Below are 108,476 nucleotides of genomic sequence, written 5' to 3'. Positions count from 1 at the left end.
GTCTGATTGGATCCAGATCTGCCTGACTAGATCCAGGATCATCTGACTGGGTCCAGATCCGAGACTGATCCAGTCAGATCTGGACCTGGTTAATCTGGATCTATGACATGTCCAGATTGAACTGGGTCTGAACTGAAAACCCAGATCCAGACCCGAATGATTCAGTTTGGACCTTGGTTCAACCGGATCAGTACAAATTCGATCCGGTCTAAACCGGTTCTACCTGAACCCACTAATAACCGGATCGGTTTGGCTTGAACCGGTTCGACCCGAACCGGTCTCAGTCTGGGCGCGACCCAGACCGGTGGGCTCGGTCTGGGTCGCACCCAGACCGACTCGGTTCGGTCCGGATGCCCGGACCGAACCGGTCCCCCTTTTAAAAAGCCGAAAGGGGCAACGATTACACAGAGGGGCGGCCACCGGCCGACCCTCCCCTCTGAAACCACGGGCCCATCGGCCGGCTGGCCGATCCCCATCTTTTCTCTCTCTCTCTCTCTCTCTCTCTCTCTCATTCTCTGTTTTTTTTTTTCAATAATTGCAACTCGCCGACAGCAATGGCTGCCGGCCCCCCTGAGTTCAGATTAAAAGAGAAGAACAAAGAAGAACGAAGAAGACGGAGGGGTGGCTTACCTCTCTGCCGCTGCCGCCGCCGTCGCCGGTAAGTCTTCTTCTCTCTCTCTCACTCTCTTTCTCTCTGTGCAGGGTGCGGAAAGAGGGCCTGCGTGGGGGTTTTTATAACCCTCACGCAGGGTGAGGGGGTGAGGATAACCTCGCCCCCCCCCCCCCCCCCCCCCCTTTCCGCGGATTATGGGGGGTGAGGTTTATCCTCACCCCCACTCGTTACGCGGTTTCCCCTCCGTTTTTTTTTTTTTAAGTTAATCCCCTCCGGCGACCCTCCGGCGACTTCGCCGGAGGGGTTTTTACAGATCCACTGGAACCACAGTTTGATTAATCATTGTAATAAACTCAACATTTATGCTCTCTTTCACTTGCAGCAGAAAAATGTTCAGTAACAATTACACAACGAAATGAAAAAAAACAACAATCACTATACACTCACATCATAGGCAAATCACAAGTTATAACTACGCTTTACAATGTGAAGACCATTGACAACAGAGCATGAGAAAGTCCTCTGATTCACTGATCTCCAGCCAACAGTTCGAATCTTCAACTAAAAAGACTGTGCATGGATGTTATCAGGGAGAAAAATATGTACATATTGGTGGACATTGAACTTGATGATGCAGTAGTCAATCCTTCATGGTGCCCACAAAAATTCTTGCAACAATAAGCCGTTTGAGCATGGCATGCAGTCGGAAAAATACAACTGTACAAAACGAACTGTTACCAAAGGATCTTCTTTCACTCTTGATCCCTGAAAAAAATACCAAAGAGAAACTATGAAGCAAAGAGGGGGATAAACTTCTTTTTACACTAACTTTCCTACAATATAATTAATTTTTGCAAACCAGTGAAACAAATCGATTATGCCTATTTAAACTTCAAGTATTGCTACAAATTTCTGCTGATGGTATTTGAAGGCTCAGAGAATTTTGTGAACCAAAGGACTCGACAATTGACCAAGCCCAAAGGATCAGGCTAGCTAAATTTAGTTGGATATTTTTGCTTTAAGCCAAACAAACATTCTAGGCCATCCAGATCTATCATCCACTCCACCCAATTCACATCCGCATGAATACTAATCCAAACCACCTACCCTGCTCACAAGAGGAATAGAGTAAGAACAAAAGATAGCAGCATGATCCAGTAAGAGGCTCACTTTGTGGAAGGTGTGGAAATCAATTTTGACTTCCGAACAATGGAATGCAGAGGAAGCATCTGGATGTCCATGACACTCGAAAAGCATAAAGCCTCTCTATTGGTCTGAAGATGAATTAGATTGGAAGAACCGTGCTACTTCTCCATAAAGCTGTGACTCCTCAAGTGGCTTGGAAACATAGCCATCCATGCCAGCCCTTAAGCAATCCTCGTGTGTCGCCTGGATCACATCAGCAGTCATGGACAAAATTGGTATATGCCAGTGCATGACATTTCCATAAACTTCCAATAGTTCACCTCGCTGAATACAGTCATTTGCATTAGCTTCCATATCTCTAATCCTTCTTGTAGCTTCAAACCTGAAATCACAATTATATATTGATGTGAGATGACTGGCCACAGAATATATCACTAAGCAATATTATTTATTAGAACATGACTACCCATCCATTTCAGGCATTTGAACATCCATGAAGCAAGCGTCAAACTTGTGTGGTGGTTTAAGCTTTGTCACTGCTATTTTGCCAGATTCAGCGCATTCTACATCAGCTCCAAATTTCTTTAAAGCACCAACAGCAACTTTGAGGTTTATTACATTGTCATCTACAACAAGGATCCGTTTCCCGTGCAATATGCTCTTAAGAGGTGGAAGAGAGAGCCCTCTATTCCGACAGTTCCCTTTCCTTTCAACACCCACAGCACGTTGCAGAGATGCAGCAAGCATGCTTGCCCTGAGGGGCTTCATGATAACAGTGAGTGTACATATGTTAGGAAACTTAGCAGCACTGACCTCTGCGGAGGTTGTGGAGGTTGCTAAGAGAAAGAATTTTGTATGGTTCAATACACCATTCTTCCTCAACTTGTCAACTATGAATGCTGAAAACATATAGGCATGCTTAATCCAAGCTTCCTCGTCAAAGAGAACCAAACTGACATTTTTTTCTCCACTGATTATTTTACCAAGACCATTATTTAAGTCACCAGAAATTTCAACTTGAACTCCAAGCCTCTGAAGATGATATTTAGTCACAGTAGCACGAATAGGTCTTGGATCAACTACCAGTGCAGTCATTTTTTGAAGTTCTGACATCACAAAGTCATGCTGATACTGTTGCTGATGGCCTTTAGGCTCATTCAACTTAGCCTGTCCCTTTGTGAAAACCGCAGTAAATGTGAAGGTACTACCAATACTACAGTCACTGGCAAATCCTATCTCACCCTTCATGAGATCAACCAAGCATTTGCTGATGCTTAGGCCAATTCCTGTGCCTCCATGGGTGCGAGATGTAGAACTATCAGCCTGCATGAAGGGCATAAAGATACGAGCTTGGGCTTCCTGAGGGATCCCAACACCTGTGTCCTCAACTGACACAAGTAAGTTGATGACATCCGAGGGATTTGACTTCAGATTTTGGTTATAGATGCATTCATCCATACTAAGTAACTTGAAACTTTCCCAGCTACGCCTCCTTTCTACCACTGGGAGCCCACTCAGCGTATTATGTGAGTTAATATAGCCATACCTGGTATAATCTTGGTACTGTATGGACAAAGGCTCAGAAACGGTTTCTTGTGAGCCCTTTACCTCATCAACAAGATGCACAGAAACAAAGACGTGCCCTTTCTCTGTGAACTGGAAAGTAAACAAACTCAATCATTGGGTGTATAAATACAAGATCATTTCCATGATATGTAAATCAAGCTTGGATTGTAAGTAGAACATACATCTGGAATAAGAAAGATCACTCACTTTGATCGAATTGCCCACAAGATTAGTAATGATTTGACGAAATCTTCCAGGGTCCCCTATGAGAATTTCTGGCACCTTATCAGACACATATACTGCCAACTGCTCCCCAAATAAAGTCATATTGTAGGTTCGTCAAGATAATGAGGATTAAATGATGAAGAAAATGAGAATAATTTTCATTTGTGAATATTGAAGTGGAACTTTCAAAAGCACCAGATAGTTTCTTACCTCTATTCCTTTGTCTTGAGATTTGCCAGAGAAGAGTGATAGGACATCATCCAGAACAGCCCGCAGATCAAATTGGACAGCCTCGAGCTCAAGCTTGCCTGATTCAATTTTGGCTTGGTCCAAAACCTCATTTATCAATGATATAAGAGCTTTTCCACTAGCCTGAGCTGTCTTCACATAATCTAGTTGTGTTTCATCAAGATCTGTATCCATGAGCATCTGCAACATACCTGAATGAGAAAGAACAATTACTTATTGAACATAAGAAGTTACCAGACCATGTTTAACAGATCCCCGAATCTAAAACAACATTAAAATGACACATTATCCAGACCTTCCATCACCCACCTAGAACACCATTCATTGGAGTCCTGATTTCATGGGAGACTGTAGCCAGAAACTGCAAACAATGAAAACTTTCAATTATCACGTGAGACGAGTAATCATGAAAATACTAATAACATGACCATGGTAGAGAAAATCTTTCAAGTTACATTTTTTCCAGAAGATCTGGATCAACAAGGCTGAAGTGACAAGCTACCTGAGATTTTGCAACATCTGCAGCTTCTGCACGCACTTTTAGTTCCATCATCTCATGGTAATCATCCTCTACCTTGGCAATACGAGCCATTGCTGCATAAAATATTTGTCCTATCAACAAGGCAATAATGAGTACCCCAAGTGACGTCGTTATTGCCAACCATGGTAAAGGGGGCTTTTGCTTAAATCTGTTCAGTGCAGGATAAAGCAAGCATGTTTGAGTTCCAAAATTCTGTCTAATCAGCTAGTCATCAAAACTTTGAGTATGTTGCTTAAACAGAATGGATTAAATAAAGTATGGGAAGAGATCCTTCTTGCCTGCACTGCATTTCATGTCTTCTGAAGGGGTCACCAAAGTGAAGGGGACTGACATGGCATGGCCCATTGTCCAGAACGTTTGGGCCATACATGCTGATTGGGCTAGAAGCATTGGTTGTGTCATATACACTCACAACAATGATCTGTTTACTGGCAAGTTGTTGAAGCAGTTTCTCTACCAAGGACTCTACATCAAAGATTCCTCCAATATACCTGGAGATCAGTACAAAATTATAAAATGAGTCATAACCTTCAAGTTGCAACAATAGATGAGCTTACGTCAGCCATTTAGGGGAGCAAGAAACTAGCAGCATGATTACCCAATGGTTGATTGAATTCGCTCCTGAGGTGTTGCATTTGATGGAAGTTCCTTATTATAGGCAGCAAAAGTAAGAATAACCCCCAATCTCTTGGACTTTAGTAGCCCGAAAGGAGCAGTAAGAACACCTCTGCCAGATTCTCTAGCTCGTAAGATATTCTCACGGTCCTCCTGTATGGTGCAAGGTCAGTAAGATGGGAATATTAAATTGTAAAGCCAAATTTAGTGGTTTAAAAGTAAGAACTGCAAGAAAAACATGTGAAATGAGATAAAGAATCAAACACCGAGAGGAAGGACAATTATTTGTCACAGTTTAAAAGGATGAACAGCACAAGTGGTAAAAGATTAAGCCTTCACAACTCAAATATTATTTGCTGCAGGTACATCCCTGAATCTGTTAAAACTTGCATCCATATTGAACTTGGGATCAATCACAGGGACAATGAAAAGTGAGAACCACCTATCTAGAAGGATGAATAACGAATTCTCTTTCTTCCTTTTTTCTTTTTGGTGATGCAGCAAAATAATTTTATTAAGGCAGAAAATTATGTCATTTTACATGTTATAAACAAAATTTTAGCCATAAACGCCCATAGTTAATAAAACGCTTAACAAAGCAATAATTTTAAGTGTTTGGAGGATAACAATAATAAATCAACAACTCGACTCTTTGGGACTTCCAACAGAATTCAACATCCTACCAATGGCTTTTCAGAAATTCTGTACCATAGGTAAAGCCAAAAAATTGCGATCCTTATGTAAATTTAACAGCCCTGATTCTGTTTAGTTGCCATGCAAGAGAGGGCTTAAGCTGTCCCTACTGTTAGAAAAGAACAATGGAAAAATGAAAGCCAGTGAAGATTTACCTTCCCAGACAACATGTCAAGAGATATGACATGAGCAACTGTATCCTGAGCAAAGATAACCGGAGCATATTCCTCCTGAACGGGTGACGTCTCATGGAATTCAGCAAAATTTTCATCCTTGCGAGCGGGATTCTGGTCTTGTTCATCCATAATCTTGACGGTCCAACCCTGTTGTTTCTCAAATTGTTCCCTCTCAGCATGAAGTACCCTTTGGGCATACGCAACTCCGCTAGTCAGAGGCCTTTCGAAAGCAGTTCTTTCAGTATACTCTGCAAAAGTTTTCTGTAAACAGATAAAGTTAGTGTTGTTGATGGCTTATAGTTTCCAACCTAAAGGTAGAGAAGCAGGCAGCAGATAAGTAGATATATGAGCACCAAAGGTCTAACTGGATTCTTGTGCAAATTCCTTCAACATATTACAAGTTAAGCACAACACAGTAGCCTTATTTCAATTGGATTTTGCGTACAGTATCACTGCAGAAACTAATGATACAGAAATATTCTTATCAATTCAAAAGTAAAAGAAAGAGATCACCAATAGGAATATGAAGTAAGTTCTAGATTTCTCGCTGTTAGGTTATGCAAAACATAGAACACAGAAATTCAAGCAAGGCCCTGAATTAAAATGAACAAAAGCTGAAGAGATGTAAGAGCAAAGAACCTGATCAATAGCAGAAGGCTTCTTCCCATAATGAAAAGTTGAGACCAAGATTGCCAAAGCATGAACATGATTCATGCTCACGTTGAACTGATCCTGCAGCATCCTCGCACGCTCGTCGCACATGCTGGCGAGCGCCTCTGTGCTTCTCTGAACAGTCTGGAAATTTATATACAAGAAAATCCACAAAGATACCAGTATCCCACACACTACCCACATAAAGAGTAGTCTTCTCCTCCAGCTCCCCCAAACCTTCACAGATCCAAGATGCAGATATTTATAGTGGCTAGCCCAATCTCCACCTACAAACTTTCCCCACCATTTCAACTCCAATTTCTCTGTACCACCAAAGCCTCCAGCCTTTTGTGCCATGATTTCTGTAGCAAGGATCCAATTCATGATTCTCAGAGACAAAACCCACACCCATCTCTTCAAATGAAGGCCTACCATCTTCCTTTTGAACACCAAAACACCCAAGAAACTCTTCAAATCATAAAAACCCAACACACTCCATCACTCACTAGGACAACAAGGAAAAAGGAGAGAAAAAAAACTCTTATCTTCAAGAACTGTTAAATAGATAAATAGAGCAGCTCTTGAAGAAAATCATGCAAAGCCCACCACTGGAACCTCAGAAACAATCCACCAACTGGAACAGATAACCCATATAAAAACAGAGAATAAAAAAGGGCAAGAAAACCTTCAATTATGTGTCTAATCCTTCAAGACCCAAAAAGGAAGATAGTAAACCCATAATTTTACCTCCCAAGAACACACCTTTTTCTGAAGTACAAAGCAAGAACCAACACACCAACAAAAGCAAAAGGTAGGAAAAAAGGCGGCCAAGTCCAACTTCTCCTAGTGGGAAACTCCAGCACAACACCACACGAGAGGCAAGATAAAAGAAGAAGCTTTCCTTTTCGCAATTGCCTCTCTCTCTCTATCCCCTCAAACTTCTTTAGATTAGCCTCTTGTTTCAATCAAGCGTGTGCCCCGTTTAGTGGTTGACTCTTGCAAGTTTTCCAGTTAACAAGAGAGAGAGAGAGAGAGAGATATGTAGGGTGTCTCCGACTAGAGACCATTATATAAAGTGTGTCTCTTTCTATAGAAGTGGTTAGCGTCATAATGAAAGTATAAGATGATAAAAGAAAGCCAATCATAATTAAATTATTTTTAGAAGCAAGGAAATATAAAAACAAAAAATAAAATATCAAAATATAAAGCCATCATAATTAAATAATTCTTAGATACAAAGAATTAAAAAAATTTAAAAAATAAGAAAACTCTTCACACTTTTTCAGAAATTTAGTGTCGATGTCACTGGCAGAGCTCAACCTGCACACGCTACCCTGGCCTCCGAGGCACCACTTTTAATTACTAAACTACCCTTGTGATGAAATTTCACTTGAGATGTTACGAGGGTTGTTGGCCTCATGTTCCCTCTACTGATGTGATGGTGCGTTTTGAGGAGTCCAGATCGGGTGCAATATGATTGCATAAATATTTATGCATTAAGCACCTCAGGCCTTCGACCGACAACTGACAGACCCTGTCCTATGATGAAGGGTGATCAGGTGCTTAATGCACAAATATTGGTTTATTGCACCTGATCTTTTCACCGTTTTGACTGTCCGGATCTAGATAGAGATACGTTAGTTTCAAATGAAAATGGAGATCTAACGCTGGTGTTAGCAGCAATGCTAGATTCAATATATCGATCTCTGATCAAAGGCATTCAGGCAGGCATAAGGGACAAGCAGTAAATGTTTTTTGGAAGGCAAGGTGAGGCTAGGCAGACCCTTACCAGTTATACAGCTGTACCATCGGGTTTTGAACCTGCAACCTCCCAACACAAGGTGACAACAGTAGCTGCTCCGACAAGTGGAAACTCGGTTGGCAGGGACTAGCAATACTTGGTGCAATATTACAGCATTGTTTTCCTCACTCTCTCTCTATATAAATAATGAGTGATCGGTAGCTGCTCACACATTGGGTAAAAAATGAACGTGCTAAATGAGGGCAGGTTATTGTTTCTCCGAACACGCACTGTAGCTACAGTGCATGTTATGGGGTTCCGACGTCATGTGGTGCTCATGTACAGGTGCGTGGTATACCACCGTACATCCCACATCCCACAGGTGAGTGTAGGGTAAACCCCACCCGACTGAGCACCACACGACGCTCAATCGAGACCGAAACATGCACTGTAGCTATAGTGCACAACACCCTCTAGTGCTAAATGAGATTTTTAGTTTTTTTTATTCTGACCATATGGATGTGATCTATCTACATGATTTTATAAGGATCAGTTCTTGAAGCATTCAATTCTGATTTTTGGGTGGGTATTTATAAGGTTAAAAAAATCAATGCTCCAAAATCATTGTAAATTTTTTAGGCTCCAAATGTCATTTTTTTCATCAAAACCACAAGATCCCAGTGTGGACTCCTCGTAAATCAACCATGCTTGATACATTTATGGGGTCGAAACTGCAAAAAAAACATGTGAGAAGCTACAAATTTCTCTCTCTCTCTCTCTCTCTCTCTATATATATATATATATATATATATTTATTTATTTATTTATTGTATGCTATAATCACATGATTGAAAACTTGTGTTTTACTAAATATGCTAAATGATATATGCTATTTTTTTTTGCAGTTTCAACCCTATAAATATGTTGGGCATGGTCATTTTACAAGTAATCCACACCTAGATCATGTGTTTTCAATGAAAAAATGATATTTTGAGCCTCAAAAAATTACAAAGATTCTGGACGGTTGATTTTTTGAACCTTATAAAAACCCACCCGTTTGTTGGAATCAAACGCTTCAAGAGCTGATCCCTATAAAATCAAGTACATAGATCACATTTATACAGTCAAAGTTTAAAAATAAAATGAAAAAACCTGAAAACTCATTTAGCAAGTATCATTTAGCATATTTTATTTAGCAGCTCTCTCTCTCTCTCTCTCTCTCTCTCTCTCTCTCTCTCTCTCTCTATATATATATATATATATATATATATATATATATATATATATATATATATATTAGGGGTGGCAAAACCTGACACGACCCGCCAACCCGCCTCTTAGGCGGATTCGGGTTTGGAAAAAACAAACCAGTTTAATAAACGGGTCAACCCGCCTAACCCGTTTATTAAACGGGTCGGGTTCGTGTTAGGGGTATGCCAACCCGCCAACTCGGATGACCCGTTTAATAAACGGGTTAGGCGGGTGGGTCAACCCACCAACCTGTCTGCCAACCCGCCAACCCGACCCGCCAACCTGAGAACACGTTTACCCGACCCAACCCATTTATTAAATGGGTTGGCGAGTCGTGTCGGGTTACCCGTTTATTAAACGGGTCAGGTTCGTGTTTGCCACAGCTGACCCGTTTAATAAACGGGTCGGGTTCGGGTTGAGGTATGCTGACCCGCCAACCCGTCGGGTCGACCCGCCAACCTGACATGATTGCCACCCCTAATATATATATATATATATATATATATATATATATATATATGTGTGTGTGTGTGTGTGTGTGTGGTGGTGGTGGTGGTGGGGGGAGCGGGGGGTTACACGGATAAATATGTGAACCAATGTGTCAATAGCATTGCTTTTTTTTTTCATTGTAGCTTTTCTATGTGGTCTTCTTCGGTTGTAGTTGAGTTTTGATGCTTGATGAGGGTAATTAGATAAGCTGAAATGCTGGACAATGGACATTGAAAATCAACAGTCATGATTAATGAGGTTTTACCCTCAAAATGACAGATAAACAACCAACACAAAGAGTCACAAAAAAAAATCAGCGAACATTATAGATGGGTTTAATTTGATTTTTATTTTATAAAACGAGGTAAAAAATACCAACATATATATGAGATCCTTGTTTTTTTTAAAATCAAGTTATGATATGGGAAACAAGATTCAAGTTCAAGACTTAATGTGACCCGACCCCAAAAACCAATAAAATCCTTGATTGAGTTTTTGGAAGAATAGTTCGTAAGTATAGTTTTTCATGTTTTAAATCTCTCAAAAGGAGTCTTTGTGTTGATGAAAAAGACAAGATTTAATTAAAAAAAACTTGTTTTAAACTAAGGAAGCGTTTGGATGACAGCTTTGTAAACATGGTTTAATGAAAACCTGGTATTGTTAAAACCAGGTTTAAAACCTGACTTTTGAAACACTTTGAAAACCAGATTTAAGCTTTGCTAACTATAGGTAAGATAAACTATGTGCTAGAAATAACATAAATTAGCAGTTAATGCATCTTGGGCCTCACTTCTTGCCACTTTGTGTGGTGGGGTCCCTCCCTAACATGTTAGAGCCCCCCCCAAACCAGTTATTATTCAAAGTACCACTGGGGTTTTGAACCTACAACGTCCCACCACAGGGAGATGTTCATTGACAGCTCCTACCAACAACATCAGTAAAATTATTGGTTAGAGGTCAATCGGAAGATGGACAAAGGTTTAAGACAACTCGTGAAGGACATCAGTAGCTTCCAGAGGCTTGTGGGATGTCAGTCACCAGGCCTGATATTACTTATGTCATGAATCTTATTAGCCAATTCATGCATGCCCCCGAGAATACCTCATCTCGAAGTCGCCCATTGGATCCTGTGAACACCCCAAATTTTTCAAAAAAATCTAAAAAATTTCCTTTTTAACCCTGACTCGCATCTTCTCAATAATCGGGTCAATTTCTGATCAAATTTTCATTCATTTCTCGGATTCACTGGAATCCATACTCAATTTTCATTTCTAACCCAATTTTTTATTCAAATCGGATATCCAGATCCAATTCTAATCTCGGATCTCTTATTCTTCAAAAAATCAAAAAAATCAATTTCTCTATATTTTCTCAGAGGTTTTTCTCAATTCAGGGTCCGATCTCAATTTGAGATCTGAATTCTAATGTTTTAATCAAAATTCCTGGACCCAGATCCATTCTGAAATCTTATTTCCAAAATTAACCAAGTATCTTTCCCAAAATCCTCATTTTAGAAAACCTTAAATATTTCAAAATAAATGTTTTATAAAAAACCTTCAAAACCCCATTTGGATCCCATTTTCTAAGAAAACCTCGCGTTTCTCCTATACTTTTAAAGGTTTTATGTCAAAAACCTAAAAATGAATTCCAGAAAGAGGTTCCGCGCACCCTTTTTGAAAACTTTTTGAAAAAACCATCTTTTGAAATTTCGTGAAAATCAAGGGGCCTATTTCAAAAAATCCCTAATGGCCATCCGTTATAAATAAACAGCCCAGGCCTCCCGAACCTTCATCGCTTTTCACCCCACCATTGCTTCTTCTCCTCTATTCCTCTTCATTCCTTCTTCTTTTCCCTTCTTTCTTCTCCCTTCTTTTGTTTCTCTGATGGTCCTTGGTAAAGAAAACTTGATCCGCCATTGAAGCAAACCATTCCTCACGGCCCCGTAGAGAAGCTTGATCCGTCTAAGAATCGCCTTCACCTCTCCACCCTTCTTGTGTCTCGATCCTTTTCCCCCTGAGGCCTTCCCCTTTAATCGACTGAAGATCGACCACCATTCTGGAGAATCACTGCGGTAGAAGGAGCCCTGATTCCACCCTGCAATATAAGCTAGCTTCGGGTGCCAAGGATATCAGAAGACCAATCGCAATATCCTACAAAAGTCAGATCCTCCATTAATTTGTGGTGAATATTCCTTCTTCTCATTCATTTCTTTGATTTCTTCGATTTGCTTTGAATTTCCTCTGATTCACCCATCCCCATTCAAGTACCCCTTGTGATATCGATTTGTTTATAGAAAATTGATCCACAGTAGTGCAAAATTGGCGGAGTCCTTGACTCCCACATCATTTTTCCTTCTTTATTTATGATTTATTGTTGAGCTTCATTGGTTTTACTCAAGTTTGGTCGATGTTCTTATGATTGATCTGTACCTCTCAATCCATATTGGATTTCGTTTTGAGTTTTTCTTTTTTTCTTTTTCTTTATGTTTGCAATTTTCTCCGGTTTTCATTCTTCTTGCTTTAATCTCTTTTTCTTATTTCGATTCTCGATTTCTTGTTTGTTCTAAGGGCCTGTTTTTACTTGGGTTCCTGTTTTAATAATATTCGATGATCGGTCTCTTTTTTTTGCTACAGATTTGTCATTGTATTTTCACTATTTATGGTCGTTATTGTTATTTCGAATTAACACAGTTGAATTTTTAGCAAATTTTCTCTGATTCATCAACGTTTTTCATGTTTGTTTCATGATATTTTCATTCCTTTTTCTTGATCTTGTTGGTTCTAATCCGATGGAATATGGCATTGGCCTTTAGGTTTAAACCCAAATAGCCGAGCATCAACATTTTGCAGACCTCAGCATCTGCCGTGAAATGCTCTGCTAAGCTAATCAAAACTGGATTCACAACTGATGGGCTTTCTGTTGGTTTATTTTCTTTCTAAACCATGGTCCAGCATCTACCCGAATCGATAGCTCCCCCGTCGGATCATCTGTGAATCGTACCCTCGTCCATTCTTCAGATGTATCCTAGCATCTTAAGATATACATCTTGCTTCATAGCATTTCATCCTTGTTGTTCCGTTTTCACTGTCCAGTGTTGTTCATTTACCATACTTGGTGATATGCTTGCTCACTTTTTACCGCATTAGGATTGTATTCCATACTGTTTCACGCCACTAACATTGTATATTCTCTAGTTTCATTATTTTCAGTGGTAAGTCGATCCTGTGATTCTAACGTTGCTTTTCTTTCTTTCTTTCCTACTTGCATACATCCATTTACATTCTGATTAAATCTGAATTTCAGTTATCTATCATTAGTTTTTATTTACCTGCTTTGTTATAGAAAATGGTCGGTATTAAGTCACGGTTCTGGAGATTGGTAATTTATGATTACTTCAATTTGTCTTATCTGCTGCATCTATTGGTTTTTCCTCTCACTTATATTTATATGTTTTCCATTTAATACTTCAGTTATCCCTATATGTATATCAGTGTTTACATGACAATCCTGGCATCCATACCATTCATGATATATTTATCTCTGAGTTGGTCTTTGTGCATGATCCCAAAAAAATATTATATATATATATATATATATATATATATATATATATATATATATATATAATAAATAAGGGTGGTTATACTTGTTGACTGCTGGCAATTAATAGATGATTCCATTAAAACTATTACGGCAAGATGTTGTGGATTACACACTCTTAATCCCAAGAACCTATGTAACTTGATCAACGTTGTTGTCAGTCCCCTAGCTGATGGTTGCCGATCAATCCAAGTGTTTATAATCAACCATTGATCGTCCAATAATGAAGTTATTGCAGCATTTTGGAGAGGCCCTGTGTCGTTTAAATGATGTTATTCCTTAGAGAAACTATCTGATCACATTTTTGCTGAATAAATTTGTTTTTGCAGCAAGACCTCCTGTTACCATATCCTAATCTCCATTCTTTTAGTTACTCTAATATATCTAGTATTCATTCATTCGTGTTACTTCATGATCGGTGCCTACTCTATAATAATTCTGTTATAATTGATTTGGTAATATTCTGCAGCATGATAGAGTCGAATAGGACCTTGTACCATCCTGAATTGATTATTATTATTTTTTTTCTGACTGTATTGAATAGTCTTTCATCTATCTTCTTTGCAGCATGTTTTCTTTTCGGGGCAGCATGGTCATTTGCAATCTTGAATGATAGGATTTCGTGGGGCTCAATGACTTAATCTCTTAGTGACATTTGAATTGTTCTTTTTGGAGTTATAGGTTAGTAGTGTCGCCTTGTTATTGAGTTTGGGTAGTCGTCATATATAGGTTGTTGCGTTTGTTTTGTGTGATTAGGCACTTCCTCCCCCCTGCACCTATGTCGTCACCATCTCCATTGCCCTGTACCACCTACCACCCTGCTGTCTGCCCCCAATGCATAGTGCACTCTCCATCCCCTGCATACCAATGTTGGCTCCAGTGCCATCAAGGTCATTGAAATATCTCATATTCACATCCCTAAACTCAGACACAGGTTTTCCTGTATTCATGCTGCAATGCCTATACCATTTACTCACCATAGCCCACACTAAGCTTTCGTCATGGCATAGCCGCTTTCCAGCATATCTACTATACACAGGAAGCTTTGCTCCTTCCCCTCTTCAATTAAAGCCTTACAATAGGATGGTGCTGGACCATTAAAGGCTACATTGAAGAAGAAGAAAAGCTCTACAAAGTACATTACCATTTCCCCCCACTTCATTCATCATTTACCCAGCTGTTTTGCCATTTACCTATAAGCATTCACTTACTCCATCTTCACAGTTACGCTTACATTATAGATATTAACCTGCTATATACCCTCCTGCATTGTCCATCCACCCTACCACAACACCATGCTCTCTCCACTACAGCCCCATTGCACCTCATTATAAATACTTCACAAACAACCACAGTAGCATTGCATTTGTTCCAACACATCCCACAAATAGCATTTTACGTATAATCCACATGTTACTGTTTGCAGCATTGTATGGTTCCAGTGCATCCATTCACTTAGTAGCCATCTTCACCCGCACTTGCTATCTTCTACTAATTTTCCATTCTGCTTCGCCCCTTTTCCCCTGTATCATCAACATATTGGTAATTGTTTCACTGCCTTTACAACAACCACCTCATCATCATCATCCACCACCAATATATCTTTCAGCCACATGAATGTCGTCCCCAGCTACACAACACATTCATCCACCTTGACCACCTGTATCTACTTTGCACACCCTCACATCTCTCACCTATATATCCTCCAGCCGCATGCTATATATATATTCCAGCATCCATATCTTCATTATCCAGTTAACAGCATCCTGCACATCTGTGTGTACACCACTTTGCTGCAACTCAACATAACTTCCCTACCCTGTTATAACATCCATGTTGTCACTATTTCTCATCAGCATGTTTTAGGCCTGAACCCATTTTCATAAGTCCCCTGCATGTAGGCCAATGATGCTAGAAATTCGGGTATCTGTCACATACTCCCCATTTCATCTATATACAGTATATGTATCTACCTTTAGCAACCTTCCCACACCGGTTACCCCCCCCCCCCTCACATGCATCCACTTGTTGTCTCCATTTCATTAATGCATGTATCACTTTGCACCTTATATTTACCATGCTACATACGCACTGCAATAAACCCCTGTCACACTAGATCTCTGTGTTTCAGTTGCCTTCACTCAGCAGCAACTAATACTCTCACAACCCCTTATGCATAAAAGCTCAGCACATGCCAACACACTTCCTTTAGAAATCTCACTAAAAACCACTCTCATATGCATACACTTAGCCATGGCTTGATATCTTCCATTTGCCTCTGTATTTTGCAATCTTGTTCTGTGTTAACTTTGTTTTGTAGGGAAATGCAGAGAATTCTAAGCTTCTTTCTTAAATTGGAAATCTTCATAATCTTTCAAATTCAAAGTTGTAATAGCTAGAGATCAATGAGATTTTTTTTCCAGTTTTAGATTAGAATATATGAGCATGTCATAAATTGCTTGTTTCATGTTATTTTCCTCTTATTTCTCAAAAAAATATTCACAAATGGAAACACGAATGACACGTGCACCATTCTAATAAAAGGTAACTAATCCTAAGCAAATGACTCACATTGATGGTCATAGTCAAAATGTGAACAATGCTTAGGACTTTTATCTTTTATGCAATAACATTGGATCCACACTGGAGCACTTTTTCAAAATCATCATATTTTTCCAAATATTTTCTTCCTTTATCAGAGTTTTACTTGAAATTAATTTAAAATATATATCAATGGCCATAGTCAGGATATTTTGAGAGTTAATTTCATTTCAAATCCTATAAAGGCATCAAAAAGTGTTTTATTCTTCATCTGAATTTAAATATAGATTATTTTATAATACATTTTATGACCATAGTCAGAGATGTATTATAATTTCAATCTTATTTTAATTCTCCTAAAGAATGAAATATGCTTTTCAATATCCAATTTTCAATTTTTTTAATTCATTTCATTATTTAGGATAAAATTACATCATATTTTCAAATTATTTCAAATTTTCTTCAAAAAATCAAGTGATTTTGAGACAATTCTTCAAATATCTTCTTTATTTCTCAAATCAATCTTCAATTCTTATTCATAAAATCAAATTCATCTTCATATTCTCAATTCTATTTTATTTCAAAATTCAAAATTCAATATCCTAATTTCAAAGTTCAATTTAACTTTGAAATTTCAAATTCAAAAATTCAATTTCCAATTCAAATCAAATTGCAGAGTTCAATTCAACTTTAAAATTCCAAATTCATTTCCATGATCAAGATTCAAATTTCAAATTCGATTTAATATTCAAAATCAAATTTCAAAGTTCAATTCAACTTTGAAATTTCCATATTCATCTCCTGATTTCAAAATTCGAGTTTGAAAATCAAGTTTCATTCTCTATCCTTCTTTCCAATTTCAAATTCCATTTGGATTTCTCAAATCTAATTCCAAGTTCCATCTGGATTTCTAAAATCCAATTTTATTTTTGAGGTCCATTTGGATTTCTCAAATCCAATTCCATTTTCAAAAATCCATTCCCAAATCCAGATTTTCAATCCAAATCCTATCTTGAATTCCATACTTCAAAACCAATTCTATTTTTAAACCTCATCTGGACTTCTTAAAATCTAAAATTCTATTTCTAAAATCCCTTTGGACTTCTTAAATCCATTCTTTTTCCAAATTCCTCTGATCTAAACACCTAAAATCCAGAATTCAGTTCCATTTTCATAATTCATCTAGATTTCCAATTTCACCTTTCAAATTTTAAATTCTAAATTCAATTCTAAAGTTCCTTCTTCCAAAACAAACCTAAAGTCATTTCAAGTATTTTTTTATCTCAGATATGATTCTAACTTCAGAATTTTGAAGTTGTCTTTCTCAAAACTCAAGTTGATTCTAAACTTTGAGTTTATATCCATTTCAAGTCAACTTCAACTTTCAAAAACCGTTTCTTCACCATATTCTCAAGTTTATTTTAAAATTACTTAGAAAAATCCCAAAAAAATTTAATTCTTTTTCTCAAAAGCATACATCTTTGCATTCACATTTTCACAAGCATGATTCTTTGTGCATTCTTAAACTTAGAATAAATTTTTAGATAATATTTTAGCAAAGCAAAAAGGCATAAATTCGATCCTTGGTTCGATTACCCCTGGTAAAGGCGTCAGGAACGGTCGAACCTCATATCGACGAGCGAACCCCGTCTCTCCTTTTCCCACAATTTTTTCAAAATGGAGGCAAGTAATTTTCAAATCTTTTCAAAATTTAAGGTCACGTGAGACCTTCGCAAAAGAGTTCCTCTCTCTCTCTCTCTTCTTTCTTTTCTCTTCTTTTTTTTTATCTTTTATTTTCTTCTTTAAAAAAGGAAAATAGAGGTTTGAAAGGAAAATGAGAAGTAAAAAGAGGGAAACAAGAGAGGAAAATTTTTGAGATATTTAAAGTCCTCACAAGGAAAAGGCATTCTAATGAATGGAAACGGCCACACCAAAATCACTAGATTCACCGATGTTGATTAGGTTAGAGATCCGAGAGATAGAAGGTCCACATTTTTTTATATTGCATGCTTGTGGTAGGCAATCTGATCAAGGAGCAAAAAATAAAATGTTGTTGCCAGATTCAGCGCAGAAGCTGAGTATAAGATCATGACCTTAACTATTTGTGAGTTCCTATAGATAAGGGAATTATTGAGAGACATGGGATTTAAGTCCATCCTTGCCTCCATCCCCGCACGAGTTTTGATTTTAACCTCCATCCTTGTTTCATGTCCTCCATCCCTGGTCCAAACAGGGTGAGGCGAGGCGGTGACCCGTTTTCTCCAAGTCCACTACCATCCCTACTCGAGACCCTTGCCTTTATGGTTTCTTCTTTCCTTGTATCTGTAACACCCCGATCTGGGATCTTAGGAGTCTGAGTTTGGTTAGTATTACTTCCCATAGGGAAGAGTTCAAAGTTTACACAGAGAAAGCGTGGCTAAAAAAAAATTTATTTTATTACCATCATCACATTTTTCCTTACAAAGTTTATCATTCATGACAAAAGAAAAGCAAATACATTTTTATTCAATGACAAATAAATGAAATATACCAAATGCTCTGCTAAAGAAGGAGAAGTTACTCACGACCTGATTGGTCTAATGCCTGAAACCTACAGTTGTAATTAATAAAAATGAGGGTGAGTCTACAACCCAATAAGAAATAATTATAAGTAAATAAACAATTAACTTACAACTGTAGTGGGCTCTAAGCCCCTAGTCTTAGTTTAGTTTTTGACACACCACACATGTTTCTATATTTTCATTACCCCCCATTATCATTCTCAAATTCTCTCTCACAACAACTATCATTAAGTTGGCTATACCGGTCATAGCCGTCTATGGGCGTAGCAACCCCGTAGAACACCTAAATTCTATATGTTGGCCAGACAATGAACCATACACTCCTAGTGGTCTCCGGACCACCAGGCACTGCAGTGAACCACCATCGGTAGCTAGCTGGGAGGTCAAGCTCAAAATCTCTGTATGATTTATGCTACATCCTAACCATGATAGTTATCAATCATCCATGGTCCTCCAGAGTCCCAAACCAGTGTGAGTGTAACCCTAAGTCATAACTAAGTTCACCCATTGAACTGCATTCTCAAACTCATAATTCACTCATTTTCTCACGAGTGATGTCGTGACTGATCACAATAAATATCATTCTTAAACTCCATGATGACTTTAGGACTCACACATCCCTCACTAAGCACACAAAGATGTAGGGTCTCTATATTGTTAAATCACCGGTGGCCCACTCTCCGTGGTGGCTGCACTCTGGCCGCAAACTAGGTAGCCCTTGTCACAGGTCGTTACTTTTGAGATTTAAGAGGTTATGCATGCTGATATCAACACATCTATTTATACAACATGAATAGACTATATGAGACTCCAATCTAACAAAATCTCATCGCAATGCATGATATTAATGAACATTCAACAAGCAATCACAAATGCAATCTCTTTCAGTCATGCAAGATACGTCATAACTAACATGGATATCACAACCACATGTATGCAAATTTAACTTATAGTGTCAGGCATGCTAATTTTTATGCATGTCATGTTATCACTTGAAGCTATCATTCTACTTATATTAATACATAGAATCACAATAATAGGTAACATAAAATGTTTATTCATTTATAAATTTACTTATAATATCTCTTACCTTGAAGGCAAATCGGTTCTCTCTCCGAAATTGAGCCGCACGAAGCTTTAACAGTACGATCTAGTTACATAACATATTTATATTAATGCATAAAACTTCACACGTTGTTACTAAATTATGAAAATACCCTTTTCCAGATTTATTCATGAACCCTCAATTTTTATATCACTAATTTAATTGAATTTCATGAACTAGTAGATTTCTTTCTTCAATATGAGTCCAACACACCAAACCTCACTTAATTCTGAGTTCAGAGTGCAAAATTATGTTTATTTTACCGAAATGGATCTCGGGTATCCAAATGGGTATTTTGATCATTTCGGATTTCAATACAACTCTAGAATTACTCGATCTAGATCTATTTGTGATATGGATCTAATATAGTTCAAATTGATCCAAATTCATTACACATCTGGGTCCCGAACTGTCTAATTGGATACATGATAGTATGACCGGATCTAGACTTGTCTGATTGGATCTAGAATAGTCTGATTGGATCCAGACCTGCCTGATTGGATCCAGGATAGTCTGACTGGATCCAGGATAGTGTGATTGGATCTAAACTTGCCTGACTAGATCTGGGATAGTCTGACTGGATCCAGACCTATCTGAATGGGTCTAGACCCAAAACTAATCCAATCGGATCAAGAATAAGTCGGGTTCAGATCAGCTGGATCTGAACCAAGAACCCTGATCCAGTCAGACCGAACCGATTCAATCAGACCCGGTTTGGCTCAGACCCGATTTCCTCTGAACCGATTCTCCATGAACTGGTTTGGCCTGAACCCAGGTTGGTCCGAACCGGTTCAGTTCAGATCGGTTCGGTCTGAACCGACCCACATAACCCAGTTCGGCTAAACCCGGTTCAACCCAAACCGGTCCACCCAAACATACACACATTTTTTTCTTGTCTATCTCGATTCGGTCTGGGTGTGACCCGAACTGACCCGGTTCGGTCTGGGTCGCACCCAGGCCGAACCAGCCTCTCTTTTTTTTTTTCGGTTGGCTCGGTCTGGGCGTGACCCGGACCGACCCGGTTTGGTCTGGGTCGCACCCAGACCGACCCGATCTGGATTAAAAGAGCGGAAGGGGCAAAGCCCCTTCCGTTTCTCAGGTGCAGAGGGGTCGACCCCTGCCACCCTCTCCTCCCATCTGGGCACGGGTCAGCCATCGGCGTCGGTTGGCCGCTGAGGTCGGTCGACCCTCTCCCTCTCTCTCTCTCTCTCTTGGTCTCTCTGTCATTTTTTTTCTTTCTTTCTGTTTTCTGCAGCTTCGCCGGCAGCCATGGCTGCCCCCCCCTCCCCTCTTATTTTGCTCGGAACATAAAAGAAGAACGAAGAAGAAGATAAAGAAGACGAAGGGTTTTACCTTGCCACCGTCGTCGCCGTCCTCGGTAAGGCTTCTCTTTTTTTTTTCACCCTGTCTCAATCTCTCTCTCTCTCTCTCTCTCTCTCTCTCTCTCTCTCTCTCTGCGCTCTCCTCCTGCTCGAATGTGCGGGAGGGCACACCGTGAGGGCTATTTACAGCCCTCACGGTGGGGCGAGGATAACCCTCCCCCCCCCCCCCCCCCTCGTCGCAGATCGGGGAAAGAGGTTTCCCCGATTTTTGGGGAACCGCCTTTTCCCCCCTTTTTTTTGTTTATCCCCTCCGGTGACTTCGCCGGAGGGGGTTTACAGTATCATACTATCGCCTCTCAGCCTTGTATGTATCTCTGATGTATCGAGCCCTAACTGTAATGAAAATTTGTAGCACTATTCTCCCTTATACACAATAGTCGAACCACGTATATCGCATCTTATGCAATGTATCGGTCAATACGCATTGTATCAGCAAAATTTGGATATGATGTAGGCCTGAATCGGCTATTATTTAATAAATGAACAAAATACTAAAAAATAAATTTAGATAGTTTTAACACGTTATAATTGGCACGTAATATATTTTTTTTTTGGGCTAGGCATACCCCTACCAGATATCTCTTAAGCCTCATGTTGAGGAGAGATTCAAACCTGGGCATTTAGCTAGGGACAGGACCCCGCTTACCACATGGCAGTGGCGGAGCCAGGGGTGGGCATGGGTGGGCGGTCGCCCACCCCAGAATTAGAAACCGAGTCGAAATATGATACGACTCGGGTCTTCTTCTTCATTCCCCACGATTTGGAGGTTGCATTCTTTCCTTGCGAATGCTTGTCGAAGAAGATCAGAGCAGGGTCGTGCAGGAGTGGAGATCACGCCTCCCTGCGATACAGAGTACCCTATGGCAACCAGACACAGGAGATGCTGGACATGAGATGGAGCCAGCCGAGGGAGTTGCTCTGCCTCGATGCTGTGGCGAGGACCGTCCCTATCGAGAGGGAGCTGAGGAGGCACCTCAGGTGGAAGACCTTCGGCTTACTGCTGGATCACCACCGAGAAGGAGGTGGCTCAACTACCGAAACAGGCTTTCGATCTCGATGTATGATCTTCACCACCATGGAAGCTTCGTGCCACTGCACCACCGACAGAGGTCGATGATCACCACCCGAAGTCTGCCCACCCAACAAAAAACTTCTGGCTCCGCCATTGCCACATGGGATACTTATGTTCCTGCTAAATTTCTGCATATTCGATATTGTTTAACAGGGTCATGAAGGTCCGTTTCCAATCACAAAGTTTTAAGCATTTTGGCCGTGCAATCAGCATAGCAGGTTAACCTAGCGCAGCTAGGTCACCAATCTAGGTCCAATTTCTCCATGCAAGAAAACTTAAAAGACCGATGCTTGTCCAAATAATCTTCAAGAAAGAGCTAATCCAGAGTAGGATGACCTCTCTCTCTCTCTCTACATTCTAGTTGATTTTTACTGCCTTATAATGGTTTATTCTACTTCAGACGTTTGCACAAATATAGTCAATAATATGAAGCAATCCAGTGTTGGTGCCGAACACCATATAATTGGGTGTTTGACTCTTATCCTAAAAACAATAAATTAGGTGTTTGACCCAACCAAAGCGACCCACGTAGTGGCTTCCTCCTTCATAAAGAGAGGGGCCCCACACCTCCCCCCTACCCTATTCAAAAGGGCCCCAACACCTTATAACATTGGACCACGCCTGCCAATACTAGGGATAAGGATGCACCAACTTTTCAAAATTTATAACCTAGAAGCTTATTTTGAAATTTGTGAAATATAGAAAAATCGTTAAAGAACAAACATATGATTAAAAAAAGCTCTGCATTTGAAAACAGATAAAAAAGATTAGTTATATATATATATATATATATATATATATATATATATATATAGAGAGAGAGAGAGAGAGAGAGAAATGTGTAGCTTTTATACCATTTATCTCCCAATTGTTCAGGACACTTTTAGAAAATATACTTTGCAAGTGTTTTTAATTAATCTAAACATATAGATGTGATCTCTATGCTTTACTTAATAGAAAAACATATATTATTTTTTTATGTTTAAATATGTTTTTAGCTTAATAAAAAAAACAATAATATATATTATATAAAAAAATAATTTGAAAGGCAAGTTGGGGTTAGGCAGACCCTCACTAGGTACCATTAGGGTTTTGAACCTGTGGGAGACTTGCACTGACAGCTCCTACCAACCATGGGGAGCCCTGTTGGTATATTATACAAAAAAACTTGATTAACTAACAAGCTGGAATTTTTTATTAAATTGATTCGGTTTAAAGCATGGTTTTAATAAATACACAATGATAAATGGATCTATAGGTTTGGATTAAGCAAAAACAGTATACAACTGTACTTTTTAAAGAGGTATGAGACCGTCTAGGAGATAAATGATTTGGAAGCTATATATATTACTCATTAGAAATAGAAATGAATATATTAAAATGCACATAGAAATCATGCCAATAAAAAATAAAATAAGTAAATATCGTTTAAGAATGGTTTGGATTTGTTGCACATAGACCTCCCAGGAAAAGAGAAAAACCAATAAAGACATGAAATGTAGAGGTGACATGAAATATTATAAAGCCTTAGAAGTTTTAGCTCTAGATAGTCAGCAATGGATAAACAATATTTATAAAGCCGATTGGGATAAGGCTTGATGATGATGATTTTTTTTTTTTTTTAATGGCAAGCCGGGGTTAGTCTGACCCCTACCAGTTATACAACTATACCATTGGGTTTTGAACCTGCAATGTCCAAACACAAGATGATGCGCACTAGCTGCTCCTTATTTATGAGATTTTTGAAATTAAATTTAAGGTATGGAGACTATAGGATTCAAATCCAAGATTTACCCAAGATCCAATAAAATTGGATCAACATTTTTTTTTTCATATAACCTTTTTTAATATAATTTGTCATACTCAAAATCTTGTTGACAAAAAGAATGAGTTTTTGTCAGCATCCCAAAAGAAGACAAATCTCATTTGTTTTTATATTGCCAAAGCTTCATTAAAAAGGACACATTTTGAATGAAGTTTTGCTAATTATGCCTAGAACTAGGATTAGTACACCCCCCTACATCTCCTGAACTGGGCTCCCCATTTCACATGCTAAACACTACATGAATTATGGGTGTTTGACCCAACAGCTATAGGGCCTTAAGTCGCGGTGGGGGCTACTTATTACAGTTCACATGCTGTAGGTTGGGCTACATTCACCGAACCATCACAAGAAGACAATTCTAAATTAAGACATCACTTGATTGAAGGCAAAATCTAAGGGAGAAAACAAAGAAAAAAGAAGGAACTCAAGCAAGTTGATGAAACTGACCAACACAAGAAGGGCTAAATCCAAGCCATGTCCCACTGCATGTCTTCACAAGAAACACAAGACATGTACATGTCCAATGGCTCGGTACTTGCACTTTTACTTAATCCTTCAACTGGAATAAACATGACAAGCCAACGAGGGCTCCAGTCACTCATCTGGTAAGGGTAACTTGTAAATGTCACCACCAACAGGGGCTCCACGTGTTTGGTAGGAGCTATCAGTGCACGTCTCCTTGTGGTGGGACGTTGAAGGTTCAAACCCCAGTGGTACGTTGAATAATAACTGGTGGGTAGGGTGGCAAAATCTGACCCGATACACCAACCCGCTTCTTAGCCGGGTTAGGGTTTGGCTTAAACGGGTTCGTGTCGTAAACGGGTCGACCCGCCTAACCCATTTATTAAACGGGTCGTGTTCGTGTTAGGGGTATGCCAACCCGCTTGACCTGTTTAATAAACGGGTTAGGCGGGCGTGTCAACCCGTTTACACAAACCCATCAACCCGCCAACCCGTTTATATATATATTGACTTATCTAACCTTAACTCCGACCCGCCAACCCGTTTAATAAATGGGTCATCGTGTCGTGTCGTGTCGGCCCGACCCATTTATTAAACAGGTTAACCGTGTCGTGTCGCGTTACCCGTTTAATAAATGGGTCGTGTTTGTCACATCCGACCCGTTTAATAAACTGGTCATGTTCGTGTTGAGGTATTCTGACCTGTCAACCCGCCGACCCGACCCTATTGCCACCCCTACTGATGGGGGTCTACCTAATCCCAGCTTGCCTTTCAAACAATTTTTTTTTTGTAAATGTGACCAAACCGATCGGACGAGCTCGAAAGTCACGGGTGTGCATTTGCCACAAGGCTGAAGCTGGGTATCTTTTTCGGTGGACAAAAAGGACTCGAGGTTTTTACATCACTGAGACCATGAGTGAGAGCTGTTTTTTTTTTTATTGAATTTTTTTTTCCATATATACATACACACAGGCAAAGAAACTGCATCTGGGCTCAAAGACCAGGTCACGCTGGCTCAGCCTACTATACCTACAATAGTCAGCCCAAAGGCATAAAACTCCAAGACTTATGATCCTCCTCATCCTCAAGGCCTATGCTGGACGTTGGCTTGCACAAGGGAGTGATGCTCGTAGGAATCAAAGTTAATTTGGCCGCCCGTCTGATGGCCTAGGCTCCATGCCACTACGCTGAACCCTTAAGAATGCACTTTGTGGAAGCCATTTTCAAAAGGGTAGTTTCAACCACAAGATTAATAGGGGTGAAGGATACCGAGGGCAATCTATCTGGTTAATCTTTGCCACCTTTAGAACGCATAGTAAGATCACAACATTTTCAGCTTGCTTGAGAACGGCCCTCACTTTAGCAGAAACCCTGCAATTGTGTCCTATGGCCACATCTATCCACAGTCGTCAACTATGTCAAATTTCAATTATCATTACACGGGTGTACGTACCACAACCACCAATCCCCCACCCCCACAATAACACAACCCACCATTCAACATGGTCGATTTGCTAGAAAATGACAATTGAATTGTATTTATTTGATAAAAAAATTTATTTTTTAAACATTTATAATATTCAATAAAATATATATATATATATATAATCAATTTTCAAACCTTATAAAAGCCTATTGCACGTCAGAATCAGATGATACTACCATTCAACATGGTCTATTTGTTAGAAAATGATAATTGAATTGTGTTTATTTGATACAAAATATTTTTTTAACATTTATAATATTCAATAAAATATTTATATAATCAATTTTGAAACCTTATAAAAGCCTATTTCATGTCAGAATCAGATGATAGAGTTAATTCTTATAAAATCAAGCACTTAAAACACATCTGAAAGGCTAGATTTGAGAAAAACTTGAAAAAACCCTTCAAAGCTTCAATAGGTTACAGTAGGCACATATCCAAGTAAGCAGCTATATATATATATAATGCACTGGTTCTGCCCCCATTTTCTCATTCTGCCCAGTTAGGCCCCTTCAAAAATCATAGTTTTGGATTTTTTTTTATCCAAAATCAATGGCTATGAGGGCATTATTTTATTTTATTTTATTTTGAAAGTGGGCTCCACCACCACACCTCCGTGACGCTACTCTCATACCTTCAGTACCCAAGCTTCCAAATAGAGGGCAGGATGGTCACCCAATAAACAAACAAAAGCTGGGGTTTTTTAAAAATCGAAATTTTGTTTTTAATAATTAATTTTAGAGTTAATGATCAGTGGTGGCATGATCATAATTTTTGCGATAGAGATGCCTAAAAGTGGAAGTGAAACGAGTGAAAGTGATTACCTCATCACTTGGAGTGCGTGTCGCCTTCCCAGTCAACAGCGACCTCCGCCACGTCAGAGCACCAGTTCCTTCTCACTTTGCCGAGCGCGCTACCCACGTGGCCTTTTCGACAGCCAATGGTGACGCTTCCACGTGTTCATCCCGTCAGATGCGCACCACGTGGCTCGATCGCAGCGATTCCCGGCCGACCTCGTGTGTGTTCCCTCCCCGGAATTTATTCCCGGATTTAATTATAATTTAATGAAACTGCAAAGGAGAAGGAACGGTAGGCAATTAGAGCAGACCGAAATTTTTTATTTTTTTATTTATTCTTTAAATGTTTTTTTAGTAATACGTTAGAAAAAAAAAGCAGTTAAAGGCTTATCGTTTGCCATCATAATTAAATCACCTCTACATGTTCATTTCCAAACCTATTTGATGCAGAGGTGGAGCCCGACAAATTCGGGTCTCAAGGGTCTATTTGGATCATGTTTTAGATCAGAGTATTTGGGTTTTCTTTAGAATTGAATCTTTTTACGCCACAAATCTATCTCAGATCCAAATAAGATTAGGGTTTTATTTTTCTATAAATACTTGTTGTTATAGAGAAGAATAAAGATAGATGATTAAAGTTATTATTTTTTTCTAAATTTTATAAAAAAATAGTAAATTTTCCTATTTTCTTTAGATTTTCATACATAGGAGTTGTCTAACTTAGAGATTTTCCGCTTCTTCGGGTTCAATATTTTATAACCAAACTTTTCACCGAAGCTGTCAAATAAACCTTCCAGTAAATTTCATGTTCGAGATTCATATAAAAAATCATTTCTCAGAAGGTAGATACAATGCGACACATATGACCTAACAAGCAATGGGTTCTATCAGGACACGCTGAATGGTTTTTTTTGTTGTTGGAATTATGGTCATTTTATTGCGATATTTTCAACAGGCGATATAACATCAACAAACTGTGATATTTTTTAAAATATCACCCGTTGAGATGGGTTTTTTTTTACGAAATTAACCAAATAGCACACTTTAAATCTTTTATATTATTTACATTTTTATTTTAGATATATTTTTCTTTTCTTTTCTTTTCTACTTTTGTAGGTTGATCATGTTTCCAAGACTTTCCCAAGAAAAACCAGACTTTTCCAAAATATCGCAGATTTTCTCCATTACAAGATTTGTGACTCATTGGAACTTGCGTATTGGGGGTCTTTGACTTCCCTGTCTAGGTTAGGACAGAAGAACATGCCCAGGACAGATACGGCAGTGATCCTGTCCAGGACACATTGTCCAGTTTGTCCTAGACAGGGTTGGTTTTTTGTTTTTGTTTTTAAAAAACTGTCATGTGTCCTGACCCCAGCCTTCGGAGGGGGGTCAGTAAAAGAAGGTCCTGTGTCTGCCATTTGTTTGCATATGCCACAGACACACATGACGTGCATTCAAACGCCCCCTTGGGTGATCTTGAGGGATGTATCACAACTCTTTCAAAGATAGAGGTTTGATGCGAATAGCATGACGAGAAATTCGATTTGGGTTGGTGTGATCATTGCAAAAATTTTCCTCTTGTTCCTCTCTTCCTTCTCTTTCCCTTTCCAACCTCCATTCTCTTTTTAAAAGGGAATAAAAGATAGAAAAGAAGAGAGAAAATAAAAGAGAGAAGAGAGAAACTCTTTTGCAAATGTCTCACTTGACCTTAATTTTGAAAATATTTTGAAATTACTCGCCTTCATCAGATTACATGTGACTAGGTTTTTAAAAGGCTTCAATGGCTCAAAATTTATATAAATTTAAAGACTCATAAAATCATATTTTATCATTGAAAACATAAGAAATCAGTACTATCCATACCATATGGACGTTATGAGAAACCAATTTTTCTTTATATGCATTTTTAAAACTAAAAGCAATGCCCATAATACTTTGTGTTGTGAAATTTTAAATGCATTGTGAACCATCAACTTTTCATATTTGAAAAAATGTCTAAATGCCGCAAAAACTTCGTGTAAAGCATATTTTCTACTAAATAAATTATAAAAAGCAAATACATAACGTACTATCTGGAATTTTTATCTAATATTGTAATGAGATATAGAGAATTTTACATGTTTGAATTCTGGTCCATACAGGTGAATTTCAAATAATTAATGAGTTACTCTCCTTTACAGTTAATTATTGTTAATTAACAAATTTAATTTGAGATTTACGAGGTTTGAGATGAGGTATTTGGATCCGAACCTTAGTCGAGATCCAAGACGATCAACCCTCACAAACACACGTAGAATTGTTTGAATAATCACATTGGATCACTGAATCTTGCGTAACCAGGTTTAGATTTTTGAATGATTCAGGTCAACTCAAATGGGTTCGGGTAAGATTAGACCCATGTTGGGGTTTAAACCGAATATGGGAGAGTTTCAAATCCATTTGAGACCCAAATGGGTCTCTTTAAAGATTTGGATCTATTGAAGACCCAAATGGATCTCTTAAAGATAAACATGATTTCATATTCATTTGGAGACCCAAATGGATCTCACCAAAGTAAAAATAGTTTGGATCCATTTGAGACTCAAATGGATCCTACTACGCTAAATAAGAATTTGGATCCATTTGAAACCCAAATGGATCTTAATAAGGTAAAAATGATTTGGGCTCATTCGGGACCCAATTGAATTATATAATATATATATATATATATATATATATATATATATATATATATTATATAATATACATATATATATATATACATATGTATAAAATAATAGGTTGGATTTGATGAGACCCAAATGGGTCTCACCAAATCCTAAAACCCAAATCTAAATCCCATAACTCATAATGAGTTGGGTTTGGATCCAATTGAATCCAAACCCAACCCAACCCAACCCATCCCATCACCCTCAGCTGCACCCTTACTACTTCACATCTCCAACCTACACCACTCTATCTTGCGAACTACCCTCCCTCTTTCATTTGCCTATTTAGACCCATCACCCCTAAGTTTTGTTTTCATAAAAACTTCACGTTTCCCCTCTTCCCATCTGATCTCTCTCTCTCTCTCATGTTTACAAAGAACTCACTCGCAGAACTCTTACCCTCACTCCTCTGGTGGTGAGTCCTTGTTGGAACACCACCACCACCAGCTGCGGCTGGTGTCGGTTTGCCCGCCTCCGTCTTCTTCTTTTTGTCTCATCGGCAACCACTAGCAAACACATTGGTGTCCCTGTGTTCGTTTGGCAACCACAACAGCCACAACTGCATTGTTTTCTTTCCCGACTACTAATATGCAAATTGTGGGAAAAAGGTGAGGCCATTACTTGTTTTCCCTTTTCCCCTTCAAAGGAGGTTTTCCATGGATTATCTAGCCAGCTTGTTTATATGATTTTTTTGCTTCTTGAAATTTTGATTTCCCACTACAAATAGGTTATAACTGGACCTGGCCAAAACCCCTTGTTCAATTGGTTTGTTCCAACCAATATGAATGGAATAAATGGTCATACTGAACATTGATTCTTGTTTCTGGGTTTGGTTAAGGCTTGTGTCACTTTGATATATGTTTTGGGAAAATGGACGGATAGGAATTCAGTTTTTTTCCTCATCATTCCATTAGGTGGTTGAAGGGTATTTCCTTGTTAGACCCATTGCTTGGAGGGGAGGTGGCCGCTTGGCTGTTGGTTTCATGAGAGTCAGTTTTAGTATGTATTATGTTTATTTCCAACAATGAGCATTGTGTTTTTACAATTGCAATCAAGAAATTAGGGCTTGAAGGGTATGCTAAGTACAAGTCGTATTAAACCCTCCAGTAAACACGCTAGGCATCTGTTGGCATGAGTTCTAGATGTTCTTTTCTCACTTATTGAGTTGTGGTTTCACAAGTCTCAACTTTTTGTTGATTAGCACTACGTGTCATCTTGCTCATTTGGTCTGTATATATCTGCCTCATAACTTTATTGTAAGCTTAAGCTCAACGCAAGTTGGAATGATGGTTTCTTTTTTTAGCAGAGCTTGAAACAACCTAGGCTCGCACTCGGCTTGACTCAACTCTTGTGAAGTCTGGCACTAAGTGCCTGACCCTAATGCTAATACACAATGCTGTTACATATCAACATGAATCAATTATCCTCTATGGTGCTAGCTTGTGCAGCGAAATATTGACAACAGTTGGAAAATAATGTGGGATCACCTATCCCATAATACTATGCTTCGTTCAGATTAACACTTTCATATTCTTATACCTATATTTATAATAATTTGTTTTCTTTTTAAACATTTACTTGTGAATGTTTTCTTGTTCTTAATGTTTCTTTATAGCAAGTTTCTTATATATATATATATATATATATATATATATATATATATATATATATATGCAGTATTGACTCGGGTCAGCTGAGCAAAATACTTTGCGAGCCTCTACAGCCATTCTTCCCTTCTTCAAATTTCAACCAACGAAACCTTGTCGCCTCCTCTACCATCAGAACCCTGTATCGCATGAGTACCGAGGCCTTGATCATCTAAGCTCACTACCATTTGTATATGTGACACTAGGTTCGAGTCACGAATCATCCTTACCATGTTCAAACCAACGAGTGCATCTTGAAAATAAAATACCCAAGGGTATTTTCAGGAGCTTTTGCTCATAAACTGCATGGATTTTAAGGTAGAGAATTCTTATACCTCTCTATGTAGGATTTTAATATTAAAATATGCTTATGAGTAATCTTCATACTTTAAATAAGCATATATGCCTACTTTTGTTCCTTTATTCTGATACTTTCATGTTTAACAACTCGCATGCATGTTAGGTTCAATGCTAGTTTCTTATATGATAATTTGCACACATGCTTATACATGAGTTTTTTTACATAAAATAGCTTGCAGGCATAACAATACTTGGAAAATGTAGCAGCATGTGTTTACTTATGAGTTTACATGCAGAAAATGATGAATGATGTTACTTATTGAACAAATGAATAATATGCATGAAAAGCCTGTAGCTCGAATTAAAGCCAATGGTTAAAGGAACCGACTATGTATTATGTATTGAAATGTGTGTTTTGGTACTATAAGATGTGCACTGGCATGCATTGTTTCGAAGGAGCAAGGGGTCATTGAGAACCCAGTTGAAGGCGCAATGCGCTCTTATTCATGAAATAATAACTAATGTTGAGATCGCCTTCATAGGCAAGATGCTTGTTCGGTTTCGACACCCGAGCATAATGAATGAGTTATAGAAACTTGTGACTTATTCGTACCTCAAAGGGGTACTTGGGCTAACGAGCATTGGAATGCCATTGCTCCCAAAAAGTAACAACTGAGGTCACTCGAGGTTGTACCCCTTACCCTCTCTAAGGTTAGGAGACCGGGGCTATCAAATTGTGTCTTAGGTGATAGATCCCCAACTATTGCAGATAGTCTTGGATGCATCATACATTTTCTATACGCCTTAGCAGGGATTTTTCTCGATCATTGACCGCTCGCTTTGGGTCGGCTTCAGTCAGTCATCCGGGTAAAAATATAATCATTGAATAATACACCCTCGAAATGCTCTAGACTGCGGCGTCAGATTTCCCCCACGTGCCCGGGTGGATACTAATAAGTAAAACAAAGTTCTCTTTACTCTTACAGATTCAGTACTGAAGATATGTTTTAATGATCATGATGTAAACATTATTTATTGCATGAATTATATGACATGTTTTACTGCTTTCAAATAATTGTATGCTCCCAAGATATTTTAATGTTATAATTCTTATAGAGTGGTACGTACCTACCAGGCTTTCATGAGTTTGACCCTTTAAAGGGAATACAGGTGATTGACATGTTGGACAGTGGATGACAGGATGCAGTGATAGTGACAGGGACCAACACTTTTGGAGGATCCATGGCCAGACTTAGGATTTAGTATATTTTGATCCTAAGCATTTGTTAAGTTTTTCATCTGTTATTTTGTGAAAAGAATTTTTGTATGTAATATAAATAGTTTTGGGTTTTTTGTAAATGGATACTCTGATCTTATTTGGATTTACACTTGTAACCCGCTCCAAAGTTGTTTAAACCCTTTCATGATAGATATTGTTCTCCGCTGATTAAAGTTTAGAAGAAAAAAATATTTTAATTAAAGGTTTGTGCTAATTTTTTTTAGGTTTAGATTTGGGGCGTTACAGCTTTGGTATCATAGCCCTGGTTCAAAATTATTGGTTCAAGTCCTGTCCTACTTTTGACATCCCACTGTGAGTATGTATTTTTCCTTTTCTTCCTTTCTCTAAGTTATGATTTTTGTAGTAACAACATAAAACTTAGAATAACTTAGAAACACTAAAGAATTTTACATTCTTTTGAGTAGATGTCTGACGACAAGCTTGTCGTGACATATACGACCATTATTTGAGGTATGAGCCAGCCTGAGCGACAGATTTTGAGACAAAATTGTTCCATCGCTAGTTTTCGGTTTAATCGCGCAATTTTTTTTCACCCCCCCCCCCCCACCCACCCACACCCACACACACACCCTTCGCACTTTTTCTCCTTTCATTGTACGCAGCCGCCCCCCAAGTCTTCTCTTCTTCTCCTTTCTTCTCTTCCTCATCCGCAGACCAGTCGGAGCCACATCATCGCCGACCCCCGCCGGCCGACTCTTGTCTTCCCCTCTCCTTTTCCTTCCCTTCTTCTTTTCCCCTCTTCCTTTCTTTCTCTTGTGTTTCCCCTTTCGTTCGAAAGATCCTCTACCGTACCATCAATGACAGAAACCTTAGGGGAGGAGGAATCCCTACCCGATATCTTCCTCGACGCCCTTGACGATCTCCTCTCCTCCGATCCGAGCTAAGGAGTCGGCGATCGTGATGATCCGTCGAGTCCCGCCATGGTGCCTCATCTCTCAGTCGTCGACAACGAAAATGGCGGGTTGTGTGTGTGTGGGTGTGGAGGGGGGGGAGCTCAGGGAGAAGGCGGAGATCGATCCAGTCGGTGTGTCATTGTCTAGTCCCTTTTTTGGCTAACTCTTGCTTTTTCGTTCTTTTTGCTCTGAAGAAGTCCTTTGTTGGCGGGGAAATGCAGAGCTTGAGATGATGAAGGAGCGATTGACGAAGCTTTTCCTTGAGGAAGACATGTCTGGCGGAGGAAAGGGAGTTGATACAGCCCTCGCCATCTCCAACGCCATCACCAACCACTCTGGTACTTCGTTTCACCCCACATACTCTTCTGCATTTTTTTTGTTCCCCTTTTTTGTGCCAATTTCGTTCGATCGTCATCAATCTGAGATCTGTTCTAGCGTCACATTTTGACTACCGAACGGGCATTTTTGTGTCGCTGGAAACCCTGATTTTTTGTTTAAACTTAGCTCCTAGGTGGTGGTAGTTGTCGTTTAAAAGAATTTTGCATATTCTGGATTTTCGTTAACTGATATGATGAAACCGTATGCATGCACTAATAGCAATGGTGTTTGGGGAGCTGTGGAGGCTGAAGCCATTGCCATTGCAGAAGAAGGCATTGTGGCACCGCGAGATAGATTGGTTACTGTGTGTTAGTGACTCTATTGTCGAGCTTATCCCTGCGTTGCAGAAGTTTCTTGGTGGCAAGACTTTAGAGGTTTTTACGCATTCATGGTTCTATGTTTTGTTCTTGATCTCGTCCAAATAAGCAACATTGGATCATTGAGGATTTCATTTTGTGTGTGGTGAATTCAGGTGATGATAACCCGCCCTCGATCAGATTTGTACATTAACCTACCTGCACTTAGGAAGCTTGATGCGATGTTACTTGTAAGATCCTAGAGTGATGCCCTGCGTAAGCTTATAGTAATTAATTCCTGCTTGAATTCAATATATGTGGAATTGGAAGTGACTGGATATCACAATTGATGGTTTGTAGGGAATACTCGATAGTTTTCGAGAAACAGAGTTTTGGTATGTTGATCGCGGGATACTGGTTGATGATGGTGGTGATCCTTGTTGTTCCAAAAGGAGGTCTTACCAACGGCAAGAGGGAAAATGGTGCCTTCCATGTCCGCAAGTCTCTCTCAGTGGGTTGTCTGCTGATGTAAGAGAGAAGTTGCAACACTCAAAAAATTGCTTGACTCAAATTCTAAAGGCTTCCTTGGCTATAAATAGCAGCATACTAGCAGAAATGGAGATACCTAATGTCTACTTTGAGCGCTTGCCAAAGGTAAGTCTTAGCTCTTTTCAGTTGGTTGTGCTAAATGCTTCGCTTGCTTGTGCCCTCAAATAATTTTTATTTACCTACATATAAAATAAGTGTTTCTTTGTGGCAATTTGTGTGTAGGATTCACTGGTCTAATTCTAAGATGGTATTTTCTTGTTGTGATGGCTTTGTTCTTGCTCGATGTAGTTCTATACTTTAAAACAAGACTTTGTGCATCTATATTTTGTGTATCCTTTTGCCTATTTTGTCTGGATTGTTTTGCATAAATAGGTTGTGCTGCTATACTCACACTAAAAGTGAGTATGCCCCTTACTCCCCTGTTGCTAAGAGATTTGAAGATGCTTAAGTTTGAAGTTTCCTTGCTTTCGCCTTTAAACAATTCTAAACCTTTTGGTTGGTCATATGAGAAGTTGATTAGATGACATATAATGTGTCCATTGACAACTTATGTTCTAGAGGTCTTGATTTGTTAGTTCAAGAGAGGACGATAGTGTTTTTTGAGATGTTTCAGGTTTTCTATTGAAACTGGACTTTTTTTATTTTCAGATGATAGACATAATTTGAGATGACGTTTTGTTCTAAGCCCTTGTTTTGTCAAACTGATGGTTGATGAGATGCATCTTTTAATATGTTTTCCTGTTCTGGTGACAATTGGTGGCATTTTGCAGGTTGCATTGAAAACATTAATAGTTATTCATAGGATTCTAAGAGATGGTGACCCTACTTTCAGAGAAGAACTGCTAAAATTTTCACAAAAGGCGCACATTCTCCAAATGTCCAATTTCAAGGATGATTCAAGTCCTATTGGTTAGTGAAGTAATATTTATATCCACTATTCACATGTATAGGAATACATAATTGGCATAAATTTGTGGTTTTGCACTTTCATTTTCTTTTTCTTTCCCAGCTTGGGATTGTTCTGCATGGGTTCGTACCTATGCTTTATATCTGAAGGAAAGATTAGAATGTTTCAGAATATTGAGGTATGATGGCGAGACAGAGTGTTTAAGGCCTGGACAAGGGCAAAAGAAGATACATCTATTAAATATTGCAATTTCTCCTATTTGTTCTCAGATTTCTGCCAATTTTGGAATTACATAGGTCTGATGATCACACTCCTTGAGTAGCAGGGGCACAACAAAATAAGAGACATGGATAGTGAGGAATTATTGGAGCATCTCCTTGCCTTGCAACAATTACTTTATCGTCTTGTTGGTTGTTGAGGGGGGTCCAGAGGTTCCCCCCGGGGTGCTTTCCGCTACGTGGTCAGCGGGCGGGGGGGGGGCAGCGCCCCCCAGATCAAATTTTTTCTTGGGCTTATGTTTGAGACCCAGTTTCTTATGGATCATACCCGATTTTTTACTAGCAACTTAGTTAAAACTGCGTAAAAAAACCCTAATTTTTGGTCAAATGAGGACTTTGACCCTTAAAAAATTCAAGGCATGTACGCCTCGGCTTGAGGCACGCCTTGTCTCGAGGAGTATGAGGTGCACGCCTCAGAGCTCTTTTTTATTTTTATTTTTAAATTTTATGGTGGATTAGCGACGGATAATATTTGTCGCTAATATTCAATGATGAATTTTCGATGGATTATATTCCGTCGCTAATTCTATCGCTATTTTAGCAATGGAATATAAATCCATCGCAAACCCAAATTAGTGCTTATTTAGCGACGAACCCGCGATAGATCATGTTCGTCGCTAATCCGGCACTAATTAGCGACAGATAAGTTTTGTCACTAATTAGCAACCAGGATTATGCGACGGATGCTATCCATCGCCAACCCATCGCTAAACTATTTAACGATAGATTAGCGATGGATAGCGTCTGTTGCTAATCCACATTTTTCTTGTAGTGAGAATTTTTGTACGTAATATAAATAGTTTTAGTTTTTTTTTAAATGGATACTCTGATCTTATTTGGATTTACACTTATAACTCACTCTAAAGTTATTTAAACCCTTGCATGATAAATATCGTTCTCCGTTGATTAAAGTTTAGAAGAAAACAAATATTTTAATTAAAGGTTTTTGCTAAAATTTTTTTAGGCTTAGATTTTGGGGCATTACACATAAGGTCCAATCTAAGAAACACTCAAACATAAGGAGAGTCGTTCAATCACCATTGGTTGTATACATATGTTTAGCCCCTACTTCATCCTTGATTTCAGGAGCGAGCGAGATGGAGATGGTCTTTTTACCTTTTTTTGTAAGTTGCCCATTTTCGAGGATTTCATGACCCTATCATTTTACTTAGAAATGACTGATATATATATAGAGAGAGAGACAAAGAGAGAACATTCACCATTCAACATTACCAAAATACATCCAACACAATATTGGATGAGAGAGAAACATAGGAATAAGACAACCACAATCTAGATGGTGACTGTGCATACTTCAGAGTACAAGCAGATCAAACCCCTCTCTCTACTATGTAATTTAAGATCCAGATACACATCATACATGACCCGTTGGTGAAGCCTTTCGAAATCGAATTTGATGCCCCTGAAGAAGATGTTGTTTCTTTCAGTCCAGATCACCCACCATGCTGAAAACAACCATACCCGCCACAATAATCTCCATTTTTTTGTGCCAAAAAATTAGGGAACCAAGCAAGAGGTCTCAAATAACGAAACTCGGACGAGTTTGAACAGATGGTGCACCCCAAGTTTGAAAAAATAAGTCTAGAATGACCGGACAGAGCCAAAATAGGTGAGTCGTGTCCTCTATTGCCTTCTCGCAAAGAATGCACATGATGGGAAATTGAATTTCCCATTTCCTGGTATTAATCTAGGTCTGAACAAGATCCAGAGTCACAAGCCACACCAAAGCTTTTGCTCTTGGAGCGGGCCCCTTACCCCACATACAATCACTGGGAAACCAGTCCATTCCCGATGGCAGCAAGGAATGGTAAACTTGCTTAATGGAGAACCTATATCCGCTCGCCATGGCCCAGTGAAGCCACGGGTGGCCATGGACAGGCCTAAGATTCCTGCCACTGAAGGACCAAAGTGTCTTCCGCCACTCCAGCCAGAGGTACGAATGACACACTGAACTGGGTGTCAAAAGAAGGGAGTCATGTAGACTACCATATTTTTGCCTAGCAAACGTAGCCCAACGAGATTGAGATGTGGAAGCTACCCAAGCCCACTTCAAGACTAAAACGATGCTCCTCTTTCTCAGAGCCGGAATCTCCAAGCCGCCTCGCTGCCTCGGGAGAACGATTTGTTGCCAAGAAACAAACGGGTACTTTTTGTAAAACACATTCCCAGACCAAAGGAAGTGCGAAAGCAAACGGTTAATCGTTCGTTCTACTGTTGTCAGTATAATGGACATGCTCATACGAACCTCTGGTAATCGGGCCAAAACATGACGAATTAGCATCAATCTTCCTGCAAAAGATAAATATCGGGCCTTTCAAGACTGCAATCTCTTTTTCACCCGCTCTATAGTAGACATCCAAGATGAAGTTCTCACCGACTGCAGTGAGTGTAACGATAGACCCAAGAAATTGACAGGAAGGTCAGATATTGGGCAGTTGAAGATCCTTGCGGCAACCGATTGGAGAAGAGGGTCAACATTGAGTAAGACTAGAGCACACTTACTCTCATTCCGGCGAAGGCCTGAAATTGCAGTGAAAACTTTAATAATGAAGCACAACCTGGACATTTGATTAACATTCGTATGACCAAATATTAAAGTATCGTCTGCATATTGAATTGTGTGACCAACAAAACCAGAAATGCCCAAAGAATCCAAGAAGCCTGTTTGTTCTGCTCTTTTCATGAGAATAGGTAAACCATTTGCAGCGATATGACATTTTCAATACTTTTTTGTAGATCCAAACATGTGGATGTGCTTGACATGGTGAATTTGCTAGAAATTAACTATCGGCTTATCTATTTTCGATGAAAAAGTACAATTTTTGAATGCTTGAATATTTATGAAGATTATGAGCCAATGATTTTTAAAGCTTTAAAAAATTCTTGTGTATGCATCAAAATTGGATGATTCGAGAGTGGGTTCTTATAAAACCAAGCATGTAGATCACATCTATACAGTTAAATTCAAAAGAAAAAGATAAAAACTCCATAAAAATCATGATTTACACATCAGTTCTCATTTGGTTAGATCTTATGTACTCTAAATGCATGATTGAGTAATGATTAGAAGGTTAGCCAACTAGCTGATGCAAGTTAGTTGGTTCAGCTGGTGCTGCTCTTATTTGTTGAACCCGCTCCACTGGGTTCTAAACTCAAACCATTCTGATCCAGCCCACTTCCCACGAGGTGCCTCTTAATCCGGCATTGTAGGGCCTAAATACGGGTAGTCCAGTTCAGAATGCAAACGGTTCGGATCTAGAACAGTGTGGTGAGTCAGATCCAGAACAGCCAAAAATTGCAAAACTTCCATCCTGCCCAACCCATTTGCATCCTTAATTCTGATCTCCAAACATAATAAAATGTAATCAGGTTTAGTCTTAGAGAGTCTCATTGGTATTTGGTGAGCTCTTCAACATCCCAATCCATCAGCACCATATGACATGTAAACTATGTAAGCATCATGGAAACGAATGGTGTTTTTTCTTTAATTTTCATTCTTTTTTACATTAGCTACAATCATGGTGAAAAATATCGTGATATTATGAAAATCTCGCAAAAAAAAACGAGAAAAACTGTAAAAGTTTTAAACAGCTAAATCTTGCGAGATTTACAAAATCTCATTAGATTTTTTTTTGACAATTTCTCGTGAAAATATCACGAGATTTAAATCTCGCGATATATTGCTGATATGTTTGTCACACTTTTTTGTTTTCAGTTTTCACGGTTCTTTCAAAATGCTTGAAACCCTAGGCCCCTCTTTACCACTGGACCTACAATGTTAAATTGTTATTATGCACGTCTCTCCCAAAAAAATTAAATTAAATTTGGATATCGTATCTTGTACCCGTTTATCTGCCCTAGACAGATGCTGATTTATGGGAAAGAAAAAAAAAGCACTTGGAGGGTGATTGAATCCCGGAACTCAAACTAGAGATGCCCAGCCCTGGGTGAGATCCAAGGATCTCTAGCCCCACACAATGTTGTTAGTATCCGTGCGAATCGGTCTATTAGTATCGTGTCAGCAAAAAATCGATACCATACTAACCTGAATAGGCTATTTTTTAATAAATGTAACAAAATGCTTAAAATTGATTTCTTAATATTATTTTAATGGTTTTAACACATGTTACGTTCTGATTGACACAAAATATTTTTTAATTGTTTTTTATTCAGAACAAGAATCGGTCGTAGTCACCTGAATCGGTCGATTCACCTGAATCGTTCGCCAAACAATTCGATAGCCCATATGATGTTGACAGCATTGGCTCGACTCCTTTAAACAAGCGGAGCTTGGGCCGTTCAGGTTCGTCTCATAACTCAGGCTCGGCTCATGAGTTGGTCAGGAGTCTAGACGAGCCAGAGCTTGTTACGAGCCAAGCTTTACAAGCCGATCACGAGTTGGCCCATGCCTTGACCCACATGTCCCTGAATCTCACGAGGTCTAGAGGCATTCAAGCACATGGAAGGATAGATGATATTCAATCTTTGTTCTGAGTCGAGCTTAAAAGCAATAAAAAGACAGAAAAGTTTTTGGTTGGTCTGATACCCGAACCGTGGCTGAGCCAATTATGGGAAAGGTGTGAGCCCACCTATTGATGGCCATTGGTAGGCACCCACCCACCAATAAAGGTGGTCAGTCTAACCAATCAACTCAGTTCGCTCATCGACCATGTGATCATTTTCGTTGGTCAAGAATGTCTGCATTATTTTACTCTCTCTCTCTCTCTCTCTCTCTTTTGTACATCGCGCATGTACATGTTGACTAAGTTCATTGTACATATCTAACGCAAATTGCCAGATCTTATATATATATATATATATATATATATATATATATATATATATAGTCACTAGAATATGTGAGAACTAATGTGTGAACAACAGTATCGATATCATCTACATGCATGGTTTTATAAAAACATGCTTTTGAATCATCCAATTAATTTTGATGTATAAACAAGACTGTTTTAAGGCATTAAAATCAATGGCTCATAATCTTCATAAATAATCAAGTATTCAAAATCATATTGTTTCATAAAAAACACACGATCCAATGGTTGATTCTTAGCAAATTCACCATGTCAAGCGCATTCACATTCACACAGTTGAATTTGCAAAAATAGTGTTAGAATTGCCTATATTTCTAGTTCTCATATTTCAGTTATCATATTCTACTGACTATATATATATGTGTGTGTGTGTGTGTTCGTGTGTGTGTACAGAACCATGGGTTCTGGTTAAACTCATTTGCTGCTAAACCACGTGCTAAATGGGCTTTTCAGCTTCTTTGGTACTTTTTATGAGGTTCCAGCCCTTTAAATGTGTTGGGCATGGTCAATTTACTAAGAATTCATGATCATGCTAATTCGAAGAAAAAATGATGTTTAGAGCCTTAAAAATTTACAAAAGTGTTGAACCATTGATTTCTTGAACTTTATAAAAAACCACCCATGTGTTGGAATCAAACTCTTCAAGAGCTGATAACTATAAAATCAATTACATAGATCACATCTGTACAGCCAAAATTTAAAAATAAAATAAAAAAACTGGAAAAACATATTTATCATGCGGTTTAGCACATACCTATTACTATATATATATATATATATATATATATATATAAGATGGTTTTATACCATGATACCATATCATGGTATATGCACTCTTGTTTTTGATGGATCTAGACATTAAATGATGCATATAAGTGTTTGACATGGTTTATTTACTATGTTAGAAAGTTTATCATGTGTAATAAATCTTAAGATCTTATTTTTTAGATGGTGAAAATTCAATGGCTCACAATTCATAAAAATAAGAGCTGAGAATCTTATTTTTGGGATGTCCTATCCTCAACCTGAAGTTTTACCTTGCAAGGAGGTGGGCCCATTAAGTGACCCAGGTCTGGATGAGGGTTTTCATTAGTTATAAGAAAAAAGCCTGATCATGCTTCACCACTTGACCCAACCCATTTGCATCCCTACGAGTTCAAATATTGGACCAACTCAGCGATGGACTTTACTTCTGACACCGGCTATCTGGCACTTTATTGAACTGCGGCCCACACACACACACACACACACACATATATATATATATATATATATATATATATATATATATATATATATATACATATATATATATATATATATAGAGAGAGAGAGAGAGAGAGAGAGCATGCAACAATTTATGTAAAATGCAACCAACAATTTATGTGTGTGATTTCTCGTCATCTGATTTTGGGCCGGGGTTTCTTAATCTGTACTTTATGTAATAATGGTTCAGAGTGACCGATCCGGTTCAGATATAATTTTTTTTCATGACGAGAAATTAAACCCTCACCGAGGACCGGGTCACTTAATGGGCCCACACCCGACTGGGAGGTAAAGGTTTGTTATTTAGAAACTTCATTTTGTGTGTCCTCTATATCTATTTACACACAAGGGTTGATTGCCACCAAACACAAATTTCTTGTGGATTTCATGTGGCAACCAAGCACAGCTTTAGTTTTTAATACCACACACAAGCCCTTTAACAAACACAAGAAATGTCAGTGGGATTCGTTATCCTCAAGAAGGTTTGAGCATCACCAACCCATTTCCAGAGAGAGTTCGGACCAGGCCTCCTCTGTGCCAGAAATTCTATGGTTTGTTAGGATGTCTTTCTACAATCCTAGTTGGGCCACGCACCATTACCATAACCATACACGCACACGCACGAACACAAGTCAAAGCAGAAAAGCTCTTCAAAATTGATGGCTTGTTTGGCGTTGGACCAAAGCCCACGGGCAATTCTCTCTCTCTCTCTCTCTCTCTCTCTCTCTCTCTCTCTCTCTCTCTATATATATATATATATATATATATATATATATATATATATATATATAGATAGATAGATAGATAGATAGAGAGAGAGAGAGAGAAAAAAAAAACTAACTACTTTTCTAACCAACCGCCAAATTAATCCATGTTTTTATTAAATCTGAACCTGCAAATGTGTTATACATGCTTAATTTTATAAGAATCTACTCTTTGATTATCAGATTTGGATAGACAAGTAGATTTTTATAAGATTTATAATTTTGATAGTATAATATTTTTTAAATATTCAAAGCTTAAAAAAAATTATATTTTTTATCAAAAAAAAAACATGAACTACGCCTGTGTATAACTGTTTAGTTATACATTGCCGGTCCCAAGCCCAGATAAATGAGGAGGGTTCTGGTAGGCCAGTGATAGTCAGCATAAAAACTTAGTCATACCCTATGAATATGAATCAATATGAGAATTTTGTTGGGGCGTTCCCTACTAAGCGACGCGTTGTACTCTATAGGTGCGGAGGCATGATAAATGGGCATGGGTTCCTAGGTCGTCGCCCAGAAGCGACGCGTCACACCAGCGCCCGGGTGTGGTGTCAAATAGGCAAGGGTTCCCTCATTTTGTTGGATGGGTGAGGGTAAAGAAGTTAGTTCAAGACCATAAAATTAGGTTAGCCACTTGGAACATAGGGTCTTTAACTGGTAAGTTGGTAGAGTTAGTAGATGTTATGTATAGGAGAAAGATTGATATTTTATGTCTAAAAGAGACCAAATGGGTAGGTGAGAAAGCAAAAGTGATAGAACCTTTGGGATATAAGATTTGGTATACAGGAATAAATAGGAATAGGAATGGAGTTGGGATTGTTATAGATAATGTAGTTGAGGTCCGTACGTAGGAAGGGTGATAGGATTTTACTTATTAAATTAGTATTAGGTATGGATATTATTAATATTATTAGTGTTTATGCACCTCAAGTAGGTTTAGATGATTCCATTAAGCATCAATTTTGGGAAGATTTAGATAGAGTAGTACAAGGGATATCTTATGGAGAAAAGCTTTTCATCGGCGGTGACCTTAATGGACATGTAGGCATTAGTAGAGATGGATTTTAGAGTATCCATGGAGGCTATGGTATAGGAGAAAGAAACGGAAGTGGAGAGAGGATTTTAGATTTTGGTTTGTCCTATGATATGATCTTAGCAAACACTTGGTTTAGGAAGAGGGAGTCTCACCTAGTAACATTTAAAAGTGAAGTTAATACGAGTTAGATAGATTTTTTCCTACTTAGAAAGAGAGAGAGGAGTTGTTGCATTGATTGTAAGGTTATACCGGAAGAAAGTGTAGTTACACAACATAGAGTCTTAATTTTAGATCTTAGAATTGGACAATGCTGCAAAAAGGATAAACATAGGATAGATCCTAGAATTAAGTGGTGGGCACTGAAAGGAGCTAAACAAGGAATGTTTGTAGAGCAGGTAGTTAAGGAAGCTGATTGGTGCCTCGAGGAGGATTCAGAATCAATGTGGAATAAGATAGCGGGTGGCATTAGAAAGGTGGCTAAGGAGGTATTGGGTGAGCCTAAAGGCGGTGCACCGCTAGGTAAGGATACATCATGGTGGAACGATGATATCAAATTAGTTATTAAGGTTAAAAGAGAGTTTATAGAAATCTAAGTAAGAGTCATGATAATGAGAATTTGGAGAAGTATATGATAGCCAAGAAGGAAGCTAAAAAACTAGTTTGAAATACGAGGGATAAGGTATATAAGGAGGTTTATGACAAGTTGGATGCCAAAGAGGGTGAGAAGGATATTTATAGGCTTGCAAAGATGAGAGATAGAAAATCGAAGGATCTGGGTATGGTTAGATGTATCAAAGATGAAACTCAAAGGGTATTAGTCAAAGATGAGGAGATTAAGGAGAGATGAAAAGATTATTTTGATAAGCTATTTAGTGGAAGTCATGCTCAGGATCTTGGAGACTTCTCCATTCCTTTTCATGAGATGAATCGTGACTTCATGCGCAAGATTCAAAAGAAAGAAATTGCAGAGGCTTTGAAGAAAATGAAATCAAGAAGGGCAGTTGGCCCAGATGGTATACTTATCAAGGCTTGGAAATGCTTGGTAGAGAAAGGTTTAGAATGGTTGACAAATCATTTTAACAAGATTTCGTGGATAAATAAGATGCCTAATGAGTGAAGGAATAGGTGCCTCTATATAAGAATAAATGTGATATACAAGATTGCACAAACTATCGTGGTATAAAACTCATGAGTCATACTATGAAACTTTGGGAGAGGGTGATTGAGTCTAGGTTGAGGAAGGTTGTCATGATATCAGAGAATCAATTTGGTTTTATGCCTGGAAGATCAACTATGAAAGCTATACATCTTCTTAGACAACTTATTGAGAAAAATAGTGAGAGGAACAAAGATTTGCATATGGTTTTTATTAATTTGGAGAAGGTATACGATAGAGTACCTAGGGACGTTCTCTGGTGGACAATCATGAAGAAAGGTGTTTCTCTCAAGTACATTAGTATAATTAAAAATATGTATGAAGGAGTAGTAACCATTGTCCGTACTTGTGGAGGGGTGACAACCAATTTTCCTATAACTGTTGGGTTACATCAATGATCTGCTTTAAGCTATTTCCTATTTGCTATAGTGATGGATGAGCTTACGAAACCAATTCAAGAAAATGTGTCATGGTATATGTTGTTTGCTGATGATATTGTTTTGATTGATGAGTCCAGAGTTGGGGTTAATGCTAAGTTAGAATTATGGAGACAGACATTGGAAGCAAGAAGTTTTAAGTTGAGTAAGAGTAAGACAAAATATATGGAATGTCGGTTTAGTAAGCAATGAAGTAGTGATGGGAGTGTAGTGAAGCTTGGTGAGCAAGAAATACCGGTGGATGATTGTTTCAAATATTTGGTATCTATTATTCAAAAGTATGAAGAAATTGATGGAGATGTAAATCATAGGATAAAGGTTGGGTGGATGAAATGAAAAAGTACAACTGGAGTGTTGTGCGATCGTAGAATGCCATTGTGATTGAAGGAAAAGTTTTATAGGATGACTATTAGGCTCGTTTTACTATATGGTACGAAATGTTGGGCTACCAAGAGACATCATATTAAAAAAATGAGTGTAGCCGAGATGCATATGCTTAGATGGATGTGTGGAAATACAATAAAAGATAAGATTTGGAACAAGGAGATACGTAAATAAGATGAAAGAGAATCATTTATGGTGGTTTGGACATATTCGGTGAAGGCCTAATGATGCTCCAGTTAGAAGGATGGAGAAATGGGAAAATATATTAGTTAAAATAGGTCGGGGTAAGCCTAGGAAGACATGGATGGAGATGATAGGAAAGGATATGAATGCTTTGAACCTCACCGATGACATGACATTGGATAGAAATGATTGGAGGAGAAGGATTCATGTGGAAGACCCAGAATGATTTTCTTTTTTGGTTCATATCGCCGCCCCAATTGTTTTGGGATGAAGACGTAGTTGTTGTTGATAAAAAAAACATGACCCAAGTGTTGTTTCCTAGTAAATCAACCATGCTAAACACATCTACATGGTTAGATTTATGTAAAACATAGGAAAAACCCTTCAAAATCCTCGTTAGTTGGCCAGTTAGCTAGAAAAGTGGTAAGCAACTACCACCTCTCTCTCTCTCCATATATATATATATATATATATATATATATATATATATATATATATATATATATATATATAAATGGGTAGGTGCTAAATGAAATATGTAAAATGATACGTGCTCAATGGGTTTTTCTGCTCTTCTAGTGTTTTTTTCGCAGTTCCGATCCCGTAAATATGTTGGGCATGGTCGACTTACGAGAAATCCACACCTAGATCATGTGTTTTCGATGAAAAAAAGTGATATTTGGAGCCTTGAAATTTTACAAAGATTTTGGACCGTACCTTATAAAAACCTACCCATGCATCGAAATCAAACACTTCAAGAGATCCCTATAAAATCAAGTACATAGATCACATCTGTATGGTAAAAAACCAAACAAACAAAAAAACTGACAAACTCATTTAGCACTTATCATTTAGCATATTTTATTTAGCACCTATTCACACACACACAGATATATATATATATAGTAAAGAGGAGCTGCTTACATTGATCCATGCCTAACACAACCTACGAGGCTTTTTAAGGGTTTTTTTGTGTGTTTTTCTTGAATCTATCCATGCAGATGCATGCTACGTGCTTGATTTTGTATGAACCAAATCTTGCATCATCTGATTCTGAAGTACGGATAGGTTCTTATGAAATTTCAAAATTGAAAATGTAAAATTTTTATAAATATCATAAATATCCAAAACTTAAAAAATCATATATTTTTATCGAGAAAACCTGATGCAAGTGTCATTTCTTAGCAAATCGACCATGTTGAACACATCTACGAGATTAGATTTGTGAAAAACAATCCGTAGAACCCTTTTTCGCTCATAGTAGTTTGTGATAGGCACAAAACCGACTAGGCAGCTACTCTCTCTCTCTCTCTCTCTCTATATATATATATATATATATATATATATATATATATATATATATATATATATATATATATATACACACACACACACACACACTACAATTAGGAGTGTCAACGGGTTGGGTTTTGTTTGGCACCAGATTTTTGGGTATGGTATCAGGTCCAAACCCAGGTCTACTATAAGAGAAACTATACCTGGACCCGATAAGCACTACATGAATGAGACCTAGACCATACCTGGTAAAATGATATTTTTTATCATTTTATATTGAAAATTGAAGGTCTTAATCGAAACTTGGGTCAGACCCGGGTCTGGTATAAAATTTCACAAAGTATACCCAGATCCATGTATTAATCGGACCTTCAGGTCTGGACCCGGGTCTTCTTATTTGTCAGCATACCTTGACCCTATAGGGTTTGGTCCGGGTCGGGTCCAGGTAAACCCGACCCATTGATACCCCTAACTGTCAATTGTACCTACGATCTAGTTGAGATATGACGATGCAAATCACTTTGACTCAAATTAAGCTCGTATATGCCTAAAACATGGTCAATTTAGTGGAAATCAAGACTTAGATTGTGTTGTCTCAATGAAAAAACATGTTTTCTGAGTAAATTTTTTTTGTGTGTTTATGACAATTTTTACATCAATGAAAGAAACCTGTACAAATGCCTAATTCCAACAATAAAAAGACCAATTCTTATTAAAGGGAGCATATAGATTACATCTATGATGTTAGATATAACAAAAAATTGAAAAAAAAAAAGAGTTTTACCAAGTTGAATATAGGTACCATAGATTGTAGCAAATACTAAATGGTCAGGAACTTACACATTACTCTCTCTCTCTCTCTCTATATATATATATATATATATATATATAGAGAGAGAGAGAGAGAGAGAGAGTAATGGGTTGCTGCTAAACCGCGTGTTAAATAGGTTTTACATGAGTTTTTCATTTTATTTTTAAATTCTAACCGTACAGATGTGATCTATGTACTTGATTTTATAGGGATCAGCTCTTGAAACATTTGATTCCAACACATGGGTCAGTTTTTATAAAGTTTAAAAATTCAACGGTCCAAAATCTTTGTAAAATGTTTAGGCTCCAAACATCATTTTTTCATCGAAAACACATGATCCAGGCGTGGATTCTTAGTAAATCGACCATGCCCAACACATTTATAGGGACAGAACCGCATAAAAAGCACCCCCAAGAAGCTGAAAAACCCATTTAGCACACGGTTTAGCACCAAATGGGTTTAGCATTAACCCATTACTCTCTCTCTCTCTCTCTCTCTATATATATATATATATATATATATATATATATATACATGAACGGTAGGTATGCAATATAATAAGTCTCGATCCATCCATGGGAATTATCGGCTGGGGTTAGCCTTGGAGGGGGCCATTTTGCTTTTAAGTGGTTCACCCACCAACATGAAGCCCTCTAAACTCACCAAACACATGCTCCAACTTGGCATAAAAAAAATAACCATAGTTTCTTCTTTCGATCCCTTCCAATGGAAAACTTTTTCTTGAGTTTTGACTCGACTTCTTAGGTGCACCTCCACCAACTTGCATTACAAAATGCAGGCACTTTCAACTACCAAAGATTGCACAGTTACAGACAACATCCACAAAATCAAGATCGAAAAAATAATAATTGATCCCATTCAACAGGGAACTTAAAAACTCATGTAAGACAAAAGTAGGCTATTCCAACAATATTTAACGAAAATTTCCAATGATAGTATTTTCCATTAAAATGACAAATACAATGATGGTATCAAAACTATATTATTTTAAGAAAAAAGGAGAACATAAGCTGCTTGCAGGAAGAGTTTAATATTTTATAAAAGAACAAACGAGAGAGAGAGAGTGCTCTGTGATGCAGCAAAATGCTAAAGGCACCAACTTGCTTAAAAAAAGTTCATGAAAGAAAACGAGGTTAAGATACGTTAGTTCTATTGGCCCCCTTACAAGTTGGAGTTACTATTGGATAAGCCGAAAGAAAAGTACCATTATAAAAAAAAAAGAGTCAATTAAACAACACATAAAGGTGGCCAACTTGCAAGGTTGTCAACATGATGGTTTGAAAACGTGTGCACATCTTTTACATTTAAAAGGGTATCATATTATTATGCAAAAAGCAACAAAAAGTGATGAGGGGAAAGGATAGTGGAGTAGGATCAAGGGGTTGTACTATGCTTATTCACAATGGTAGGTCAGGGAGTTTTAATTTCTTAGCTCAAAATATATGCTAAAGTGGGGTGATTTGTGATGCCTCAAGCATCCCAATATCTATCTAGGCCCCTCCCTCCAGAGAAACTGGAAGCATATGAACTTGTGAAAAAATGATATTTAATTTAGATCTTTAATTGGCCCAAGGGGTTTGGCTTAGATTGGTGGGGCTTGGCCGCTAGACAGGTGGTCAAGGTTCGATTCTCATCGGCATCTCATAGAACCTAAGATAGAGGTCCTATAATATGGAGTTTTATGCTATCGACACGACAACCATAGGTATAACAGGATGAGACAATGTGATCAGGTCTACGTGTTAGCTAGGTGCAGTTTCTTCAAAGTCATAAATTGAAAAAAAAAACAGATCTTTAATTGATGAGTTTACCCTAATGAACCGATGGAAAACCCCAACTAGGAATTGTCTTTAAAAAGTGGTGCAACAATTTGTTTGGGGATATATAGTGCACTGAATAGAAAAGGCAAAAGCTGACAGAAAAATAAATTCAGGAATTAGTGAAAATGGAATAACTTGAGGCTGTAGCATATGCTACGTGCTGGTTATGCTCATGATGAAATGGTCCATCTAAGGGTGCATCTGGACGGCACTAGAAGTTTAATTTGGCAGAATTTTATGCTAAACTACTAACAAATCTGTAAGCAGTATTTAAGGGCAGTTTTTTTTCTTTTTGATAAGCCAAAGGAAAAATCCTCCCATTACCCTCCGCATTTTGGTTGGCAACTGATTGATAAAACCCTTGAGGTCCCCCTTGTTCACCAGGGAGTACACCCACTTTTGACCTTTCAGCAAGAGACACCACCTCTGGGTTTCGAACTTGTGATATCCTGTTAATCTAAGGGCAGGTATTGATGGCGCAAAAAATCCAGAACTTCATTATGCTTACGTTTTCCTCTGAAAACCAATAAGGCATTTGGAATGAAGCAAATTCTGTCTTCCCCACGGTATTCAAGCTTATCAGAAAAAGCAAAGAGATAACCCAATATACTATTAGACGAATATTATCTTAGTTCGATGAATGCCAAAGAGAAAAAAGTTATTAACTTAATCATTCTCCCAGAGAGAGAGAGAGAGAGAGAGAGAGGATGTATTTTGGAAAAGGTTGACATGCACACCCAACCCTCCTGATGCTCTTGAAAATCTTTCCTACGCATTGCAATGATATCATCCAAACATGGTTTTTTTTATTAAACAGAACATGTAGATCACGTTTGTGTAGATTCTTTTGGCCATCTTAACATTTGATCATGTTTTTTTAACATAAAAACATAGCTTTTTGAGAGGTAAAAGTTTTATATATCATAGGCAGTTGATTTGTCAATCACTAGAAAGAACCACATACCAGAAATACATGTTATAAGAGCTAATCCCTACTAAACCAAACATGTAGAATCACATCAAGAGGAACCAACCTCTTTCTGAAACCCTTTTGGGAATGGAAATCAATCACACTTTTTTCCAATATCTGACTAAATTTGGTTTCGTTTAGTTGCATTTGGTAAGCCAAAACAATATCAGATTATAATCGGATGTGGATATGGTTTTGATTTATTTCCTACCGAATATGAGAAATATCTAAATTTGAGTGATATCTGAATCCATTTACATGTAAAAAAAATGGATCTGGCATGAGCTGGACACCATCCAAATTGGAATCCACTTAGCCAACATCGATCTAAATTTAAATAGTTTGTCTCCAAACAGAATTGTTTGTAAACCCGCGTGGATGAATGTACACACACACACACACACACACACACATATATATATATATATATATATATATATATATATATATATATGAAAACCCGTATCTACAAACAGGTTTTCGCCGAACATGCTGCGAGTCAAAAAAGAACTTTGAATTTTGAACCTTTAGCAGCAGTTTACCGAAAGCCCTGGTTTCCACCCAGATCTTTAGTGGTCGTCAAAGACTGCCACTAAAGGTCCAAAAAAGCAAGAAAAAAACTGTGGCACTGATCGTGTGCACGATCAACGGCGCACAAGTGTCCAAAAATGTTCGGACACTTTACCTGTGTGATGATACGGGTCTCTCTCTCTCTCTCTCTCTCTCTCTCTCTATATATATATATATATATATATGTGGTAGCAGCATGACCACTTTACGAACTTGCGCTGAGCATTAAGCGCATATTTGCACCAAAATAGACTGGCAAAAATTGACTTTTAGTGTTTTTTAAGCAACGCTAAAGGTCATGGACGGAAAATGGTCTTTAGCGGCGCCTTTTGAAGCACGCTAGAAGTCAATTTTGACACTGACACGCACTGAGCGTCTATCGATGATCAGCCCAAGTTCATTTTGGTCATGCTCCAAAGTGATCATGCACCTACGCATTACTATATATATAACTATTGGGTATCCTCGTGTTTTAAAGCTCGTGGTTGAAACTCACATCATAGTTACATACTATATTTTTGGACGTTGGAATATAATTTTCTTAGAAAAATTTGGGGTATTATAGGCTATTGATTTAACCCCAAAAGAATCATACAGACATCAGAAAACATGGTCCAAAGGATAGTTTTACAAAACTATACTTGTAGATCACATCTGGAGGCAAAAAAAAATTTAAAAAATAAAAAAGTACCTCTTTAGATCAAGAAAACCCCTAAATGCTTGCTCTACGGATGTCAATGGGTGGGATGTAACCCAAGTCCGATTAGTCAGATTTGGTAGCCAAATCCAGATTCAATTAAAAATCGGATTCAGATTCAGTATTAATTTTTCACTGAAATTCCAATCCTTATCCAATTAGAACCTGAATCTGACTAAGATTCAAACCCGATTAAGTGTAAATATCGGGTTTTCAATTAGAATTCAGTTCTATCTTTTTTCATCCAACTCCAAATCCGATTTAGATGGATCAGGTAAAGCCTAGATCCGACACATTGACATTCCTAGCTTGCTCTCATGTTGACGCCATGAATGATGACTTAGGATAAAGCAGAAAAAAAAAACCCATCCCTGTCACGCAGTTTCTTGCTTTTTCCTTTTCAAGGCCATCAAGCAAGAGCAATGGATGGCAAGCGTGGATCAACGGTGGAGATGTTCTGCAGGAAACTTGACCAACACGTGCCAGATGGCCGATGGCCAAGCAATCATAAATGCATTCACCTCAAATGACCAATTTAACCCCCAACTTTGTGGATTTTCTAAGACCTAAGTTAACCTGAGGCGAATCAGGTGCAATCACAATGCACACTTTGAGTGTGCCACTGCACCTGACTGCCCTCCATCTGAGGTACAGCCTTTTTCAGCTGAGGGATCCAACAGTAGATGGAGTGATCAGGTGCGGCAGCACACTAAAGTGTGCAATGTGATTGCACCTAAAATTAGTCTGAATCAACTAATTCAGATCAAGTAGGTCACATGGCAATTCAAAAGAGGCACATTTAAGGCCCATTCAAAAACAAAAAGTTAAAATAATTTTTAAGGGGGTTAAAAAATTATTTTAGAATTTTTAATCACAAGTGTGATCTGATGGTAAAAAGTTGTTGATTCAGAAACGATTCTTAGGCATTTTTAAGAAAACTGATTCACCTAGTAGACTGATTTAAACAACATTCGTTATAAGTGTCAGATTAAAAGGGCGTGCAGGTGCCTTTAACTGGTGAACTCCATAAGGGATTGAGTGTGGGTGATCTCACTTGGGGGCTTACCTCAGAGGCAGTCCCATTAAGTGATCGGGTTCTCTGTGAGGGTTCTTCGTCGTAATAATAATTAAAAAAAAAATCTAATCAAATCAAGACATAGTTTTTCCAGATCATGACATAATTTTATACCCGACTCAGGCCTGTATCTGTCAGGTCAGCCTAGCTGGATCATGAATGTAGACCGTTTTTTTTAAGGTTGTCCTATGTAAAAATATTTATCCTTAAATTAAGGCTATAAATGGATCAGATCCATGTCAAGCACCTGACCAGACCCAAATCTAAATCTTAAGAATACAACAAACAACAACAACAACTACAACTACAACTTCATCCCAAAATAATTGGGGTCGGCGATATGAACCAAAAAAGAAAATCATTATGGGTCTTCCACATGAATCCTTCTCCTCCAATCATTTCTATCCAATGCCATGTCCTTGGTGAGGTTCAAAGCATTCATATCATTTCCTATCACCTCCATCCATGTCTTCCTAGGCCTACCCCGACCTCTTTTAACTAATATATTTTCTCATTTCTCCATCCTTCTAACTGGAGCATCATTAGGCCTTCGCCGAATATGTCCAAACCACCGTAAACGATTCTCTCTCATCTTATTTCCAATGGGTGCAACGCCTACCTTCTTACGTATCTCCTCATTCCGAATCTTATCTTTTATTGTATTTTCACACATCCATCTCAGCATACGCATCTCAGCTACACTCATTTTTTGAATATGATGTCTCTTGACAGCCCAACATTCTGTACCATATAGTAAAGCAGGCCTAATAGTCGTCCTATAAAACTTTCCCTTCAACCGCAATGACATTCTACGATCGCAACACTCTAGCTGCACTTTTCCATTTCATCCACCCAACCTTTATCCTATGATTTACATCTCCATCAATTTCTCCATACTTTTGAATGATAGATCCCAAATATTTGAAACAATCATCCATCGGTATTTCTTGCTCACCAAGCTTCACTACACTCTCATCATTACTTCGTTGCTTACTAAACTGACATTCCATGTATTCTGTCTTACTCTTACTCAACTTAAAACCTCTTGCTTCCAATGTCTGTCTCCATAATTCTAACTTAGCATTAACCCGCTCTAGACTCATCAATCAAAACAATATCAGCAAACAACATACACCACGGCACATTTTCTTGAATTGATCTCGTAAGCTCATCCATCACTATAGCAAATAGGAAATGGCTTAAAGCAGATCATTGATGTAACCCAACCGTTATAGGAAAATTGGTTGTCACCCCTCCACAAGTACGGACAATGGTTACTACTCCTTCATACATATTTTTAATTATACTAATGTACTTGAGAGAAACACCTTTCTTCATCATTGTCCACCAGAGAACGTCCCTAGGTACTCTATCGTATGCTTTCTCTAAATCAATAAAAACCATATGCAAATCTTTATTCCTCTCTATTTCTCTCGATAAGTTGTCTAAGAAGATGTATAACTTCCATAGTTGATCTTTCAGGCATAAAACCAAATTGATTATCCGATATCATGACAACCTTCCTCAACCTAGACTCAATCACCCTCTCCCAAAGTTTCATAGTATGACTCATGAGTTTTATACCACGTTAGTTTGTGCAATCTTGTATATCACCCTTATTTTTATATAGAGGCACCAAAGTACTCTTCCTTCACTCATTAGGCATCTTATTTGTCCGCCAAATCTTGTTAAAAAGATTTGTCAACCATTCTAAACCTTTCTCTCCCAAGCATTTCCAAGCCTCGATAGGAATACCATCTGGGCCAACTACCCTTCTTGATTTCATTTTCTTCAAAGCCTCTGCAATTTCTTTCTTTTGAATCTTGCGCATGAAATCACGATTCATCTCATGAAAAGGAATAAAAAAGTCTCCAAGATCCTAAGCATGACTTTCATTAAATAGCTTATCAAAATAATTTTTTCATCTCTCCTTAATCTCTTCATCTTTGACTAAAACCCTTTGTGTTTCATCTTTGATACATCTAACCATACCCAGATCCCTCGATTTCCTATCTCTCATTTTTGCAAGCCTATAAATATCCTTCTCGCATTCTTTGGTATCCAACTTGTCATAAACCTCCTTATATACCTTATCCCTCGCGTTCCGAACTACTTTTTTAGCTTCCTTCTTTGCTATCATATACTTCTCCAAATTTTCCTTATCAGAACTCTTAGATTTCTATAACACTCTTTTAACCTTAATAGCTAATTTGACATCCTCGTTCCACCACGATGTATCCTTACCTAGCGGTACACCGCCTTTAGACTCACCCAATACCTCCTTAGCCACCTTTCTCATGTCACCCGCTATCTTATTCCACATTGATTCTGAATCCTCCTCGAGACACCAATCAACTTCCTTAATTACCTGCTCTACAAACATTCCTTGTTTAGCTCCTTTCAGTGCCCACCACTTAATTCTAGGATCTATCCCATGTCTATCCCTTTTGCGGCATTGTCTAATTCTAAGATCTAAAATTAAGACTCTATGTTGTGTAGCTACACTTTCTCCCGGTATAACCTTACAATCGATGCAACAACCCCTATCTCTCTTTCTAAGTAGGAAAAAATCTATCTGATTCGTATTAACCCCACTTTTAAATGTTACTAAGTGAGACTCTCTCTTCCTAAACCAAGTGTTTGCTAAGATCATATCATAGGACAAACCAAAATCTAAATCTTAAGAATGTGGGAATAAAAACACTAACTCACCAACGGGTGCTCCGCTTGTCTGGTAGGAGCAGCTAGTGCACATCACCTTGTGTTGGGACGTTGCTGGTTCAAAACCCAATTGTGTAGTTGTATAACTGGTAAGGGTGGGACCAACCCCAGGTTTGCCTTTAAAAAAAATACTAACCCATTATTATACCAATTGACCAAAACCCCATCCCAAACAATATTCAAGCTCAAGCTTGAATTAAGATTTTTGCCAAATGCCCAACTCAACCTGACCCTACCTGTTATTTTTTTTATGACGAGGAACCCTTGCCGAGAATTGGGTCACTTAATGGGCCCACTTCCCTATAAGGTAAACCCTAGGTGGAGTCACTGACACACAAGCCCTAACAAAGCCCACCAGTTAAAGAACCTACCAGCTATTTTATTATCTCATTTAAAGTAAAAATGCACATTTTGACACTTTAAATTATACATGGTTCGGGATCGAGCTCTGATACTCAGCCCAACAAAACCAAAACCCAACATGTTAACTCAGCAGATTCAGGTGCATGGACATCTCTACGCTCAAGCCTTTTTACACGGTACATGATTGTAATGCCAAGATTCAATCAGCATGCTAATTCACATTTCTAGATCCAGACCCAGATTGGAAGAACCCCCACCCCTCAATCACAGACCATGCATTGGCAGGCTTCCAGTTGGTAAAACAAATGAAGTGATGTTGTATTGACAATAAAGATAACAATGATTGTATCTCTCATCCCACCAGCTTTGAACCTTAAACTTTTAACATGTACCACTAAATTTGCATATACTTCTATTACAGTCTGCCTTCAGCTTCTAAATCAATATTTTGGCAAATTGGGTGCCAGTAGCTGTAGAAAAGGAATCTTCAAACTCAAAACAATTGCCAATTCTGAAACACAATTTTGCTAGGAAGTACAAGAGCATAAAGGGAGTGACTATATATATATAGATATATATATATATATATAGAGAGAGAGAGAGAGTAATGGGTTCGTGCTAAATCAAAAGTGCTAAGTGAGTTTTTCAGGGGGTGGTTCGTTTTATTTTAAAATTCTGACCATAGAGATGTGATCTATGTACTTGATTTTATAGGGATCAGCTCTTGAAGTGTTCTATTTTGACACATGGGTGGATTTTTATATATATTAAAAAATCAACGGTCCAAAATCTTTGTAAACTTTCGAGGCTCCAAATATCATTCTTTTCATAAAAAAACACATGATCCAGGTGTGGATTCCTCGTAAATTGACCATGCCCAACACATTTATGGGGTCGAAACTGCGAAAAAACACTGAAAGAGCAGAAAAACTGATTTAGCACAGACCCATCTCTCTCTCTCTCTCTCTCTCTCTCTCTCTATATATATATATATACACGATAAAGAAATAGTTCCAGTGTCTCAATAGAACTCAAAAGGTGTTGCACCCCTACACTTGCCACTAAGGAAGATATCTTACATGGCTTGGACTTTTAACAAGTACTCTGTTCTAACAAAATTTGTATTTTCACAAGGATGGATCAATCGCTATCTACAATAACAATAGTCAGCCATGAGATAATTGAATATTACTAAATACTTTCACATAAAGTTCACCTACTGTATCACAGCCAATTTTTTCATGTCTATGCCAAAAGATCTTCCTCTTCTTCATGTCTTAAAAGAACACAATAAAAAGAGCAGGATTTTAATAAATAATATGTTTGGTTAACTCACTAGGAAAAGAAATCTAACTGAAAAATTAAGCATACATATCACCTTGCCAAATGGAAAGAAACACGGATTCTTCACTTCAACAATTTGGATATGAGGAACCATTAGCAATTTTAGATTACTAACAAACTAAGTGGAAAAACAACTAGAAGATAAAGATTAAAAACCAAATATAGAATAGGCTACTTCAAAAATTTTGAAAAGAGTTTGACAGCAAATCGACAGATGCATTGGCATTTTGTTGAGCATAAAAAGCGTTGATGCCAGGAAGTGGAAGATGGTTTAGCAACATGGATTCAGATCCATGAAGTTCTGGATTCTATATTTTTTTATTCAAGAATGTATCCTTCTCGAATCTAGTTTTCATATGTTGGGACTTGGGAGGGCTTTCAATTGGCATGGCGTGATATGCAAGGTTACCTTTTATATTCAATTTTCCAATCAAGTCCCATTTACCACCATTTTTTATCAACCTTCATTCCCCAATGTTGTTCCATAGATGGCCAGAATACAATACAGAAGCTTGTGCTTTCATTAGCATCCACAAAACTCCTCACTGTGTTAAAATTATTGTAGACTTTGTGTAAATACATATACATATATATAGGTTTTATTTGTATCTCTCTTTTTTCTGTTTTTCTTTTTTTTATTTTTTATTTTTGAGCTTTGACCAAGGCTGACCAGCCGTTGGACTGGCCCCAACAGCTCTATTTAGAGTCGTTAGAGCTGGCCAGCTCCTTCTCATTATGTATAAATAGGGGATGACTCCCCTTGTATATTCAAGCTTTTTAGCAAAGCATTCTCTCTCAATAATACATTCTTTTTTTATGCCTTTGTACACATGACTATTTGTGAGTGTTTTACATATTTTCCGTTTGTGAACATAGTGGGTTAATCAAATCGTGTTTGGACTTTATCTTTTTGAAGATATTTTCACATGATATCAGAGCTTGGTCTCTAGAAGCAAGAGCGTATGCTGCAGCCATCGTGGTTGCTGCCTCGAGAAGCATGCCCACTCATTTTTTTTTGCTTTGGTGTGGAAAGACTTCCTTGCAAACTCCTTCCGCTTTGGCATACTACAAGATATGCTGAAAAAGAACCCGTTGTGGTGCAAAGATTCACTTGTCTCTCTAAAGCTCTTCCATGGCGGAAAAGGATTCACATTTGTCTCTTTAATTCACGCTCAACGGCTCCAACTATCATGTTTGGGCCAAAGGACTTTGGGGCTACATCAAAGATACGATTCCAGAACCCGAGCCTAAAATTACCATAGTTGAAAAAAGAGAAATAAAAGTTCTTTAAAGAGAGGAAAGAGTGAAAGCTTTTGAAGAATATAATAAGAAACATGAAGAATGAGAAATGAAAAATTATAAAATTCTTTCTTGAATTTTCTCTACGGTTGAGACTATGATTAATGCCAATATTTTAAAATTCAAGAAGGCATCTCAAGTTTGGGAATATCTTGAGAGGATGTATACCTCGAAAGATTTGTCTCACAAATACTATCTTTAAAAAAATAATTTTTTAACTTTTCAACAAGGAGAAATGACTATTAGAAAATATTTTGCCGAATTATCATCTATTTAGGATGAACTTGCTCTCCCTAAACCAAAGTGGAGCGGAGAAGCTATTGAGCTACGACACAAACAATTAAAAGAAAATTATTTTTTCAATTTCTTGAATGGACTTAGGCCCGAATTTAAGCAAATAAGATCCTCTCTTTTATCTTCTTTCACTTCTCCACCTCTAGAAGATGTTCTTACTAAACTAAGTGGGGAAGAAACTCGAATAGGAATGAGTAAATCCAATCAAAGTGTTTTAGCTATGGCTTCAACCAAGGATAAAAATGAAGGAGCCTATGTCGCTTCTAGACAGGGAAATAATTTGAGCACTTAGAAACCTCCTCATTTCAACAAATTTCAAAATCAAGGTGTAAGGGAAGAAGGTGGCCAAAGTGGAAGATGGAACCAAGGAAAGGAATATGAAAAAAATAGTTTTCATTTTTGTAAAGAACCGGGACATATTAAGCCGATTTGTCCAAAGTGAAAGAAGAAGGTGGTCATGTCAACCACATTTTATCCACACAAAGAGGAGAATATATCTACTTCCAACAGTGGAGCATTGTCATTTAGTCATGTTATATAGGCCCTTCAACCCCTCTTCAAAGGATCAATTTTCGATGCCGCCATATCAACTTTTTCTTCTCCCGATAAGACTCCTTGGCTCTTAGATTCGTGTGTTTCTTTTTATATGACTCCAAATATTTTTGCACTTTCCGAATATACAAAAAATATATCAACTTCTTTTGTTTCAACCGCGAATGGAGCTTCTCTTGAAATCAAAGGAATTGAAAATTTTAAAAAACAAGGTTTTCTTATTCCTAATGTTAGATTTATACCAAAACTAAATTTAAATTTGATTTCGGTCTCTCAACTCTCGGACCATGGATGTGATGTCAAGTTCTCATCAAATAAATGTTGGGTACATGATCGTCGGTCGGAGAAGTTGATTGAAGAAAGCTCTAAGAAAGAAGATTTATACTACATGGAGTTTCTACAAGTTCCAAAACACTCTTTTTGTAATCTTGCCCAACATAAAGATATAAATATTTGGCATAAAAGACTTTGGCATCCTAATGTCATCAAGATTTCTTATTTACATTTTGTTAAAGATCTTTGTAAAAGTGACTTCACTTGTAATAATTGTATTCTTGAGAAAATGAAAAGTTTGCCTTTTAAACAAAGTTCTATGTTTTCAACCAAACCATTTGAACTTGTGCATTCGGATGTATAGGGAGTGGCACCCGTTATATCTAAAGGAGGATTTGCATATTATGTTATTTTTGTTGATGATTACTCTAGATGTTCTTAGATATACTTCCTTAAGCATAAACATGAGGTTTTTGCATCATTCAAGACCTATCATATATTAATTAAAAATCAATTTAATAGTAATTTAAAAATTCTTAGAACCGCCTCCAGAGGTGAATATCTTTCAAATGAATTAAAAAATTATCTTGAAATTAATGAAATTGTTCATAAAAAATCTTGTCCCAAAACACCTCAACAAAATGGTTTAGCCGAAAGAAAACAGACATATAATTGAAACCACTAGAACTTTGCTTATTTTTCAAAATATTCCTAAAAGATTTTGGGCTGAGGCGGCTCTTGCATTCGTTTATCTTATAAATCATCTTCCTTTAAAAAATTTAAATAAGATCTCACCTTTTAAAATTTTATATCAAAAAAACCCAACTACAATAGATTGAGAGTTTTTGGATGCAAATGTTTTGTTTTTACCGACAAAAATGATAAACTTTCACCAAAAGCTACCTCTTGTGCATTCCTTGGATATTCCGAAATACAAAAAGGATTTAGATGCTATGATATTAAAAATGATAAATTGTATGTTTCTAGAACGTAACATTTTTGAAAAATGTTAGTGGTTTTGAAGAATGTGAACCTCATAGAGATGATGTGGATTATTACTTTTTATTTGAGTTGTTATCTAGAAATGATGATGTTTCTAGTGATGATGAAATACTATATAAAAATGATAATGCTCTTAGTGGTGATGAAGATATAAAAGAGAAATAACAACTTTCATTATCAATCTTCTGAACAACTTATTGAAGTGAGTATTAGAATACAGATCGGATATGGATCCAGTAGAGGATCCATATAGACCACGTGTACGCTATATTATAATGTAATATACATTACTAACTAGGGGTAGTCTTTCCATTGTAAAAGATTTGTAAACCTATTTTATCTTAATGAAGTTTAGTGCAACAATAGAAAAAAAAATTGTGTGGCTGCCAATTCCAAGGAAAATCCTCTCTCCTCTCTTCTTTCACTCCTTCACGGTTTTCACGACTAAACTGCCAACCCAAAGCAGTTTTATCATGGTATCAGAGCAGCGATTGCTCTGGGCGTAAAAGTGCCTTCATCAGGGAACGTGAAAGGGCCTGCTCCATTGGCCACGATCTACCAAGTCTGCTCCACCTTCAGCCAAGCCTTCTTCTTTATCAGGGAACGTGAAAGGGCCTGCTTCATTGGCCACGATCTGCCGAGCCTACTCCACCTTCAGCCGAGTCGAGCCTGCTCTTTCTCCCCTTCAGTCGAGTTCACAACAGGCCACAATCTGCCGAGCTTGCTCCACCTTCAGTCGCGTGCTCTTTCTATCCTTCAAACGAGTTCACAGACAGCCGAGCCTTCTGCTCTTTCTCCCCTTCAGTCGAGTTCACAGACAGGTCACGTCTGTCTTCTTCTTTTGTTCCTTTCTCCCTTCTGCTAAAATTTTTCTTTCTTTTCAACGTCATCATCATATGTTTCTTCTATTTCCTTTCGCTGAGTTTTTCTGTTACAGATCTGAAGTAGTTTCAGATCTGTTATTGTTCCTTTTAGAGCTGAGTTCCCTTCCAGTTTCATTCCCATATCACGCAAATTGTTTCTTTTCCATGTTGTTTTCTGATCTTCTTCTCTATCGGTTCTGAACATCACGTTACTGCTGGTTTGAAAACTGCCTTGTCACGTCTGCTTTATTCTCTTTTACTTTAACCTTTTTATCTTGCACTCCTTTGTCAGCTTTATTTTTTCAGTTTCAGCCACAAGTGTTTTCATTTCAGCTTCAATCACTAGTGTCTTCCCGTTGTCAACCAGCTACCAATGGATACTTCAGGCAATTCAGGTCTTTCTTCCAACTTCTTTAGACAGTTAGTTTCGAAAAAGTTAACTACCAACAACTATCTGACTTGGAAAAGATAGATCACTCCTTTTATTCGAAGTCAAGACCTTTCAAGCCACTTGGATGGCTCCACTCCAATACCCCCAGAATTTATCATAACCGAAGCCAAAGAGGATGGAGGATTGCCGAATACTATTCGCAATCCTGCATTCGTTTCTTGGATGAAGCGTGATCAGGCTCTTGTCGCATACATCACTTCCACATTATCACAAGAAGTATTGATTTTCATTCCTGATGATTGCACATCCAAAGTTTTGTGGGAGGTTTTAGCTCAGACATATTCTCATATATCAGAGGCTAAGGTGTTGTTTCTCAAACGCGAATTTCATATGTTAAGAAAGAGGGCAATGAGCATTATTGAATTCTTAAATCAAGTTAAAAGCAGTACAGGCCAGTTAGCCATGGTTGGATATCCAGTATCAGATAAAGAAAATGTGCAGCAAACACTGAATGCCCTGGGATCAGAATATCATGTCCTTGTGACCTCTTTATTATGCTTACCTATATTACTCAATTTTGAGGAATTACGTGCCAAACTCCTTCAGTATGAAATGACTCTGAAGAGCATGTCTGATGCTTCAGCTGGACAACCATCTACGCATGAGGTTCTTGCCACAGGGATGATAGTTGATCGTGCACGAGGAAGACATGGCAGAGGCAGGGGAACTGCCATCCAGGGTGGACGTGGATTACTACCTACACCAAATTCCACAGTCAGTTTTTCAAGGAATGTTCCCACATGCTATCAGTGTAATAAATTGGGTCACATCAAAGCCAACAGTTGGTTCAACCCGCAAAATCGAAACAGAGCGCAAAATAATAGAAATGTTGCTACACCAGGAGCTGCAGGTACTTTTTAGGTCAGTGATGATGCTAAGGATCTTCTCCTATCTGTGATAGCCAACTTGAACCTGAAACAGAATGATGATGGAATATGGTATGTTGATTCTGGGGCAACGGCTCATGTCAGTGGCAATGCATGTAAATTCTCTACTTTGGTTCTCTATTTTGGAAAATCTAATATTGTAACTGGAGATGGGACTCACCACCCTATTTCAAACATAGGCAATGTCCTTATTCCTTTGTCTGAGTCATCTATTTTTTTATTTGATGTTGTTCATGCACCAAATATAAAGAAAAATATTGTCTCTGTATCTAAACTTGTTGACTCTACCAATTCATCTGTGGAATTTACTCCTACTTCTGTCTTTGTCAAGGATCTTCAAACGAAGGAGATGTTCGCTAAAGGAGAGCGATGTGAAAACATGTATGTCTTCAATGAAGATCCAACCTCCAGTGTCTTGAAGCCCAAGTCTAATCATGTCTCTGAAAATGTCCTAAGTTTATCCAAATGTAATAAGCCAGATCTTTGGCATTCTCGTTTTGGTCATTGTAGTCAAGTCTTTATTGAAAAGTTAGTATCTAATGGTTTTCTTTCAGAGTCTGTTTCACTTTCATTAAAGAATAAAATGTGTTCCAGTTGTCAAGTTTGCAAGAGTCATGTACTTCCTTTTCATCAAATAAATAAAAGAGCCTCTATTCCTTTTGAGATAATATGTTCTGATGTTTGGGGTCCAACTCCCAATCCTTCTTCTAGAAGTAAATATTATGCATCTTTTATTGATAGTTTCTCTCGTTTTACTTGGATATTCTTCATGAAACACAAATCAGAGGTCTTTCTTATTTTTCGTCACTTTCATGCCTATGTTAAAAATCAATTCTCCCAAAATATTCAAATTCTCCAATGTGATGGAGGTGGTGAGTATTCCTCCAAAGAGTTTTTAGATTTTCTCCGAGATAATGGGATACATCGTAGAGTTTCTTGCCCGTATACTCCACAACAAAATAAAATTGTTGAACGTAAACACAGACATATTGTGGAAAGTGCAATGAGTATGATGCATGGTTGTAATTTGCCCATCAGCCTTTGGACAAAAGCTTTTCACACTGTCACTCATGTGATAAATCGTCTTCCTATGCCTATCCTTGAAAATCAGTCTCCCTATTATGTTCTCTTTGGTATACATCCTAATTATGATGAGTTACGAGTTTTTGGATGCACATGTTATGTACATGTTGACAAATCTATGAGAAATAAATTTCAAGGCAAAGCATCTATATGCCAATTTATAGGCTATGCAGATGAACACAAGAGGTACAGGTGCTATGACCCTATCAATAAGAAGATCAGAATTTTCAGAAATGTTGTTTTTGATGAAAATAGCTTTCTGGAAAATAAGGCCAACTATGATCGTGAATATGGTGATATGGCTGATAATTGGTATGATCCATGGCTCAGTGTTGAACTTATTTCACATGTTGCTGAATGTACCACTTTGGCTCCTGAAAACATACATGATGAGACGGCTTCAGATAAGGTATTGGAAACAGAATGTCAGAGATACAAAGGGAATGTCTACACCAGAAGACCCAGAGAGCAAACAGATGCCCCTGTTGAAAAACACATGACATTACCCAGTAAAAGAGAGGCCCCAAGAAGATCAAGCAGGATAAGGCATCCAATTGAAAAATGGGTAAGTTACGATAACTTCTCTATAGATTTTCAGATCATTTTATCCAAGATTGAAAAACATGAGGAACCACTTGGGTTTTGTCAAGCTGTTCAATCTAACAAATGGATTGAGGCGATGAATGAGGAGATAGAGGCACTTCATGAGTGTCGAACATGGGAGATAGTTGGTCGTCCCCCAGATAAAAATGTTGTTGGCTCAAAATGGGTGTATAAGATTAAATATAAACCGGATGAGAGCATTGAACGATACAAGGCACGTCTTGTTGCCAAAGGTTTCACCCAAGAATATGGTGAAGATTATGATGAAACCTTTAGCCCAGTAGTGAAAATGAGAACCATTCGTATTATCCTTGGCCTGGCTATTGAACATGGGTGAAGCCTTAGTCAGCTTGATGTTAAAAATGTGTTTCTTCATGGGGATTTAAAAGAAGAGGTTTACATGGAGCAGCCTCAAGGTTATGCAGAAGGAGACCCAAAAGAATATGTATGTAAATTAACCAGAGCATTGTATGGTTTAAAGCAAGCCTCCAGGTCATGGTTTGAAAGCTTCTCCTCAGAGATTTAGAACCACAGTTTTATTCGTTCTCAACTAGATCATTCTTTATTCATATACAGGGATGGAACCGTTGTGGTTTTCTTACTTATATATGTTGATGATATAGTGGTCACTGGTAATGCTCCAGAGCATATTCAACAAATTAAAGTTTTGCTGAGTATGTGATTCAAGATGAAAGATCTTGGAGAGCTAAGATATTTTCTTGGTGTAGAGGTGAACAGACATGATGGAAAAATGTTATTAACTCAACACAAATACACTCTTGATCTTTTGGCCAAAGCAGGAATGACAGATTGCAAACATGTGCCTACACCTAGTGCTGTCAATAAAAAACTCAGCATTTGTGATGGCGAGTTGTATTCTGATGCAAGCAAGTATTGCAGTTTAGTGGGCATGTTAAAGTATCTTACTTTTACTAGACCAGACATTGTATATTCTGTAAATCAAGTATCTCAGATGCATGAACCAAAGACTGGTCATATGGAAGGCACGGTGGGTGATGGACTCATATATGCTCAATCTTTATGGGTAACACTGAAACATGACATATTGGCCTATACAGATGCAGACTGGGCAGGGGACCCAGATGAAAGGAGGTCTGTTTCAGGATACTGTGTTTTCATTGGAAGCAATCTTATCTCATGAAGTAGCAGAAAACAGAAAGTTGTGGCAAGATCTAGCACGGAGGCAGAATATAAACCTATGGCAGCTACCACAGCAGAAGTAACCTGGATTAGGCATCTCCTTACAGAGATGGGAGAGAGTATTTCAAGTTCAACCCTCATGTGTGATAATAGAAGTGCTATACAAATTGCGTTCAATCCTGTTCATCACAGTCAGACCAAACATATTGAGATTGACCAATATTTTATCAGACAAAAGGTAGCAGACAAAGAGATTGAACCGGTTTATGTGTCTTTAGAAGACCAAGTTACTAATATGTTCACAAAAGGTCTCACAAGTAACTGCTTTTGGTATCTGAAGAACAAGTTGCACATGGTTCAATCCCATGCACAACTTGAGGGAGGGTATTAGAATACAAATCGGATATGGATCCAGTAGAGGATCCATATAGACCACGTGTATGCTATATTATAATGTAATATACATTACTAACTAGGGGTAGTCTTGCCATTGTAAAAGATTTGTAAACCTATTTTATCTTAATGAAGTTTAGTGCAGCAATAGAAAAAAAAATTGTGTGGCTGCCGATTCCAAGGAAAATCCTCTCTCCTCTCTTCTTCCACTCCTCGGTTTTCACGACTAAACTGCCAACCCAAAGCAGTTTTATCAGTGAGAACATCTATTGATCCTATTACCTATACACATAGAGATAAGGATACTTTTAGGAGTATGATTGAGAAATATAGTCAAACTGATGAGCTTACCTCTATGAATAACCCAAATTCTTGTGGGTCTGAAAGAACTAAAAGAATTCTTACTAGATTTATATCCTATGAATCCTTTTCAACCAAACATAGAGCTTGCCTTAGTGTCATTCATTCATATGTGGAACCTAAAAACTATGAAGAAGCACATAAAATTGTAGAGTGGCATGATGCCATGAATAATGAACTTAGAGCTCTCAGAAAGGCTAAAACTTGAAAATTTCAAGATCTACCTAGTAGAAAGAAGACAACAAGATATAGGTGGGTTTTTAAGGTCAAGACCAAGAGTGATGGATCCCTTGAAAGGTATAAAGTTCGTCTAATTGCCAAGCGGTATAGTAAAAAATATGGAATAGACTAGATGAAACTTTTCCTCCCATTGCGTGTATGGTCAGTGTTAGGTGTCTTATTACCATTATCTTCATTAAAAAATAAAACATATATCAAATGGATGTTAAAAATGCCTTCCTAAATGGTGACCTAAATGAAGAAGTCGGTATGGATGTTCCTCTAGGTATAAATGTTCCTAAAGGTAAAGTTTTTCGTCTACGGAAGGCTCTTTATAGTTTAAAACAAGCTCCATATGATCGGTTTAATAGTTTAATGATTAAAAATAGTTTTGCTTCATGGTATACTGACATTGCCTTGTTTGTCAAGAAATCCAATGTTGAAATCATGATTTTATTATTATATGTTGACGACATGCTAATTTCAGGTGATGATGCTAAAGGGATTAAGAGTATCAAGTCTATTTTAAAAGAAAATTTTGAAATGTCAGACTTAGGATTTTTGACATATCTTTTAGGTATAGAGGTTGCCTACTCTCAGAGGGGTTATTTCTTATCTCAAACTAAACTTGCATATGAGATTATTGACAAATCAGGAATTACAGACGATAAAATTTATAAAACCCCTGAAGTGGTAGGAACCAAGTTGAAGATTGATGATGGTGTCCCTCTAAAAGATCTCACTCCATACAGACAATTTGTTGGATCTTTAATGTATCTTAGCATCACTAGACTTGATATTTTACATGTGGAACATGTTGCAAGTCAATTCCAGCATGCTCCTACATCGATTCATATGAGTACAATTCCTCGAAATATCAGATATATAAAGGAAAGCATAAATAAGGGAGTATTTTTATCTTCATCTTTTGAGTTTAATCTAATTGCTTATACTGACTCTGATTAAGGAAGTGATCCAAATAACTGTCACTCCACCATTGGCTTTTGTGTGTTCTTAGGTGAATCATTAATTTCTTGGAGATGCAAGAAGCAACAAAAGATATCTCTGTCATCTACTGAGGCCGAATACAGAGCCATGACAACTACAACGATGGAGATTGTTTGGATTCGCCAGCTGTTGAAAGATATGGGGGTTCATGTTCAAGGACGTACGAAGTTATGTTGTGATAACAAGAGTGCAATATATATTGCTAAGAATCACACTTTTCATGAGCGCACGAAGCACATCGAGATGGATTGCCATTATATTAGAGAAAAATATCTGAAGAAAGTTATAGATCTACCTTGTGTAACATCAGAATATCAATTGGCTGATTTTTTCAATAAGGCGCTTTGTTCTCCTAGATTCAATTTTCTTCTTGGCAAACTTTCGGTCATTGCATGGTAAGTTTGAGGAGGGTGTTAAAATTATTGTAGACTTTGTGTAAATACATATATATATATATATATATATATATATATATACAGTTAATTATATATATAGGTTTTATTTGTATCTTTCTTTTTTCTGTTTTTCTTTTCTTTTTGTATTTTTTTTTCTTTTTGAGTTTTGACCAAGGCTGACCAGCCGTTGGCCAGCTCCTTCTCATTATGTATAAATAGGAAATGACTCTCCTTGTATATTTAAGCTTTTTAGAAAAGCATTCTCTCTCAATAATACATTCTTTTTTTATGCCTTTGTGCACTTGTGACTATTTGTGAGTGTTGTTTTGTGCTTTTGTGCACATATTTTCCTTTTTGAAGATATTTTCACACACTATTCAACATAAGCTTGCTCTTCCTCATCCTTCACCTCTCTAAAATTCAACCTATCACTAGAATCTTCTCCAAGTTCTAATCTATTTGAATTTATTTTGAGATATCCTAGACTCTCAACAACCTCACCTCTTTAAAAAAGGGCATAAAATTCCAAGGGAGAGTAATAATTCATGATGAAGTTATAAAACAATACCTGTTTAAGTCCTGCACATAATATTGGCCATACTTGTCTCATAATGAAGTTCTAAGACCCAAGGAATTTCACTTTAATTTTTTTTGAATTCTTTATATGCCCTTTTACACAATGAAAGATCAAATGGGGTCATCTAATCGGCTCATCCTATAAACATCAAATTCATTATAATAGTCATCACAACTCCCACAATACCCCTCCACTCCTCTTCTTTGCACCTCTAAACATTTTCTAGATGGGTCATGTTTTGGAGTTATTTCCTTGAGTAGGCCAACATGACTTCCCAGACTTCTAGTTATAGAATACCTGGTTTATTCCACCAACTGAAGAAGCAGTTCGTTCCATAACAGCTGAACCAAGTGTTCATAATCCAAGAATCTAGCACCTTTTTCTGGTTGTTCACCAAACCACTAATGAATGTGATATTTCTCATTGCACCAATCAACATCTCAACAGATTTAGATGCCCTTCCTCTTTTTATCATACTCTATGTTGGTAATTTGGATATGGTGGCATTAGCCAAGTGTTAGTGCATACACGAAATATGTAACATGCTTGGGGAAACCACTGTTCTGCCCTTGGAGAAACCATATTTACATGCTTTATCTCTTCCTTGGAAAGTAAACATTTATACACTCAAATTTCCATACTATTAATAATCGCTAATCCACTCATAAGCTCATCCTCACTTTTTGATTGCCTCTAATACTCATGCATCAGACCCAAAAACTTCATCCCATCTAGTAATATCATTTGAAAATCATTTAAATGTCTCCATTTATCATATTGATTGATAGACCTCACACTAGCATAAATTGTCAAACTGCTTCTGCATTTCCAGATTAAGAGCTTTAAGAAGAACTCTAGCAGTTATTTAGGTATAAGAAGTACATAGTAGTGAACATATTCATGGGTGGAAATGTACATGGTCATACAAAGAAAGTAGGACATGAAGAAGCTGATCATGACTTTGTTAGATGTATCTATCTATCTATCTATCTATCTATATATATATATATATATATACACCATAATACCCGATAGGGGTATTATGGTCTTTTCACAAGTACCCGATAGGGGTGCTTGTTTTTCTTCTTTTTTCTTTTTCTGTATTTATTTTAGTTTTTACCTTTTTTATTTTTTTTAAGCCATTTAAGCCCCCCCCCCTCCCCATAGAGTCATTGGGGGCCCCAACGGTCACAATTGTGACCGTTGGGGGCTCCCAACGACTCCATGGGAGCCCCCTTTTTGGCTCTCCTTTTGAGGCCATGTGGCCTCCCTTTCCTCTCCTATTCCTTTTGTATAAATAGGGGTGAACCCCTTTGTATTTGATTATTCTTGAGAGCTCTCTCTCTCTCTCTTTTCAATAAAGAGACTTTTATATTTTGTGTTGTGTATGTATTGTCCCTTTGTGGACTTGGCTATTGTTTGTCCATTGTAGGACATTGTAAGTGCTTATAGCACTCTGTGTATTTCCGCATATCTCATTACAGACTTCTCCATGGCCTTCGATCATGTGTAGCAAATAGGTATGCTAAGAGCAATGATGAGTATCTTACGACATGCAGGAGTGGTTAGAATGATTCATAAATAAACTTTTTTGTTATGGTCAAGAGATGATTTCCAGGGACTATAAGGCCTTATTCAAAGAACTTTACATTTCATCATCAACTGCCAACAGTTATGATCATGGAAAGCTGGATAACAACAAAAAGAAGTTCGAAGGACATCTAAGGAGTATATGATTGGAAGCTTGAAAAAAAAATGAACATTAATAAAACAAGATGAATGGAAATGGGATTTACAAAGATTGGATAAAGAATTTGGCATATTATGCCCTTTCAAGTTGTAACAGCATACCCTAGCCAATACCTGGATTTAGGTAACCATGAATTCTCGCACATTGTCATTCCCTGGGCTATGTTTCCCCCTAAACAGAAAAGGAATCATTCCTTAAAGTCTGGGGAAATAGTGGAAGTGCAGCTAAAATTGCATGTTTAAAACTTCAAAATATGCCAACAGGGCCAATAATGAAAGTCACTCTCCTTAAAAACTCATTTAAAAGCTTAAGGAAAAAACATGTGATTAGGAGAAAACATCTCCAATGGGTATTTAGAGGTTATCTATGACATCAATGCGAAGTCAGCACTAGTACCAAAGAACTTATGAATAGATGACTACATTCCTAGTCAAAGCCAAGCTAAATGGCTATTATTTGCAAATGATGCAAGTAATTACTGTTCAGTATCCGGTTAGAAAACAGGCAAACAAGGAACTAAAAAATGGACAAAACCATGGAACGAGACTTACAATTTAGTTTAAAGAAAATATAATACATAAACTGCAAATTTAGTGGGAAGATAAGTGAGGAGGCTTATAGCCATATAGTATCATAATGCAGCAAGTCTGGTCCTTGTCCAAAAGGATAATGGGCTAGAGAAAGATAATACCATTACATCAAGGATGAAGTGGAGACAAACTAGTGTTATAATTAATTTGCTTAGGGATTGGCCTTTTCTGTAAGGCACCCACTACATTTGCAATTTTATACCTTGCAAGCTGTTAAGGAAAAGGACAACGAAGAAAAAAATATAACCACATTTACGCCAATCTTTCAGAAATAGGAAAAAGTATAGGATCAGGAATGATTAAATGCAATTCAAAAGTAGCACTAAGTGACATCATTTGAGATGCTTAGATGAAGAAAAGAGGATATCAATGAATACTTAAAGGAAGGCTATGAAAAGCAGCATCAAAGAAAGTAGAGTGGTTTGGGCTTACCATTAGATAAAAATGGATGAAGAAATGTGTCAAAATTCAACTCCATACAGATGAGACTAGAGCTGATGGTGATTACGTATGCTTGCATTTGTGCACATACGCATGCTTGTGTTTTGCATTCTTATAATTCAAGGTGAATTTGTGAGGGCCCTTGTCACTCACATAGTGGCTCTATATGTACAACAGACACAAGTTCCACAATAACATAGCACCCAATGCTCTCGTCATCTAATTCTCACTAAAAGTTCAGGAAATATTTATCTCTTTTCTTTTTTGGTTTACCTTTTCAATTATTCAAATATGCCTAGAAGTACGCTGGAAAATTTTAAAAATCTCAGCTAAATCAAAATAAAATGGTGTAAAAGAATAAACATAAAAAGCAATATAAATTGCTTGGGGGCATGTGAAGACATGCATGCTCTCTTTAGTATATATTTGCCTCCCTTGCATATCATCAGGTTGATGCAAAACAGTTGTAAAGCAACCAAGTGCCTCTGCATAAATCCTTTGAAACTATTACAGCATTAACTACATTGTGTTTTCTCCAACTTTGTGTATGATCAACGTATAATAACCAAACATTGTTATGTTAGGTCGCACTACCATAACCTAAGGGCCTTGGGTTCAAATCCCACAGGGATTACCCCCATCCCCCCAGCTTGCCTATCAAAATTAAAAGGTTATATTCCATATCTCATTCATACGATCATGATTTCGCTTAGAAGCTTCTAATACCACATATCATATATTCCAAGAGATGAGAACATGGAGATGAGGAGAAAACACTGCAAAAACCTAAATAATGAAATGAAAAACAAGACTCGCTTCCAGTAATTCATTTACACCATTGCTGGAAGAGCGTTTCCTCAAATGCAAGAGGCAACTAACAAAAATAGGCATAAGTTATCACACGGAAAAAACAAAAATAGACTTAGAGAGAGAGAGAGATGGTCTGTTTCCTTCACGGGTTCAGGGGTACGTTGCGCATAATCCGCGAAAAATCAACCAGAAAAACCTCACCAAGAAGAAGAACCAATTTTGCCATCAATCCCTAATTCCGCGTAAGGCGTGACCATACGGATGGAGTGTGCATAAGGAACTCTAGAAAGAAACTGTTTCGTTCTCCTAGGAGATGATGACGCATTTTGTTGTGGCCAAAAAAGATAATAGATGCATCAAGATTCGTGAGGCGGGTCAAGGAGATTGATAACGCAGAGGAAATATGTCCCAACACTGCAATCCCCAAGCTATCCGAGTTTCTTTTTTTTCTTGATAATCCAATGGAAACCCCCATCACCGGCTGCGCATTGGCTGGCCTCAGATTGGTAAAACCCTCGATAAGAAAACTTAGTGAATCGCAGACAGAAAACTACCCTGTTTCCTTCAGATATTCAAGGTGTTGCCGAAAAATATCAAGAAGAGACGGAGATGACAGACGAAACTTACCTCAAATTCCCTAATCGCCGGAACACATCCCGATCGCACAAGAAGAACCGCGAACGCAGCTACTGATTCGCCTGTCAACCAGCGTGGGGAAGCAAGAGAAAGCATCTCTCTCTCTCTCTCTCTCTCTCTCTCTCTCTCTCTCTCTCTCTCTCTCGGGTGAGATCGGCGCAGAGAATTTAGGGTTTTCCAATGAGGAGAGAGGAGGAAGGAGAGAGTCGGTGGCGCGAAAATTCAGAAGTTTTTTTGGCGCGGGGTTTCGTTTTAACCGTTGGATGTGGATCTCGTGGGTCCAGACTTCGGATCGGATCTGACTCAAATAGTGTACAAATCTTAAGTCAGGGTATGGACCAGATTATAGGAACCGTTGGAATATTCGGTTTGTGACTTAGGAGGAGTCATTCCTCTCCTGGTGATTCGTTAGGTTCTTTTGGATCCATCTTTATAAGTGGGTCAGTCTTTTGTGGTTGCATCTGATTTTTGATTTGACACATCATCTAATCTGTTAAACACTTTGGATCATTATGCAACACCTGTTCAAATATTCATGTATGGCTCCTCATCATGGATGGTGAAGGGTGTTGGGTGTTCTTTCCAGAATATGCACTGTAGCTACAATGCATCTTCGGAGTCTTGATTGAGCATTGTATGGCGTTCAGTCAAGTGTACTGGACTCTATACTATCCTAAACCTGCAGGCATCCCATACACCCAATTGAGTGTCACTCGGTGCGGTGCGGTGCTCAGTCGAGACCCCAACATGCACTGTAGCTACAGTGCATGTTGGGATGGGACATATAACTTGCCCCCTTCACCATGGGCTAATTTTTTGTGGGCTCACGCAACAATACACCTAATTTGGTCAGCCAAAGGCCTTGCATGGCACTCCATGTGTGACCACCGTAAGGCCATTGGCATTGCTTATCACCGCATGCACGGCTGCCTCAACTGTAGCCTTCGTCGTGATTTCACACGTCATCGTATGTGCAGTGCCATAACGAATTGTACGGACGTAATCATCGTTTAAGTTTCAAATATGGTCATACGCTTATGCCCTTTTAAACTAAACTTGAATTCAACAACAACGACATCTCACCATGGCCTCAATACTGTCTCCTAAAAGTGTCACCTAAGAAACCTTTTGCAACCTATCAATTGAAAGAAGGTTGTTTTTAACCACCGGCCTTGCGGCCAGTTGATAGCTATATGTTGTTAGTGAGCAATGTTACCCTAATCACTTATCAATGTCTAAGTATTCACTTGACCGGTCTTATGTCATCATGTATGATTGAAAATTAGCCTTAACTCGCACGCACTCACATGCAAAACCAATCGCTATGCATGAGATAATCTTATCCGAGTTAAGAGATACTTGAACCAAATTCCCAAATGCTTTCTCTAGTCCATTGTCAATATAAAACAACACACCACATTCTTGTCATCCCTTACAAAATCCGAAACTCCATCCCCATTTTATGTCCTCCATCCCCGGTCCAAACTGAGGCGAAACGGGGCAAGGTCCCGTTTCTCCTTGATCTATTGTCATCCCTTACAAAGATTGGGGACAGAGCGAGGTGGGGAAAGCCCTGCCTCCATCCCTGCACGGGATGGATTTTAACCTTCATCCTTGTTATCTCCAATCCAAACGGGGCGAGGCAGGGCCGAGCCTTGTTTTCCCCAGGTTCACTGTCATCCCTAGGAGGGGGGGCACAGAGGAGTGGCAGATGCCAAATAAGCGTTCACAGAATGCACTAAATCCCCATGTGTGTGTGCCACATTTGTGTGTGTGCACGATGCAGATGAGACCCACGGACGGGGACTCAAATGTCCCCGTATAGGACTTGGATATGTTTTTTTATATATGGTGGGTATGATTAAACCCTAGTCAGAACCCAGTAGCAGCACCTCAAGTTCAAATCCACTGAATTTAAACCAGGTCCAACACATTGACAACCCTACTTATTCCCAAACCCACTTGAACAAACTTAGGTTAGTATCTCACTCAAGCCAAACATTGGTCTCTGCGAAAAAAAGAAGAAGAAGAATAAGAGCTGAACACAGAGGACAGAATACATCGGTACCCAGCCAGCAATATCCAAATAGGACTGTTCTACATAGGTCTGTCGGCACAATCAAACGCCCTTGAATCCCCGTTTGCAGGATTCACCCAGCGCAGGCCTCACGTGCGTCGGCACGCCCATACAAACTTTGGTGTGTCTGGTGGACGATAAAACAGTGTCTGCTGCTGTTCTGTGCCCCTCACCCAGAACAGTGGCAGACGGACAACCAAATGGTTTTTCTTTTTTTATGGTGTGTGGACAGAGCAGGGTAGTGCATCCTGTCTTTTTCACGGATGGGCCGGTAAGTCCCACACCATCCTGTCCACCACTGCCTGTGAGTCAAACGCCCCATGAGAGAACTCTGTCGTAGCCTGACCAATTTGGCTGATCCATGGACTAACCTGCTAGTAACAAACCCACACCGCCGCTGCCACCCGGCATAAACTCGAACCTGGCCAGCCAGGTCCATATAAACTGCATCCAAGATCCAATGATCTCAAGTCTCACATGGACCCCACATTGCTTGAACGTGGGCCCCACTCAAAGCACCACCATCCGATTGGTAGAGTACCTAAGCTATGAGATACGGGAGTATTGGATCCCTACCTCACAAAACCAGGTGAAGAAAAAACCCGAAGAGGAAAGAAACTACCTTTCTCGATTCTCACAGCCCGAGATGAACCCACCCGCCGTCATCCAAAGCTTTGCCCGGAGCCTTATCCTTCCCAAAGCAACTAATGAGACACGTCGCCTCCAAAAATGGCGCCCCAACGGCACAACACCCTCCAAAATTCAAACCCCAACGGCTACTTTTCACGATTCAAAAAGGAAGCCGCCCCTCTCTCCCAATCTAACCTCTGTAGCCGTTGCCCTCACTCTGCTCTGCTCGCCGCCGTCTTCTTTGGCCATCCCGTTCCCGACCTCCTCGAGTCCTCTCACGCTTTCCACCCCTTACTCCCAATCTCAGACTCCACAGTTCGGCCTCGAAGATGGGTACTCGCCATTTTTGGCAAATCTTCGAGTTTTTCTTCGTTTTTTCTCGTTTGTTTGTTTTACCCATTTATCGTTTTTAGGTTGCTGGATTTGGCTTACGTTTTTTTCTGTTTTTCTGGTGGGGATTTTAGGAAGATTAGGCCGTGCCCATCGACGAATCCCGGATGCATCTCGACGAATCCGAAGTCGGCGTCCTTCTCTTTCCCCTGGGTGATCCCTCAAACTGATTCAGTTGACCCTCTCCAGGTATTGTTTGGTTGTTCTTGTGCTACATTCTGAAATATTGAATTATTGGTCATCGTGAACACCCTTTAGCATATTGGTTGTGTACTTGTGTTTGGCGTCAATCTGCAGAAAATTGAGGATGCAATACTGAAAACACAGAGAAACCCGAAGATTAGACCGAAGGAGGGTACGCCGTATGGTTAGTATTGGTAGAAAATTGGTGTTTTCTTGTTGGTGTGAATAAGATTTGGGAGTATTTCTTTGGATGGATCCTTATTTTTTTCTGTTTATCTATTAAGATTAGTCTGCTGCTGGTAATGTTTAGCTCGAGTTTGACATCTTTTAATGATATATATTTGGTGATTGACAACACAGTTGTAACTTGCTTATAATGCATTCTCTCGATCATCAATTCATCTATAATTTCAATGTTAATGGACTGTTTTTGAAACAAATTGCTAATGGCTCTGGTTGTTTGCTAAATCTATTGTAAATTTATACAGGATTGCTCTTGCATTTGCTTCATGGAATTTTTACCATTGCTCACATTTATATTTTCTAACAGATTGTTTCATAATTGTCATCAAATGTAGCACTTGTTGCTAAACTCAGTTGGGTTGTTATCTTTTAAAATTACAGTATACTTATCACGATGGGATTCTCAATCCCACCGTGGTTACGTCCTTTAGGAACCTTCTCACAATTCAAACTCTGGTTCCTTACCTGATTAAACCTCCTGTTCATCCTTATCCCCTTTAACTACCGATAGGGATCATAGTGTCCTCCCTGCATTGTACCACCGTCCCCTAAGCCCTATATAAAGACGAGCCTGTATCAACTTGAGCATCACTGCAGCCTTGTGATATCAATAACATGAGTATGTGTTTCTCTCATCTTGGATGTAGGCCAAGAGCCGAACCACGTTAAATCCAACGTCGACTCTTGTTTTCTCTATTTTAGCATGGTATCAAAGCAGGTTCAAACCAGACCGTAACAGCTTCATCTCGCATCCATAACCACCAAATATGCCGAAGGAGAGAACGAGTCGAGTTCTCCCGCATATGGCGCATCAAGGATGGTGGTGCATGAGCAGAACCCGACCCTCAAGATCACCACCGTACCTCTCAACGGATCCAACTACCTATCATGGTCGAAAGCTGCCATGCTCTTCCTTAGTGGAAAGTCTAAACTTGGATTCATCAATGGCAAGAGCGTTCCCCGAAACTCGAGGACCCTATTTACGAAGATTGAGAATCCAGGAATCACCTCGTTATGTCCTGGTTGTTAAACTCCATGGACCCAAATATCGTCGAGGGTTTTCTATTTTTGGACACAGCTAAAGACATATGGGAATCCTTGAGAGACGTTTATAGTGAGCAAAATAACCTGGTCAGACTCTACCAACTTCAGCAAGACATCGTGCGCCTGACTAAGGAGGACAAATCATTTCACTCTTATCTCAGTTCGCTACGTGACATGTGGGACAAAATAAACCTTTATCCTCCCATCACCAATGACATTGATGTCATCAAGAGGTGTATCGAAGAAGACAAGGTGTTCAAAATTCTCGTCGGACTCGGATAGGACTACAACCACTTGAGAAGCCAAATCCTTATGACTAGAGATCTACCTCGCTTCAACGAAGTCTGCTCTATCATCCAACGCGAAGAAACCCGCCGCAAGATAATGGCATCTGAACCCAGATCTCACACCGAAGCCCACGAGAAAGCTACCTTCTCCAGCAACTTCAAGGACACGTCGTTCAGAACCCCGCCTGAACACACGATCGGGGAGAACTCTCGCGGCCATGTCAGGCCCCATTGCAGCCACTGCAGAAAACTCGAACACCTAAAGGAGAAGTGTTGGGACCTTCATGGTCGCCCTGAACAACAAAAGGCACATAATAAAGGGTCAAATGCAGGAACCACAGTGGATGACCTTGTGCAACTTCTTTAACAGATTAATAAATCCAACTTGCGGACTTGCTAGAAGGTTAGCAAAAGGAACCTGCAGGTAACATACCAGCCCTTGGCTCCAAACTCATCAGTCCCAAGTGTCTCATCGATACTTGTGCCACCGACCACATCACAGGTAAGGTCGGCCTACTCTCCAATCTTCGATCAGCTAACAAGGGTCCCATTAGTATTCCTAACAGAACATAGATCCCGGACCAAAGTGTTGGTGAGGTGTCCCTCCTCAACGGGTCGAGTCCCTTAAAGGCCCTATATATTCTCTATTTTCCCTCTAGCTTCATGTCAGTTAGCAAGATTACGGAAAGCCATAACTGTATTGCTATTTTTTTCTCTAAGCATGTGGTATTTCAGGACCTGAACACTAAGAAGGTGATTGGTAGGGGACAGGCGGTAAATGGACTTTACCTTCTTGATGCAGAAAGCAGGGCTCATATCGCCCGCAAGGAGACCAATATAGATAAGAAGTGGCACCTTAGACTGGGACACCCCTCCCACCAAACTTTAAGAAGGATATTCCCTGACATACCTCCACCTCAGCAGTCGTGTGATGCATGTCAATACTCTAAGCAAACCAAAATTTTGTTTTCCTTATCTAAGACTAAAAGTGATGAATTTTTTTCCTTTATTCACTTTGATGTATGCCCCCCCCCCCCTTATTGAATCTTATTATGGCTATAGAAATTTTGTCACTTTTATTGATGACTACTCTCACGCCACATGGGTATATCTGCTCAAACATAAGGACAAAGTTCTTATAACTTATAAAGAATTCCAAAATATCGCCCAAACCTAGTTTAATGTCAAGATTAAGACTCTTCGCTCCGACAATGGAATAAAGTACATCAATGACAAGTTCATTGAATATCTTACTAGTCAGAGCATCACCCACAAGACCAACTGCGTCGGCACACCCCAACAAAACGGAGTTGCCGAACGCAAGAACAAGACCCTCTTAAATATAGCCAGAGCCCTCATGTTTCACATGAACGTTCCTAAACGCTTCTGCTCAGACGCCGTATCCACTGCCTGCTACATATCCAACCGTCTGCTGAGCCAAGCCATTAACTATATGATCCCCATCGGTATGATCAAGGGAAAGACCCCATCTTTTTCACACCTCCGTGTGTTCGGGTGTAAGTGCTTCGTCCATCTCCAAGATCGATACAGAGATAAACTAAAAAAGACAGCGACCAAATGCATATTCTTAGGATACTCTTTCGTCAAAAAGGGATGTAAGTGCTATGATCCTATAAGCAAAAAGCTATTTCTCTCTCAAGACGTCGAGTTCTTCAAAGACGAACCATATTACCAAGATAAAGACATGCCTACCTGTGACATTGACTTTCAGGGGGAGCAAATCTTGCCTAATGCCAAACAGGCTCTACCTGCCATTGACATCAGTGACGCCCCCCTCACCAGAATCGTCAATGTCACACCTTCTATGTCTCCCGACGCTGACACTCCGTCCACTACGGGTGCCACGACGCCTGCATGACAACCGAAGAGAGTACTGTCTTACCTCGAAGATCCGACAGAACTATCAGACATCTGTAATGAAATATGCGGAAAAGCAAAAAGTGCACTAAGCACTTACAACATCTACTAATGAACAAACAAACAAAAGGGCTAATACCCAAACTCACAAGAGACAACACAACATAAAAATATAAATGTCTCTTATTGAAAGAGAGAGAGCTCTCAAGAGTGAAAAATACAAGAGGGGTTCACCCCTATTTATACACAAAAGAAGGAGAGGAGGAGTGGCCATATGGCCTTAAAAGAAGAGCCACCTAGGGGCTCCCATGGAGTCGTTGGGAGCCCCCAACGGTCACAAATGTGACCGTTGGGGGCCCCATCGACTCCATGGTGGGGCCCCTTTTAGGTGGATAAAAAACCAAAAAATAAAAGGTAAAATAAAAAAGGAAATTTACAAAAAAAGAAAGAAAAGAAACAAGTACCCCTATCGGGTACTTGTGAAATGACTAACATACCCCTATCGGGTATTTTAGATTATACAAATATATATGTATATAAATATATACATATATATGAATTACATATATTTTAACACCCTCCCTCAAGCTTTACGGGGATATAACCGAAAGCTTGTTAAGGAAAAACAAAAACCGAGGAGCCGCAAGAGCCTTAGTGAAGAAGTCTGCCAACTGGTACTCTGATGTGACGTAAGGTAGTGCTATGGTTCCTCTTAGGTATTCATCACGAACGTAATGGCAGTCCATCTCAATATGCTTAGTACGCTCATGGAAGGTGTGATTGCTTGCAATATAGATTGCACTTTTGTTGTCGCAACACAGCTTCAAAGGAGTAGAGATGACAATGCCCATATCACTGAGGAGGCTTCTTAGCCACACAAGTTCCATGGTTGTAGTGGCCATAGCACGATATTCTGCTTCTGTCGAGGACAAGGATACTTTGTGTTGCTTCTTGCATCTCCAAGAAATCATAGTCACCTAAGAAAACACAAAATCCGGTAGTTGAGACTCGGTCATTGGGATTTCCTCCCCAATCTGCATCAGTATAAGCAATTAAATCAAGGGACGAGGCAGAGGAAAGAAAAACTCCCTTAGTTATGGTATTTTTGATATATCTGACGATCCTTAAGACTGCACTCATGTGCACAGTTGTAGGAGCATGTTGAAATTGACTGACAGAGTGAACGGCATGAGCAATGTCTGACCGTGTGATGGATAAGTAGGTTAGAGACCCAACAAGTTGCCGGTAGGGAGTAGGATCCTCGAGAGGTGTTCCATCTTCCAACCTTAATTTTGCATTGATGACTTCTGGGGTTTCTGTCTTTTTATCATCGGAGATACCAGATTTGGAACAGATGTCAGCAGCAAGTTTCATCTGAGAGAGAATGTACCCTCGAGGAGAGTACGCCATTTCAATTCCTAAAAAATATCTTAAGAATCCAAGGTCAGACATATCAAAATTTTCTTTTAAAACCTTTTTAATATCATTAATGTCTTGCTCATCACTTCCTGTGATGATCATATCATCAACATAAAGTAGTAAAATAACTACTGAAGACCCTGCACTTTTCACAAACAAAGCAATGTCAGTATAACATGAACGAAAATTCAAACTTGTCATTACATTGCTAAATCTATCATGCCAAGCCTTTGGGGCTTGTTTTAAACCATATAATGCCTTTTTAAGTTTAAGAATTTTATTTTTACCAATACATACTCCTGGTGGGGGATCCATGTAAACTTCTTCATTTAATTCGCCATTTAGAAATGCATTCTTGACATCGAGTTGATAGATAGGCCATTTTTTCACTGACGCAATAGCAATAAGAGTCCTAACACTAGTTATTCTAGCAACAGGTGCGAAGGTTTCTTCATAATCTATACCATATTCCTGAGCATAGCCTTTAGCTACTAATCGTGCTTTATAACGTTCTAATGAACCATCACTCTTGGTTTTAATTTTGAAGACCCATCTACATCCTATTGATTTCTTTCCAGTGGGTAACGAAGTTATTTCCCAAGTTTTTGCTTTTTCAAGAGCACTAAGCTCTAAGTTCATGGCTTCAACCCATTGGGGAATATTTTTGGCCTCATTATAGTGTGAAGGTTCATGAAATGAATGCAACGCAATTAGACATGCTCTATATCTAGGAGTTAGGGACTCATAGGAGACAAACCTATTAGGAGGGTTGGAGATCCGACTGGATCTCCTTAAAGATGTTTCTTCTATGTTGGATCCTTGAGAGTATTTTTCTAATGCACTTATCTGAGTTTGTTGACCACGCCTAACATATGTTTGGATTGGTCTATTATTCTCATCTATAGCATTATCAAGAGGAATTTCCTCTAGGTCATTCAAAGACTCATTAGAGATTTCCTCTTCTTGAGGAGTCTCATCTTTTTGAGATAGAAGATCAAATAAAAAAGTATATTCACTTTCGTCAATATCTTTAGTTTTCACAAAACCATTTTCATTTTCCAAAAATGTTACATCTTTGGATACATAGAGTTTGTTATTTTTTAAGTCAAAACATCTAAAACCCTTTTGATTTTCTCCATAACCCAAGAAAACGCATTCATTTGTCCCGTTTATGAGTAAGGACAAAACATTTACATCCAAAGACTCTTAATCTATTGAAGTCGGGTGTTCTTTCAAATAGTTTTTCGTATGGAGATGTATTTTGTAAGGATGAGGATATCATTCTATTTATTAAGTAAGTTGAGGTTAAGGCCGCTTCGGCCCAAAAATTCTTTGGAATTTCTTTGGAGATAAGGAGTGTCCTAGTGGTTTCCATGATATGTCTATGCTTTCTTTCGGCCAAGCCGTTTTGTTGGGGAGTCCTAGGACACGATCTTTGATGACAAATTCCATTTACTTCTAAATAGTTTTGAAATTCATTTGATAAATATTCTCCACCCGAATCGGATCTAAGAGTAGAGATATTACTTGAAAATTGATTTTTAACTATCATATGAAATTTTTTGAAAAACTCAAAGACTTCGGATTTTAAATTGAGAAAGTAGATCCATACATACCTAGTGTAGTCATCGATAAAAGTGACATAATAGGAGTACCCTCCTTTTGACATGACGGGGGAAGGACCCCAAACATCCGATTGGACTAACTCAAAAGGTCTTTTGGACACAAAGGTTCGGTTTGGAAAAGGAGTAGATTTCATTTTGCCAAAAATACAATTCTTGCAAACAAAATGTTTCTCATTACAAAATTTCTTTCCAAATGGAAAGGAGTACATTTTTGAGAAACTTGGATGTCCAAGTCTTTGATGCCAAATATCAATATTTTTATCTTGGACATGGTTACAAAAAGAGTTAGAAAGGAGTTTCAAGTTGCTCATGTAATAGAGATCTCCCCTTCTATGACCTTGCCCAATCAGCTTCCCGGACCGGAGATCCTGTATAGAGCAATCCTTAGTTGAGAAGGAGATTTTACATCCATGATCACATATTTGAGCAACAGAGAGGAGATTTAAATTAAGTTGAGGTACAACTCTCACGTTTGGCACAAAGAATTCTTTAGGAACGTTTAAAGTTCCAAAACTTTTTACTTGTAGAGATGTACCATCGGCAGTTGAAACATAGGAGTTTTTATAATTATTACATAAATCGGAAAGCTCATTTTCAAGGGGGGTCATATGAAAGGAAGCTCCAGAGTCAAGGATCCAAGACGACATACCTGGAGGAGAGGAGGAAGCTACGGCGGCACCCGAAGTTGATGGAATCTTGAGTAGAGTTTGTAGTGCCTCCGATAGTTGAGCAAGAGAAAAAGAGTCTGTTCCTTTGATTGCTTCCTCTTTCTTTTGAGTAGCTTCTTCAACGGAAGCAACTTTATTTTTTGGTGCTTCATTCAACTTAGGGCAATTAGGTCTTATATGACCCGGTTCTTGACAATGATGACAAATGGCTTTTCTATAGTTGCCATTATAGTTATTTTGTCTTCCAAAATGTGGAGGTTTGTAGGTTTTCATATGGTTGTCGGGTTTTGATACGGCCAAGACATCATTTCCTCCTTTAATCATGCCAAGACGGGTTTCTTCTTGGCATATTTCGGCTATAGCATCTTCCAAGGGAAGAGGCTTTGATCTATGTAGGAGGGAGGATCTAACTTGTTCATATTCGGGCCTAAGCCCATGTAAAAATTGGAAAAAGTGTTCTTTTTCCATTTGTTCTCTTCTTAATTCCACATCTATACTAGAAACCCATTTTGGTTCTAGTAAGGATAGCTCATCCCATAGAGGGCCAAGAGTGCTAAAGTAGTCCCTAACACTCATTTCTCCTTGCTTGATAGTCCGGATTTTTTCTTGAAGAAAGAATTGACGAGCAAGGTCTTTTTGGGTAAACATACCTTTCATGAAGAACCATGCTTCATTTGTCATCCGAAATTTGGCAATGTTGGCGCAAATCTTGAGCTCCACATTGTTCATGAACCAAGCAAAAATCTTGGCATGCTTACTTTCCCAATCTTCTAATTTAGATTGGTGATCTTCAATGGCCTTCATGTGGGCATCTCCTTCAAGAGCTTTTTCTTGGTCGCCTTCCATCTTAGTTAGTTGGAGTTGTGGTTCCGGAATGGTGCCCATGACGTATCCCCAAAGTTTTTTCCTTTTGAGGTTGTTTTCCATGGCGGCGGCCCACATCATGTAGTTGGAGCCATTGAGTTTGAAGGAGAGATCAATCTTTTGTTCTCCTTCCATAATAACCACTCACAAGAAGATAAAAGAAGAGAGAAACAACAAGAAACAAATATAGCTACACAACTAGCTATATTAAGAAGAAGAGCATACACAAGGCTCTGATACCATGTAATGAAATATGCGGAAAAGCAAAGAGTGCACTAAGCACTTACAACATCTACTAATGAACAAACAAACAAAAGGGCTAATACCCAAACTCACAAGAGACAACACAACATAAAAATATAAATGTCTCTTATTGAAAGAGAGAGAGCTCTCAAGAGTGAAAAATACAAGAGGGGTTCACCCCTATTTATACACAAAAGAAGGAGAGGAGGAGTGGCCATATGGCCTTAAAAGAAGAGCCACCTAGGGGCTCCCATGGAGTCGTTGGGAGCCCCCAACGGTCACAAATGTGACCGTTGGGGGCCCCATCGACTCCATGGTGGGGCCCCTTTTAGGTGGATAAAAAACCAAAAAATAAAAGGTAAAATAAAAAAGGAAATTTACAAAAAAAGAAAGAAAAGAAACAAGTACCCCTATCGGGTACTTGTGAAATGACTAACATACCCCTATCGGGTATTTTAGATTATACAAATATATATGTATATAAATATATACATATATATGAATTACATATATTTTAACAACATCCCAGTAGACTGCGTGACTTCTATACCTACTTCGCCTCCGAGTCTATGGATCATCCGATTGAAAGACATGTATCCTTTAACGGATTATCTAATGCATATCTCTCATACTTATGCAATGTATACTCTATTACAGAGCCATCCACTTTCAAGGAAGCCAACACACAGGAAATATGGAGGACTGCCATGGACGAAGAACTCGCAACCCTACAAAAGAATGACACTTGGGATATCGTTACTCTCCCTCCTGGCAAGAAACCAGTGGGTTGTCGATGGACCTACAAAATTAAGCACTGCAGTGATGGCACCATCGAGCGTTACAAGGCAAGACTTGTTGAGAAAGGATACGCCCAGGTAGAGGGCATCGACTACAACGAGACCTTTGCTCCCATCTCCAAAATGAATTTCATCAGAATTCTCTTATCCGTTGCAGCCAATCAAAGATGGCCTCTATATCAACTCGATGTCAAGAATGCTTTCCTACATGAAGATCTTCAAGAGGAGGTTTACATGGAGCTTCCACCAGGGCACACTAATGCAGACAACAAAGATCTCATCTGTTATTTAAAAAAGGCTATATATGGTCTCAAGCAGTCATCTCGGGCATGGTTTGCAAAACTAAGTGATGCACTCATACAGTTTGGCTTCCATAATAAAATCCCATCCGAGCACTCCACGCTCACTACAGGTGGAGTTATCATCCTCGTCTACGTTGATGACATCATCATAACGGAAGACGATTCTGAGCTGATTGACGCCATTAAGATGCACCTTCGTCAAAAATTCGAGATCAAAGACCTTGGAAAGCTTCGTTATTTTCTCGGCATAGAATTCACACAATCCTACAAGGGAATATTTCCTTACCAAAGAAAGTATGCCATGGATCTCCTTTAAGAAGCTAGTATGCTTGGAGCCAAACCCATCAACACACCCATCGACCAGAACCATAAGGTCAACAGGGACGATGGAGAACCTGTATGTGATGTTGGCAGTTTTCAAAGACTCGTCGGATGCCTAATTTACCTCACCGTTACAAGACCAGATATCACATATTCGGTCAATCTCATCAGCCAGTTCATGCATGCCCCCAAGGTTCCTCACTTGGCTGTCGCCCACAGAATTCTGAGGTACATCAAGTCATCCTCTGGCAAAGGAATCCTCATGAATAGGAATGGCCACACCAAAATCATGGGGTACTCAGACGCTGACTAGGCAGGCGACCCCAATAACAGAAGATCAACGTCAGGGTATTGCACGTTCGTTGGAGGCAATCTAGTTACGTGGAAAAGCAAGAAGCAAAGCGTTGTCGCCAGATCCGGTGCGGAAGCCGAGTACTAGGCAATGGCCTCTGTATCATGCAAACTCATCTGGATAAAGGCCCTCCTCAAAGACATGGGTTTCCCCAACGACGAACCCATGCAGTTGAAGTGCGATAATCAAGCCGCCATACACATTGGAGCGAATCTGGTCTTTCATGAACGGACTAAACACATAGAAGTCGATTGTCACTTCGTGAGAGAAAAGATCCAAGCAGGGGTCATATCCACCACGCACGTCAGGAGCGCCGACCAACTAGCCGACGTCTTCACAAAAGCAGTCAGCGGCGACAAACTTCAAAATATTGGAGTCAAGTTGGGACTGATCAACATCGAGTCCCGACTTGAGGGGGATTGTTAAAATTATAGTATACTTATCACGACGTGGTTCTCAATCCCACCGTGGTTACGTGGTTTAGGAACCTTCTCACAATTCAAACTTTGGTTCCTTACCTGTTTAAATCTCCTGTCCATCCTTATCTCCTTTAACTACCGATAAGGATCATAGTGTCCTCCCTGCATTGTAGCACCATCCCCTGAGCCCTATATAAAGACGAGCCTGTATCAACTTGAGCATCACTGCAGCCGTGTGATATTAATAGCATGAGTATGTGTTTCTCTTATTGTGGATGTAGGCCAAGAGCCGAACCATGTTAAATCCAATGTCGACTCTTGTTTTCTCTATTTTAGCATGGTATCAAAGCAGGTTCGAACCAGCCCATTGAAAAAGTCTATTTGTCTATATATTCTTTACTTGTCTTTGTTATTTTGTATTCCGGGTCTGGATAATATATCAAACTCGACCCATATTGTAAATGAAGGATATATATACATGTTTTAAGTCATGATTTCAGTATTGGAAATCGTGACAGCCACAACTCCTCCTTTCTCTTTCATCTCTCTTTTTACGTGTGACAGATCTTAGTGAATTCTGACATGGTATCAGAGCAGAGATCCATCTAGGGCTTCGAAGCTGCTTCCAGAAGGTCTGACCTGAGAGATCGACTTGCATCCAATCAAGAGGTTTTCTTCTTCCACACTTTTCTTGCATCTTCTTCTTCTTTCTTTCATTTACTCCTCTACTATTCTTTGTGCCTGAATATTCAGATTGACGTGAATCTGCATTAGATCTGAAAGGCTCCAGTTCTTCCTTTTATTCTTGTCTCACGGTTTGTATTGAATATGTAGATTTGATCGTGTATATGCGTTAGATCTGAAATATTCAATCATTGCGTCAGATCCCAAATTTTCCTGATCGTGAATATTCTTGGTCTCGCAATTCTTATTTCTGCCAATCCTTGTCTGAAACAATCGGATCTGATCATCCATCAGTATCTGATCTAGAATACCATATTTCTTGATTGCTGAATCACGCAAATCGTTGTGCCTACAAATCGTTGTGCCCACAAATCATTGTCTACAAGTTTTTGTCCCTACAAATCATTGTGCCTACAAATCATTATGCCTACAAATCGTTATGCCTACAAATCGCTATGTCCACAAATCGCTATGCCTACAAATCATTGTGGATGAAATGCACTTGTTGTGAAATTCCATATTCACGAAACCCTTTTTTTTTAACCAGCATAGTTCCCATCTGCGATTTATTAAAGTATGTTTAGTGTGAGCTGTTCTGTTCCCTTCTTGCATTTATCACCGCAAAAAAAAGGGACAAAGGCAAGAAGGGACGACCAACAAGTTTCTCAAGGAGTAGACTGTGTATCTCGTGAATACCTTGTTAACTTTTAAGCTATGGACTTCTCCCATTCTTCCCAATCTGGTCTCTCTTCAAGTTTTCTCAATCAGCTTGTTTCTGAAAAATTGACCACCTCAAACTTCTTGATTTGGAAAAGACAGATCATTCCTTTTATAAGGAGTCAAGGTCTCTTAGGTCATCTGGATGAAACCGCTTCAGCTCCACTGGAATTTGTTGCGTGAGAAGAGAAGGATGATAAAGGGGAAATCTCAATTGTGTATGTCAAAAATCCAGAATATCTCAACTGGGAAAAGAAAGACCAGTCAGTGGTCGCGTACATTACCTCTACACTCTCTCAAGAGGTACTTATTGCAATTCCTGACAATTGCACAACCATGCAACTTTGGGAGAGACTGGTTCAGACATATTCACAAGTTTATCTGGCAAGAATGGTTTTCCTCAAGAGAGAATTTCAGCTACTGAGAAAAGACTCCATGACTATCATGGAGTATCTAAACAAGATTAAGACTATCACAGATCAACATGCGGTTATAGGATGTGCAGTGAGCGACACTGATATGGTGCAACAAACCTTGAGTAGATTGTGATCAGAATACAACATGATTGTTACTTTATTATTGTGTTTGCCTGCTCTTCCCACCTTTGATGAGTTTCAGGCTAAATTAATTCAGTATGAAATGACTCTGAAAGGCTTTTCTGAGGATAATCACACTCATACGAATACCCAAGAGGTCTTTGCCACAGGAATGACTTATGGTCGAAGACGAGGGCGAGGAGAACAAGGGCAAAATGGACACAGGGGACGTGGATTACTTCCCACTCCCACCGTTACTCAGGGATCAAGACCCGTTCCCACATGCTTATTTTGCAACAAAATGGGGCATATTAAGGCGAATTGTTGGCATAATCCTGAAAATAAAGGAAAGTCCCATCAGGCAACATCCAAAAGGAAGTCCAGCAGCACCAAAGACACTAGCGAGATTAAAGAGTTGTTAATATCTGCCTTGTCGGGATTGAATCTAAAGCATACTGAATAAGGAACTTGGTTCGTTGACTCTGGGGCAGCAACTCACGTGACCGATGATGCAGGTAAACTTTTCAAACCTATTCCCTATTTTGGAAAAAGTAAGTTTGTCACTGGAAATGGATCTTACCACTCTATTACTCACATTGGAAAGTCTATCGTCCCCATGTCACATTTTACTCTTAAACTCTCAAATGTCCTTCATGCTCTCAATATCAAGAAAAATATTGTCTTTGTTTCTAAACTTGTTGATGATAATCATGTTTCAGTCGAATTTACTCTCTTCTCTGTGCAGGTCAAAGACATTCGCACAAAAGAAACATTCGTTGAAGGAAAGAGACAAGGCAATATGTATGTCTTTTAAGAAGATCCATGACATTCGGCAAGTCCTGCTCACCCGGATTTGAAGTCTCCATTAGAGTTATGTCTTTCTGAAAATGTTCTTAGTATTTCTGAATGTAATAAGCCTTTTCTATGGCACATACGTTTAGGACATTGTGGGAGTCATTTTATTGAGAAACTTGTTTCTAATAATCTCATTTCAAGAGAAAGTCTCAATGTAAAAGAGAGAAGTCAAAAGTGTTCTTGTTGTCTTTTATGCAAGAGTCATGTATTACCTTTTCGTTTCATTAATAAGAGAGCTTCAAAGCCTTTTGAAATAATATGTTCTGATTTTTGGGGGCCTACTCCAGTCATCTTTAGATCTGAAAGCAAGTACTATCTAATTTTTGTTGATAGTTACTCTCGATACACCTAAATATACTTCATGAAAAATAAGTTTAAAGCTTTCCTTTTGTTTCAGAACTTCCTGTCCTTATTAAAAAATCAATTCTCCGAGTCTATTCAATTTTTCCAATGTGACGGAGGAGGGGAGTTCATATCCAGTGACTTCATTTCTTTCCTTCAAAATAATGAGATAGGAAGAAGAGTGTCCTGCCCACACACGCCACAATAGAATGGGATTGCTGAGCGCAAACATAGGCATATTGTTGAAAGTGCGATGAGTATGCTTCATGACAGTCATCTTCCTATTAATATGTGAACAAAAGCCTTTCATTCTGTTGTACATGTGATAAATAGACTGCCCAAGGTTGTTTTAGAAAACAAGTTTCCTTATCATTGCCTTTTTGGAATTCATCCTGATTATCATGACTTACGTATTTTTGGATGTGTCTGTTATGTGCATATTGATCAGTCCTTAGAAACAAGTTTCAGGATAAGGCTCAGAAGTGTAGATTTGTGGGATATGCAGATGACTACAAAGGATACAAATGCTATGATCCCATTAGCAGACACATCAAAATCTTGAGAAATGTTTTTGACGAACTGAACTTTGATCATAAAATTGGCACAGGTGACATGTCCTCTACCTCAGTTGAAGTTTATTACCCTTGGCTGAATTCAGAGCTCTTTGATAGTTCGAATGAAGAATGTCATTCGGACTGTGTGCAACACGAAGAAGAGAGTCCCAAGATCATTGGTACATCGAAATCGCAGAACTGTGAAACAACATCACCATTGGAATCGGGAAGGTATAAGGGCATTTCCTACACCAGACAGAGAACGACTGCTTCAAGACTCCTAAATCAGGCTCAAGAGGCTGCACCTACCTCCTCACACACACTTGACGTCAGGAGGTCCAGTCTCATGCAACATCCTATTGATAGTTGGGTCAGCTACTATAAATTTTCCATGGATTTTCAACTCTTTTTGACTGCTCTCAACAAGGAAGATGAACTTATTATGTACTACCAGGCAACCACTTCTAAGAAATGGGTAGAAGCCATGAATGATGAGATGCAAGGCTTGCATGAATGTGGAACCTGAGAAATTATTTTCAGACCGCCTGACAGAAATGTGGTAGGATGCAAATGGGTCTACAAAATAAAATATAAACCAGATGAGACCATTGAACGATACAAGGCAAGACTCATGGCAAAGGGTTTCACACAAGAAGCAGGACAAGACTATGATGAGACTTTTAGTCCAGTGGTGAGAATGTGAACAATTCGAATCATTTTTTTCCTTAGCTGTTGAACATGGATGGACATTGAGTCAGCTTGATGTTAAGAATGCATTTTTGCATGGAGATTTGAAAGAGGAAGTTTATTTGAAATAACCACCTGGATACTATGAGGAAGATTATAAGACAAATGTATGCAGACTAAAAAGGGATATCTATGGCCTAAAGCAAGCATCTCGCTCTTGGTTTGATAGCTTCTCTCTTGAGATTCAGAAGCATGGCTTTGCTCACTCCCTACTAGATCACTTATTTTTCATCTTTAGAGAGGAAAATATGATCACCTTGTTGATAATTTATGTTGATGATATTATCATCACAGGAAACTCTGAGGATCATATCAAAGAAGTAAAGAAGAGATTCAAAATGAAAGACCTTAGTGCCCTGCGCTATTTTTTTGGAGTTGAAGTTGATAGCTGAGTTGATGGGTTGACTCTCACCCAACACAAGTATATGATGGACATTCTAACCAAAGCAGGTATGAAGGATTGTAAACCTCTAGGGACTCCAAGTATTCTTTACCAAAAACTGAGTGCTCGTGATGGAGACTTGTGTGGGGATCCCACCAGGTACCGCAACCTAATAGGGATGTTACAGTATCTCACATTCACTCAACCTGATATTGTTTATTGAGTCAATGTCCCAGTTTATACATCAACCGCTTACTGGGCATATGGAGACAGTTAAAAAGATACTCAGATATCTGAAAGGAACAATTGGGAATGGATTGATATATTCTCCAAAACCATCTAGCGAGGTCATGCACGAGATTACTGTATATTGTGATGCAGACTGGGCAGAATATCCAGATAAACAAAGGTCTACATCAGGATATTGCATCTTCATTGGAAGAAACTTAGTATCTTGGAGCAGTAGAAAACAAAAGGTCATTGCTAGATCAAGTATTGAGGCAGAGTACAGATCCATGGTTGCTGCTACTCCTGAAGTCACATGGGTCAGGTATTTGCTAACTAAAGTGGGAGAAGTGATATCTCGATCTGTCTTGCTGTGCGATAATCAAAGTGCTCTCAACATGTCATTCAATCCGGTTCATCACAGTCATGCCAAGCACATTGAGATAGATCAACATTTTGTGAGACAAAAGGTTGAAGAAAAGGAGATCGAGCCTGAATTTGCTAACACTGAAAGACAAGTTGCAGACATATTCACAAAAGGTTTGACCAAGGATCATTTTTGGACTTAAAGGCAAGTTGTTCATGGTACAAAACCACGATCAACTTGAGGGGGGGTGAAAAAGTCTCTGTGTCTATGTATTCTTTACTTGTATTTGTTATTTTGTATTCCGGGTCTGGATAATATACCAGACCCGACCCATACTATATACAAAGTATATATATACATGTTTTAGGTCACGATTTCAGTATTGGAAATCGTGACAGCCGCAACTCCTCCTTTCTCTTTCATCTCTCTTTTCACGTGTGACAGATCCTAGTGAATTCTGACACCGGTAACAGCTTCAGCTCGCATCCATAACCACCAAATATGGCGAAAGGAGAGAACAAGTCGAGTTCTCCCGCGTATGGTGCATCAAGGATGGTGGTGCAGGAGTAGAACCTGACCCTCAAGATCACCACTGTACCTCTTAACGGATCCAACTACCTATCATGTGTCGAAAGCTGCCATGCTCTTCCTTAGTGAAAAGTCTAAACTCGGATTCATCAATAGCAAGAGTGTTCCCCCGAAACCCGAGGACCCTACTTACGAAGAGTGAGAATCCAAGAATCACCTCGTTATGTCCTGATTGTTAAAATCCATGGACCCAAACATCGTCGAGGGTTTTCTATTTCTCGACACAACTAAAGACATATGGGAATCCTTGAGAGACGTTTACGGTGAGCAAAATAACCTGGCCAGACTCTACGAACTTCAGCAAGACATCGCGCGCCTGACTAAGGAGGACAAACCATTTCACTCTTATCCCAGTTCGCTACGTGACATGTGGGATGAAATAAACCTTTATCGTCCCATCACCAATGACATTGATGTCATCGAGAGGCGTATCGAAGAAAACAAAGTGTTCAAAATTCTCGTTGGACTCGAATAGGACTACGACCACTTGAGAAGCCAAATCCTTATGTTTTGAGATCTACCTCGTTTCAACGAAGTCTGCTCTATCATCCAACACGAAAAAACCCGCCGCAAGGTAATGGCATCTGAATCCAGATCTCACACTGAAGCCCATGAGAAAGCTGCCTTCTCCAGCAACTTCAAGGACATGTCGTCCAGAACCCCGCCTGAACACACGATCGGAGAGAAATCTCGCGGCTGCGTCAGCCCCTGTTGCAGCCACGGCAGAAAACTCGAACACGTAAAGGAGAAGTGTTGGGACCTTCATGGTCGCCCTGAACAACAAAAGGCACATAATAAAGGGTCAAAGGCAGGAACCACAATGGATGACCTTGCGCAACTTCTTTAACAGATTAATAAATCCAACCTCGCGGCCTTGCTAGAAGGTTAGCAAAAGGAACCTGCAGAAGGTTAGCAAAAGGAACCTCCAGGTAACATATCAGCTTTTGGCTCCAAACTGATCAATCCCAGGTGGGTCATCGATACTGGTGCCACCGACCACATGGCAGGTAAGGTCGGCCTACTCTCCAATCTTCAATCCGCCAACAAGGGTCCCGTTAGTATTGCTAACGAAACACAGATCCTGGTCCAAAGTGTTGGTGAGGTGTCCCTCCTCAACGGGCCGAGTCCCTCAGAGGCCCTATATATTCTCTCTTTTCCCCCTAGCCTCATGTCAGTTAGCAAGATTACGGAAAGCCATAACTGTATTGCTATTTTTTCCTCTAAGCATGTGGTGTTTCAGGACCTGAACACGAAGAAGGTGATTGGTAGGGGACAGGTGGTAAATGGGCTTTACCTTCTTGATGCAGAAAACAGGGCTCATATCGCTCGCAAAGAGACCAATATAGATAAGAAGTGGCACCTTAGACTGGGACACCCCTCCCACCAAACTTTAAGAAGGATATTCCCTGACATACCTCCACCTCAGCACTCGTGTGATGAATGTCAATACTCTAAGCCAACCAGAATTCCGTTTTCCTTATCTGAGACTAAAAGTGATGATTTTTTTTCCTTTATTCACTCTGATGTATGGGGTGAAAAAGGTGCAGGATCCGACCCGATCCATGTCACCGTCCATGTAAAGATCATGTATTTTGTTATCGGGTCTGGATATACCAGACCCGGACCCATAGTGTAATGTAAACTTAAATACACATTTCGGTCACGATTTCTTTTACAGAAATCGTGACAGCCGCAATCGATCTCTCCCTCTCTCTCTCTCTTCTCTTTCTCAATACAGGAGCAAGAAGGAAAACTTACATGGTATCAGAGCATAGATCCAGCTAAGGGTTGAAGAGGATTTCAAAGGTGCGGCAAATCAAGGTTTGAGGTTTCGTCCATTCTTTCTTTCTTTCCTTCAGATTTTTTTTTCTACCTCTATTCCCAATCTCCCCCTCTCGTTTTCCCCTTTCTGTTTTCCCAGCCTTTTCTTTTCTTCCTTTAGTGGATTCACGTCTCACGTGAATCCCTAAACTGTTCACGCAGGATTCACGTGAATCTTGGTTCACGTGAACACTGTACATCAAAAAGGTCATGAATTTCACGTGAATCTTCTTCACGAGAATCTTCTTTATTCAAATCTCCCTTCTTGCGTATCCCTTCTTCATTTTGGGCAGACGTGCGACATATAGTCTAGGATTCTAAAATCTGACATAAAAAAATTTTTGCTGTCCAGCCTGCTGTGCGACAGAAAATCTGTTCATTTCTTTGTTCTCATCTGTCTTTTCTTGTATCATATTTGTTCTGACTGTTACGAGTGGGATTCACATTGAAAACTCAGTCCTTCCTCTGACAGCTTTTGGTCGTCAAGCTTTGAGTTACTCAACACAAAAAAAAAGGAAGACTATCAGAAAACCTCTCTGACTGCAGATTGAGCACTCTGTGAATACTTCAAAACAAACAAACAAAAGGGGTTCCTCTTCTTGTTAAAACTTCTTTTTCATGGATCTTCATTCCTCTTCATCCAATCTTTCTTCAAGTTTTCTTACTCAACTCGTTTCTGAAAAGTTAATTACCTCAAACTTCTTGATTTGGAAGAGACAAATCATTCCTTTTATAAGGAGTCAAGGTCTCTTAGGTCACCTTGATGGAACCACTCCCGCCCCACTCGAATTTGTTACGAGAGAAGAAAAAGACGACAAAGGAGTAAGTTCAATTGTGTATGTCAAGAATGTTGAGTACCTCAACTGGGAAAGGAAAGATCAGTCAGTGGTTGCATACATCACTTTCACCTTGTCCCAAGAGGTCCTTGTTGCAATTCCCGACAACTGTACTGCTCTGCAACTTTGGGAAAAATTGGTTCAAACATATTCACAAGTTTCGCAGGCAAGAATGTTTTTTCTCAAGAGGGAATTTCAGATGTTGAGAAAAGATTCCATGACCATCATGGAATATCTGAACAAGATGAAGACTATCACAGACCAACTTGCAGTTATAGGATGCGCGGTGAGTGACAGTGATATGGTACAACAGACTCTGAGTGGATTGGGATCCGACTACAACATGATCGTCACTTCCCTATTGTGTCTCCCTGCCCTTCCTACCTTTGATGAGTTGCGAGCAAAATTAATTCTGTATGAGATGACTCTGAAAGGGTTCTGTGAGGAATCTCACGTTCACACAAATTCTCAGGAAGTTTTTGCCACAGGGGTGTCTTATGGTAGAGGACGAGGACGAGGAGGACAAGGGCGAAGTGGACACGGAGGGCGTGGTCTGCTTCCCACTCCAAATATGTTAGCTCATGCGCAGGGGTCAAGATCCATTCCTACCTGCTTCCTTTGTAACAAAAAGGGGCATTTCAAGGCGAATTGTTGGCATAATCCAGAGAATAAAGGAAAGGGTCCACAGACAAAAAACAAAAAGTTCTCAAGTAATGAAGAGATTAAAGATCTGCTGATATCTGCCTTGTCAGAGTTGAAATTGAAGCAAAGTGATGAAGGCACCTGGTTTGTCGACTCAGGGGCAACGACTCATGTAACAGGTGATGCAGGTAAGATTTCTAATCCCATTCCTTATTTTGGAAAAAGTAAGATTGTCACTGGAGATGGATCCCACCATCTTGTTTCTCATGTTGGAAAAACTGTCATTCCCATGTCACATTCCACTCTTACTCTTTCTGACGTTCTTCATGCTCCTGACATTAAGAAAAATATTGTCTCTGTTTCCAAACTTATTGATGATAATAATGCTTCAGTTGAATTCACTCCCTTCTCTGTGCAGGTCAAGGACCTACGCACGAGGGAAACATTCGTTGAAGGAAAGAGACGAGGCAATATGTATGTCTTTGAAGAAGTTCCTTGTCATGCTGTTCGTCCTGTCCACCTGAATTCAAAGCCTTCATTAAAGTCGTGTTCATCCTCTTCTGCTAATGTTTTTAGTATTTCTAAATGTAATAAGTCATTCTTATGGCATAGTCGATTAGGACATTGTGGGGGTCATTTCATTGAGAAACTTGTATCTAATAATCTCATTCCAAAAGAAAGTCTAAATAGGGATGATAACAGTCACAAATGTTCCAATTGTCTTTCCTGCAAGAGTCATGTATTGCCTTTTCATTCCATTAATAAGAGAGCTTCAAAACCGTTTGAGATAATCTGTTCTGATGTATGGGGACCCGCCCCAGTTGCCTCTGGATCTGGGAGCAAATACTATCTAATCTTTGTTGATAGCTATACTCGATACACTTGGATATATTTCATAAAAAATAAGTCGGAAGTCTTCTCTTTGTTTCAAAATTTTATTTCTCTTGTCAAAAATCAATTTTCTGAGTCCATTCATTTTTTCTAATGTGATGGAGGTGGAAATTCTCATCCCGTGATTTTATCTCTTTTCTTCAAAATAACGGAATAGGAAGAAGGGTGTCATGTCCTCATACCCCTTAACAAAATGGAATTGCTGAACGAAAACACAGGCATATCGTTGAAAGTGCCATGAGTATGCTTCATGACAACAATCTTCCCATCAACCTATGGACAGAAGCTTTCCATTCTGTCGTGCATGTGATAAATAGTTTGCCTATGGTTATTCTGGAAAATAAGTCTCCTTATCACTGTCTTTTTGGAACTTATCCTAGTTATTATGATCTGCGTGTTTTTTGATGTGTTTGCTATGTGCATATTGATCAGTCCCTGAGAAACAAGTTTCAAGACAAGGCCCAAAAGTGCAGATTTGTGGGATATGCAGATGACTATAAAGGATATAGGTGTTATGATCCCACCAACAAACATATCAGAACCTCAAGAAATGTTGTCTTTGATGAACAAAATTTTGATCACGGAACTGACACAACGAATATGTCAACTGAAATTTACTATCCTTGGCTAAGCTCAGAACTTTTTGCTCGCTCCAATGAAACATGTTCCTCAGATTGCGTGCAACAAGAAGAAGAGGTATTTGAGAACACTGGGACGTCGGGGTCATAGAATGCAGAGAAAGTACCAGGCAGATACAAAGGCATTGTCTATTCCAGACAGAGACCGACAACATCAAGCCATTCAGATCATGTCTCAGTCGCTAATCTTACTCCTCATACCCTTGCAGTCAGAAAATCAAACCGCATACGACATCCTATTGACAGGTGGGTTAGTTATAACAACTTCTCCTTGGATTTTCAACTGTTTTTAACTGTCATCAATAAGGACGAAGAGCCCATCATGTATTATCAGGCAGCAGCTTCTATGAAATGAGTAGAAGCCATGAATGATGAAATGCAAGCCTTGCATGAATGTGGAACATGGGAAGTTGTTCCCAGACCACCTGACAAAAATGTTGTCGGATGCAAATGGGTCTACAAAATCAAGTACAAGCCAGATGGAACCATTGAACGATATAAAACAAGGCTTGTAGCAAAAGGATTCACTCAAGAAGCAGGACAAGACTATGATGAGACTTTTAGTCCGGTTGTAAGAATGGGAGCGATTCAAATTATCATTTCCCTGGCTGTTGAACATGGATGGAAGTTGAGTCAGCTTGATGTAAAAAATGCATTCTTACATGGGGATTTGAAGGAGGAGGTATACATGGAACAACCCCCTGGATATCAAGAACAAAATTGTAAAACCCATGTATGCAGGCTAAAAAGAGCCATCTACGGCCTGAAGCAAGCATCTCGCTCTTGATTTGATAGTTTCTCATCAGAGATTCAGAAACATGGATTTTCACGTTCCATGCTGGACCACTCATTATTTATCTTTAAAAGCCAGTCTGTGACCACTCTATTATTAATTTCTGTCGATGATATTATCATCACAGGAAACTCTGCGGACCACATCCAAGAAATAAAAGACTTATTAGGTCAAAGGTTCAAAATGAAAGACCTTGGAGTTCTACGCTATTTCCTAGGTGTAGAAGTTGATAACCAGGCTCATGGATTGACACTCACTCAACACAAGTACACCGTAGATGTTCTCAGCAAGGCAGGCATGAAAGACTGCAAACCTCTAGGAACTCCGAGTGTACTTCATCAAAAACTTAGCGCTCATGATGGAGATCTGTGTGATGACCCCACCAGGTATCGCAGTATAATAGGAATGTTACAATACCTCACATTCACTAGACCTGATATTGTTTATTCAGTCAATCAAGTGTCTCAATTTATGCATGCGCCACGCACTGGACATATGGAAGCGGTCAAGAAGATTCTTAGATATCTGAAAGGGACTATTGGGGATGGATTGATATATTTACCACAGTCCTATGGCCAAAACGAGCACGAAATTACTGTATATTGTGATGCAGACTGGGCAGGAGATCCTGACGAAACAAGATCTACATCAGGATATCGTGCCTTCATTGGAAGAAATTTAGTCTCTTGGAGCAGTAGAAAACAAAAAGCTATCGCTAGATCAAGCACTGAGGCTGAATATAGATCCATGGCTGCTGCGACTGCCGAAGTCACATGGATCAAGCATCTTCTAACTGAAGTAGGAGAAAAGATCTCCCACACTACCTTGCTCTGTGACAATCAAAGTGCTATCAATATGTCATTCAATCCAGTACATCACAGTCGTGCCAAGCACATTGAGATCAACCAACACTTTGTGAGACGGAAGGTTGAATAAAAAGAGATTGAGCCTGAGTTTGTCAGTACTGAAAGACAGGTTGCAGACATATTTACCAAAGGGTTAACCAAGGATCGCTTTTGGATGCTTAAAAGCAAGTTGTTCATGGTCCAAAACCATGATCAACTTGAGGGGGGGTGAAAAAGGTGCAAGATCCGACCCGATCCATGTCACCGTCCATGTAAAGATCATGTATTTTGTTATCGGGTCTGGATATACCAGACCCGGACCCATAGTGTAATGTAAACTTAAATACACATTTAGGTCACGATTTCTTTTACAGAAATCGTGACAGCCACAATCGATCTCTCTCTCTCTCTCCCTCTCTCTCTCTCTTCTCTTTCTCAATACAGGAGCAAGAAGGAAAACTTACATGGGGGCCCCCTATTGAATCTTATTCTGGCTATAGATATTTCGTCACTTTTATTGATGACTACTCTCGCGCCACATGGGTATATTTGCTCAAACATAAGGACGAAGTTCTTATAACTTACAAAGAATTCCAAAATATCACCCAAACCTAGTTTAATGTCAAGATTAAGACTCTTCGCTCCGACAATGGAATAAAGTACATCAATGACAAGTTCACTGAATATCTTACTAGTCAGGGCATCACCTACAAGACCAACTGCGTCGGCACACCCCAACAAAACAGAGTTGTCGAACGCAAGAACAAGACCCTCTTAAATATAGCCAGAGCCTCATGTTTCACATGAACGTCCCTAAACGCTTCTGGTCAGACGCCATATCCACTGGCTGCTACATATCCAACCGTCTGCCAAGCCAAGCCATTAACTACATGATCCCCATGGGTATGATCAGGGGAAAGACCCCATCTTTTTCACACCTCAGTGTGTTCGGGTGCAAGTGCTTCATCCATCTCCAAGAGCGATATAGAGACAAACTCGAAAAGAGGGCAACCAAATGCATATTCTTAGGATACTCTTCCATCAAAAAGGGATATAAGTGTTATGACCCTATAAGCAAAAATCTATTTCTCTCTCGAGACGTCGAGTTCTTCAAAGACGAACCATATTACCAAGATAAAGACATGCCTACCTATGACATTGACTTTCAGGGGGAGCAAATCTTGCCTAATGCCAAACAGGCTCTACCTGCCATTGACATCAGTGACGGCCCCTTCACCAGAACTGCCAATGTCACACCTTCTGCGTCTCCTAACGCTGACACTTTGCCCACTACGGGTGCCACGATGCTTGCAGTGACAACCGAAGAGAGTATCGTCTTACCTCAAAGATCCGACAAAACTATCAAACATCCCATTAGACTGCGTGACTTCTATACCTACTTCGCCTCCGAGTCTACGGATCATCCGATTGAAAGACACATATCCTATGACAAATTCTCTAATGCATATTTCTCATACTTATGCAACGTATACTCTAATACGGAGCCATCCACTTTCAAGGAAGCCAGCACACAGGAAATATGGAGGACTGCCATGGACGAAGAACTCGCAGCCCTACAAAAGAATGGCACTTGGGATATTGTTACTTTCCCTCCTAGAAAGAAACCAGTCGGTTGTCGATGGACCTATAAAATTAAGCACCGCAGCGATGGCACCATCGGGCGTTACAAGGCAAGACTTGTTAAGAAAGGATACACCCAGGTAGAGGGCATCGACTACAACGAGACCTTCGCTCCCGTCGCCCAAATGAATTCCATCAGAATTCTCTTATCCGTTGCAGCCAATCAAAGATGGCCTCTATATCAACTCGATGTCAAGAATGCTTTTCTACATGGAGATCTTTAAGAGGAGGTTTACATGGAGCTTCCACCAGGGCGCAACAATGCGAACAACAAAGATCTTGTTTGTCATTTAAAAAAGGCTATATACGGTCTCAAGCAATCATCCCGGGCATGGTTTGCAAAACTAAGCGATGCACTCATACAGTTTGGCTTCCATAAAAGCCCATTTGAGCACTCCATGCTCAGAAAAATGAGCACTACAAGTAGAGTTATCATCCTCGTCTACATTGATAACATCATCATAACGGAAGATGATCCTGAGCTGATTGACGCCATTAAGATGCACCTCCGTAAAAAATTCGAGATCAAAGATCTTGGAAAGCTTTATTATTTTCTCGGCATAGAAGTCACACAATCCGACAAAGGAATATTTCTTTGCCAAAGAAAGTATGTCATGGATCTCCTTCAAGAAGCTGGTATGCTTGGCCCATCAACCTGACCCATAAGGTCAGCAGGGACGCTGGAGAACCCGTATGCGATGTTGGTAGTTTTCAAAGACTCGTTGGACGCGTAATTTACCTCACTGTCACGAAACCAGATATCACATATTCGATCAATCTCATCAGCCAATTCATGCATGCCCCCAAGGTTCCTCACTTGGCTGTCGCCCACAGAATTCTGAGGTACATCAAGTCATCCCCTGGCAAAGAAATCCTCATGAACAGGAATGGCCACACCAAAATCATGGGGTACTCAGACGCAGACTGGGCAGGCGACCTCAATGACAGAAGATCAATGTCAGGGTATTGCACGTTCGTAGGAGGCAATCTAGTTACGTGGAAAAACAAGAAGCAAAGCGTTGTCGCCAGATCTAGTGCGGAAGCCGAGTACCGGGCAATGGCCTCTGTATCATGCAAACTCATTTGGATAAAGGCCCTCCTCAAAGACATGGGTTTCCCCAATGTTGAACCCATGCAGCTGAAGTGCGATAATCAAGCCGCCGTACACATTGGAGCGAATTCGGTCTTTCATGAACGGACTAAACACATAGAAGTCGATTATCACTTCGTGAGAAAAGATCCAAGCAGGGGTCATATCCACCACGCACGTCAGGAGCGTCAACCAGCTAGCCGACGTCTTCACGAAAGCAGTCAGTGGTGACAAACTTCAAAATGTCGGAGTCAAGTTGGGACTGATCAACATTGAGTCCCGACTTGAGGGGGAGTGTTAAAATTACAAGTATACTTATCACGATGGGATTCTCAATCCCACTGTGGCTATGTCACATGGGTGTGGGTGCAGGTGCGGGTGCGGGGATTCGACACTTCCAAAAAACCCGGGTGCGGGGGTGCGGCAGGGGCAAAAATGTAAAATATATATATATATAGAAGGGGGTTGAGGGTTCCCCCGGCGCGGGTCGGGGTCCAATTTTTTTTTGTTGGTGTGTTTGTTTGAAGACTTGTTACCCACGTTCTGCTTGTTGTGTACTTTGGCTCAACGGGACAAAATTGATGAACCAAAAGGATTGGCAATCTGATCGACGCAGCCTGCTGCATTCTGCTGACTGTCATGATTCAATCATGTCTGAAACTCCCTGGTCTTCACGAAAAAAAATATAAGCGAAAGGTTTGACGTGGTTTGTTGGAGAGAGAGCCTTCACGAGGCCTACGACGCCACTGCCTAGGGTTCTTCAAATTTCATTTTATATACAGTTGCACACAGATGACAGCTAAAAGAAATTTATTGGATTTGACATGTGGAAAAGAGAGGTGTACACAAGGCTACGGCTAGAGCACCCATCTCGTCTGGAGAAAAGTGAATACTAATAGCCACCAAGGCTCTACCACCACCATTATCATTTATTATGGAGAGAGAAAATCCTTGACGAAAAAGGATCTGGATGGTTGAAGCATAAAGACTTCAAAAGGCTCTTGAATTTTGGTTTTAATTTTTGAGGAAGATGGATCATCTTTTCCAAGTTAACAGTATGTTTTCCAACGCTGTGAATTAATTGTTTGGAGGCAAGAATAGCATGGGATGCCAACAAAGCTCGTCAGATGTTGTGGACACAAGTGCCCTTTTATAGAACAAGAGCAACAACAACAAGCGGCTGTCAGCAGAATTTTTTTTTTTAAATTCCGCAGCCCATTTCGTAGGGCATTTAAAAAAAAATCCAAACAAAAATGGACCAAAATGACCCTGGGTGCGGTCAACGCACCCAGGATCGGGTTGACCGCACCCGCGTCGACGAGGGTGCGGCACCCTGCTAGCCGAATCCCTGTGACACAACACCGTGGTTATGTGGTTTAGGAACTTTCTCACAATTCAAACTCTGGTTCCTTACCTGTTTAAACCTCCTGTCCATCCTTATCCCCTTTAACTACCGATAAGGATCATAGTGTCCTCCCTGCATTGTACCACCGTCCCCTGAGCCCTATTTAAAGACGAGCCTGTATCAACTTGAGCATCACTGCAGCCGTGTGATATCAATAACATGAGTATGCATTTCTCTAATCGTGGATGTAGGCCAAGTGCCGAACCACGTTAAATCCAGTGTCGACTCTTGTTTTCTCTATTTTAGCATTATCCATGGGGATGCTCTTTCATTTGCTTCATGGAATCATTATTCATATGCCTATGGTTCGTCCGATTGGATAAAATTCATCATGGGCAGACTGGCCTTTCAAGCCTTCACTAGACTAAGCTTCAAATTGTGTAATTTTCTTGATGCTGTTATGGGGCCTATTGGAAGTTACGATCCAATTACCATTCACGTTTTCTCTTTATCCTATCTTTCTATTTATCTTTCTGTTTCGTTTGTTATAAATCTGATAAGATGTATCTCATGGGCTCTCTGTAAATCACGGAAGCAACGTTTTCTGAGATGTAGCATTAGTTAGGGGCGATGTTTCCTGAAATGTAGCAATAGTTAGAGGCTAGCTATTATCTTGGAGATCTTACAGTATAGGAGATCACGGTCCAACATGACCATCTTATATATTATCAGAATGCATTTTCATGGCAGGATGAATCAATAAAAAATCATTTCTCCATTATTCTATCTTCATCTGCTTTCATTTTTATATGGTATCAGAGCTTTGAGTAATGGCTGCTAGAAAAACTTGGTGATGGTGAGAAAATTTATCATATTTAAGGTAATGATTAAGGGGATAATGAGTACTTGGAACCATGACACCTGAAGCATCTGATTGAAGCACGAGAGCTGCAAAGTAACACTTGTAATCCTTGAGATATGACGGCGGTTGATAGGTCCTATTGGATTTTTGGACTTGTGGATCTTCTTGGGTAGATGGTTCAATGCTGGCAGGTATTGGATCCACACCGTTTGGGACATGTAAGCTCGGTTATGTATGTTGTATTTGATCCACATGCTAGAGGAACTTAAAATTTTTACCAATGCCCATCATGTTAATACCTATGTCACATGGGTGCGGGTGCGGGTGCGACACGGGTGCGGCGCAATTTCAAAAAATTTGGACACGGGGACTCGGCTATATATATATATTAAAAATATATATATATATATATATATATATATATATATATATATATATATATATATATAAGACTCGGTCAAAGTTGTGCCCATTAGGGGACAGGTGATGAGTTGTGAAGGCATTCTGTACACTTTCTTCATACAGGAATAATTCACTTTTGGGCACTTTCTTCATACACTGTAATAATTCACTTTCTTCATACAGGAAAAAACCACAAAAACTTGAGTTGTGCCCATTCTGTACTTAAAACTTGAAAGTGTACAGGTTTTTTAGTTGTGATGGGTTTTTTTCCTTACAGCTGTAGCCCAGAAAATTTCAAAAAAAAAAAATTCAAAAAAAAAAAATTTCCAAAAAATGGACCAAAATGACCCTGGGTGCGTTGACCACACCCAGGGTCGGGTTGACCGAGTCCGAGCCGCACCCGTGTCCGCACCCGTGTCGGTGCGTGTCGACGCGGGTGCGGCGACCTTGGAGCCGAGTCCGTGTGACATAGGTTAATACGGTTTTCTTTCTATTGAACAATTGAACAAGTAGAACTTGATTTTTTTTTTTTTGAATTTGAAGAAACTGACACCCTCGCATCATTTTCCAAGCATATTTATGTGGTGTAGAAATGCCTCTGGAAACATGTGTTGATCTTGTTTCTGTCTGTGCATCAGGGAACAAATCAGACTTTCAGTGAAAAGGGAGTTGAGCGCAGGCAGTGGGTTGAAATGGGGATAACTTTGCCTGTGACTGCCACGGTGCTGCCATAGTATGGGAAGGGCACCTTTTCCATTTCACACAAACACGTCCTCATGTTGTTGCAGTTTAAAAAATTATATCATGATTAGTTGTATGATTGTACTTCAAAAACACTGGGAATATCATATTCAACTTTTGAAATGATATCTGCATCATGGTTTTAAAATCCAGTGACTCGTCACTCGGCTCGTCCTTGCGTGAGTCGTCACTCGGCCGGGTCATGTTAACTTTATATTTTACATAAAATATATAAATATATGTATATACTATCTAGATTTTATAGTATTTTACCAATATATTATATATAATATGCATTATATGATATTTTTTATAATATATTTAATGTATAATTTTATTAATACATGTATAACCATTTTTTATACATAATATTTATATTATATTTCATATAATATATGTAATTATATATAAAATATATTATATATGTATATATATGCATGACTCGCCCATGACTCGGCCGAGTTTTGTAAAAAACGAGTTGAACCTGTTTTTTTGACCCAGTGATTGGGCGATCCGGGCTGAGACAACCGAGTCACTGGGTTGACCCAGCGAGTTTTAAACTATGATCTGCATTACCAAATAACATGAAATTGAGATAACAGCCTGCATCTAGAGCTTAAAGCTAGCACGGATTTCTTTTTGTTCATACGGAATGGTATTGGGTCTTTCTCAGCAGAAGCTTCCCTTTTGCCCTTGTAGTTTACATTGTGAGCAACACTTTCTATGCTTCCCAGAATGCTGCTAGTGCACATTTTGTGATCAAACTCTTCACAATTCTTAGGCATAATAATACAAGCACCTGTCCTCCACTTATGGATGCATATCTAGTTTGCTTGCCAAAATGTCATCAGCTTATACCTTCAGGATGCTTCCTTCTGAGAACCCATAGTTCCTACTTCCACTTCACATTTGCTTGATTCTGTCAGCCATGGTTTTATGCATCGAAAAGTTAAAAAGCACATGGGATATGTTACAGTCTAAGTGAAAATGTCAATCGGACTCGACAAGGATGGAACCAAATTAAGGACTATTGAGGCATGCATGGACTTGAGCAGAACCCATTCATTTTGATGACCCTCTATAGAGTGGCTTTCTTTCCATTCTGGATGTATGTTTGTTTGATACTAAAGAGCAGCTGGACGTATGTTCTTTTTTTTAATACTAAAGAGCTCTTGCCATGTATGAGAACCTCTGCTTATGTTTTTCTGCAGTCTAGTAAAGTTTAGATGACATTTTCTAGAATAATGAGCTTCTTGCAAGAAATCAAACTGTCATGCTTTTGTTTTCTTTTCTTTTTTCCTGTTTATGTCTGGAAGTTAAAAAGGAAAAAGCAACAAAAAATGTGAAGCCATCAACCTAGAAGCTTAATGATAAAGCACTAATGTAAGAAAGCAAAGCACTCATTTTTCGACAGGAGATCTAGCAGAAAGTTTAATAGATGATGTATGCACATGTTATTCTCATTCTCAAAGGTAGCTAATACAGGAAGAAAATTCTGCAAAACATCTGGGAAATAAACCCGCCATTAATAAACTGTGGCATACATCTTTCATATTTTATGTGAACGTTGAACTAAACGATCGACTATGGTCTTAGACTTGTTAAAGGTTCAAAGCTCAAGTTGTCTTTCATTTAAATTTACTATTTTGGGATTTGTTCAAGTGATAATCAGATGTTCTTGGTTCAGCTCTCCTAACTTTGAGTTTTTTTTATTTTCTTAGTTATTTTGCTTTCTGCAATACGCTTTATTTTTTGCCATAATCATGTAACGAATTTGAATATTACAAAGCATCTCATCGTGTTTTTCTCATGTTTTTTATACAGATCTATATATTAACTGGTAGAAATCAACAAAATAAATTAGTCTGATTTTTAGTAATTGGCACTGGTTTACCATCGAACGGCAACTGATTGGCAGAACTAAATGACAGGTATATATCTACAAGCAGAGGTTGACGGAGGTTTTGGACGTGATGTGCTTGAGTTCTTGATAAAGGAGGATGTGGTTGCATACAGGTGCATGGCTACAAAAGTCGCATACATTTACCCATTTACAACAGCTTTTGGAGATTCAAAAGGACAACAAGAAAGGCTCAAGCAAATAAGCGACCAACTGGGTTGGTATGCTCCCAGTTTTGAGGCTATGAATTGATGATAGCCTCATTTCCCGAAACCATATTTATGGTGGTCGGTGACAAGATCTCTTATTCTTCTTCTTTGTTATATTCTTTGAAGGGTATCTTATTTTGATATTGACACAATAGGTGCAGCTTATTTTAGTTGATCCTGATAACGTGTTGTGCTAGAGCATTCGTTAGTCATTCATGTGCCTGTCTGCGGCTTCTGCGGTGTAAGAGGCTAGTATCTTAATCAAGATATTGCTACAAAAAAAAGCTAAAATTTAATGGGTATGTGGGCTTTTATAATTGACGACCCAATGTTGCCTGAATCAGTTTTTGGGACGAATCGTTTTTCGAAACAATTCTGAAAATCAGCCTGAATCGAATGGAAATCAAACCATTTTGAATTAGTTTGTGAAAAAAATTGATTTTTAAAAAACCATTAAGAATCCAATAAAAGAATTGTGAAAAATTATTAGAAAGAAATACAAAAGGGAAATAAATGATAACTTAGAGGCTCAATCAAATTCTAAAATACATATTTAATACCTAGAAACTATAATTGCCAACAAATATCATAACTATCACAAACAGATTTCTGATAAATGGGTGAA

At 38.9% G+C, this 108,476-nt stretch overlaps 3 protein-coding genes and 1 long non-coding RNA gene across 4 annotated transcripts; 2 read left to right on the top strand and 2 right to left on the bottom strand.

Annotated features, from left to right (window-relative positions):
* Positions 1 to 952: 952 nt before the first annotated feature.
* LOC149840484 (histidine kinase 3-like) lies at positions 953 to 7,391 on the bottom strand. The gene is made up of 11 exons (XM_090003174.1): positions 6,464 to 7,391; positions 5,804 to 6,085; positions 4,939 to 5,108; positions 4,619 to 4,831; positions 4,302 to 4,488; positions 4,109 to 4,160; positions 3,761 to 3,990; positions 3,533 to 3,631; positions 2,226 to 3,415; positions 1,784 to 2,141; positions 953 to 1,378 (listed from the first exon to the last, which is right to left on the bottom strand). The coding sequence occupies exons 1-10, from the start codon at positions 6,908 to 6,910 to the stop codon at positions 1,880 to 1,882; spliced, it is 3,132 nt and encodes a 1,043-aa protein (XP_089859300.1). The 5' UTR covers positions 6,911 to 7,391; the 3' UTR covers positions 953 to 1,378; positions 1,784 to 1,879.
* A 26,304-nt stretch (positions 7,392 to 33,695) lies between these two features.
* LOC149840483 (rop guanine nucleotide exchange factor 1-like) lies at positions 33,696 to 36,082 on the top strand. The gene is made up of 8 exons (XM_090005081.1): positions 33,696 to 33,765; positions 33,829 to 33,972; positions 34,232 to 34,386; positions 34,485 to 34,559; positions 34,669 to 34,962; positions 35,628 to 35,766; positions 35,867 to 35,942; positions 36,034 to 36,082. Exons 1-8 carry the CDS (start codon positions 33,696 to 33,698, stop codon positions 36,080 to 36,082), a joined length of 1,002 nt encoding a protein of 333 aa, XP_089861207.1.
* A 20,625-nt stretch (positions 36,083 to 56,707) lies between these two features.
* LOC149840482 (uncharacterized) lies at positions 56,708 to 73,578 on the bottom strand. The gene is made up of 3 exons (XR_016431561.1): positions 73,448 to 73,578; positions 71,081 to 71,150; positions 56,708 to 56,935 (listed from the first exon to the last, which is right to left on the bottom strand). It is a non-coding gene; the product is annotated as an uncharacterized LOC149840482 (long non-coding RNA).
* Positions 73,579 to 76,146: 2,568 nt separating this feature from the next.
* Positions 76,147 to 108,035, top strand: LOC149840481 (thylakoid lumenal 17.9 kDa protein, chloroplast). Its single transcript, XM_090003176.1, has 4 exons — positions 76,147 to 76,496; positions 76,628 to 76,742; positions 76,851 to 76,920; positions 107,674 to 108,035. The coding sequence occupies exons 1-4, from the start codon at positions 76,180 to 76,182 to the stop codon at positions 107,892 to 107,894; spliced, it is 723 nt and encodes a 240-aa protein (XP_089859302.1). The 5' UTR covers positions 76,147 to 76,179; the 3' UTR covers positions 107,895 to 108,035.
* The last annotated feature ends 441 nt before the right edge of the window (positions 108,036 to 108,476 follow it).

Source organism: Nuphar pumila, chromosome 4 (genome assembly GCF_984573655.1).
Source record: "Nuphar pumila chromosome 4, dmNupPumi1.hap1.1, whole genome shotgun sequence".
In the NCBI taxonomy this organism is placed as follows: domain Eukaryota; kingdom Viridiplantae; phylum Streptophyta; class Magnoliopsida; order Nymphaeales; family Nymphaeaceae; genus Nuphar; species Nuphar pumila.
This window is presented reverse-complemented; position numbering and strand designations above follow the sequence as displayed.

Excerpts from the sequence above, each read along its gene's own strand:
- LOC149840484 (XM_090003174.1), bottom strand. The coding sequence starts at position 6,910 with ATGGTAGGCCTTCATTTGAAGAGATGGGTGTGGGTTTTGTCTCTGAGA. Across the intron at positions 5,109-5,803 it reads TTGACATGTTGTCTGGGAAG|GAGGACCGTGAGAATATCTT; the intron begins GTAAATCTTCAC and ends TGCACCATACAG. Across the intron at positions 3,991-4,108 it reads TCCAATGAATGGTGTTCTAG|GTATGTTGCAGATGCTCATG; the intron begins GTGGGTGATGGA and ends TTTCTCATTCAG.
- LOC149840483 (XM_090005081.1), top strand. The coding sequence starts at position 33,696 with ATGGCGGGTTGTGTGTGTGTGGGTGTGGAGGGGGGGGAGCTCAGGGAG. Across the intron at positions 33,766-33,828 it reads GGCGGAGATCGATCCAGTCG|AAGTCCTTTGTTGGCGGGGA; the intron begins GTGTGTCATTGT and ends TTTGCTCTGAAG. Across the intron at positions 35,943-36,033 it reads GAATGTTTCAGAATATTGAG|ATTTCTGCCAATTTTGGAAT; the intron begins GTATGATGGCGA and ends ATTTGTTCTCAG.
- LOC149840481 (XM_090003176.1), top strand. The coding sequence starts at position 76,180 with ATGAACCCACCCGCCGTCATCCAAAGCTTTGCCCGGAGCCTTATCCTT. Across the intron at positions 76,497-76,627 it reads CAGTTCGGCCTCGAAGATGG|GAAGATTAGGCCGTGCCCAT; the intron begins GTACTCGCCATT and ends TGGGGATTTTAG. Across the intron at positions 76,921-107,673 it reads GAAGGAGGGTACGCCGTATG|GTATATATCTACAAGCAGAG; the intron begins GTTAGTATTGGT and ends ACTAAATGACAG.